General features: G+C 37.8%; 1 protein-coding gene across 3 annotated transcripts; it reads left to right on the top strand.

Annotated features, from left to right (window-relative positions):
* Positions 1-2,422: 2,422 nt before the first annotated feature.
* Positions 2,423-107,761, top strand: hectd4.L (HECT domain containing E3 ubiquitin protein ligase 4 L homeolog). Of its 3 annotated transcripts, XR_001935798.2 has the most exons (77): positions 2,423-3,226; positions 19,426-19,940; positions 23,267-23,356; positions 24,558-24,688; positions 25,301-25,409; positions 27,924-28,062; positions 31,525-31,695; positions 32,364-32,556; positions 34,054-34,215; positions 34,503-34,616; positions 35,591-35,731; positions 36,398-36,630; positions 36,943-37,088; positions 37,611-37,681; positions 38,670-38,775; positions 39,381-39,501; positions 41,060-41,188; positions 43,050-43,174; positions 44,770-44,923; positions 46,181-46,281; positions 47,008-47,206; positions 49,606-49,725; positions 50,177-50,281; positions 50,673-50,836; positions 51,417-51,650; positions 51,992-52,184; positions 53,527-53,631; positions 54,911-54,999; positions 55,605-55,780; positions 56,094-56,229; positions 56,719-56,860; positions 57,191-57,357; positions 58,323-58,469; positions 58,607-58,791; positions 59,703-59,856; positions 60,414-60,694; positions 61,237-61,426; positions 62,002-62,083; positions 62,805-63,007; positions 63,140-63,275; positions 63,900-64,082; positions 64,806-64,970; positions 69,156-69,325; positions 70,465-70,580; positions 71,896-71,999; positions 72,636-72,797; positions 73,135-73,283; positions 74,245-74,324; positions 74,978-75,141; positions 77,458-77,695; positions 82,397-82,533; positions 83,067-83,193; positions 83,331-83,468; positions 83,638-83,774; positions 84,516-84,676; positions 85,466-85,647; positions 86,912-87,117; positions 89,023-89,153; positions 89,845-90,050; positions 90,968-91,147; positions 91,899-93,190; positions 93,445-93,652; positions 93,876-94,099; positions 94,739-94,890; positions 95,029-95,132; positions 95,232-95,355; positions 96,723-96,913; positions 97,032-97,178; positions 97,931-98,050; positions 98,800-98,955; positions 99,140-99,243; positions 99,992-100,213; positions 101,055-101,221; positions 101,890-102,085; positions 104,335-104,557; positions 104,770-107,247; positions 107,293-107,761. XR_001935798.2 is itself a non-coding variant. In XM_018263582.2 (76 exons), exons 1-76 carry the CDS (start codon positions 3,077-3,079, stop codon positions 104,904-104,906), a joined length of 13,206 nt encoding a protein of 4,401 aa, XP_018119071.1. In that variant the 5' UTR covers positions 2,423-3,076; the 3' UTR covers positions 104,907-107,761. The 3 variants fall into 3 exon arrangements, 2 of the variants coding, with proteins under 2 accessions (XP_018119071.1, XP_018119058.1); XM_018263582.2 differs by having other exon boundaries at positions 41,060-41,182; positions 104,770-107,761; XM_018263569.2 differs by having other exon boundaries at positions 104,770-107,761.
* Positions 107,762-109,957: the final 2,196 nt, after the last annotated feature.

Raw genomic sequence — 109,957 nt, 5'->3', positions numbered from 1 at the left:
TGAGCTCACCAACAGACTACTAAGTATAATTTTACCACTGTCTATTCATTTGTTTGGGTTTTTTAAAGTCATTTATCAGTGTGTAAAAGTGAGAATTTGACCTTTCATAATTACACCTTTTAAAATCCCATAGAAATGAATAAAAAGCCATTGCATTTTGCTCTGGTGGAATGTGACCAACTTTGATTTAAAAACATGTTCTAAGTTGCAGGAGGGTTTGGGAAATAATCAGAGTATCGCGGTTTCCTTTCAATCTGTGGAATCAGGTATGTTTGTGTAAAAGGATTACATTTTACATTCATTTTTGCAATTTTTTTTACATAAACCTAACTGAATAAACTGATATCAAAGGGTATATTTTCTTTCTAAACTGGGGTAAATGTTCATTTATGCCAGAAAATGATTAAACAACAAATTCACAAACATCTAAACATCAGGTATTCTAAAACATTTTTTTAACAGCAAAGAGTTGGAGTAAAGTAATATCACCAGTGTAACTCCATTTCTCAAAATTTGACATCCTTTGAACTCATTTTATATTTTATCAAAAAGCATCATTCAAAGACAGGAGATCATAATAGACTAATATTGATCTCATTATGGGGGGGCAACAGTTCAAATGCATATTATGAAAATGTCTACATATTAGCCAGGATAACAATTATCAAATATACAGGAAATATAGAATATAAAGTATAAAACAAAGTCTTGAGTGATCAAATAGCTTCCTTTATTTCTTAATCATGAATAAAAAAAAAATAATCCCGAAGATCACATTAGTACCACTGCACAATACCACCAAGAAACTTTCAGAGAAATATTAGTTATTTAACAAGAGTCGGGGCTCCTGGGGGAATCTGCATACACAGGTATTCTAAAACTATTTTCTAACAGCAAAGAGTACACATGCTTGCATCAAGATGGGAATACAATATAGAATGAACACAGTATTTCTTGCATTACTTGTAAAAAACAAAACATTTCCTAAACAATTGTATATTACTTTATTAGAGCATATGTAGCAACAATACTAATATGGAAAATATAATAATTTATGGTGTACAATTACAGGTTTATGTAAGATGAAACTATAGAACTTCTCATTGAGGAACTAATAGGTGTAATATATGTTGAAGCAACAAAATACCACAATATACGGTAACTTGCCTAAAATGTCCCCCATTGCCCAAATTACCCAAACTTGCCCTAAATACCATTACCAATAATGCCAATGTATCTCTTATATGTCTACTCAGTGTTACTATAGGTATGATCAAGAGGGGAGGAAATAAGATGTGAGGATGTGAGACATGAGGTGATCAGCACCAGATGGTATTTAGCTTCCAGCACTTTGGTTTTCATTATATATTGATGATGTTGGGAGACACTGAAACACTGCAATACCTTGTGGAAGTCATAATACTCCATTAGTGGCAATGGCAGCTGTAAACACTGTGGGTATGAATCAGGAGTTTAACGACATGGGATGCTACTGCACTGTCGCCCCATTAACAGGTTAAGCAAACTGCAAGGTACACAATTCTACATACAAGGGTTAAGTTATATGAGTAGAAATAGGTCCTGGAACTAAGAATCTGGAAGTGATATAAGGCTTGAAGGCAGGCTGAAGCTGCCATTTGTAAAAAAAAAAAAATGCAAGGGAAAGGTTAAAAATATGCTCAGGGGCAAATAGATTTTTTTGTTACACCACTAGAATGGACCCATAGGCTGCGACTTTTAAAAATATATTAAAATTTTAAACATCAACTGGCCTTCTATGCTTTATGGAGTACAGTTAAAATAACAAATATATACACAGAATACCTTGTATGGACTTTTTTAAGACTAAAATGACTATAAAAATGTACCTAGCTTGCAGCCACTATGTGCTACAAGGAGGGAGGGCGAGCAATTTGCAGTGGGGCATAGGAGATAGAGTTAATGACAGGGGTGAGTTCCAATCTGGAACTGTCCCCTTAAGTATACCCCACAAATATTTGTGTGCATTTAAACAAGGCCAACGTAACAGATATCGGATCATGGTAAGTATGTTGTAGAAGACAGGGGTCTCAGTCTAAGGAGAAAATATATTTCTTTCAAGGATATGCAACCTGCAGGGTCAGACTGGGCAGGGACACAGGGAAAAAACCCAGTGGGCCGCGACAACCCAGACCCCATCCCCACAGCCTGAAGCTTATGCTCTTCTTCCTGACCTCCCCCCCCTAATTGCATGAAGAAATTATTATTACGCATGAAAAATGGGGGGGGGGTAAGGGTACAGAGGGAGATTTGCAGTTGGGGTAGGGGGCCCAAGGGGATTTCGGGTGCTGGCGGGCCACAGGGGGTCCATGGGGATTTTCGGCTGTGCTGAGGACCATGGAGGGGCCCTGATGTGATGATTCCAATAATTCCAACCTGTGACCTTCCAGTTTATTTTTACATTCCAGTCTCTTATTCAAATCAGTGCATGGTTGCTAGGGTAATTTGCACCCTGGTAAACAAATGCTACTGAATACAAAGATAATTATCTTCAAAACCACAAATAAAAACCAATTGCAAATTGTCTCAGAATATCACTATCTACAACATCATACGAAAATGAACTCAAATGTGAAGAACCCCTTTAATATGATACTGTAGCATTCTTAAAATCTACAGGAAAATGTCAGTATAACTAGGCAAGAAAGGCAAAAATAAGTGTGTGTGTGATCTGTGCTGCCCCAAGTTTCTGCCCCTTTATCGCTGGAGGAGGACAGTGCAAGCCCTAAAGACAGCATTCAGGTACTGGAGGCGCAGTGCATGCTGGGAGCGCTTCCCAACCAATATGGCGTCTCGCTGACAGTTTAGGAGCTGCTATGGTCCTATTTGCCGGCTTGTGTGCCACCTGAGGGAATCGGAGGGGACACCGAAACGACTGGAAGCGTACATTCAATCCCTTGCAGCGCCGAGCAACCTTGTGGGGTTTGTTTTCTCAGACTGGCCCTAGTCTCCAGCGGGTGATGCTGCGGGTCACTGGCTGTCAGTGAGCAGCTGAGTATGAGGGAGCGGCCCGTGTAGTTCAGACAGAAGGAGGGATATGGGGTCGGCGGCTGCAGGGGACTCGGCTCAGTGGCTGTCGGTGAAAGAAGAGACCATCTTTTTACATGATGGACTGATCCGGGTCACGGACCTGGCGGAGTTGCCCAGCGAAATCGGGGTCAGTGAGACCGGGGACGCAGAACTGGAGGTGAGGCCACCCTAGCATTGTGTGTCATTGTACTGTAAACCTCTCCCTCTAGTCTCAAAGCCGTATAAACAGGCAGCAGCACCTGATATACACACATACATGTGCCCCGGAGATTAGTCTTATCTCTCCCACCCTCAGTGCACAACAAGGAGCCGTGCCTAACTAGGGCTGTGTCCTGTGCAGCCTCTCTTTCAGAAATCGCTCCCCTGCGGCCCACCAGCTGCTTTCCTGCAACTCCGGGGCTTGCAGTTCAACATCACCTTGTAGTACACAATAATGGAGTACACTGCCTCTGCCACATACTGTATCACTTCATGTGATATCATTTGCCACTTCTTTCTCCTCGCTCTTTCTAGTACCGGTTCTATTGTGTCCCTGAAAGTACAATATAGCCCAGTGGCCTGATTCTGACACACTAGCATTCTGTCTCTGGAGCTCTCAACAGACCATGTTTCTATTGTTTAGTTATGCCTGGGGGCACATTGCATAATGGAAGTCATGAAGGGACACAATTGGCTCATAGTTGGAGACAGAGGTCTTGTAGGCTCCCATTAAGGGGCTCATGTATTCATACTGCTTTACGGGCTCTAATAAAAGGCGTCTATCTTCATGTTTCTCAGCAAATGCATTAAACTTTCTAATGATGCAATATTCCAGGATCAATACAACCGCCTAGTAGGCATTAGTTGGTGACAAAAAAAAAAAAACATTTTCCATTTGCATAAGAAATACAAACACAATGACAAGGGTAAAATGTGTTTCATAAATCCCTTGCTTTGTTTTGCTTTTGTTGCTATAAATTAAAGGGATCCTGTCATCGGAAAACCTGTTTTTTTTTCAAAATGCATCAGCTAATAGTGCTATTCCAACAGAATTCTGCACTGAAATCCATTTCTCAAAAGAGCAAACAGATTTTTTTTATATTCAATTTTGAAATCTGACATGGGGCTAGACATTTTGTCAATTTCCCAGCTGCCCCTGGTCATGTGACTTGTGCCTGAACTTTAGGAGAGAAATGCTTTCTGGCAGGCTGCTGTTTTTCCTTCTCAATGTAACTGAATGTGTCTCAGTGGGACATGGATTTTTACTATTGAGTGCTGTTCTTAGATCTACCAGGCAGCTGTTATATTGTGTTAGGGAGCTGTTATCTGGTTACCTTCCCATTGTTCTTTTGTTTGGCTGCTGGGGGGTAAAGGGAGGGGGTGATATCACTCTAACTTGCAGTACAGCAGTAAAGAGTGATTGAAATTTATCACAGCACAAGTCACATGACTTGGGGCAGCTGGGAAATTGACAATAGTCTAGCCCCATGTCAGATTTCAAAATTGAATATAAAATTTTGAAATTTTTTTTTTTCCCATGACAGTATCCCTTTAAAGAAACCTGCACTTTCTCCAGGGTGTTTTCAAGGAAGTCCAATAACCCATCCCAAGATGCTCTTTCTGCAGCTACACATGGTGTTGTGATATCATGGGAAAGCAGAGGCCCTGGATATTATCCTTTATTTATAAAGCACCAACATATTCTGCAGTTCTTTACAGATACAGATTACATAATTCACATCAGTCCCTGCTTCAGTTGATTTTCCAATCTAAGTCATATTCACGCTAGGTTAATTTTTATCAGAAGCTAATTAAGTTAACTGCCTGCCTGTTTTCGAAGTATGGGAGAAAGTCCGCGTACCTGGATATACAAGCACAGTGAGAATATAGAAGCACCTTTCAGACTGCATTCTGGCTAGAATCAGACCCCAGTGTTAGGAAGCACCAATGGTAGCCTCTGCACTGCCTTGTTGGTCAATAGCACCCACTGAGCCCCCTAATGTGTACATATAGAACATTCTGTGATATGAACTGCAGTTTTACCACCATCATTGTATTATGGCTATGGTTATTAATATAATCTGCACAGTTTTAAGGCATGTATATGATTGTGTCTCAAAGGGCATCAGAGTGACCAAATGCTACACAATAGGCCTGTGATGTAGGGTGTGAAAATGCCTTCTGTGTATCTACTTGTTCACTGTGATGCTGTTGCAAACGTTACAGAGATCACAACACATGGACTTGTATAGCTAATTAGGCCTTTGAACTGATGAATCCATTTTTTAGGGAAGCAGGTGCAGTCCTCATTTTGCTTCCTGGTGATGGGCAGAGCTAATCATCCATCTCTCTTCTGTAAAGCGAGGCATCTGTTCAGGTTGTCATGCTGTTCCTTGTATTTTTTTTCCATCAGGAAATTTTAAGGACATGCTTATTTGACTTCTAAATACTGTTGTTTAAGTGTGTATGGTATGGATGTCTTTTGAACCAGTCAGACATCTCTGAAAATTATGTTGCAGTTTTAGTCCTTTGGAAAAATGTGATTAAATTTTTGTTCGTTTTTATCTCTATACTCCCTGTATAAAATGAGTATATTTATGGAAGCTCTGCTTCTCTGTGGATGATAGTTGTGTTTCAGTGAATGCAAAACAGACTTGTATATAAATAGCAAGTCTCTCATTATCAGGATTTGGGTGATGTTATCTTTTGAGACCGGAATAAAGTGCCCTAGAACATTTGTTTTTTACCAATGGAACAGTAGTTGCTTTTTATATGGAAGTGAATTGGCGATATACCTAAACATAACATTTCCATAACAATACATTCAATAAAATGTGCTAATAAAGATGGGTTTGTTTTGAAACCGGTGTATTTACCATATAGAGCAAAGAGACCTAGACCTTGGGAATAGCTTTTAGGACAATGGCACACTGTCCAAATGCCTGCATTGGCAGTTGCATTTATGTGCTTTTACAGGCTTGTTAGGGAGAATGATGCAGCTAGAAGAAATAAGGATGGCATATTCCCAAAAAGCTAGAGGGCACTATCTTCCATATTTTCCTTGTGGAGGAATAATAACTACACCCTAGGATTACATAAATTACTATATTCCCTCATCTGAGCAGACTGAAGCATCTCTATTTTACTTATGCTGGAATGTGTCTGATGCTTTAAATACATTGTGTTTACAAATTGACAATGGCTCTTTGTTTATACAAAGTGTCATTGTTTTACAACAAATGTGCATAAAACGTATCTGCAGATATTCCAGAATGTGTTTGGAATTTAATTTACAACTTTACAAAGCAGTAGCACACTTTACTGCAACAATGATTTAGGTGGACCTTCGAGGTGCTCGTGATCTACAATTCTTCGGGGGAAAATTTCTAAAGCAGCAGTCCCCAACCTTTTTTGCACCACAGACCAGTTTCAAACAAAACTATTTTTACGAGGACCAGGGGGGATGTAGATGCGTGGGTGCATTTCAGGCTTACCAAAAAACTGTTCAAACAGTATTTTGGTCCTTATCGAGACCAGTAGTAAGCTTCCTGTGCTTCTCACAGCTGTTGCCATGGCAATGGCGTATCAGGGAGATGGGATTGCAGGTAATGAGGGCCTTTTCATTGTTTTTGCAGCTATTATAGACTACTGCTGGGACCAGAGGTGGCCCAGTTCAGCACGACCCATCATCGGTCCGTGGCCCAGTGGTTGGGGGCCCCTGTTCTGAAGGACACAGTTAAAATTTAGCAAGTAAAAATAAAAGTGCTGGAATTAAATCTATCAACTAATGTTGGGGACACAGCAAAAACTTATAGTTTACTTTAAAAACATTATTTTCTTTACAGAGAGTTGCAGCTCTGTTTTATAGGGCTAGATACTGGGATTCAGTGGGACTGGGACTGCAGAGTTCTGCTTGTCACTTACGGTTATGACAAGGTTTCGTGTGGAAAGATGAAAGGACACACCCAGCTTTCATTTTATCCTGGATTTTATCTGCATTTGGCACTATATATTTTAAGGAGGAGGAAATCCTAGCCGCTTTTATGAAGAAACCTAATTTCTGTGTGATTTCTCTGGTGGAGTTAGTTTTTCGGATGGAGCAATTCAGTAAAGAATTCATATGTTTCCACTCTTTGTGTTGGCAAAGGCATAGGTGTGGGTGATATATATATATATATATATATATATATATATATATATATATATATATATATATATATATATATATATATATATATATATATATATATATATATATATATATATATACTAACATTACATTTCCCTTTTGTGCTACAAAATACATTATCTTGTTGTCCCTCAATGGAGCGCTTAATGGTTCTGGCATGCTTTGTCAATTTCCCTGGAAGTGGTATGTTCTTTCCAATTTCACACTAGGTATTATAACTTGTGAGCATGCACGGCCACAATTGACATAGTGCATAGATTAAGTAGCACAGGATTAGGGTGGGCCGTTTTAGTAACGGCAAGTAACATATATGTATTTAGGTCATTGGTTGTTCTTTAAATGTGTGATCATCAAAATGACCAGTCACAAGGCTTGGTCTTCTCCATTACATATTCTTGAGACCTAATTAAGGAGACCTTCATGTTTTTGGTGAAAAATGCTTTAAACCTATTTTCTCAGCCAATGGAATCATTGTAGTAATAAAAAAAATACTTGCTGTTTTAAAGGGGAAAGATCACCTTTACTTTACCAGTGGTGTAACTATAGAGGACCAGTTCCTGCAATTTGCAACAGATGCAAAACTGTAAGTGACCCATAACATAAGTGGGGAAAAAACCACGTTTGCAGGTGTTGCGGACCTTACCTTAACTTTCCAGTTTTCTTCGTTTTTTTTTTATAGGTTTTAAATTGTTAGCCTTCCTATTATGGCCTGCAACTAAATAGGATGTGTGGCAGGGTCACAGCCCTGTCAACCCAAAAATAGATTGAGTGTAAGGCTTCAGTGTTTTTGTTATTCATATTTTGTATCGCTTTTATTTCTTTTCAGGCCCTGTACTCTTTAATCTTCCATGTTTCGATACCAATGCCTGGTTGCTAGGCTAAGTCTGAGAGCTGCAGTGCAAAAAAAAGCAAATAACTCAAACACCACACATAAAAACTGAAGACCAGTTGCATACTCTCTTAGAACTCTGTAGTCTATTTCATGCTTTAGTTTTAAGTTAAGCAACCTCTTTGGAGCTTGCTCCTAAATATCATCATATGGATTTATTTATTGCTTGAGGTAAAAAATATTTAATGAATCACTGTATAAGAGCTGGCCATATGGACCTAACCTTTAATAGCTGGCCTCTGGCTTCTTGATGTACCATCTGGCTACTCTGACACCAACCCCCTGAGTGCTACACCATGGTTTCTCCAACTGATAACAGCAGCATGTGCTACTTAAAGGAATAGATAAAACTATTCTAAATTATCCTAGTAAATCCATTAACAGCACTGACTGTTATTTCACCCTAACCTACCACCCTTCCCTTTTAACCCTGGGGCAAAGTATAATTAGTCCTCTCTGTGACTTGCAGTTTTTCGTTCTTTTTTTTTCTCTTTCCCTTTTCTTTTTAATGCATGCTGTCTCCATTTTTGTTAAGGTTATGCTCCTCTTTTCTAACTTTCAAAATGTTTCCTTTATGAAGATAATACACAAGAGCCATGAATATCCTTTTTATATGGCCATGGAACTCCTCAGTAACTTATAATAGCCTTGTATTTTACAAGAGGGGATAGTTTATTCACTATATAATACACAAGAGCCATGGATATCCTCTAAATTATATCCTTATAAACGGTGCTTAGTGATGTCATCGGTTATAATCGGCGCTTAGTGATGCCGTTTCTGTCACATGACTCACTAAAACTTGTGTATTATAATAAAGTACCCCCTGTTGCAAAATATGATGATAAGTCACCTTCTAGCTCTATTACCTGTATAAAAATACTCGGCCTTCAGCCTTGTGTTTTTATATGGAACTCCTCTGTAACTTATTATATCCTTATATTTTTACAAGAGGGGGGTACTTTATTCACTATATCATAGTTATAAATATTTATATTATTTTAGATGATGGTTTCAATGATCATCCTGCAAAATAATACCTTTCCATTTTTAGCTAATATTCTTGCTTGTGTGGATTTCCTCCTACACTCCATAAGCATATGGGCAAGTTAATTGACTCCTAATAAAATCAACTGTGCTTTATGTGTATGTAATAGGGACCTTTAATTGTAAGCTCCACTGGGTCAGGAACTGATGTGAACGAGGGATAACCCTTTTAAAACACTGTGGAATATTTTGGCTCTATATAAATTAAGGTAAGAAGTGCTCAATCCCTAGCTGTGTGGGTCCCATGAGTGGGTTGTAACGGGGCTGTATGAACAAGGCTGCTCTTTTCCACCAGTAGAGAATCAGAAAATATTTAATTTCTTGCAGTTATGCAAATGTTGATCTGTATGCTAAGGCTGATGCAGAGAAATAACACATTTCATTGGGAAACTCTCTCTTTCATCCTTGTGCTGCATAGTTTAGGATGCTAATTGCTCTCTATTTAAACGCCTCCTACCCAGCCAGCTGAAGTCTGAAATAACATTATCTCTGGAATTCTGCTTGATGTGCAATGTTGTTAGAAATTTAAAAGTGCTTCTTTTATTTATATATATATATATATATATATATATATATATATATATATATATATATATATATATATATATATATATATATATATAGTGAATAAAGTACCCCCTCTTGTAAAATATAAGGATATTATAAGTTACCGAGGAGTTTCATGACCATATAAAAACACGAGGCCGAAGGCCGAGTGTTTTTATACAGGTCATGGAACTCCGAGGTAACTTCTAATATCCTCATATTTTGCAACTGGGGGTACTTTATTAATTATAATACACAAATTTCAATGAGTCATGTGACAGAAATGACATCAGAACTCACCGTTTATAACTGATGACATCAGAACTCACCGTTTATAAGGATATAATTTACAGGATATTCATGACTTTTGTGTATTATATATATATATATATAGAATTTTTTTTTTTTTTTTTTTTTTTTTACTGTTTAAAAGAATTTATTGCTCAGTATAAAAATAAAAACTGGGTAAACAGGCTGTGTAAAATAAAAAATGTTTCATATATAGTTAGCCAAAAATGTAATGTATAAAGGCTGGAGTGACTGGGTGTCTAAACATAACAGAACAAAACACTACTTCCTGCTTTTCAGCTCTCTTGGTTTACACTGACTGGTTACCATGCAGTGACTTCAAGGGGGCCACATAGGTCATAACTATTGCTTTTGAATCTGAGCTGAATGCAGAGGATCAATTGCAAACTCACTGAACAGTTATGTCCCATGTGGCCCCCCTTCAAGTCGCTGACTAACTCAGCGTTAGAGAGCTGAAAAGCAGGAAGTAGTGTTCTGGCTATTATGTTAGGGCTCTTACACACGGCCGTTCCGACCTGCGCTCCCCTGCGTTCCGTTTTTTGGCGTTAAGCCGCAGGGGAGCGCAGGAATAGACACAAGTCATGATTTGAAATGGGGCTGTACTCACGAAGGCGTGTGTAGGCGCCGAACGCAGGTTCAGACGCAACATGCTGCATTTTTCCTGCGTTCGGCGCCTACACGCGCCTTCGTGAGTACAGCCCCATTTCAAATCATGACTTGCGTCTATTCCTGCGCTCCCCTGCGGCTGAACGCCAAAAAACGGAACGCAGGGGAGCGCAGGTCGGAACGGCCGTGTGTAAGAGCCCTTAGACATCTGCTCACTCCAGACTTAATTGGCTAACTAATTTATTAGAAACATTTTTTGCACAGCCTATCTATTTACCATGTTTCTATTTTTCCTTTAGGCTAATGCATTAGGCAGTGTTAAAGGGATTGTTTGCCTTCCAAACACTTTTTTTCAGTTCAGTTTTCAGATTGTTCCCCAGAAATAAAGACTTTTTTCAATTAATTTCCATTTTTTATTTTTTACAGTTTTTAAATTCTAAGTTTAATGTTCCTGTCTTTGGCAGCTCTGTAATTCACATGCAGAATCTAAACTGTTATAATTTTGCAACGTGTGGTTGATACATTTTCATCGCTTGAGTATTAGTAACTATTGTATCAATTCTAACAGCTGCCTTGTAATGCAAATCAGAAAGAATAGTTTACAGGAATAGAAAGAAATTCGAAAAAGTCTTTATTTCTGGTAAACTATCTGAATCCAACTGAACTGGAGAAAGTGTTTTAAAGTGAACAACCCCTTTAATGGGACAGTATACAGTCTACACCTGAACAAGCTTGCTTTCCATAATAAGAGAAAATGGGCGCTGGGGTGAGAATAGATCAAATTGCTGCAATTATTACATAAAATACATAAAATATAGCATGAATGTGTGTCGGATCAGATCAGGGATACAGCTTTCTGTTCTATTCCATCTAAGATGCAATCTGAGTGAAATATCCACAAATTAGAGTCCACTGAATATTAGACTTGAGCTGATTGCATGTTTATGTGCGAATGCTTACACTGTTCTCAGTAGATGGTTGGCTATCTGCTCATCCAGAAACCAGCCAAGACTTGTGGGTGTATTTCACAGTGTCATTGGCAACCATCAGTAACCTGGGACCAAGCCCTTTGTCTTGGATTCAGTACTGCAAATCTCATTGTGTAATACTGGAATGAGGAGTGAGTGGAGACAACTTTTTTCCTTCATACAAAAGTTTAGTATGCTATAGAACAGAGGTCCTTAAAGAGATACTGACACCTGAAATTAAACTTTTTTTTACATCTATTATAATATTGGCTTTGCAAACTACTTCTAACTTTGCCATAAAGTATTTGCATGATGCTTTTACATTACCTGTCTGATCCACCATGTTCCTGTATGAGGGGGATGCCATATTTGTGCAGCAGGATTCCGTTAGCATTAGAAACTGTAACTAACAGGCTGAGATGGGACAGTCTGGTTGGCAAAGTCAGAGTGTCAGAGAGTCAGGCTTAGGAACTTCAACTAACAATTATATACAAAAACAAAAAAAAATGATCAATATGACCTATAGGTAACAACATTTAATGTACATTCATATGCTAAAATTAATTTTTTAGTGTCAGTATCACTTCAAGCCCTTTTTCTGTGAGCCACATTTAAATGTAGAAGGAGTTGGGGAGCAAAGCAAGCATGAAACACAGAAGTCCCTGTGGATGACAAATAAGGGCTGTTATTGGCTATTTCTAACCCATATGTAGACTGGCATCCTACAGGAGGTTTTGTTTGGCAGCACACATGGTTTTTTTTTTAACCTCCAAACCAGAAATTCAAAAAAAGCACCTGCTTTGAGGCCAGTGAGAGCAACATCCAAGGGGTAATGAACAGCATGTTGCTCGTGAGCCACTGGTTTGGGATCACTGCTATAGAAGAACCTATTTTATACAATTTTTTAATTCATCTTCAATATTTATATAATATTGATTTTGAATTATTTGTGTTTATATTCAGCCCTTTTTTTGTCTGCAGCTAAAAAAATCCAAGAATACGGAATTTGGTTGTTAGTCTATTACCCCAGCAATAAAAAACTATGAGGATTCATTTTTGGGCAGTGACATGTCCTCATATTTCCCACATTTTGTTGTGGCTGCAAAATGGCAGAAAATTTCTTGCTGTAGTGGGTGCTGAAAATGCTTAAATTACACAAAATGCCTTAGTACATAATTCTTGTGAAATTACGCAATTTGAGTACTTCCTCTGCAGCGATTTAAGGGCCCACTATGGCAAGGAATTTGTTTTATATATTAATATGTATGACTTAACTGTCATCAAATGCACTGTGTTTAGGTATGGGCAGAATGTGTCCAACACAAAGCCTGTATAATGAACTCATGTCAACCAGAGGGTTATATTTCCCTTTTAAGGGTTGTTCTTTCCCACTGTTTATTGCAAATTACATTTTTATTGTAAGCTTAAGGAAACCGAGATTCAGTATTGAGGAGCAAGAGCATAGTTTTAAAAAGATCGCTTTTTCTGCTGTCACTAATATTTCAAAGGATTTCCATAACAAGCAGGGAAAATAGGACATCCTGTACCCATACTCACAATGAATAAGGTTTCATCCTTTTATAATACAGATAATTAACGGCAGTCTTCTGCATGCCACTTTTTCAATTCATTAGTTGCATTGCAAGGTTATTTTTAAGAGCACACAATATTATATTTGAACGGTGGTTTTTCTCTCACCATATTCTCTCACCATATTTAGATTTAAATCTGCAAACAGTGATTTACCATCTATTTTAGAGCCAAAGAAATAAAATATCCCCCCCTCAATCCCACACAAAAAAATGAAAGTATACATTCTGATCAAATTGAGAACATTTATCCCTAGAAGTCACATGCAGACAAAGATTAGCTGCAAGGACAAGCCTTCATTATTATTTCCTAAAAAGCATGCTTAAATGCTGTTTAGTAAGTCATGGTGGTCACCAAATGGTTTGCAAGTACTGGCCCATGGAGGGACGATTGGATTTCTGTTTGCGACCCTGTAGCATCAAGTAACATTTAAGTGGTGTTGAGAAGATCTTGCCACCTAGGTTCACTAGGAAGAATTATAGCTGACCCTGTATTGACTGCCATTTGCATTTACTAGAAATTAAATGGTAACCCTATCAAGGTCTAATCTGAGTGAAATATTGCTATGCCTCTATATGTGTGCTTGCTGTTATTTGTATGCCCTGTATATACCTTTAATACAGCAATATCTAAAAATATATCCTTATAAATGGTGCTTAGTGATGTCAGCAGTTAGTGCTTGATGATGTAATTTTTTTACATGACCCAATTAAATGTGTATTATAACATGAGTATATTATATTAGAAGTCACAGAGGAGTTCCATAATCTGTATAAAAGCAGGTCATAGAATTCCTTAGATCCTCAGATTTTACAGTTCATTATTCCCTATATAGTGATGAAACTTTGAGGGGCTGAGCCCCCACCAAAATATTTTTTCTGGGTCCTCTGGTGAAATTGTGTGTTACCAGTGACATGCAAAAACAGCAAGTGGGGGCCTACAGCCGTGGGTTCTACTTCCTCTGTAGTTACGCCACTGTCTGCACCTCATTTGCCCATACATTTTTATTATTTCTATCTATACTGTTTGTCAGCTTAGGCTTTCCTCCAGCATGAGACACCTTTTGATAATTGGTTATCCAGCAATAGGTCGACACTAATTATTTTTATCTTTCACAGCTACAGAGCTTGTCACCTTGTTGGTAAGGATGCTCATTATTGCCAAGTTAACACTTGATCTTTTCTAGCAAACAAGTGTTTCTAATAACCCAGACTGTTTGTATTCTGCTATTGAAAGCAAAACCGTTTTTTTGACTAAAAATAGGTGAAAGTGACATGGCTTTATCAAACCATTCAGTTCACAGCATTAAGAGCTGCCACTAGAAATGAGCAATTCATGTAATAATAGGTTTTGAAAGGACTGTTCTAGGCTAAAACCAATAAGCCTAGACCATTAACAACTGACATGAGGGGGTTCTGACATGGGGGGCTCATCTGTCTGCTTTAGGCACCACATTTCCGATACATCAAGACAGGAAGTAGTAACAGATGGGTGTTTTGATCTTTGCATGATTAAAGTGACTTTATAAATGCACTATATCCACAGCCTTAATGGGGGCCCATCACCCAAAAAAATTATTCAAAATCCTATTTTATTACATTAGTCAAGCAAAATGAACTTTAATTGCGCGATATAAATTATTTGAATCTCTTTTCCTTAAGTTTGGGAATTCATAATTATAGCAAGCAGGCAGGAGCCATTTTGTTGACACTGATATAAAGGCAAGCCTTGCATCATCTCAGAGTCTTGTTTGTGCACCAGAATGGGGGACCCGACGTTCATCCCCTGGCTACACAATTAAATGGTGGAGAGAGAGAGGGGGAATGTGTGGAGAGCAGTGACCTCTAGGAAGTGCTGAATGGAAAATAAAAGTAATTGTCTGCCTGCCTTTATGCCTAAAGGTCCCCATACATGGATAGATCCGCTCGTTTGGCGTTGTCGCCAAACGAGCGGATCTCCCTCCGATATGCCCACCTTGAGGTGGGCAATATCGGACAGATCCGATCGTGGGCCCTAGGGCCCAACGATCGGATCCTAGCATTCTCAAACGGGCGGTCGGATCGCGGGACCGCATCAACGAACAGATGCGGCCGCAATCCGACGGGATTTTTAAACCCATCCGATCGAGATCTGGCCGACTTTCGGCCAGATCTCGATCGGGGAAGCCCGTCGGGGGCCCCCATACACGGGCCAATAAGCTGCCGACACAGTCTGTCGGCAGCTTTTATCGGCCCGTGTATGGCCACCTTTAGGCATAGAGGAGGGGCAGACAATATTTGATTGACAGCTGAGATTTTTAAATGCCTTTACAACAGCTATAAATGATTAATAAAAAATAGAAATTGGATTTCATGTTTAATTTGAAAAGGACTTCTATTATACAGATTTTTGTGTCTGGGTGATAGGTCCACTTTAAGCAATATTTGTTTTTTTATTGCTCTTCTGTTAAAGGTGTCCATACATTGTGGGACATTGTGTAGCATTTGCTGCTGACTTGGCAACTTGTTGACCAATTTATGATGCCAAAACAAAGACCTGGCCAACTATATATTGCAGGGGATCCTCTCTGAAGAGAACTGCGTTGGCCATTGATGCAACCCTTTTCTAACCGGTTTGCTTAGCCCCCTGTTATGATACAATTGTTTGCCCAGGGCCAAATTATTAGATCAATCCAATTTTATGTACAGTCTCCAAGATGGAGTGCACATGCATGTGTATGGCCCTGTCATCTACACCAGGAGATCCCTCCCATGCGGATGACAAATGAAGGGGCATTTTTTAAGAAAAAATAGACTTTTTACTATGATTGTTGCCCTTTAATTCTAATGCTAAAATATATAATCATTATACCATAAGCCTGAAACTACAGTACAGTTATGGGAGCTGTGGTTTTCAGGATAAAGGGTCTTTAGGTATTGTCTTAAGGCTACTAAAAACATGCAAACCTTAATTAAAGATATAAAAGCTGATTATTATTTTTATTATTATTATGTATTATTATTATCACCTATTTATAAAGGATGCCCCAACGCAGTGCAATAAAAGGGTGTATAAACGTACAGATTAAAATGCAACGATACAGGGGCGAAGAGGGCCCTGCTCAAACAGCTGCCATAATGGAATTTCTAAGGTGTAAAAACAAGTTGGATGTGTGATGTAGATATATACAGTATTTCACATGTTTTCTGACTAGTTCTTGCATCATCCTATTCTCTGAATGACTAATTTGTTAACCTGTCCATGGGAATTTTCTTACGGTACAGGAAAACCACCCTGATCATTTATGCAATGATTATGAATAATTCATGTTGCTGGTTTATAATCTGGAATTCAATTGACTGTTGCTTCTTTTGAATATGTCAGCACTTTATAGATACTTGTTCGTAAATTTCAAAAGTGAGCCATCCTGTAAAGCTTGTGAAAGTATGACGTAGAGTATGATATTCTGAGACAATTTGCAATTGGTTTTCATTTTTTTTTTATTATTTTTGGTTTTTGAGTTCTTTAGCTTTTTTTTTAGTAGCTCACCAGTTTGCAATTTCAGCAATCTGGTTACTAGGGTTTAAATTACCATAGCAACCATGCATTGATTTTGATATGAAACTGGATTGTGAATATGATAGGCCTGAATAGAATAAAAAGTAACAATAACAATAAGTAATAAAAAGTAACAATAACAATACATGTGTAGCCTTACAGAGCATTTGTTTTTAGATGGGGTCAGTGGCCCCTGTTTGAAGGCTTGAAAGAATCGGAAGAAGAAGGCAAATCATTCAAAAACTATTAAAAAATAAATAATGAAGACCAATTGAAAAGTTGCTTTAAATTGGCCATTTTATATCATACTAAAAGTTAACTTAGAGGTGAACCACCCCTTTAAATGGAATGGATGTGTGGCTCTAGCAAAGTTTTGTGGATGTTTTCTGTAATGTAGCTCAAAAGGTAACAACGCAAAGAATATATTTACTATTTTTAGTATTGTAAAATGCAATGGGCAAAAATGTGTTCTTAACACTGTGTCCCCAAATAGGACAAATAGGTGAATAGCATTATCATTATGATATACTGCATGAAATACTTGAATTCAGACAACCACAATGACCTGTGTTGAGAGACAAATATGTTGAGAAACAAATAAACCAGTATTTGAAACTGCATTACCAATTGGACTCCTTGTGACAATCCTAGTCATCTTCTCCTATGGTAATGTCAGTTGTACCAGCCTCACTGTGACAATAGAATTCTTAACTGATCCTATGCAGCCTTGCAGCTTAGAATGTCCAGGGTCACTGGGCCAATGAGGCAAGTTGAAAAACTCTCCTCAAGTAGCACCAAGCAGGTTACATGGGGTGGCGAAAATAGACTCCTGGTATTTTTAAAGGGGGTTGTTCACCTTTGAGTTAACTGGTTTTCATTTTTTATAATTTGTGGTTTTTGAGTCATTAACTTTTTTTAGTCAGCAGCTCTCCAGTTTGCAGATATTTATTTATTTTAGTAAATATTAATATGAAATTATCCGGAATGAGTTGAGTGTGCATTTTATAAAATTAAAATCTGCATGTATCTAGAGTGCCTTGGAGAGAAGTAATTTATATCAGTTTACTCATGTCTCATGATACTATGACAGCACTCTGTACATCCTTGAGTTTATCCACTTTGCCTCGTATCACCCCACATAAGATTTGTGCATTCAAGGGCAAAGCTTTTTCCAGTATATAGATAATTGAGTGTTGGTGTGGCTGTTTGCAGAGAAATAATTCTGAAAGAATGACTAAACCACCTATAGCTGAAGTTTTGAAAGATAAAAATGTCAATGTGCTGCAGAATATAAAAATAGCATGAGTCAATCAAAGCTAGACGCTCATCTGAGTGCTCACCACCACTTTTACAGGTCCCTAGAAATATAGATATCCCTGTTTGTTTGTTTTTTAAATAATTCCCTTTGATATCATTGTTTGGCATTAAAACAAAGAATACTGGTAAATATTTGAGATTTTATTTAATTATTGACATAGTTAATGGATAGTGACGATGTGGAAATCTTATCCAATATGTATTGATAATAATAAGTGGTTTATGAGCCATCATTGTTGAAATGTGCGCTGAGCAGACTAGACTAAATAGGTACTTTAGTATCTTTTAACAAGCACGTTGACTTGCCTGACATGGATACATCAAGAGAAATTGTCAAAATCTGTTTCTTGATCTTCTATTTCCTCACTGAGTAGTGAGATCATGTGATCTATATGGTCCATTAGGGGGACCAGGGGGATTTTCAAGGAAATATAACTTTTTGATCTTCTATTCTTTTACTGGGTAGGGAGATCATGTGATTGGTAGTGGTCCAGTGATCTGGAATTACAAAAATTACACACAAACCAAGAGTTAGTGATGTGTGGCTCCTGAGTAATTATATAACAGCAAATTTTGCATGATTCCTCAATGAGGGAAGAAGAAATACAGATGTTAACTACCCAACAGTTCCACAGAGAAGAGTATTATTGGTGATAAGCGGTTTGTGTTCTGGTCAAAGGAGGAACAGAGTGGGGGCATCAGGTGTTCCTGAGTGAACTAAGCTGGTGGAGAAACACTGTATGAGCCATTATTTTTTTAAGAAACACCAATGTCTGCATTATAAATCCTTTTTCGGGTTCACCGCTTATCAATGGTTTTAGCGCCATTAGCTTAAAGGGGACCTGTCACCCAGACGTAAAAAGCTGTATAATAAAAATGAAACCAAAATGATATTAAAACATCCATACCAGTTAAAAGTCTTGGCTGTCAATCATATATTGCCTGCCCCTCCTTTATGCCTAAGGCATAGGGGCGGGGCAGGCAATTGCTTTCACTTTCCATTCAGCACTTCCTAAATTTCACTGCAGCTCCCACATTCCCCCGCCCTCCTAACCATATAATTGTGTAGCCAGTGTATGGGCAGGGGTATCAGGTCCCCCATTCTGGCACATAAACAAAATTTTGGCACAATGCAGAGCTTACCTTAATAACAGTGTCTACAAAATGGCACCTGCCTGTCTGGTGTGATTGTGAATTCCAAGATTAAAAAACACAAGGTTTCAATAATTTTATAGTGTAAGTGAAATTTCTTTTGCTTCACTAACATTATAACATAGGATTTGGAATTATTTCTTAAGGTGACCGTTCCCCTTTAACTTGCAATTTAATTGTTAGCTTTGTCATTTTAAACTTTTTTTTTTTTACTGTTCTTTATTTAGATATTGACTTTTGAGACCAAGAACCCCACTGAGATAGCAGAGCATTTACGTTCAGTATGTGGAAACCAGAGCAATGCTTATGCACGATTGCTGGAATACCGCTTGAATGCATTACGTGGGTTATGGAATGCCCAACGCCAGCTGGCTCTTGAGGAGCAACATGAAAGAGATGGAGCTGATGAGGAAACCTTGGCCCTGCTTAAGCGGCAGGGCTTGTTGCAACAGCCAGAACAGGCTCCGTTTACATCTCGAATGGGGCTTTTACTGGTGTTCCCGCTTATCCAGTCCCAAAGTAAAACAGACCCTTCACTTTGTAACTTGACAGCTGAGGTGCTTTTAAATTGCCTTCGGGACTGCCAACCTCTGAGCTTGACTAAAGAACCAGCTGACTGCCTGAATGGAATAGAGTCCTTACTGTGTTCCTGGTTAGAAGACACCCCAAATGTGGGCCAAGAAATCTCCTTCAAGCAAAAGGAAAATTCTGCTGCTGCTTTGGTTGCCTTAGCTTGTGCTAGGTGAGTTTATGGTAACAAGGAACAAAAATGTTTAATTTAAACTTTGCTTTGATTTATGCAAGTGGTAAGTTGTACCTAACAAATGTCAGTGTCTTAGTGATGAATTTGAAAAAGGTAAATACAGTTTTAAGTACAGATACATTCAAGCTATAACACCATTTTCATAATAAAATGACTGTTACCATAAAATATTTTTCACAGAACTTAAGCATAATTGAAATAGCAAGTAATATTTTATTTAATATGGCCAACGTCATTTTTTATGGAGTAATATGGAAATCATAATAGCTTCTTGCAGAGAAACACAATAAATGTGCATATATTATGTTGTATTACGTACATTTTGGAAATGTATTTCTTAGTTTTCAAATAAGAACACCGGAAAATGGTACATTCTGCTCTCATCATGTTCAAGACTATTTAGAAACAAGCTCCTCTTACATGTTATGTGATTCCTCAGATTTAACATTTGAAAAAGGGTTCTAAACCATCTTGTTTAAAAGAATTTTGATATCCAGTTCATTTTCTAAAGAAAATAATACATTTTCACTAGGGATGAAGAGGATAATTTCTCCATCCCTCCATTACAAATCCTATTTCCATCCTGGATCCTGCAGTGACCACTCTTCATACTAATAACTACAATATAAGCACCTTTTCTGGACTCCACCATTTCCTATATATTCAACTAATTGCTTACGGTCAAAAAATTGGTTAAGTAGTATTTATCAAACTGTGTGTTTTCCTTACTCCTAATTTAACGCCCTCCATCACCATTCCTAAAATCAGTGGAAAGAACCCTTTAAAAAGTTAAAAGGGGTGTAATTTATACGGTATGTATTTTCACACCATTATTTTACATTACCTTATCCCCTCCATTTCAGAGGCTCTGTGATCTTTGCAGTGCCGCAGGTTACAGCCAAGATCCTGCAGCGTTGGCAGTTGGATCTCTGACAACCTGCACTGTATAATTTACATTCTTTCAGTCAAGCTTTTTTTCCCTTTGAACTAACATCTTTTTTTTTATTTCCCTCATTTGCTTATTAACTTATCACTCTTTTAGTTTTATCACTATATGTGATACGTGTAGTATGGTGATGTGAAATGTATTCCTGGAACAATTTTTTTGGTTTTCAAATTATTATTTGCAGCTTTCTTGAGTAGTTATCTCTGTAAATGAGTATGTACAATCAATGTATCCTAACCAAATAAGTTTACATTATAAACTGATGAGCAGCAGAACAAATGTTGCATACATTGCTCTAGTATTTTGCTCTGATATTACTCTAAACATGACAGATTTGGAGAATGAAGCTGAAGCCACATTTGTACTTCCTGTTCCCTTAGAGCAAATAAGCAGTTCATTATACAGAACGCTAGTTTGTCAGACTTTGCTCTTTGCAATCAGGAAGTAGAATGTGGCATGTGTTTCATTCCCAAATGTTGCCTTGTTTAGAACGATAAATAACAAACACCATAGATATTTTCTAATTAAATAGACAAAGAGTTTGTTTAGCACTAACCCTAGTAACTGATCGAATGTTGAAAAAGGGGTATACTTTTACTCTATAATCAGCGTGCCCAAGGCAATTTACGATTATAATACTGTGCCCCCCCCTCTGCGTGTGCGAGTGCACGTACGCTCCCGCAGTGAAATCCGGCAGGTGGGCAAGGGATAAGTGATGTGCCAGTGAACTAGGTGTTAGAAAATCTTCTCCAGGAGAACAATAGACATGGGGCAGCCAGACAGAAAAGGTACTTGCCTGGCACCCTCTTAAATGTGCTCCCTAGGCACATGCCTATTCTGCCTACTCCTACCTCTGCTGCCTACCACTACATATTCTTTCTACTCTTACCTCTTCTGCCTACCCCTACCTCTTCTGCCTACCCCTACCTCTTCTGCCTGCCCCTACTTCTTCTGCCTGCCGCTACCTCGTCTGCCTGCCGCTACCTTTTTCTGCCTGCCGCTACCTCTTCTGCCTACCCCACCTCTTCTGCCTACCCCTGCCTCTTCTGCCTACCCCTGCCTCTTCTGCCTACCCCTGCCTCTTCTGCCTACCCCTGCCTCTTCTGCCTACCCCTATTTATCAAATAGCCACATCACAAGTTGCTGTTTTCACAAAAAGACCTATGTGAATCCACATTTCTTGCCTGGCAAGGTTCAAATAGAAGGCATGACGCGCTGGTACAGATAGTAATGCTTGAATGCTTTCTCAATAATGTATTACTAGTGGCAAATGCCCCAGTTTGTCACCTAATATCTTCAATCATGGGAACCTATGTCCTAATACAGCTTTAACTAAGTGTAAAATTGGCCATTTGTAGTAGTGGTGTTTGCTGAAGACTGTCATTAGTCTTGGTGTCATTGGTATTTGCCAGAAAAGAGTGTTAGCTTGTATTTAATTATATTACAGCAGTGGTCTGAATCTGCTGGAGCATGATATTTGCTTGATAAGGGGGGAGGATAGGAATAAAAGTGAAGTGTGTCACAGTATGTGGAATATCACTGTACATGAAAGTGTGTGATGTTTTACCATGTCCAGTTGACTATTGAGTATTCGTGTTTGTGCACAGCTACTGATGCAGGACAATGGCAGGCCAGTGTTTGTGCCTGAAAGTAATATTTCATAAATAAAAGCTGTTTTTGTATTTTTTTTTATATATACGTGTGTGTGTGTGTGTAATTTTTTTTTTAAACAAATTGCTCAGATTTCAATATATAAAGGATTCCAGCATGGTTTAAACAGTCAGCGGACTGAAATGTCTCCACTTTGTTATTAAACAGTGCAGCTTAAGGGAGATAAGAAAGCATTTTACTGCAGGCCATTAATTAAAGAAATCGCTTTATTAGATAGTAGTGTCCCTTCATCTTTTCAGATGTGGCAAGGCAGCAGCAAGGAAGAACAATAATCGTAGACAGTCATTTCTTTAGAAAGTTATGAATGGAAGTATATCTAGAATAGGAGGTAATATATATATTATGTACTGTGGGTTAATGATATGCAACTACAGGAAGAGCTTATTTTAAATACCCAAGATGCTGAAGTCTTGTGTGTGACATGGTCAGCTTTAACCTCAACAATACATTTTGCCTTTGTAGAAATTGATATCCTAATATAAGGATCATATTTTAAGGACCTAGGTGTGCTTGCTGAATTTGATTATATCACGTATACCTCATAGCTATCCACTTTTTATCCGAGGCACAGTGAAAGAATAGTCACTAGTGAATCAATTTGTCTGTATTCAATGTTGGTTCAAGCTTTCAATACCATCTACATTATTTGTGCATGGTACTTATGTATCTCCTGTTCCTATCTTTACAGGGGATCATTAAAAACATTTATTCACACTGTACACTTGCTGCAAAAACAGACCGATCTAGGATCCCTTCCTGTGGCAGATGTGTTGTATAGGTAAGTAAATCTTTTGTGTATTTTTTATACTGGATATGTAAATAGTAATATTAAATTATTTGATACTTATATAATCTGCAGCACTGTGCATACGGTTGCTTAACAATTAGCATAGAGACTAAACAAGACAGTGAGGAGGACTTATTGCACCAGCCTTAAGTTTCAGCTTCTCAATAGCAGCAATGATCCAGGACTTCAAACTTGTCACAGGGGGTCACCATCTTGTAAAGTGTCTGTGACACTCACATGCTCAGTGGGCTCTGAGCAGCTGTTGAGAAGCTAAGCTTATGGGTCGTTGCAAATTTACAAGCAGAAAATTAGGTTTGTCTGTATTATAAGCTGATGCTAGAAGGCTGGTTATTATATTCTGACATGTAGTAATTATCTGTATTAATTACGAATCAACCTTATATTGTGACATTTCTATTCTGTAAATACATTATATTGTGAGTGGGTCCCTAAGCTCAGTAAGTGACAGCAGCACAGAGCATGTGCAATGAATGAGCAGAAGAGAAGATGGGGAGCTACTGAGGCATCTTTGGAGGCATAGATCTTTACTGATAAAGGGCTGTGGTTGCCTTAGGCTGGTACAGAAGCCCAAAATATAATGTACAACATTTCTAGCCAACTACTTTAGTTTAGCATTAGTTCTCCTTTAATAGTCATAATGGCTGCAGAGAACTTTTATAGAAGAGCTTTTATTTAACTTCCTATTTTAGCTTCTTATTTAGCCAACCAACTAACGCGAAGTGGAAAACAAGACCAGCTCATTATCCAATTTAGTGTATGCATAAGAGTCACTCTCTAGTCTGTAAAAACATAGAAACATCTGATAATCCATACTGTTGACCAATGAACCGATACATTGAGTCACTGCAGATTTATTATGGGCTACGATGGGCCACATGATACAGCTGGTCTGATATGCAGTAATCCACCCTGTATGGCCAGCATAATAAATTATTAGTGTTGAATCCCTAATAATTGCTTTGTAGTCATTCATATATTTAAAATGCATTTTCTGTAGTTATATCCCTACACTTGGATGTGTGCTGTTATGTGCCGATAACTTTAAAATACATGCTAATGCTTTGGATCTATGTAAGAAGTATCCTTGGTGAATATTCTGAAAACTAGCATATTGACTGGGACACAGATACATTAATAAACCATTCACCTCTGTCTATGTGTTTTGTTTTAGGTTGCTGCTTTTAGAAGGTGGACCGGGTTCCCTGTCTTGTTTACTGGGAAGCAAACACATTGTATCCTGGGGTTTTGAGGATATGCTTCCAGCTCCTGATGGGATCAGTGGTTCAAACAATGAGAACAAAGGTACAGTAATGACTTGTAGTAAATGACAAATATAAGGTAACACTCCTCCATAGAGCGGAATGACTCATCCCTAATAATTTCTTAATACAAGACATTCCTTAATAGTTTTGTGAAATGTGAGTAGCGATACCGACATCAGAAAATAACCTTTTTTATTATCTATCATAACATAGTCTTTGAATACTATTTATAATTTTGCCATAAAAGTATTTGCCTGATACTTTCACATTACCTTTCTTACTACCCTGTTCCACTATGTGGGGGCTGCCATATTTGTGCAGCAGTAGTTTTTAGCATTAAAAACTGACAGGTTAAGGGACAGTCAGGTTGGCAAAACAGTCAGGTTTAGGAACTTCAAGTGACAATTACTTACAAAAGCAGAACTATCAGCGAAAAACAATCAACATGACCTATAGGTAACTTTTAATGTAAAAAAAATGTTAGTGTCAGTATCACTTTAAGATGTGAATGTAATAGAGGCAGTGTAATCTATGACTTTCTAAATATTCTGGAATGGTAACTCCCAAATATTTCCCAGAACTTGACAGGGAGATGACACATTTTCCTTGTACTGTACTAAAATTTCACCTGAAATATTTTTTGGTATTTCAGATGCAGACTTGGGTCGCTGTCTAGCATGCGATGGGCTTTATCTGTACACCACTAACTCTGTGGGCAGAGGATTAAGCAAAGTAGGGTCTGGGCTGCATGGCACTTTACGGTAAGTGTTTGAGAATGTACTGAGTCAATGCAAACTATCTAAATCATACTAACAGAAGCAATTGTATTAAGTGTGTGTTCTTATTTTCTATTTTACTGCAATCCCCTAAAGTCCTGCAGAAAAACAACAGCTCATCATCAGTGATGTATAGGGATGCTTACTAATCTTTCTTTCATACTGTTGTTTCATAAAGTTTTCAGATATTTGTTAGTGATGCTGCATTGCAAGTACATTTTAGTAGCATCTCCATAGAGGATTAGTGGTTTATAATAACATGAAAAATAAGAGCTGCACAGACACATTATTTGAAAAGATTTTTATTCACAGCTTTTGTTAAAAGGGGACTTGTACAGAGGGGAATAATGAGGGAAGCGAATCAGAGATACAAGACCTACAGTGTTATAGCTCCACTGCACAGTGTGTAGAACCGTGTCTTTTGGACATTACTTTTGTATTAGGAGGCTATTTGCCATTGGCTCATTAGTGTTATCGGCAACTAACATTTAATTCTGCAAGTCACACACTTTAACTGAATTTTTAGGCATCAACATTACAAGGAGATCCAGACATTTAGGTCCTTTTTTTCGTATTATAGATTTTTATTGAGTATTTAAACAGATATATGGGATAGAGGGGTACAGAAAGAAAGAGGGAAGGGGGAGAAGGGAAAGCAATAATATTACATAGCACTGGTTGGATGTATCTTCATGACAATTCAAACATATTAGCACGGCTATGCTGAGTATCATATAAAAGGTTATACTACAGTTCAATAGAAGGGGTGTTCTACCAATAGCCCCAAGGAGGGATAAGTGAGTAGGGTTGCCACCTTTTCTGGAAAAAAAATACCGGCCTTCCTATATATTTATGCTTTTTTTCTTATTAATAACATTGGGATAATCAATCATTTTTACAGGCCAGGCCGGTAAAATACCGGCCAGGTGGCAACCCTATTAGTGAGCCCACCTTGGAGTATCTCCTTCCCAAAACAGGAGAATCCGTGCGGGGCAATCTAATATTACCCGGCCCACTTTCTGCGAGCACATCCCCAAGATTGTTGACCAGTAGTTTGTGAGAAGGGGACACTCCCAAAAAATATGAAGGAGTGTGCCAATCCCAGATTTGCATCTTCAGCATGCATCGCTTGCTATACCATATATCTGTTTTAGTTTATGTGGGGTATAATACCATCTACTTAGTAACTTATAGTTTAATTTTTGAATTTTGCAGCACCTAGAGCTGAACAGTAGGTTAGCCATCCCCTTCCTATGTCCTTCTTATGAAATGTCTACTCCAAGATCAGGTTGCCATGATTTGATAAAGGGCAAATGCTTTATTTCGCCCCTAGGGCTTTGTACGTTGTATAGGAGGGATATCACATATTTTGAAGGAGTAAGGCTGTTGCATAAGCTCTCAAATGATTTTAGCTGTCTCCTGAGTTTTACACTGCTTCCATATTATATTTGTAAAAGTATTTGAGTTGATATTATTGAAAATCTGAGCGAGCGCTGGTTGGTTTCGATCATCTAAGCAGTTCTAACTCTGCTAGTTGTCCTTTTTGAATTACATGGATAAATTGTAAATGACCATCTACTAACCATTCTTTAAAGGCATTAGGATTGAGTGTTGGAGGGAAAGCCGGATTATTAGTTATAGGGGTAAACAGTGAGGGGGAAGATGTAAATTTGGAGTCCCAGGTTTCCAATGTGTGTTTGAATAAAGGGTGAGAGTTGTGTAATATTCTGCAGTGAATCTTATCTATCCAGGGTAGTTGCAGCAGGTGAGTAGCTGTAGATTGTCCTGCTGATGGGACCAGTTCATTATTCTAGCGAGTATTGCTGCTTTCAGATACCTGACACAATCTGGGAGTGCTAGGCCTCCTTGCCCCTTGTTTCTAGATAGTATATTGGTTTTAACTTTAGGGGGGTGATTCCTCCAAATAAATTTATTTAAGTCTTTTTATTTTTTTTATTTGTAGAGGACATCTTTGTTTAGATGCTGTAGAGAAAATGCCTCAATTGATCTTGCCTTTAGACTTGAGCCTGATGTGAGACTTCCTCATAGAAATGCTCAGACTGCTTGCCATCATTTATTGCGAGTTTCAGATGAGATTATGGCTTTTGAATCCTGCATCCGTGTTGAGGAACACTGACATGCTGATGTCCACAGCAAATTGAGCAAATGGGTATAGCAGGACCTATGGAGAGAGAAGGACTATGTTATGTATATATGTATATATTATGTAGGTATGTTTGGAAGTGTGTTGTGATTTGTTAATGTTTGAGGTTTGTGTATAGCTAGAGTATGCTTTGTAATAGTCCATATGAGTGTTTTGGGGATGTTTACTGTGTAAATATGGTAAAAATCAGTATCCTAGGCCACTAGACCCTTCAGAGAAATGTCTTTTTGGCACTTTAAAAATATGCGAAAATAATTTTTATCACTCTTAAACCACTTTGAAGTTTAAAACCAGTGAGGTTTTTTAAAAAAAAATTTCAATGTTTTTTCTTGTAGAGGTTTTGTTTATTCTCGAAATGAGGAACTAGAAGCTGGCTGGATCGCTTATGGAAGCGGGAAGATACTTCACAGGCCGGCATCATTTGATAACAAACCTCAATATCTTTTCCAGTTAATTGACCAATACACGCTTCAGGTAAATATATGGACTGTGCATTGTGAAGCAATATAGATTGTAGTTAAATTGCAGAAAAATTAATATAGAGCTTGAACAGCGTATTTTATTTGATATAGAAAATTTGTTCTCTTCATATTTTAATTGTAGGAGGGGCTACTAGGAAATTCTCTAGACACCTTCATAAAACAGCTTCAAATATTAATAGCAATATGTGATGCTGTTTTATTGAAGTATATGAAGAATATAATACACCATTAAAGTCTTTCATTCTTTTCAAGGAATAAAAGCATACAGTTGGTGAATAGGTATTTTACTGGCCTGGCTGGTAAGAATGATGGTTGATCCTAATGTTATTATTAGGGAAAAAAGATAAAGGCCGGTATTTTTTTCCAAAAAAGGTGGCAACCCTATTGGTGAATTATATGTTTTCACAAGTTTTGCCTTAAATAACAAGTACATAATCTACACAACCCTAAAAGTATTTTCTTCTGCAAAGAATATTATATTTCTATGTGTAAGAAAAGTTAAAGGAATTTTTTTTCATTGTACATAAAGAAGAGTTTACCTTTCAAGCAGCAGATTCCCAGTAATAGCACAGCTTTATGTGGCTAATTTTCTGCAGTTAATGCCTCAGACGTAGCAGGATATTATTAACTTAAAGGAACCCATGTGGGTTGAATATAGATACGCTGCAGAGTGGAATAGACCTCAAACATTGCTGAGTCTGGTGTTGTATTAGCAGTGTAAAAATGTCACTTTGCTGAACCATAAAGTAATATAATTATCCTACTGTACTGTTACAGAGCTTATTTTTATCTTTGATGGAATGGTATACTGATAGTGTTTCCTGAAATGCATGTTGAACAAAAACTTTTTAAAAGGTTTACTTTGTCTTCTTTCCCATATTACTTCATCCATAATCCCAGCAAACAAGTTTATCTTGTAAACACTTGAGATTATCTCCAAATGTTTTCTTTTTTAAAATGTATTGCAGTAAATTTAAGCTTCCCCTGTTAAGACTTGTGTTGATGTGATTATTTGGCATGTGTGGGTGGCAGCCCTACAAGGTAGCTGCTGCAGTTGTAGGGAGCGGCCACATTTTAACACCAGAATTGGCTGAAAATAATATGTTTTAATACGAGGAAAAATCAGTAAGTAAAAACCTAAGAACGCTCTTGAGTGCCATTTCACCTAGTTTGTATTTTAACTGTAGTAGCAAGACGAACCCAGAATTTTTCAGCCCTTAAATTGAGTAATTAACATAGAATGTAAGGTAAGAACAGTTTGAAAGGCTAAGGAAACCAATCTATTTTTAACGTTTTAAAATATGATAGTTTATGAAAACGTTATATTTAGAAAAGGTTTAGAACAAGAACAATGCACAGCACAAAATATCTACAATATAGTATTTCAGCTGTAAATTGTTTGATTCCTCCTTCTCAATGCTGTAGAATCACTGTAGGGAAACAGTCCCTTTCTGTTTATTCCCCTGTATAAATAACATTTTTATTATGTTCATAGACAGCTGAGAGTGAGGAGCTCCATATACAGCCTGGTGGTCTAACATGCATTGGAAAGCAGAGTGGGCCTTGTAAAAAGGTTCACAAAATCCTCTTTTCATACATACAGTATTAAAGTGTGCACAAATTTTAAATTAAGCAATAGTGCCTTACTCATGTTGAACACAGATGTTATGTGCTGTATGTAAATGATCAAAAGCATGGTGTTAGATTGGTGATCTCCTTATACTTAGTGGTGTACATTAATTTACACTGTGGATTCCCATGATTGTCATAAATTATTCACACTCTCACAATATCTCCGTTGCAACAACAGATGCTGCTTGAGCTGTGTCCAAGAGCACAAAGATATATTTCATGAGGGGATATTAAGTCAGAAATAGACAATGGAGCCCTGTGCATATCATACAGATCTCTGACCTCTAACATACCCAAATATAGCAAGATTCAGAATCTCGTTAGCACTGCATCTGTATTTTCGGAACTTTTATTTGCATAAAAAATTCACACTGTAATTCCAGTAAAAACCATCCATGAGCTACTTTGTAACATAAAATCTTGGTTAGAAGTGGTAACCATGAAACGGGTTTTTATAGATTAAACTTATTGCAGAAGGTTTTAGCTAGTTTTGACCAAAATGTTCTGGCATTGCCAGTTTTTGCAGGAAAGTGAAAGGGTCACGCTAGTTTAAAAGGACCATCAACATCAAAAAGTGTTTGTTTTTTTTGCACGTAAAGCATCAACATAGAAGCTATTTCTTGACAACAAATATCCTATTTTATTTGAGAGATGCTTTCATTCTATAGTCCTATAAAGAGCCATGAAGGTATTTGACCTCTGTTTATCTTTTGTGTAAGAGTCTTATATTATACAGAGCTTATGGGGCAGATTTATCAAAGGTCGAGTTGGATTTTCGAATGAAAAAAATTTGAATTCTGTGCTATTTGTGTACTTCGACTAGGGAATAGTCCAAATTTGATTCGAATTTGAAAAAAAACAAAAAACGAAAATTCGAATATCAAAATTTATTATGTACTGTCTATTTAAAAATTCAACTTCAACCATTCGCCATCTAAAACCGGACAAATTGCTGTTTTAGCATATGGGGGACCTCCTAGAACCTACTTGGAGTCAATTGGTGGACTTTGAAAAATCCAAGTTTTTTTTGGGAAAAACCTCTAATCGAATTTGATAGAATGCACTATTCCTTTGATTCACATGATTCGAAGTTGGTCAAATACGGACCTATTTGATCGAAAACAGACCTATTTGACCAAAAAAAAGTTTGACTTAATTTCAGTTGATCTTTTTGAATTCCAATTTCGAAGTTTTTTCAATTCGAAATTCGACCCCTTGATAAATATGCCCCTAACTGTTATCTGCTATGTAAACGTGTCTTTTTGCCATATTCAGCTTGAATGACTGCACCCACTCATCACCAGTGGAGTAACTATAGAGGAAGCAGACCCCTCCATCACATGGGGTCAGGGAAAAGGGGGGCCTGGACTGCTGGGTTGATTTTCTCTGTAGTTTGAAACTCCCCCCTCACCAGACGCTTCTCCTTTAAATTTTTGCGAGCAGGTGGCGGGAGGGGGGGCGGGGTTGTGCGGGCAGGAGCAGCTTGTGTGCTGGGACCCTTCCCAACAGTGCCCACTTGTTACACCACTGCCAATGTCAGTAACCGTTCCATGTTTAATAGAAGTCATTGGCTAAAGAAGCATCATGGCTCTTCTAAAAGCTCCATTTTCTTATGAGACTGGCAAAAGATCAGATTAGTGTCTTTATTGGGCTTTTTGGCATACTACATGTGTTGGCATGTTGGCCAGTGATCCACTCATTAGGGTGCCAGTACAGAGTTTTCTTTTTGTTTCATTGATTTACTTTGCAGAACTTGTGTATTTAGTAGTCTGTGTTATAACTTGAGCCCAGTGAATATCTGTTTTCCCTCTTTAAATTACAGGTCTCTCAGATAGTCAACATGCCAGCCAATCATTTTCCCGTTGGTAGCAATATGACTACAGTGCACCTTTCTTCAGATGGCACATATTTTTACTGGATTTGGTCTCCAGCTAGTTTGAATGAGAAGACCCCCAAAGGGCACTCTGTCTTCATGGACATATTTGAGTTAAATGTAAGTTGTCATGTGGAAGGGGCTGTGAGGAAATAAGAAAATATTATTGATGGCATAATTTGCTACTGCATGTGGGCACTATTTGATTCTAATATACAGTAGAATTACAATCTTCGGTTTTTTAGGGGACCAGAAAACATGGTGTAAAATCAGGGACATAGGTTATATTTGTGGGACCACAAAAAAAACAGTGTAATATGATGGAAAACTTAAATCTGGGTATGTAAAATTAAGGTTTTTGTGGTACTCTGTAAAGTAAAGTGAACTATTTTAACTGTTTTAAAACAATTAATTTTTAATCCATTTTTATTGGGCCAGCTGATATGTTTGAAGCAACTAAATATTGTCTATCCCTTGGCAATCTGCATTTGTTGTGGAACTTAAATTCCTATCAGAGGGTGATGAAAGTTTCATGATCATCTAGGGAACACAATATAGCCATAATCTAAAATCGATATTTAGATATGTATTTGTACAGAAAGATGCATGGAATCAAAACTGTTGTCCAATGAAAAAAAAGCAGTATGTTGTATCACCTGTTGTCTAGCTAGAAACAGGTATACTTTTTTTTATTTCTTGTAAGGGATTTTCACACCTAATAATTTTTCTGTTCAACATATTGCTTATGTAGATTGAGTGTTGAGTTCTATCCCCTCTGTCCTTTATAGGTGCAAAATGGTGTAGGCATTGCAAGCCCTCTTCATGAGCGCATTATATTAATGAGAAAAGAGGGTGAATCTGCTAAAAGTATTAATGAAATGCTTTTGAGCAGATTATCAAGGTACAGAGCTTCTCCTTCAGCTACTCTAGCTGCACTTACGGGATCTACAATCTCGAACACTCTAAAAGAGGACCAGACTGGTGAGTGACATACTTTGAAACTGTAATGTGGCTATTAAAGGAAAACTATACCCCCAAAATGAATACTTAAGCAACAGATAGTTTATATCAAATTGAATGACATATTAAAGAATCTTACCAAACTGGAATATATATTTACATAAATATTGCCCTTTTACACCTCTTGCCTTGAACCACCATTTTCGTGACTCCATCTGTGCTGCCTCAGAGATCACCTGACCAGAAATACTACAACACTAAGGGGCAGATTTACTAAGGGTCGAATATCGAGGGTTAATTAACCCTCGATATTCGACTAGGAACTAAAATCGTTCGACTTCGAATATCGAAGTCGAACGATTTAGCGCTAATCCTACGATTGAAGGATTATTCGTTCGATCGAACGATTAAATCCTTCGAATCGAACGATTCGAAGGATTTTAATACAACGATCGAAGGAATATCCTTCGATCAAAAAAATGCTGCCAAGCCTATGGGGACCTTCCCCATAGGTTAACATTGACTTTGGTAGCTTTTAGCTGCCGAAGTAGGGGGTCGAAGTTTTTCTTAAAGAGACAGTACTTAGATTATCGAATGGTCGAATAGTCGAACGATTTTTAGTTCGAATCGTTCGATTCGTAGTCGAAGTAGTAGTCGAAGGTCGAAGTAGCCCATTCGATGGTCGAAGTAGCCAAAAAAACACTTCGAAATTCGAAGTTTTTTTAATTCGAATCCTTCACTCGAGCTTTGTAAATGTGCCCCTAACTGTAACAGGAAGAAGTGAGGAAGCAAAAGGCAGAACTCTGTCTGTTAATTGGCTCATGTAACCTTACATGTGGTTTGTATGTGTGCACAGTGAATCTTACGATCTCAGGGGGCGGCCCTTATTTTTTAAAATGGCAATTTTCTATTTATGATTACCCAATGGCACATACTACTAAAAAAGTATATTATTATGATAATGGTTCATTTACATGAAGCAGGGTTTTACACATGAGCTTTTTTACTCAGTATCTTTTAATAGAGACCTACATTGTTTGGGGGGTATAGTTTTCCTTTAAGTCAGAAGACATCATGTTGTAGTAAAACTGTTTACTTATTTTGATAAATTTATAACTGACCAGTAGCAGTCAACCAGCAAGTAAAAACAAAGATAACATTTCATGCTAATGTCTACTGCAGTGGTTCAATTGACTGGATATTTAGATGGTAAATTAAAGTTCTGTTAAAGGGTACTCATTCTTTCAAATCAAATTACTGTTGACAAAAATGTGAACTTTTCTTTTGACTGATCAGAGGATGTGAAAATAATGTTGAATTGTACTGGCATAAATGAATTCTGTAATATCTGGCAATGTTCTTGTTACTGATCACAACTCTGATATAACTGTTGTCTGGTCTTGGTGTGAAATATCAAAAAGGTTGGTTTTGAGGTTTTTAGGAAAGATTGCCAGTCAGTACAGATGTGTCTTTAGTGAGAAAAGAAATAAGACTTTTGTACTGTGTTTAATATTTTAGCTGCAAATACAAGCTGTGGTCTTCCTTTAAAAATGTTAAGAAAGACTCCAATGTATACCTGTGGCACATACTTAGTACTACTTGTACCACCTCTGGGAGGATCAGGTAGCTCAGCAACAAGATCTTTGTTTGGTGGAACCAGTGGCCTCTCCTCTCTAAAAAGTAAGTTTTCATTACTTCATTACTTATTAAACCAGTTATGTATCTGAGTTTGTATTGGGGTTTTATGATAAACAAGTCAAGGTGAGCTGTATTTCTACATCTTTCACATGCTAACCTTTAGCAAATAACAAGCCCATGTTATATTATTTTTCATAAAAACTTTTCTTACAAAGTAGTCATCTGCAGAAGCTCCAGCATCTTGTATTAATGAATTATGAATAGTCAAATGCATATATATAAAATATGATAGATAGACCTCTTATATAATGTTTCTGCTTGTTTCTCAGTTCTGGCTTCCAGCTTGGTATTTAATATTTCTGATGGGCAGTTCACTAATAGAGCAGATCTTATTGATGCCTCTGGAAGTTCTCTTGGACGTGGTGCTCTGGTCACAGGACTAGGTAAGAGATATTCTGAGATAATTTGCAAATGTTTTTCATTTTTTATTATTTGTAGGTTTTAGGTTATTAAGCTTTTTATTCAGCAGCTCTCCAGTTTCCAATTTCAGCAGTCTGGTTGCTATGGTCCAGATTACCCTAGCAACCATGCATTGTTTTGAATAAGAGACTGGAATATGAATAGGAGAGGGCCTAAACAGAAAGATGAGCAATCAAAAGTAGCAATAGCAATACATTTGTAGCCTTACAGAGCATTTATTTTTTAGTTGGGGGGGGGATCATTGGCCATTCTATAACATACTAAAAGTAACTTAAAGGTGAACCACCGCTTTAACTCTATTAACTTGGGTGTTATATTGGCAGAGTGAAATGAAACACACACTCAAATAGCTAATAGAAAATAATATGTTTATTTTTACAACAGTGAACATTGTCTCTTTATAGGTCACTAATATGTTTCATATAACATATTAGTGACCTATAAAGAGACAATGTTCATTTGCAACTTTGGGCTTTTGGTAGCATTTCCAGCACAGAAGATTGTGCTGTTACAATCCGCTATCGTAGTTGGTACAACAAGCAATTAGGCCAGCTTACATCAGGAATAAGAGCAAATAATCTAAGTTAAGCATGTTTACCTGTTATATTTGTAATTGTTTGGACTTTGTGTTATATTATTGTTGTATAAACATTAATAAACACAAATAATACAAAAGTAATTTTTCATAAAGAAAGGCTTTTAGTCTATATGCTGAGTCAATGCCAGGTAGGCTAGTGTTAGCCCAGTTTGAACCAGTTCAAATACACAGCAGACTACACTAGTGTTATTCTTGGGATAGATATCTAAATTGCTGAACCCCCTCCTTCCAGTTTTATACATAGTAACAGTTGACCCCCCCCCATCTCTTAATATTCCCGGAGAAAGTGTAAAATGAGAGGTCATTTATAAAAATTATTAACAGAAAACTTGTTTTCAGGTGCATGTTATGATACAATGAACAACATGATCTGGACATGCTCCAATGATTACATTGATCAGTGGTGTAATCCTGGAAATCAGGCTTTCCATGTGGTGTGTCAGAGACTTGGAGTCACTCACATCATCGATGATCCTAAAGGTAAATTCTTTTAATCTTCCTGAAACATTTATGCTTTGGAGTGGATAAACGATCTCTCCTCTGTGGTCTAAATGAATTAACTGGTCTAAATGAATTAACCTGTTAAAATCAGGGAAACATAATTTCTTGCCAGTTTTTTGAAAATTGTGAGCCATGCATGGAAAACTGGTATGGCTCAAGTCATCTGTTGTATGGTGTACTATGGGTTTTCTATGCTGGTGGAAAAATTCCATTGGTAAAAAGGCAGGTCCTGAAGCACCCTGCACGTGTATGTATTGTCAGGAGGGTCATCTACCTCTTGCGGCACACACATGCCAAATGTTGGACAGAAAATTTACACACGTGTTTTCTGGAAAAATATTGCGCCTGTCTACAGTCACAGACAGATTCAATGCACACACATATGGGATGGTATCAAACCTTTCTATGTTTTCTTAGGAGTAATTGTCTATTTGTGCAAAATGAGTATACCAAGTGAACTGCCAGATAATGTGGAAGACAGTGTTCAAGAGAAGGGCAGGGTAGAATGCTAGCATGGGGATAGGGCTACTGTTGCTCAAAACCCGGGCTTAAGTTTTTATAAGCTATGCAATACAGAATTAAGTTGAGCACCTTAGATTTTGATTGTTTTTTCTGGTTTAAAATTGACATTTGCTTTCTTTGCAGGAGAAGCAGTATCAACAAATGAAGTTATAAACCAACTGCTTCACCATGTAGGTGCTATGTGTATTCATCAACTCAATCTTTTGGCTACTAGCAACTGTTCTCCAATCAGTACCTTTCTTGGCAAACAACATCCTATAGAGCCACACCATCTTAACAGTATATGTGACATCATGGAGAAAGCCATGGTCAATGGTGATAAATGCATTATTCGCTGCATCTTGGTTGTTTTCCAGGTATTTTCCTTTTAATTTAAATACACTCTCTTAATTCATCCCATTCATCAATTAGTTCAGTTATCAGTTTATAGTGAGAATGTCACTTTCTGGGGGTCAATGTAATTTATCCTCTTAGCTGTGGCAAGAACCTGCAGTCTTGTCATGCCTTGTAGCAGAACTGATAAAATGTAAAAACATCAATTCAAAACAATTGTCAGAATACATTTTAAATGGGTTGTTAGTCACTTACAGGAAATACTGTTCTAAATTGACAATTTAATTAATAAATGTTCGTAAGGATTTTAATACATTAATGATTTTTTTTCTTAGGTGGTATTTAAATTCTTTCTCAACCCCCAAACTGAGAGGAATCGTGAAACAATAAGGAGGGCTGGCTTGCTTCTTTGGCAGTTACTCATGGCGCCTAAGGACCAAATTTGTCCTGAAATACAGAGAGAGGTCTGCTTAGCTATTAGGTAGGATTATCAGGATTATCAGGATAATCAGAAACTGATATATATATATATATTTATTTGCATGCACATTTTGCAAACTATTGGTAAGGACTATATCTGCAATTTGTAAGGATTTCTAATATGATTATAAATTATTAAAAATTTACGGGTTTTTATAGGGCATTGGTGGGAAACTTCCTATTTTATATTGGAAACTTTTCTTAAATAATGCCAACTGTTTTTTACATTTGTCTTACAAAGATCTGTGTTTCACGATGTGTTGATTGCCGAATGAATTTTCTCCCCCGTTAATTGCCTTTCCCTCAGTCACCTGTCAGTTGAATTTGAAATGTCTTATTTTAATTTTTTGTTTGGAATTTTGCACAAATCTGTTCTTTATTTAGAGGAGAACTTTCTGTATTTTTTTAAAAAGCATAAGGTGCTTCAGTAAAGGGCATTTTCTAGATATTTTTTCTGCCTTCTGGAGGTTTAAATGAAATTATTGAATTTTGCATTACTCACATTTGTTTTTTTGATTTGCAGCTTTGGTTTAAACATTTTGAATCCAGGAGAGGTTGAAATCAATAACTTGCTCAAGCTTATTTTAACTGAAGGTAAAGCCCCATTCTATTCTTTCTTTAGTTTTTATATTTGGTTGATATAAAGAAATAGCATTGCATGCAGAGTACAGAGTTGAGTTTGTCTGGTCATGGGCTAATGTTGGCCCTGTTGGAGAAGCCATAGACAATAAAGTATGTTATGGGGCTGATTCACTAAAGGTGGTTATTTCTTAGCGCACTATTTTGTGCCTTATTTATGATGCGTTACTTAAGAAACAAATCGTCAAAGTATTTTCGCATGCGCTAATAGACATATCAAACCGTTAATTCTACATTTCTGCACATCGGTATTCTAATTGCATTGCGATACTTATAGAATAGAATTAATCCTAACGCATTTTCACTAAAATCTTTTAAGTGATAAAAGCTTAAAATAGTGCGATTTATTTGAAATTTAATTACTGTGAAATTTAACACCTCCTAGGAGTAGGCGTTACTAAACAATATGAGATGGATTAATAGAGGAAGATGTAGGAACTGGAGCCTTACCTACCGCCACTAACACCTTTTCATGAAACTTCTAGTGAATCGATCGTTAATTCCTATATATTCTTTAGTTGTTTTAACTCTTTTAATGACACATGAACTAACTGCAAGTTTTGTATATAATTCTGTAACCAGTGGTGTCTGCAACATAGCATGTCCTCTTCCCTGCCTGCTATCACTCTCTGTCCTCTCTTTCTCTGGTAGATGCCAGCTTTTTCAGGTGGGGATTGCTTAGGAATAGTTACGTTCTTGTTTCTTATCCATTTGTGCTGTGAAGCCACTGCCATTAAAAATGGGCATATTGAATGCTGTGATTCTCGGAAAGACCTCTGCAAACAAATGTGCCACTTGCTACATTGGTACTGGTTGGGCTTCAGTTTATATTTATTCTGTTGCTGGACTAGTTTAATGCTCATTTGTATTTTACAGAAATAGCCTTAATTGTCAGGTTTAGACGTTTTAGGAAAATAATTTTTTGGCCATTCTTTTTATGCAGGGGACAGAAATTGTGGCCTCTCCCAGCTCCGCGATGTCATTTTGACAAACCTCACTGAGCAACTTCAAAATAACAGGTTCGGAAGTGACGAGGATGAACATTACAGGTAAATCTGAGAAAATATTAGTACTTCTGATATATACTGTGTTGTTCTGTATGTACTATCAATGAGCTGTAGGTCATTTATATATGTTGTTTATGTCAAATTTTAGTGTCTTTTTCCATAGCATAAATCTGGTTTAGTACAGTATATACAGAGAATCCCCATAGTATATACATAAAGCTCTTTTATTTCTCAAATCTAGAACAGGGCTATCCAGTGTATTGTACCAGTCATTTCTGTATATTGTCCTAAAGTTTTATGGCTATCTTCTTGCCCTATGTCTGAAAATCATTTATTAGTAACATTATAACTTTTTTATATCCAGGCCCGGCCGGGTACATGGGGTTTGTCATTGACCCAATACATGCTTAAAGGACAGCACTGATATAGAGGAGAACAGTGTAGGGAGACTATACAGGACAGTTTTATAATATGTTTGTGAGTGTCTAATTATGTCTAAATGCAACTTTTTCTCTGTACAGTTAATATTTTAAACTGCAACATACTCTCTTGTAGGAAATGTGATTTGAATCACTGTTTTCTTTGTAAGTTTTGCTTATTTTATTATGTTTCTTGTATCCATTTTTAAATATGACTTTTATTTTCAGGCTTAATGATGAACTATTGCACTATATTTTGAAGATTGTTGTTCGCGAATCATGCATTCTGATCACCAAGTGCCAAACCGTGTCTAAAGAAGAATTCCAAAGACTCTTGTCAACAGTGCCTGTAAGGCAGAAAAAATCAAATGGACAGTTTTAATAGTTTGTATTAAAGTGATAACCAAAGATTACAAAATAATCTGTTAATACAGTCAAGACAATCATTAATGATTATATACTCATGCAAGAATGAGCTAAAAGTATGTTGGCTGGTTAATTGTGTTCATTGGTCATGTCTTAAATGGGTTGTTCGCCTTTAAATTAACTTTTTGTACGATGTATTCAGCGATATTCATTCTTTATTATTTTTGAGTTATTTAGCTTTTTTCTCAGCAGCTCTTCAGTTTGCAATTTCAACAGTCTGGTTGCTAGGGTCCAAATTAACCTAGCAACCATGCATTAATAAGAGACTGGAATATGAATAGTAGAGAGCCTGAATAGTTCTCTGAAAATAACTAAATTAAATGCATGTTTCACTGTGTTTCAGAAGGCTGGGACAACATAAAAAGAAAAAGAAAATTATATTTTAAAAGAAAAGCTATATATAAACTTATTGTTAATAATATAGTGAATAAAGTACCCCCTCTTGTAAAATATAAGGATATTATAAGTTACCGAGGAGTTTCATGACCATATAAAAACACGAGGCCGAAGGCCAAAGATTACAAAATAATCTGTTAATACAGTCAAGACAATCATTAATGATTATATACTCATGCAAGAATGAGCTAAAAGTATGTTGGCTGGTTAATTGTGTTCATTGGTCATGTCTTAAATGGGTTGTTCGCCTTTAAATTAACTTTTTGTACGATGTATTCAGCGATATTCATTCTTTATTATTTTTGAGTTATTTAGCTTTTTTCTCAGCAGCTCTTCAGTTTGCAATTTCAACAGTCTGGTTGCTAGGGTCCAAATTAACCTAGCAACCATGCATTAATAAGAGACTGGAATATGAATAGTAGAGAGCCTGAATAGTTCTCTGAAAATAACTAAATTAAATGCATGTTTCACTGTGTTTCAGAAGGCTGGGACAACATAAAAAGAAAAAGAAAATTATATTTTAAAAGAAGAGCTATATATAAACTTATTGTTAATAATATAGTGAATAAAGTACCCCCTCTTGTAAAATATAAGGATATTATAAGTTACCGAGGAGTTTCATGACCATATAAAAACACGAGGCCGAAGGCCGAGTGTTTTTATACAGGTCATGGAACTCCGAGGTAACTTCTAATATCCTCATATTTTGCAACTGGGGGTACTTTATTTATTATAATACACAAATTTTAATGAGTCATGTGACAGAAATTACATCAGAACTCACCGTTTATAACTGATGACATCAGAACTCACCATTTATAAGGATATAATTTACAGGATATTCATGGCTTTTGTGTATTATAATACCAATAACACATCTTTGCGGATCTCTCTGTATCTATTTAGTAGTGTTAGTAAAGAATCCTGTCACTGGTTAATAGCTACAAATGGCTTTTAAGTAGCTCTGATATTGCTGTATTTTTCTGCACTCTAAATAATTGTACATTATATTTATTTTGCTTCAAATGGTGACTTTATCTCACTTTGTAAAATGGGACACTGATTGTGCTTATTGTGTGTTTAAGGTGGCTTCTCCATGTCTATGCTATTTAATGGCTGTACAGAATCATCTCCTGAGTAACACTGTCCTAGTAAAACCTGATGACAGTGATGACAGTGACAGCTCCCTGCAGGGGGAGACATTGAAGGTACAGGTAAACACCAGATTTTATTCTAATAATGCTGTTTTCTGTTTGTAAATGTGAAATGTGTGTTGTCTATTTATTAATAACTTTTCTGTGTATCTCTCCATCAGTTTGTTACATTCCTTTTTTGTTATCTTGTTATCTTAATCAAGTGTAAACAAACATATAGAGGGATTCTATATTCTGATGTAAAAAGGTAAAAAAAATCTAATGTCTCATTTCTCATGACTGAATAGGCAATTTATATGCCTAAACTAAACGGTTAATGAATCTTATTTGAAAAGCTGTTCGTTCATTGAGGTAATAGCATCTGAGCGTCAGCTGAAGAATACTGCAACGTTAATGCACATTAGTCTTATGTCATATAGAGTACTATCTTTTTGCACATGGGAGAGTTTCCTTTGTTAGGGCTCAGAATTTTCCATGTTATATAATTTCTGGCTGTAGTGATAAAGTGATAATTGAATGCATTCTATGAATCAGGACAACAAGAACAGAGGAGTAGCTTATTCAAATAGACACCACTTCACAAGCTCTGACCACTGAGGGGCACATTTACTAAGGGTCGAAGTGAATTTTTTCGAATTTCAAAAACTCGAATTTTTAAGTAATTTTTGGATACTTCGACCATCAAATAGGCCAAATTCGACTTCGATTTGAAGTGAAAAACGACTTCGAAAATCAAGGTACTGTTTCTTTAAAAAAGTTCGACTTCGACACTTCGCCATCTTAAACCTGCCAAATTGCTGTTTAGCCAATGGGGGACCTCATATAACCTATCTTGAGTGTTTGGGCAAGTTTTGAGAAATCGAAGGATTTTTGGTAAAATTGTACGATCGTATGATTAAATCGTTCGATTCGAAGGATTTCATCGTACGATCATACGATTTTAAAAATCCTTCGACTTTGACTTCGAATGTTGAATTACCCTATTCGATGGTCGAATTTCGAAGTTTTTTTGCACTTCGAAATTCGACCCTTGATAATTCTGCCCCTGAGTGTTCATAGTTCAAACGATAATCAATGGGACACCTCCACCTTTATAACACCATCTATATTTATCTATAGCATCACATAGGAGAGACAGAGGGTGTAACAGGTATAAAGGTCCCCTAACAAATAAGTGAGAACACTGACATAAACATTGGATCTGTCAAAAGAGGCGTTTGGCTTGCCTTTAGAAGAATCAGCTGCAGATAGTGTGAATTCTTTTAAAGCATTTCATTGTTCTGCATTGTGAGGTTCCCCAACTGTGCTGTATGGCCAATTATGCACCACCCCCTGATCTGACCAGGTCGAGAGTTACAATTTATAGCAAAAAGGTTCAAATACTAGATATTAGTGTGTGCTGCACATAACTTGTTCCTCATGAAGGGATGCTGTTATCAGGGTTTAAAAAAAATACATGCATATGGATATTACTGGGCAGATTTATCAAAATGTGAGATTAGAACTCATCACAAAAAAACTCATCCTCTTTCTAGTCTGGATTTTTAGAAGCGTATTTAGAGTTTAATCAATACAATTTTAAAAATCCCATGGTGAGCTCTAATCTCACATTTTGATAAATCTGCCCCTATATGACCTAAATTATTTTAGTTACTAAATAGGAGTAATTTCACTTTTATAATGAAGCCTCAAGCCTAGTAGTCATATCTCCCATAAATATACCAACATCAGACAGGCTTTTTGCAATAGCATAATACGGATAATCCATTAGACGTTGCAAGACCTTTGTTCAACATAATCTTTCAATTTTTCCATCGTCCATTGTAAGCATTACTGATGCAAACAGAAGGAAAAAGTTTCTATATTGAAATATCAGCTATACATAAACGTTACCCAGTTTTGCCGTGTTTATCTTTTGTAGGAACTCCAGGCCAGCATCTTAGCTTTGGCAACCCAGATACTTTCTGGTTGTGATGAAGTCCTGGATATGCTGCAGCGAGTCACCACTGCTCTTCTCAACAGTGACCTCTTAGACAGAGACTTTAGGTAATATGATATATGATACCATTGATGAACTCTGTTATGTTGTTTGGTAAGGTCACACTGAGCGTTTCGGGTGGAGATATAGTCGCCTGGCGACTAATCGGCTCATCTTTGCGGCGACCAATCTCCCCGAACACCTTCCCTCACTCTGCGCTGGCTAAAATGAAAAATCGCCGGCGCTAATCACACGGGGCGATTAATATTCTGAAGTCGCCCGAAGTTTTCCCGTGAGGCGATTAGTCGCCAGGCGACTAAATTTCCCCTAAACGCACAGTGTGACCTTACCCTAAATGAAGTCCAGAGTAAAGCAACTAAGCTGATAAAAGATATAGAAAGTCTCTGTATGGAAAGAAAGGGTCCATCAGAAAATGCATAATGAATTACATTGTGGACAAAGGATATATTTATGTAAGTATGAAAATGTATTCTTATATAGATATGTACATAAATATTCCTGGTCATAAGGGATCCTTAATAAAATAGATCAAAATATGCATTGATTTACAAAAGCTATTGACAGATATCTGCAGTACAGTTAACATACAAAACACTTTACTCATACACATAAATTATATAACAAATATTTACAAAGAAAATAACAAATGTAAATATGTTGCATCTAAGGCGATTGCTTCGCTGATACTCATTCTTCCATTGGGTCAGACATCTGTGTCCTCACTACAGGAACTCCAGGGGCTCTCTGGAAGGAGAGGGGAAAGATAAAATAATTTATGTGTTTGTTGTGTGTGTGTTTTTTAATGGAATGATTTTTTTTGTTTTGTTAACACAATGTGAAACGAGCTGTGTGGCAAATTTTTCACATAGTTTTCATAAAACGCAGAAGCACACACACAATTCCAATGACAATAAGTCTTATTTTGCGACTGGAGATCTTAAATATCACTAAATGGATATATAGTAATAGAATTCAATATTTTTACGGCCTATTGCCATTTCTTCACTTGATTCATCAGTCATTCTTATAATTGCCACAGAAAAGTAAAAACACTTTCACACTGAGTAAGTTTACATTATAATAGAATTTAATTGTACAGAATATTCATCCACCCATTGAACAACCTTATAAACATTCTTTTCTTTTGTTTTTTTTGTAAGCATAGGAAAGCTCGTTCAGAATGTTAATATTTAAGAAGCACCAACAAAGATTCAACTGCCCATCAGATATATTTCTTAGCTTCAGTTTGTGTATTTTCCTTTAGGAATAATGTCAAAGAAACTGGTGTAATATCGCCCTTTGTCGAATGAATTTCAGGTATCTTACACCCTTGCTCCCATCCAGAGCTAAATCAGGAAAAAAGAATTGTGTAGGGGTAATGATACCAAGAAGCACAGAAAAACTGCTGCTCAAGTGTCCTTTAATCACCACACCGTGATGGTGTGGTGATTAAAGGACACTTGAGCAGCAGTTTTTCTGTGCTTCTTGGTATCATTACCCCTACACAATTCTTTTTTCCTGTATTTTCCTTTAATTGCTATGACACCACTTCATAAATATTGAATTATAATGTTTTTTAATTGTAATTATAGATTTCTTAATATATATGGGTTTTTTTTACTATCTTTTTATTTTGTCTTAGACTGAAAGGCCTTGAACAGATCACAAAATCCACCATGCTTGGCCATCTCCTCCCAGTACTTCTCACATCCCTTATGCATCCAAACTTACAGACATTAACCATGGCAGATGCACTTATGCCTCAGCTGGTGCAGCTTGTTCTTTACACTAGCCAGGTAAGAGCTCAACGACTAATATAAATAAATTTGCATGTATATTTAAAAGAAAAAATGTGTACTTCAGGGGATTCTGAGAGCTGAGGTTTAATAGCTGGAGGGCAACATGTTGGTTGCTGTGTAATTAATAGACCCATTTTGTGCCAGTTCTTGAGAATATTTTAAACGGTTGAACACTACTATTTTCTATGTGGTGGTAGAGCTCATTGGCAGTGTTGATCTCTAACACCCTCAGTGAATCATTATTCCTCTAAAATTTAAATTGTGTTAAAATGACTGCAGTGCAAGTCAGTGGGCAATGTATGAATTTGAAAAAGCTATTTTTCACAACGATTTTTTCCAACGTTGAAAAGAGCTTGTTGCATCATTGTATTTCAGTTTAAAAAAAAAAAGTTTTCTTGCATTTATTTTAATATCCACAAGCTTATGTGAGTGTGGAACTGCCTCAGATTGCATGCTAGTTTTGCTCCTAGGTGGCCATACTCAAATCCTCAACAATTTCTTGAGCTGTAGCCTGAAGGTCGGATGCCGTTTACTTTGCCCCATCTTAACAAATACATTTTTTGTTTAAGGGATATTGTCTGTACTTTCTTTTTTATATTATTACAATTTTCCTTTTATTCTCTGTGGCTGATTCACTAATGTTGTGCAGTTTTACAGCTTTTGTGCATGTGACCAATATAGTTGTTTGCCCCCCTGTTTACTGCAATTAGAAGGCCTGCATGTACCCTCTACATATGATTGTCACCCAGAATATGTGTGGGTGCCTTTTCAGTAAAAATACCTTAGTAGTTTTCTACCTGAATTTCTTGTTGTTGCTGCATTGAAAAGTGACCCAGGTAATCCCTCGTGTTTTGATTTCTGTTGCTGAGAAGCAGCTCTTTCATAACCTGTTTCATAATGGATATGGTGATTTTTTTTATATTGAGTATGCATTACCAGAGTTTGGAATTATATGCACTGTAAACTTTGAAATGCACATCTTAAAACATAACTTTTCAAATTATAATTTATAATGGGGAAAAAACAATTTGTGCATATTTTCTTAAATTATACATCATCTCAAACAGATTTCACTAATCTGGTATAGGTAAAATATATATGTATGTTTGTATGTAAGAAGCATACGTGTGCATAATTTGTATGTATGTATAAGTATACAAAATATACATTTAATGGTGGAAATATATTTGCAGTGAGAAAAAAGTATCTGTTTAAAAATATTTGTAATTTTACAACTATTTTTGTTTCTTTTAGACTGCACTGCTGCTGAAAACGCAGTGTCCAGTATTGGCAGATCCAGGGGACACCCCCGGTGGAATTCCAGAGCCAAAAACTAAATTGTTAACTGATGACAGGTAATCAATCCTACAATGATCTGTTTGCTTTTTTTCTGTGCAACTAAATTGATTTCTTCTTCTTATAACTTAGCCGATAATGGATAGCTAATGTAGGAACAAATAGGGTATTCTCATTAGCAGGCATGTTCTAGTAGAAAGTGTAATGATTTGTTTTTTTTATGGGATAATACTTGCTTGCCATGAATAACATAAAGAACTGTCTGTGTGGACCAGCTCTTAAAAAAAATCCAATAAGTGTAAAAATATAATTTTTAATGTTATGTTCTGAGAAAATTTTACGATCTTCAATTATTTAATATTATTAGCATATTCGATATTAACCTACAAACTGTGTTCCATCCAGATCAGCCACCGTACACTGTAAGATTCACTCGTTTGGCGAGGTCTTTTCTTCAACAGGCCCACCTTGGGCCAAATAATCGCAGTACAATGATGGGGATACGAAAAGTCAGAGCAAACCCGCATCAATAAGCAGATGCGTTTCTTGATCCGACAGAAAAATCAAGCCTGCCCAATTGAGAGCTTGAGATCTGTCCGATTATTGCACTAAAACAACTTGGGCACATAGAACAGACCTGTATATATTTTTTTCTATAAAAGGAATCTTGAGAGAGAGAGAGAGAGAGAGAGATAACTGATCTAGTTTGTTTTGGTCTATGACCTGGTAGATTGTCCTCTTTTTTTACATGCTCTGACATTATTCATTTTCCTTTTTGTATATAGGATGCTAGATGAAAAGGAAGAGCCTGGTTTCCTTACTGGGCTAAAGATTCCTGCTCCATGGGCTGCTGGAAAGACTGTGGAAACATCTCATCCAGTCAGAGACAATTACAAGTTTAAAGAAACTGTACATATTCCTGGAGCTCGTTGCTTGTACCTCCGGTTTGACAGCAGGTGCTCTTCACAGTACGATTACGATAAGGTGAATGTCAGTGAGTGAAGCAGAAGTTACATGCATCATGCTTGCTTGAAATTTTAAAATGAACATCATGATAAAACAGTACCATGCAATTGTTTATGGACCTAACGACTTGAATTTATTGTCCTGGGTAAACTGCCCCCAGTAGCATATTTTTCTGGGACCTTATGGGTTCACATTTAGTAGCTGGAAATGCAATGTTTAGCTGAAAATAGCATGTCACTACACTACATTTCCTTCATGCGTTTGACCTTGTTTTTTACCCCACTTCCCATTTACTGCTTAGTGCCCATAAGAGGAGCCAGCCTCACAGTTTTGGAACCTCTTTTCTAGAGTCTAGGGAAAGGAAGATCAAAAAACTAAAGAGCGCCTGAACAATACCTCATTTAGCTTTTATCTAGGTTCCCCTGCCTATCCCCTAACAGAAAATGCCCATGTGACTGAGCTCTCTTTACAGTTACAAACAATAGTGCAATATGAAATGTTTTTTTTTTTAAATAATGCTACATAGTAAGTTAAGTTGAAAAAAGACATGTCCATCAAGTTTTTATGCTTACTTGTCTAACTGCTAGTTGATCCAGAAGCAGGCAAAAAACCCATCTGAAGCCTCTCTAATTTGCCGCAGAAGTGGAAAATATCCTTCCTGATGATCTAATGTATCAGCCAGTACAACTGATTCAGGGAGAGTATTCCACAACTTCACAGCTCTCGCTGTAAAAAAAACCCTTTCCAATATTTAGGAAGAACCTCTTTTCTTCTAATCGGTATAGGTGCCCTCATGTCTGCAGGATGGACCTACTGGTAAATAAAGCATTAGAGAGTTTATTATATGGTTTCCTTATATATTTATACAAAGATATATAACCTCCATCTTCAGCAATGTAAACAACTACATCTTGACCAGTCTTTCTTCATAGCTGAGAATTTCGATACCTTTTACCAGCGTAGTTGCCCTTCTCTAGACTCTCTCTAATTCAGTAATATCCAATTTGAGAAGTGGAGACCAAATCTGCATGGTATATTTTAGATGGGGCCTTACCAGCGCTCTGTAAAGTGAAAGAATAACCACCTCCTCTCACAAATCTTATGCCCCTTTTAATACAGTTCAAGACATTGTTTGTCCTTGCAGCTGCTGACTGGAATTGCTTGCTACAGCCAAGTTTATTATCTAAAAGGACTCCAATGTCCTTCTCCATTATGGATTTGCCTAGTGCAGTCCCATTAAGAGTATAAGTCGCATGCATGTTTTTATAACCCAGGTGCATGACTTTGTGTTTGTCAACATTAAGGGGATTATTTATCAAAGGTCAAGTTTGTGAGTTTTTTTCTACCTCGAATAAACTTGCAACTCGAATGTTTGCTTATTTATGAAAGAACCCAAATGTAAAAAACTTGATTAAATGCAATCAGGGGAAAAACTTGAATACTCGAATTGATCGAGTTTGATTTAGATTTTTCTTGGAAAATACAACTCAACTTTTAATAAATAACCCCCTATCTCTCATCTGCCACTTAGCCGCCCATATTGCCAGTTTGCTGCAATGACATCACATCCTGTATAGAATTAATTGGGCTGCATAGTTTTGTGTCATCTGCAAACACTGATACTCTACTTGTCATTAATGAACAAGTAAAATAAAAGTGGAGCCCACTAAGAGCCTTAATCCAGGTAGAAAATGTACTATTGACAACCACCCTCAGTCCTTAGTTTAGAAAGCAGTCATTTGTGTGAAACTGTATCATGCTTTGGCAAAATCCAAATAGATTGCACCTACTGCAACCCCACTGTCCAATTTATTATTAAATTCATCATAAAAAGCAGTCAAATTTGTCTGACATGACCTATCCTTCATAAAGCCATGCTGATTACTTCTCATGATGCTATACTCTAGATTCTAGAACATACTTTGCAATGTGATCCCTTAACAAGCCTTCAAATAATTTACCCAACACATATGTCAAACTTACTGGCCTATAATTGCCAGGCTAATTGCCCAATCCCTCTTCAAATATAGGAATTGCATAAGCTTTCCTCCAATCCATAGGTACCATACCAGATTAAAGCAAGTCTGAGAAAAAGAGGCCAGTCTAAAATTGAACTAAGCTTTCTCAGTACCCAAGGGTGTTTTCCATTTGGTCCTGGTGCCTTGTTCACATTAATTTTGAGTAAACCTTTATGTACCATGTCCTGCACCAACCACTGACTAGATAGAGCTGAGCCAACAGTTTAGCTGGGTCTTGGAACTCTGGCTCCTCTATTGTATACACTAAAGAAAATAAGTGTTTTAGCACATTTGCTTTTTCTGTATTCGTTATAACCATATTGCTACCATTATTTACACTCTCAACCTGCATCTTTTTACTATTAACATACTTTAAAAATGTTGCTATTCTTTCATCAGCTGGTGATATACGCAGGACCCAATACAAACAGCAGGAAAGTTGCTGAATATGGTGGAAATACCTTGGGGTATGGAAGTAGGAGTGTTTTAGGCACAGGCTGGCCAAAAGATTTGGTTAAGGTAACCTTTGAAATAAAATAGTTATATTTGAAATAAAAATAGTCATATTTCCGTAGTGTTATTATGTCCCTCACAAAATGTTTCATTACACCTCCCTAATTGTCTGAGTGCTCTATATGGCTGTAACAAAAAAACATTACTTGCATGGACTACTTAACCTTGTGTTATAAAAAAAAAAAAAGTTTACCATATTTGTTTTGCTAGTGGCAATTAAGTTAAGTTCTTCTTCTATATTACAGGCATTATTTTTGTACTGGCTAACCAGCACACATTTTCACAATAATTGAGCTGCTTCTTATTTGGCTAAGAAGCAGGCCTGTGATTCTAGTTATATTAAGAGATATACCTTTAACATCAGCCTTCTTGTCTCCACAATGGTATGCAAGAGTATGTACTATATTGTTCTTTATTGTTTTGGCTTCATTGCTGTATTAAATGCTTGTTATGTCAGGTGGAAGGTGATACGGTGACGTTCTCCTTTGAAATGAGAAGTGGGCGTGAACACAACACTCCCGATAAAGCAATGTGGGGTTTCGCCTGCACTGTAAGAGCTCAGGTGAGTTTACGTATATAATAAATATACTAGAACTATCACTTAATTTTTCTTACAGTCAGACCATTTCATGGTTTTATGAAAGGGCTGGTCATCTTCTAATGCTTGGCACCACTTATAATTTAGATGGTTAGGTTATATTGTAAGAATCCTAAATTCATATATCCGTTATATTCTGTTAATCATTCAATTGTTCAAACATATTTGTTGAATGTTTTATATGTTAAATGTTTTAACACTCATTTTATCCTCATTTCTTTTTTTTGCAGTGCTTGGCTTAATAAGGGAAATCACTTCTTCTAATAATTATCATGTTCAAGATACAATCGTCAATCTTATTTTGGGGCATCGCTGCACTTCAAATAACTTGGCAAATATTTTTTTTTTTTTTTAGGAGTCCTCAGAAGATGTATCAGGCGGCTTGCCATTTCTAGTTGACCTGGCTTTAGGGCTGTCTGTTTTGGCTTGTTCCATGCTGCGTATATTGTACAATGGTCCAGAGATCACAAAAGAGGAATTGACTTGTCATGATCTGTTGAGGTCAAAACTTTTGCAGAGGTCAGTATGTGTAGGGAGACTGCTACATTTTCCTGTACAGTTCCATTTTGTGTTTGTGAAAAGCGTCCTAGGACACTGCTTAGCAGAAACAGCTGTATCACTATTTTATGCAAATTCATATTAGCCAGTCCTAGTGGCTGATTAAAACAAGGCATTTACCATTACCAGGCTTACCCTATCAAAACATTATTTCATGCCCCCATATCTTTTATGCTGTTTTGTTGACATTCTATGGAAAAATTTCTGGTTACTGGATCTGGTGAAATACTAACAGTGTGTGTCATACAGCGACTGACCCTTTTTCATCTGAAAGCATGCTACAACATATGCTCTTTCTGAACCGATTATAATTTTGGAAACAGCCCACACAACCCTTTTAACCTCAATTTTGCTTTGCTTAAATATAAACTTTTCCTAAAGTATCTATCTTTTTCAGCTACTTCTCTTACTAAACCAACATACAAACATGCAAGAAAAAAATCTTTATTTCTGCTTCTAATGTCGAGGTTAGAAATTAATATGTGCAAAATTGATCAGGGTAGTTAACTGATTAAGTTTTTCCTGCTTTATGTTTTATTAGGTGTCAGTGGCAGGTGGAGGCTAATGGTGCTTTATCCCCAGCACTCACCCCAAGCCCTTCTCCGCTGCCTCTTACTATAGAAGAAGACAGAGAATTCACATATCCATCTGACATCTTGTTGCCGCCAGTTGGGAACTATTTTGAACTGCCAAGAATCAGACTGCCTCCTGGTATTATGTTCAAGCTCCGGGAAATATCTGGACGTGCACGACCACAGTTCAGACCAAGCATAAAGTAGGTTTATAGCAGCGTGCCTTTCTGCTATCTGAAATATGCTTGTGCCTTCAAATTAATCTTGTTTCTTCTCCCAACCTTCAGTTAATCAGTTAAACCGAGATGTTTTACAGACTTTTTGCATTTTTTAGTACAAATTTTTTTTACAGTTCTTTGTTTGGGTTAAGATTGGCTTACAAAATATTTATGCACATCATTGTAACTAACACTGACTTAACTATCATTTTAATGAGTTTCCTAAGCAGTAATTTTTTGGCTTACCTGGTTGGAATACATTTTATTAAATGCTTTCCAAGGTCTTACTTGAAAGATTAAAATGATTATCTGTGTCTTCTCTACAGAGAGGTTATCCAGCCTGATGTGATGGAAGAAATGGTTGTATCTTCCGTCATTAAACACTTAAACTTGGTTGATGCCTTGCAGTCTTTAATAAACTTTCAATATCGAGAGGAACATCAAGAAGAATATGATTTATTGTGTAAAATTATGGGGGAAACTTTTAAGAAGCTCAATGCAATGGAAAGACAGTTGCAGGTAAAAGAATATGCATTAGTAAAGCAGAAATGTATTCTAAAATGTTTTATTTTTACCGAAGATTCTGTGGATGTTCAACAATTTTAGCTCTTTCTTTAAATGGCCCTACTATTTGGTATTTACAAGTGTATCCACTGAATTATTATTATATTGTATATATTTTGGTTTGTTACATGGTAAGTATGCAGTTCTGCTTTTGTTTTTTAGCAAACCTTGTATTCAGCCATAAACATTACTTTTATTAAGGTCAGATTTCCACCATTATTGCATGGCATATGGGAAAATTCCATGCCATATGGGACATAACATAGGTACAAGGCTGTTTATTTAATTATAGACTACCCTTTCTATTTAGTTCCTAAAATTTAAAGTTCCTTCATTTATTTTAAGTCTACTATTTTTTTTTCTTGCTGCACCTCTTCTCCAGCTTCTGTGATTGTGTTGCTGTTTCAGCTTGCAGTTTTCATCTTGCCTAAGGGACATTGCCTCTTGTTGAAGCTGGGCACAACCTTGCATATAATCTCTCCTAGACCACCTATTCTCTATAATACCTAGCATGAATCCCGTAGGGAATATGATCTGATTTCATTTGAGAAATTCTGTATTTGCAACATCTCCTTAGCTTTTCGCATAGTCTGTACAGATATACCATAAATTATATATGGTTATGGTAATAATGTAAGATATAGTTATTTTCTTCTATTAAGGCTAGTCTGCAAGAAAATTTGAGAGTGGCCCGTTCAGGATAAGAAAAATAACACCAAATCTTTTAGCACTTTTTATTAGAAGTAGTTGTGTCATTACAGAAAGAGACAGTGGATTAAGCTCTAATTACTGGTAGCAAGTAAGTCAGGCAGCAAGAAAGGTAAAAAAGAATGTTAGTAGTAGGGGAGAATAAATGTTTAATGGGAAGCATGGACTGTTTTACTACTTGATAAGTGGAATAGCTTAAAACCCTCACTGGGATATTTTTTTACAGTTAATGAAGGAAAAAATATCTAGCTCATCCTGTAGTGAAAGGAGCCCAAAGGTAGCCCAGATATATGTTATGTGGATTTGGCCTGGGGGCTTATGGGTATTCTTAACTATTTTTCTGTAACTTTTTTTTACATGGTGAACATACAGCCAAGGGCTTTGCTGAAATAAATTTTATTTAATTTAGAATGTCTATGCCAGTCTTTCCCAGTCTGAGGTTGTTAAAAAAGGATTGGTTATTGTTTATTTAGACAACAACCAAATGAAAAGGCACATATGTGGTGCTCTATAAATCACAGAACTAGTGAAACATACATTTTAATCTTACATTTCACTTAAAGTTTTAATTGTATATTTTGCCCAACAGAGTGTTGCAGAACTTGAACAAAAGTGGCAAAGTGAAGTGGATGATGCTCAGAATGGAAAGTTAGAAAACAATGCTCCCTTTTTTTATGACTATCACTTTAATGAGGTATAGTATGCCAATAACTAGTTTTCTACCAAATAACTATAAGAACTGTGGTACAAAAATGCCCTAAATCACTACTTGACTTGAACAGAGTATGCCTCAAAGCGCACAGATTGGCACTTTTCATTCCTAACATGCTATTATTTATGTCATTGGGTTGAAAAACTCCTCAGCTGGGAGTTCCAGAAGGTGTACTTCTCAGTTGCTTGTGCCCTATTATTGTAATAGAACCAATACAATTCCACCAAAGTAGACAAGATGCATACCAACAGTTTACTGTTCAGTTCTGGAGATCACAGGGGTCATTTATTATGACCTTTGATGCAAGCGTCCTTACTTACATTTGGGTCTGGTTGTGCACTGCACTACCAGACTGGAACTCCAGGCCTAGGTGCAGAGCGTAGTGCTGAAGGGCACCAGGTGATAAAGCTGCATTGCAACCTGCTTCTTCTGGCACTTCTTAGCTTAAACTTCTGAACACCTACGCCTCTGTCTGTCCCTCATGAATATATCACTGCCAGATCTGGTCGCACTGTATTTATGGGGGTCACACGTGGCTCTATGTGCTTCAATAAAAGTGCAATGCCTAGTACAGTTGTGCTGTTTGCATTTTTTTTACACTCTGCACCCCGCACTTGGCAAATGACCCCTCACATCTGCAAAATATTATAAACACACTTTTGTACAAGGGCTGTTAAAATTGTAATGCAATTTCTTTTAAAAGCTCTTCTACTCTCTTCTACTACATTGTTGTGTCAAAACCGAACAACAGAAAGTAGCAACCACTTTTAGTTACAATTACATTATTATGAATACCTTTAAAACAAATAAAAATGTCTGATGTATATTACAAATTAGAATTGCATTCATTTTGTATATGTACAGTTTTTGATAATGAACAATTTGTGGGTGGACATCTCTTTTAACTCTATAATATAGCTCAAAACAGATTAGAATACTGTAGAAGTATAACTCTAAGGAAGATAAAGAGGAGGACAAGATGTTCTGGACAATGGCTAATGTCAGATCAGGTGGTTACTTCAATTGAAACTTCCAGAAATGACCATGCTGCCAACAACTCAGCTTTCTTAAAAAAAACCTTCACACTTGATAAAGGTCCTAGCCTGAAACATGTTGTGCAATTTTCCCCAATAAAAGCACTTTGCAGTCATATTTACTACCTTGTATTTGTCCTGCTTCTTACCATTATACATGATTGTTCTTAAAAACCTGTCACTGCTGATACAATGATTATAATGTCTCAAATGTTCTTAATCTACAGAGCAAGTTAAAAGAACTTGAGCTTTTATGTTCTATGAAAGAGATCCCTTGTGATGGGAATGATCCAGAAAACATGGTTTTCTCTCTGCGGTAAGTTCATTTATTTAGAAAGCAGATGTATTTTTCTAAAATTCTGTCTCATAGCTAAGAAGCTTAATTCAAAATGAATTGTTTATTAAAATGATAACCCTTTTAATGTTTGATTGGACCAGGGAGAAATGATTGCTCTTGGAACACTGAACCTTGTTGCAGTGTTGGGAGGCAAAATATCTAACGTGATGAAACTATTTGACTGGAGAACTTTAGTTTACAGTGTAAGGGCTTTTGCTGAAATATTTACTAAAAAGATGAAATAATAGAGGAAAAACAAAGAAAGAAGAAGAGTACGGTTGTTTATGGCTCATAGATCAGCATTTTCTCAGTGATGTGATGTCAGCCATGTGCAAATTTTGTGCCATTGTTTTCATTGGAGCTTTCTATTATACATATTTATAACATGCACCCAAAGCTCAGAAATTGAAAGTAAAAGTATATGTATTAAAAGTATATTATTTCTTCAAAAGAACCCTCACTCCAGTAGGTTGCAAATCAAACTGTTTTAATTGCATGCATCTGTATAGCCAACGTTTTGGCCCACATTAGGGTCAATTTCAAGGCCCCATATTACACTTGTTATATGTTGAATTTGTCTTTAGAGAGAAATTTTTTCAAGAGGTGAACTCCCTAATCTATAAACCTTCCCACCCAATGGCCAAGACCAAAACATTGGTTAAAAGTCTGATGAACAGAGCAGAGCTTCTATTACATGTGACTATTGCTGCACATACTGGTATCACAAGAAGCATATCTGGCACGCCAACTGAACCTCCAGGTATGTGAAGTCTAGATATACTGTTAAGGATTTACACTTGTACAAAGCACTAATATATGACTTTGGACTAGTTTTAGCTAGTACTTATTTTATTAATCCTCGTGAACTAAAAAAGGAACGTAAAATGTTTTAACAATTCATATCAAAGGACCTCTAATGACATAATATGAAACCTTTTTTATTTATTTTATTTACTTAAGTGTGTATATGCTCACCCTACTTTAGTCTAATTTAATATATGAGAGGTTTTCAATGCAAATCTTTTGATTCTGAGATCTGTTAATGTGTTATTTCCAACACTGTAATGTTACAGCTGGCAAATCTATCTCAGAAGCAAAAGTTATATCTCAAGCCATGCGCCAACCTGTTTTCCTCAGAAGCATGTCTGCCCCTTCTGACCTGGAAATGATTGGAAGTAGCGACTTAGAGTTCAGCAGGTCTAATCCAAGGTAAGTCTGTTTTCAAGGTGACAAAATAAAAAAACATTTTTAAAAACCTTGTAGATGGAGGCAAGGCTAGACATGACAGCTCTATTTCTGTGCTGTCAACATTTTCAGTTCCTCTCCTTTCATAGAGTATTTAGTGGTTCACATTCACTGTATAGGAACAAACTGCTGTTCAATTCAACACACAGGAGAAGGTTGAAATGTGAGCCTCATTTTGTTAGTCCTGTCGGAAAGCAGGGATACTGAGGATTATTATTATTATTTATTAATATTGTGGGCACATATAATCCCCAATAATATTTGCCCAAAATGTTATTGAGAATAATTTTCAGATGTTACTGCAGGGCTAGTGTGTGCAAATGCATATGCAGGATTACAGAGGATCTTGTAAAGATGTGTCTTCTGACTGTTGTGTCCAAATATGGACACTGATTGCTAACATAATATAGCTCAATATTGTAATTTGTAATATTCCCTTTGACAATTTTACAGGAGAAGGAACATCACCAGCCACAGGAGCAGCTCATTCTCTCTGCTTCAGTCTTTAGCTATTGAAGACAGCAAGGATAAACCAACATACAGTGTGCTTCTAGGGCAACTGTTTGCCTTCATTGGGACCAATCCTGACCAAGCAGTATGTCACACATTATTTTTTGTTGTGAATATACTTAAATCAGATTTATTAAGTGCTCTATAGGACATTCAGAAATATCATGGCTTTGAGTGAAGAAAGAACTTGAAAAATAAAAAAAAATGTATTTGAAAAATTAACAATCTTTTTACCTTATACTTCATTTATCCCATGCTAAATAGTCAGGTTCTGCCTGTCTCACACATTGTAGCTTTTCATACATGTATTATATCGGTGGCAGCAAAATAACTCTTGCTTTAATTTTTTTTTTTTTTTTAAAGATTATTCAGGTGCAAACCTTTAATTTCAGTATGGGATTTTTGAAATTTACAGGTGTCCAGTAGCAGCTTCCTACTGGCAGCTCAAACCAGATGGCGCCGTGGTAATACTCGCAAACAAGCCCTTGTACACATGAGAGAATTACTGACTGCTGCTGTTCGTGTTGGAGGTGTGACACATTTGGTTGGACCAGTAACAATGGTGCTACAAGGAGGACCAAGGCAAGCTAAGCTCACATACAATTCCTCACTTACAAATGGTTTGAAAGTAAATTCTCTTAAAACATGTTAATGCTTAATGGGATACTGTAATGGGAAATAAATGCATCAAATAGTCAGTTCAGAAGGTGTTTGTAGCTTTTCACTTTACTTTTTTAGAAGAATTGTATCATCTATACACCAACTTAAAGGAGAACTAAAGCCTAACTAAAGAAGTAGCTATAAATGTTATACATTATGTTCTGGGCTTCTGTAACAGTCCAAGGCAACCACAACCCTTTAGTTGGGAAGATGTGTGTCTCCAAAGATGCCCCATTGGCTCCTCATCTTCTTTTCTGCTGATTCACTGCACATGCTCTGTGCTGATGTCACTTACTGAGCTTAGGGACCCACTCACAATATACAGTACACATAGACTATTAATGTCACAATATAAGGCTGATTAGTAATTAATATAGATAATTACTACATGGCAGCACATAAATTCAGCTAGTATCAGAATTTAATAATCTGCCCTGTAGCATTATCTTATATTACAGACAAACCACATGTTCTGCTTGATAATTTGCGACGACCCCTAAGCTTAGCTGCCCAGAGCCCACTGAGCATGTGAGTGTCGCAGACACTTTTCAAAATGGTGACCCCCTGTGACCAGTTTGTCCTGAATCATTGCTGCTATTGACAAGATGAAACTATACTGGTGCAATAAGTTCAGTATATATAAAACCTGGCATTTTTAGCCATATCCATTTTTAGGGTTTAGTTCTTTTTTATTTAACCTTATAATTGAGTATTTTATGGCCCTTGCTCGCTAAATCGAAAAAAAAGAGTTCTTCTTCTGCCATATTGTCTTTCATCTGAATTATCCACACACCTTAGTAGAACATCACTGTAAATTTGACATTTTGGTTATACTATCCTCTCAGTGCCTATAGAAAATATGACACTTTTTCCTTTAATTCTTACAGAATTGAAGAGCTCACCTGTGGAGGAATGGTGGAGCTTGTTCAAGAGGCTTTTGGAGAGACCATGACCTCAGTGGTGTCTCTTTGTGCACGCTATCCCATTGCCTGTGCTAATAGTATTGGTCTATTGTGCACTATACCTTACACAAGGTACTCCTAAATAATAGATTTTATTGGAAGGACTTAATGCTTTGCATCAGCTACTAACAAAGTCACATTTTGACATACATGAATGCATGAATTTTGCCATGTACTTTTTAACGTTATTTTGTATTTTTTTTCTCAAGGAGTGAAGAAAAGTGTTTAGTACGCAGTGGGCTAGTTCAGTTGATGGACCGACTGTGTAGTTTAAGCAACCAGAGAGAGTCCAGCTCAAATGAAAAGCAGACCAAGAAACAGAAAGTAGCAACTATGGCATGGGCAGCCTTTCAAGTATTGGCCAATAGATGTGTAGAGTGGGAGAAAGAAGAAGGTAAGCCAAAGAAAGTAGTAAGAAGTAGTAGAAAGTAGAAAGAAGTACAATATGGGATTCATCTGATATGCTTGAGAGTGGATGTTTCCTGTACAAGGGATCTTTCCATAATATGGATCTAAATACTGCTAAAAATAATTTAAACATTAAAGCGCAGATTTGAGATTGGAGCTCACCTCACAAAAAATGCACCCACTCATTTCTATGGTATTTTTTAGAAGTGTATTTATCAAATTGTGAACTCTAACTTTCACCCACTGATAAAAATCCCATAGGAATGAATAGAAAATGAGTGAGTTTTTCTGTGATGAGCTCTAATCTCAGATTTTGATAAATCTGCTGCTAAATAACCCCAATAGAAATGTTTTGCCACCAAAATGGATTTATGCAATTTAGTAACCCATAAGTACAAGGAACTGTTTTATTAGTATAAAAACAGAAAAATGTATTTCTTTGATGAAATCTGAAAAGCAAGCAAACAAAAATGTTTATACAGAGCAAATTGAATATGTTTTAGTACAGTTTATGTACTTACAAAGTTCTACATAACATAGCAGAAAAATAACACAATGGCAATTCATTTCTGAAGCAAATCTTGATCGCCTCAAAACAGCCATCCTTGGCAGTAATCACAGCAGAACAAACTGTGGGCTTCTGTTAAGATTTAAAGCATTTGTTGGAAAACTTGCTCCGATGCAATATGCAGAATTTAGCTGCACTACAACTTACAGCTTCTCTCAGCCTGAAAAATACCCAGGCTGAGAGCACTGAAGCCAACACTCCATGTGCCCTAAACCTAAGTTTTATCAACATATTTGGATTTGGTATTCTAAGACTTGCTTTTATTTTGTTGCAGAAAAAAGTGTATATGTCCCTTTATCATTTTTGATCTGCCTTTATATTTGTTTAAGGTGGGTCAACTGAGGCAGTCCACTCTGGTTTGGCTAGACAAGTCTCTACCCTCCTCACTAACCATCTAGCTAGAGCTACAGAGTGCTGTGGAAACCAAGCTGCAGGGAATGATGCCCTACAGGATGTGCTGAGTCTTCTTAATGATCTTTCTAGGTAACAGCTTGGTCCATTAGTATTATTATTATTATTATTGTTATTATTAACACACACATTTGTAAAGCACCAAGATAATCTGCAGCACTATATAATATACAATCAGATGTGAAAAAATACAGCAACAGACTCTTAGATTTTATAAACATTCGCCAGTTTAGAAAAATTGAACCAATTTTTTATTTTTTTGTATTTGGCGGTTTGTCTGGCAAACTGGCTATTTTATTTGCTTTTTATAAATTTATATTTTTAAATGTTATTATTGTGCAGTGGTGCTTTTCCACCAGGAAAGAAAGTGTATAATTTACTTCCATATAACTTGCTTTGTGGCTATATTATATGAATTAGCTTTTTGCTATGATGCTATTTATATACCATTATTCCTGCAATAATAATTACACACATGTATGTATTATGCATCTGTCACCTGGAACATTGACTTATTGTAGATTGACCCATGAAATTTCTAAAGATAAATTTGATGGATCTCATTGAACACTCATTCTCCCAATATACAGTAATTGATTCAGCAATAACTGCACTTTTTCTTTACACAGGAGTCAAATAGGGAAGGCAATTCTGAGCCAGCCTGCTTGTGTCTCCAAACTTCTTTCATTGCTGCTGGACCAGCGTCCTTCCCCAAAACTTGTGCTCATCATTCTACAGCTCTGCCGCGCTGCACTTCCTCTCATGAGTGTTGAAGACTGTGGAAATGTAGAACTTCCTCCATGGAGTTACTCTTTGCCAGCTCTGGACAATGACCAGGAAGATCCAAGTGACCCATCCTCCAAAATTGCATCTTTGTTGCTAGCAAAGTTGGCTGATTATGTTGTTCCAGGTAACTTATGAAGAATTGTTGTTTATCATCCAAAGAAATAAACTGTAGCGAAGCACCATGTTTTTTGATCACAATGCACCATACAGTCCCCAAGTTGTGTGTGCCGCTTATAGATGCTATAGAGTTGCTGTATGTATGCAGTGTTGACAGCACCTGCCAGTCCTGCATATAAGAAGATGCAACCCTGTTATGCACCCCTACCCTGTACTTGTATTTTAGTCCTTTGAAATTCTGGACTTAAAAATATTAATCCTCTTTGACACCCGAAGATACCTGAACAGTTCTAAAGCCAAGCAAGCTGCCAGGTTAAAGGCAGCAGATTTATTTGGGCCTTTTCAGGTACCTCCAAGCAATTATGTAATACTGTGCATCCCTTTTCAGGCTCCATATTCACATGGTAAAATTGTTGTCATGGAAACACCCAATGGAAGCAGATCATAATATTAAGCAATAAAAAAATATAAAGATAAATGTAACCATGACCTTAATCTGAATATATTAGAATCATTTTTATCATCCAATATTTTTAACCTCTCTTGCAGGATGCCAGACAGTTCTTTCTCCTACTGCTTCTGAACCAGACAGCTCATTGTCAAAAAACAGCCCGAAAAATTCACAGAAAGGAGATAAGGATGCAGAAGAAGAGAGTGAAGCAGTAGATGGCAAACTCTCCATATTTATTCATAAGCGAGAAGACCAGTCATCCCATGAAGTTCTTCAGCCTCTGCTTAGGTAATACATTAGATGCAATTTTAAGTTGTCTGTACAACATGTAGCCAGTACCTTATTATGAATATCTTTCATTAGTGAAATGTTGTCTTGCTGCTGGAATCAATTTTAACCAAATGTTATCGGCAGTGTTTCCTTTAGAGCATTCCTTTAGTATGTTGTGGTTACTGCATGTTCAGGGTCTGTGCTTCCTTTTGTCACAACGTGGGAAAATGTCATTACTCTGGGTACAATGAGTGGACAATACATGCATTTTTTGTTGAACTGCACCCAACATAACTCTCCTCTAATGACTCATGTAAGGGTGGGATCAGCAACCACAGAGGAGTGGTTGGCACTATTATATCACCAACAGGGAAGAGCCCTGCCCAAAACTGCACTTGAGGTTCTCCTTCTTGACCTGAACCTGACCATGGGATTCCCATCATATATTATTTAAAATATATTTATATATAATATATATATAGTCTTTCTATATATGTTGTAAAAAAGTATAAACATTGACTGGCCTAAAATTGATTTTTGTCAAGAGAAATATTTACAAATAATCACTAACTAGTGAATTTCTGTTTTTATAGTAGTTCGGAGGGAAGGCCTTTTCGTCTTGGTACTGGGGCAAATATGGAAAAAGTAGTAAAGATGGATCGTGACATGACTAAAGTAAGTATTGCAATGAAACAATTTAAAAGTGAAGGGTATAGTATAAAGGTGGCCATACACGGCCGATAAAAGCTGCTGACAGACTGAGTCAGCAGCTAATTGGCCCGTGTATGGTGCCCTCCCGTCAGGCTTCCCCGATCGAGATCTGGCCGAAAGTCGGCCGGATCTCGATCGGATGGGACAAAAAAATCCCGTCGGATTGCGGCCGGATCTGTTCATTGATGCGGTCCTGCGATCCAACCACCAGTTCCCGTTCGTTAGGATCCGATCGATGGGCCCTAGGGCCTACGATCGGATCAGCTCGATATTGCCCACCTCAAGGTGGGCATATCGGAAAGATGTTGCCAAACGACCGGATCTCTCTGTGTATGACCACCTTTATTTAGTAAGAAATAAGAGAGACACACACATGAAATGGGTAACGTGGAACTGTAAAGTCCTTTTTCCTGCAATAGGTTCTACCATATTCTGTCAGTGCAGTAACAACAATTTTATTTCTTTTTTGTTTGTCTGACCAACAACAAACTTTCTGTAGGTACTACCTCCATCTTGGTGGCTCTTGTCTTTGTTTTTTGTTGTCCTGACTAGGGGGTAGACATACAAAATATTTCTCCCCGAGTGATATGCATAATAGTCTAGGCATTAGCTTTTATTTTTCAGTGTGCAATTTGACTTATAAAATCCTTTTTCACAAGCATTATTTATCTGATTTGCCATACAGAGTGGGTGTTGTGAAGTAATCACAGAGGAGGCTGCAGCTGCTCTTCGCAAAGCCACAAAATGGGCCCAGTCAGGTTTAATTGTAAGCATTGGACCACCAGTTGAATCAGTTAGCCCTGATGTAGCAAGTGGACTTTCCACTGGAGACAAGAAGAAAACTGCTCAGACCTCAATCTGCAGGGAAAGGAATTCTGAGCTTGCCAGGTAAAAACCATAGCCAATTTTAAATGATCAGCTTGATGCATTTTCAAAGAGTCTCTCTTCTTGTCATTACCTTTTCCCCTTCTGAGGATTTTTGTTCATTGAAATCTTCAATGATGTTCTCTTATCTAACAGGACTGATCCTGTGCGTCCTTTCATTAGTGGCCATGTAGCAAACAGCATGGCAGCAGAAGTAATTGCTCTGCTTCACAGCCTGCTAATGGCACCAGAATCAAATGCAGCCCAAATCTGGACTACAACAGCAGAGAAGGTAACTGTATCACACATCAGAATTGCTTTTCAGATTTTGCTTATGACTTCTTGTATGTAAGACAATGGACTTGTAATGAAATACCATGTAAGAAATATAATTGCTGCAACAAGTGCACTGAATGCCTCATGTTATTCCTTCTACATTTGTTTATACAACCTGCTGTACTTCGTTTTGATACTCTCAAAAAGGTGTGTGTACAGTTGTTTGTTTACTACTACATTTGCAATCATCTTTGAGATTATATTGTACTGTATAGGGGGAGACTAATTGGAATTGACCATTTACAGGCAGAACCATGGCAAATTATACGTGTGGTTAGTATTTTAAACCTCTTTATTTCACAAATAATAACATTCATAGAGGAAAAAAAGCAGTTTTGGGAACATCAGGACAATATCCGGGAAAACATTACTTAAAATCAGGGAAATGCACCCATTGAAATGCATTATAAATTGGTGGAACCACAAAAAAAAAATGTAAAATGCGCGAAAACGTAAAATCGGGGTACTTAAAATCTAGGTTTCACTGTAGTGTGGAAAAAATATATTTATGTGATTATTATTTATGTTTTGGGAGGTTTTAAGCTGATTTCATTTATAAAATTGATAATACCTTGTGCAGGTTCTGTCTCGTGCCCTGATGTATATCCCACAGCTTGGCAAGTATGCGGAAAGCATCCTAGAAAATGGCAGTGGTAATGGCAGGAAACTGGCTAAGCTACAAGGCATTGCAAGACAAGCCATTGCTGCCTTATGTGCACTTGGTGGATTCAAAGAAACTATTAAAATAGGTTCTGAAGTCCAGGTATGCCTCCTATTTTTTTACCAAATGTTTATAAATATATATAAAATAAATAAATATGCCATACCTTGTTTTTTCCCAGCACGCTTCTGTTACCGTTTGCAGAGCGCTGTTCAAAGCAATCGCGGAGTCTGGCAGATTAATATCAATATAATGGCTTTATTGAGCGCATTAAAAACTGCTAAGGAGGGGGATCACATCTAACGCGTTAGATGTGATCCCCCTCCTTAGCAGTTTTTAATGCGCTCAATAAAGCCATTATATTGATATTAATCTGCCAGACTCCGCGATTGCTTTGAACAGCGCTCTGCAAACGGTAACAGAAGCGTGCAGTGGAAGCCGGCTAGAAGGAGCCGAACTATCGCGAGAGCTGCGGCTTAGCAGGAGCTGGCGTGCAAGGGAAGCGCTCCGCCATCAGCCACATCGCATTCTTTCGTCTTGTTTTTTCCCAGCTTGTTATTAGTTCATTTTATTTGTTAGTCATAGTTCCAAGGTACTAAATCCTCTATCTATGTCGTTCAACATTTTGTGAATAGTATACCCCCCACTTGGTTTTCCTTTGCCTCTAACTCCCTATTGCTATCCACTGCAGTTATATTTAAAAAAAAAACTCCACTGTTTTAATTGTATTAAAAAAAAGAAACAATGTCTCAGTGTTGATGAAGAAAACGGTATTATATTATCGAAACTGTACAGCTAGTGATTTTACTCTTGTTCCCTTACTAGGTGCTGGGTAAAGGCATAGCTGGGAGCATTGGAGTTGTTGTCTCTATTAATGAGCAAGAAGGTATTGCAACAGTGAAATTTCCAGACATAGATTTTAGAAAATCATCTAAGTCATCTGACACACTGACAGTGCCATTATTTAGGCTCTGCGTTCCACGGTCAGAGGTAAGATATTTTGCAGATGTAGAAAGTGAAGCCATTGTTCCAATCAGTGTTACTTTCTCTGTTTCTCTGTATCTTCAGTGCAGACAAAAATACCATCAATAATTCTTTCTTAGAAAAAAATAGCATTGAGACAATGTAGCTGTTTAAGGTGAAGCCTTTGAATTATAACTGTTCCTTAGTAGTTTTAGCTGCTTCTGACTAAGTGAAACCTTCACTTGCTTTCTGTCTGGGCCAGAAACATGCCTCTTAGACGTTCTGCAATAATCATTTTACAAACCATTATTATAAATATGACATGTGTCACGATATTAGAGACAGAACCATATTTCATATAACTTCACCAATCCATTTTCTAAATAATGTTCACTAGATCATACCATCATTTTTGGAGTTTAGAATAGTATTTGGTAACCACTTGTGATGCAATGCATACTTATAAAATGTCTTTCCTACTGGCGTTATCCACATGTTCTGTGTATTCAATGGGAAATCAGTCTTTGATGTGGCTAATGGCACCCTGTGTAGATTTCAGTCAGCACTTTCAATTTGTTGCAAAAGTTTCCAAGTCCACCCCATGCCAAGTACTGGCTCTTTTCTGCTTGAAAACCCTCTGATGCAAATTTTCAAGCTGAAAAACACCATTGCTGGCTTTTAAGCATATCACATTCAGCTTAAAGGGGACCTAACAGGTGTGTTTGCTTCAGTAAGGCGATCACAAGACAATTGCGGATCTCCACTTGCGTTTCTCTGCTCCTGGTCTACCAACACCCAGAAGAATTGTTTCCGCTCAGATGCAGGCAGGCATGACAGATGCAGGTCCCGAAATGCATCATTTTGCATTTTGCTCTGAAATCTGACCTGCAGCTTCAGACAAGGGGAGCAGGGGCAGTTGGGGAAATCCATGGGGACAGCCATTCAAGCACAAGATACACAGTAGATCCCAGTGTATACTACATAACGTATCTGTTATCTGCTGTGTATCAGGTGCCTTTTCTCCTTTTTCAGCTTTGAATGGCTGCCCCCATGGCTACACAGCAGCTTTTTTATATCAACTCTTGTAGAGGTTCTGAAGCTAATGCACTACCTTTAACAGGGCAGAACAACACTACATTATATTAACTGTTCCTTTAAGAAATAATTCCAAATCATATTTTATGATGTTGGTCAAGCAAAATAAACTTCACTTACACTAGAACAAATATTTAAATCTTGTTTTTCTTTGTTATGCTAAAAACCTGATTATGTGCTAGAGTGGGGCACATAATGCCCATACACTGGCTACACAATTAGATGGTTAAGAGAGGTGGGAATAGAGGACAGGCAGGCAAAGAAATAAACTGGGTTTTATGTTTAATTTGACAGGGACATTTATTATATATCTTTGTATGTCTGGATGACAGGCCCCTTTCAATGTAAGATACATTGTTCCAGCAGGTTGTGGTATCAAGTCCCAAATCAACATTAATCCTAGGAGTCTGTTCCTGTACCCCGTCCAAGGTGCACAATGTAGGAACTACATAAAAAGAAACAGACCAGGAAAGGCGCAGTGCTTTGCTGCAAATTATCTATAATAAAAGGATAATTTGCAGCAAAGCACTGCGCCTTTCCTGGTCTGTTTCCATCCAATTTTTAGGGATTTTAGGTACTTTTGAACTAGCTGAAATCAGCCACTCGTGTCACTAACTTTTAGATATACCAAGTGAAATGAATGCAATTAAAATTACTATAGCGAGTACCTAAAAATCTCTTTTTAAACCAGCAAGCTTGAGCTGAAAGGCTGGACTATACAGTGTTTCAATGAAAATGACTAATTACACAGCACACCACATAATTACAGGCTGGGTTATAGTAAACTTATGATATCATTCAAAGATGTCTATGGAGCCAAAACTCAGGCTAGAACAGTAAACATCCGTTGGAGGCACCCCCACTTTCTACAGTCAAGACTGAAGTTCATGTTTGGTGGATATAGCATCGCAGTAGCACATTTCGAGTGCTGCTTTTTAAGTAACCCTACAACACGATACCATAAAATCACCCCTGTTGCTTGATTGTGAATTGCGTGCAAGTGCTTGCCAGACAATCACAGAGGCATATTTATCAAAGAATGAAGTTGGAGATCACCACAGTCCACTAGGGTGAAAATCCGCCACTCTCAATTTATTTCTATGTGATTTATTTATCAATGGGTGAAAGTGAAATTTCACCCTTTGATAAATATGCCTTTAAAAATGTTATAGAATTTAATGGAGAGTTGCAGGATTTCACTCTAGTAGACTGTGGTGATCTCTAACTTCACTCTTTGATAAATACACCCTATAGCCTGCAAACCCAGTAGATTGCTGTTCCAGGCTACTTTTGCTTGACAGGAACTGGCATATGCACAGGCTGCTTGAAAATACGATATTCAGATATTCATTGCTACTGGTTTTCTATTAGGTTAATGCCACACAGGGCTAAAACTTGTCTGCTGAAAAATGCAGGCAGAGCATTAGCCCCAAATCTGCAATCCACCCCTTACTTTGCCTGCAGTTGGTTCCACTGCGTTGGTCCGGGCAATGTCGGACTGGGATACCAGGGGCCCACCACAAAACCTTAGGTTGAGGGCCCACTTTCCAAACTATTATACCTCCTCTCCTCACTCAACCACTTTATTCTCCTAGTCTCTTTTCTCTACAAACTATTCTCTATTCTTCGATTATTAAGCCTCTTTATTCCCATAAAGAAATAGAGAATGACCATGAAATAGGCCAAAAGGTTAGAAGCAGGAGGGCCCACTGACACCTTGGCCCACCGGGAGTTTTCCTGGTATCCCGGTGGGCCAGTCCAACACTGGGTCCGGGTGCAGGCAGGTTTCGCTGCCAAAATGCAAACTCCCCCGCATGTGACTGCATCCAGGCCAATGCAATGGTTCCAGGTGCAGGAAAAGTAAAGGTTTTGATTGCAGCGTAGGGGCTGATTCTCTCGCTTTTTTCAGCAGGCCCAGTTTCAGCTCCTTGTGGCATATTAGAATAATATTTCTGTAACCAGGACATAACACACTGTAGTATTTCATATATCTCTAGGAGGATTCTTTATAAAAAAAAGCACATTTTATTACAACAACATATAGTCAGGTATTTCTGCTATAATTTAAAGTGTTCTGGGTCGTGCCTTCTGATGTACTAATGTTGCTCCAGTTTCTTCACGACATGAGTATTTTGTACATATTGTTATTAAAATGAATTTGTATGGAGAATGCATTCCTTCTAGCCTAAGGAATATAGGCTAGAAGGAATATTTTTTAATTAAAAGATAAATAGGGGAATGTAATAAAAGTCGCAAAGAGCAAAACAATTAGCACAAATAAGAATAAAAAGTCGCATCTCGCAATGTAAAACTCTTCCTTATTACATTGTGAAATTTAATTGCGCATTGCCCACTGCTTGAAGGTGTCGTAATCTTTTGGAGCAAACATAACAACTTTCTCAGTAAGAAGTTTTATTACATTCACTGCACACTGGCGCTAACTATAGTCGGAAGTGGTTGCTTAACAGTTTCCGGGTTCGCAAAAGGTATATTAAATTTGCACAAAGGCAAATTTGTGTAACTTTTCGCATTGCAAATATTTTTTGTTACCGACTTTTATTACGTTCCCCCATATGTGCCTTCTTTCGAATGCATTTCGCGTGTACAGTATATGTAGGCTAGAACATTAATTCGGGTTAAGTTACATTCTCTTCTGGCTCCCATTGAAAAAATGTTGCAAGCAAGCCAATCAACTAACAGGCTTAGAGGAGACACGACCCCTGTTACATTGTTTTAAGTGTTAGACCCAGAGGCCAGAAAGAGGCAAACACTGCTTACATCTGCAATTACATTTACACATAACTTTAAAACCATTGGAATCTTTTTTCAAATGTATAATGTAAAGTTGTTTAGAATTACATTTTTTTATGTAAACATTTTTTTCATTTTAAAGTTTTAATCAGTAATTTGACTGATATTATTTTAAGCATGCGAGATATGGTATGGTACCTGTTTTCATGTGTGCCTCTTGTGATGCATGCTTGTCATTATCTGTATTGTTACTAGTACAAATATAAGAGAAAAATGAAAGCTTCAGTTAATATGACATCCCTCATTTCCCAGAAACTAACTGCTTGAATTTAACTTTTTACCACACCAACATCCACCCCTCATCAGGCATTGCCTCTCCATAAACTGTCCATTACTGAGAAGGTAGTGCAGGCAGTCCAGTCCATGTTACTTCCCCAGGAGGGCTGCCTATCTATTCATACCTCGCTTCCTGCAACAGGAGATGCCTCAACTCCAGTAATGGCAGTGGTTCGACTTCTTGCAGAGATCAGGACAAGGTGAGAACTTGTGGGGCACTTAACATTTTTCATTGAGGGGAACTATCGTGAAAATTAAAATTTAATATAAGCTTCAACATATTGAAATAAGAAACGAAATACAATCACAATTCTAAATACAATCAATTAAATATTCTGCATCGTTTCTGAAATAATCAAATTTATGTTCACTATCCCTCTCTCCGCATTTGTTTCTCCTCATTCTGTATTTATGCAGCAGTTGGGTGTCAGAAAGTCAATGACAGTTTGATCCATTATAGGGGGGCTTCCTTTCCTAGCAGATGAATTAGAGCTCATTCAAATAACTGATTCCAGTACAAACAAAATCTAACAAAGGAACTGCCTTTTGCACAAATCCTGCATGTAGAGAGACATGATGTCTGGTGATTTTAATAGAGTGAGCTCTAATACATCTTCTAGAACTTGATTATTTTAGAAACCGTACAGAATTTTTAATTGATTGTAGTTAGAAAGTTTCTTATTTCAGTATGCTTTTCATTTTCACAATAGTTCCCCTTTAGTTTGTTATACATCAACCCAAACTTAAACTTTCCAAGCTGATAACCAATAGGTTCAGATTTTAATATGATGTGCTTTTCATATAGTGTGGCTCTATTGGCAGCTATAACGTTAGTTTGCCAGTATAAGGTTTTGTTCAAGCTCTGATTGCCTTTCTGTTTTCTAAAATGACATGCTAATGCTAAGTTACCCAATTCTTAGCTTGATAAATGTGTTATCCTTGAAGCTGTTAGGGATGCACCGAATCCAGGATTCGGTTCGGGATTCGGCTAGAAAACAAGGAAGTAAAAAATGTTTCGCCTTCCCACCCCTAATTTGCAAATATGCAAATTAGGGTTCTGTTCGGTATTCGGACGAATCTTTCACGAAGTATTCGGGGCTTCGGCCAATGCTAAATAGTGGATTCGGTGCATCCCTAGAAGCTATGAATATGCAACTGATTCTAACTGTAAATGTTTTGCCACTAATAATTAGTTATGCTATAATACATGCTACTCTGCAATAATATAGAAAGTCTTTGCCTACTGTGTTAATTATTAGTTCCAGAGCTATTTTAATAGTTTCTGTTATCCTGAGGTTTTTTTTTTAATAGTTGCTGTTGTACTTTTTTGTTTATGAAGAGCTTGTTTGGTGATGGCTCAGCTGCTGGAGGACAGCTCCTTCTGTGAAGAATTCATACAACAATGTCCAGCTGCTGTAGAAGTTCTAAACTTAGTGGCCCAGGAATGCAGTCCTGGTAAGTTTTAAATGGATATTCCAATTTAAAGGAAAACTATACACCCAAACAATGTAGGTCTATCTAAAAGGATATTGCATAAAACAGCTCATATGTAAAACCCTGCTTCATGTAAACAAACCATTTTCATAATAATATACTTTTCTAGTAGTATGTGCCATTGGGTAATCATAAATAGAAAATTACAATTTTAAAAAATAAGAGCAGCCCCCTGGGATCGTACGATTCACTGTGCACACATACAAACTATACTTGCTTATCTGTTGCTCAAGTATTCATTTTGGAGGTATCATTTTCCTTTAAAGTAAGTTGATGCAGATAAATTAAGAAGTCTCTGTTTTGTTTAACTCTTTGCTCAAATTATGTTTTCTTCACTTTTACCTGATAGACAGCATTGCAATTTAAAAAGCTCAAGCAGTTTCCAAAAGAAGGGGTGGAGGATGGTTTAATTTCCTGTCCTTTAACACTGATACTGCTGACACAGTTGTATATGTTTTTAATACCTTGTAATTTTATTAGGCTAGAAATGTAACCAACCTGTTATTAAAAACTTCTATATATAATATAATTTCTGCATGGATAGCTTTAAGGGCATCATTTCATGGCTTTATTTTTCTAACTGTGCAAAAGACAAACCCTCTTTGTAAGGCTAATGGCAGATGGGGTCCTTGCAGGGTGTCCAAATGATTTCCAGTTTAATGAGTGGACAACAAAATGCCGTGTATTGCCTCCATTCATTTCTGTGGCAGTACCCTGGACTTGTGGGTGCACTCACAGGTCAGGCAGTTGTTTTTCAAGAATGAGGTAGAAACATCTGTTTATCAATAATATTGTCATTAAAACGTCTTTAGTATAATCCTTTATGAGGGGCCTGAAATGCTTTTAGCTGCTTTCACAAAATGCATTTGATAATTGATGACCAATATGAGAGCTAGAGTTGCTCTCATAATCCATTAATGGTTATAGCTGAAGCAGTGAATTCATGCCTAGGTGCCATGTATACTCTGAAAGACTCCCGCTGCACAGAGAATACATTTGACTTGAGACAAAATTGAATTTCTGAGGCATCGAAGGTAGGGCAGTCTGAGGCACCCAGTAGGGAACCAAAGTCTAGATTTTTTGAACAGAAGAATACAAAATGATTATTAGATTTTGCAAAATAGCTTCTTTTAAGCAATCTTCAGAATGCCTAAATCAACTTTTCATCCCCTTTTTAAACCTGCTGAATGCTGAATTATTTGTAGCCCTTAAGACTACATAATACAGTTTGTATGCTATTGCACGAGTTGACTTGATGATGAATTTTGCATTGCAGGTGAGCGTCTCACCGTGGTGGAAGTTCAGTGCGCAAGACTGCGGATGCTTTATCGGGACTGTGCTCGCCCCCCACCACCTCCTTTGCAGGCAGAGCGCAGACAGGTAAACAAGTTCCGATTGCAGCTATAAAGTCTTTGTTTCTTGTGATATCTTTGGAAAAGCTGTCTACCTACATTTCCTGTCTATCCATTGCAGTTCATGACATTTTCTGTATATTCTACTAAAGAATACCAATTAAAAGGCCTTTCTAGCCTCATATTTCAGACATGTATCCCCCCCCCCCGAAACATTGCACTTTTTTTTGATATGACACAATAAAGCACAGTCGTTAATATTGGTGTGTGCTACCCCCCTTCTTCTACAAAAGATTGGTTCACAATCAACGCAATACCCCTTTTGCTCAATGAGTCCAATGAATCAATGGCAAGCTCACCACAGAAAAGGCAAATCAATTTGTTGGGGGACCACACAGCCTGGTTTCATACAGATCAGGCTGAAACTTCAGGAAGAATTTATATAATAAAATATGGAGAAGAATGGATCTGCACTGTCTTTGTACTTTATCAATATCTACTTTTTCACCACAAGCGATGGGCGAATATATTATTATTATTATTATTATTAACATGTATTTTTAGAATATACCTAGTTACACATAGTTTAGACCTCCATGGTCTAAGTGAAATGTAATACTGTCTGTATTTCAATATCTAAACAAATACATGTCTGTTTTTGCAGCCCAAAGAAATCACATGGTCTCCTTCCAGGGTATTTCCTCCTGTGAGAGCCTGTATGTTTTCATCACATCTAACGACTGTAACGTTTCTGGCTGACCCAAGTGCTGGTGGGGGACTTCCTCGGGGTACATTTATATATGCAACATCCCCTGTTCCAGTACAGGTAAGGGTATTTGTGTCCAATAAATTTGTTGAAAGAGGATGTGCGACACTCAAGTGCATGTTGAGTGGGTTTAATTAGCATTTCTTACTGTATTTTTGCTTTTTATTTGTTTACCTAAACTAGACAATACACATTTTGTACATGGAATAGCATTTCCTTTCCTATGTATAGTTATGAGTGGGAGTTATTGTAAGGTCACAGGTCTTTGCAGTCCATTATGGAGTGCCTATTGATGTTAATAGTGGGCTAGGCTTCAATATGCTAAAAAAAAAAAGTGTCTGTTTGCACCTATTTTTTATGAATGCTTATATAGACTTGCACAAATCTTTATTCTTAGGCACCGTCTTTTTACTGGGAAATAGAAGTTGTTTCCTATGGAGACACAGATGATGACACTGGCCCTATTGCATCATTTGGGTTTGCTACAGAAGCAGAGAAGCGGGATGGAGCATGGACAAACCCAGTTGGTACCTGTTTGTTTCATAAGTAAGTTCCTATTATTATACTGTAACCCTAGTTTGTTAAATTATTGTATGACCCCTATTTGTTACAAATAAATGTAAAGTGCTGCTTAACTTGCTGACACTATGTAAATAAGTAATGATTCCCTGATTAGACATTTAGGGGCAAATTCACTAAAGCGCGAAGCGCCTAACGCTAGCGCAAATTCGCCAGCGTGATGTCATTACTTTGCCGATTTACTAACGGGCGGTGGTGTAAATTCGCTAGCGAAGTGGACCTACTCTAGCGCTACTTCGCACCCTTACGCCAGACGAAGCTGCGCTATGTCAAAGGGACGTAACTATGCAAATTCACTAACTTGCGCATTTTACTGAACGTTACCTCTTGCGCCAGACTTGCCTTCGCCACCTCAGACCAGGCGAAGTGCAATAGAGTAGATAGGGATTGCTTCAAAAACAGTTGACATTTTTTTGTCCCAAAAAACAATGGTGTCTTTTCCTTTTTTAAGGGTGATAGGCTGAAAATGATCATTTTTTTGGGGGGCACCCTTTTTCCCCCCTACATTTCCTAACATATGGCACCTAAACTATACAATGGGCACATGTATAGGGCAAAATAACAACTCTATTTTATTTTAAATAATTAGGCATCGCTAGCGTAACTTCGCTTTGCTTGATGAATTAACGCTAGCGCAACTTAGCTACCGTTCACCTCCCTGAGCGCAAATTCGCATTTTAGTGAATTTGCGTATCGCTGGCAAAACTACGCCTGGCGAAGTGTGGCGAAGATGGCGCAACTTATCTCTTAGTGAGTTTGCCCCCAGGTCTATTGGTGAGAACCCCACCCCACAGCTAAATTCTAACGAATATGTATCATTATTCTTTTAGACAGAAGCACATTCAGGCACCCCTCTTGTTTAGTTCAAGTCAATGAAACCATGTAAAACATTTCACAAATAAAACAGTGTGTTTATATTATTTGTTAGCAATGGCCGAGCTGTTCATTATAATGGATCAAGTCTCTTACAGTGGAAGAGTGTTCGATTAGATGTGACTGTTGCTCCTGGTAAGGATGTGTTTAGTTTTTCCCATAATTTCAACACAGTGTTTGCTATTATTTTTAAAGTTCTTGTAACCCAAATATCTATAAATTTAGAAACAAAAATCTAGCTTATGTGATTATAATAAGTTAAATAAAACCACAGGCCAGTTGTCCTGATTACTGAAAATTGCTTCACTGAGACCCCAAGCCAGGAACACATGCAGAGTAGAAGGAAAAGACAGCTTTTTTCTTTCAAGTTATCTACTGCGCATCTGAAACTGGACCGTAGAAGATTGACAAAGAAGAAAATGGCAGCATAACGCTACTGCATTAGGGCCATGGGCCAGTGTAGTTTTCAGCTACCGGGAGCTCTACCCGGGTCTCAGGGAAGTGATTATAATTACTGGGTGGTGCCTAACATTTTGGAACACCCGGTGATTATTAATTTCCTTCTCCTTTAATTTTTCCTTGAAGGCATGTTTTGGGGGGGGGGGGCGAAACAAGGAAAATCTGGTTTCCAGGAATAGTGTCTGGAACAGACTGGACAGTATATGTTTTCATCCAGATCAGATATTTTATTTGTTTTGGTTTACCAAATTAAATAGCTGGAATATAGTAGTTAACAAGCATATCATTAAAAATTTATTATTTTAAGAGCTTTTCCCATTGTGTTACAGGTGATGTTGCCGGAATAGGTTGGGAGAGAACTGAAGGTACTCCACCACCCCCAGGGCAGCCTGCCAAGGGCAGAGTCTACTTTACTTACTGTGGACAGAGGCTTGCTCCTTTCTTAGAGGATGTTTCTGGGGGCATGTGGCCAGTTGTGCATATTCAGAAAAAGGTAAATATGTCTTTTGCTATACAAAAGTTTATTTCATTGAGAAGAAATCTGAATTCATAACTTACAATGTCTGGTTTCTTAAAGTGTAAATCATATGGTAACTAGTAAACAAAATGTCTACCTTACGTGTAGTACCTTCTGAAGTAGTACCTCAAAAGTTCAAGTTTTATTCTTAATGGTTGTGTGACAACTATCTAAACTATGGTGGATTATACAAAGTTTGGGAACCCCTCTTGATTCTTTGGAGTTTTGTTTATTATTGGCTGAGCTTTCAAAGTAGCAGTAGTATTTCAGCAGTGGCATAAAGTTTATTGGATTAACAGAAAATATGCAAAAGGTGCATACATTTAGGCACCCCAACAGAGATGTACATCAATACTTATTTGAGCCTCCTTTTGCAAATGTAACAGTCTCTAGATGCCTCCTATATGCTTTGATGAGTGTCTGGATTCTGGATGGCGGTATTTTTGACATTCGTCCGTACAAAATTTCTCCAGTTCAGTTAAATTTGATGGCTTCCGAGCATGGACAGCCTGCTTCATATCATCCCATAGATTTTTGATGATATTCAAGTCGGGGGACTGTGACGGCCAGTCCAGAATATTGTACTACTCCCTCTGCATAAATGTCTTTGTAGATTTTGAAGTGTGTTAAGGGTCAGGGTGTGTTTGTCTAGTTGGAATATCCAACCCCTGCGTAACTTCAACTTTGTGACTGATGCTTGAACATTATCCTGAAGAATTTGTTGATATTGGGTTGAATTCCTCCGACCCTCAACTTTAACAAGGGCCCCAGTCGCTGAACTAGCCCCACAGCCCCACAGCATGATGGAACCTCCACCAAATTTGACAGTAAGTAGCAGGTGTTTTTCTTGGAATGCGGTGTTCTTCTTCCGCCATGCAAATCGCTTTTTGTTATGACCAAATAATTTTTGTCTCATCACTACAAAGCACTTTGTTCCAAAATGACTGTGGCTTGTCTAAATGAGCTTTTGCATATAACAAATGATTCTGTTTGTGGCATGAGTGCAGAAAGGGCTTCTTTCTCATCACCCTTGCCATACAGATTTTCTTTGTGCAAATTGCGCTGAATTGTAGAATGATGTACAGATACGCCATCTGCAGCAAGATATTCTTGCAGGTCTTTGGAGGTGATCTTTTGGTTGTCTGTAACCATTCTCATAATCCTCCGCATATGCTGCTCCTATATTTTTCTTGGCCTGCCAGACCTGGGTTTTACAGCAACTGTGCCTGTGGCCTTCTATTTCCTGATTACATTCCTTACGGTTTAAACCTCTGAGATAGCTTTTTGTAGCCTTCTCCTAGAAAATGATACTGAACAATCTTTGTTTTCAGATCTTTTGAGGGTTGCTTTGAGGATCCCATGCTGTCACTCTTTACAGGAGAGTCAAACAGAAGCACAGCTTGCAACTGGCCACCTTAAATACCTTTTCTCATGGTTGGACACACCTGCCTATGAAGTTCATGGCTTAACAGGCTAATCCAACCAATTTGGTGCTGCCAGTAATCGGCTTTGAGCAGTTACTTGCATTCAAATAAGCAAAATTACATGGGTACCCAAATTTTTGCACTGATGGTTTTTCGCTTTTGACTTAATTTCATACAACTGAATACTGCTTCACTAAAAATCTTTGTTCAGAAAACACCCCAGTACTCAGATGTTCCTGGTAAATTAAAGACATACCACTGTTGTTTTGAAATTGGAGTCAATTATTATGCAGGCTGAGAGGGGTTCCCAAACTTTTTCATATGAATGTATATAACAGTTCTGCAAATAGTCACTTTGATTCTTGTAGTTGTTTAGAAACTGCAAAGGGGATGTAAATGTTTAGAATTTTTAGAATTCTCGTTCTAAGCCATTTCCAATACACATTCATTACAATTTTTCAATGAGTTTAAAGTTATATTTATAGTATAAGTTTTCAAGCTAAAGAATACTATAGCTGATAACAGAATTTACCTTGCTTTAACTAGATGATTCGATAATATAATATATGCACCACGCTACTGTCACATGATATGATTGTTTGCAGTAAGCAAAATGTTCGATTGAGGAAAGACACTAATCAACATAGTTATAGCTTAAAAATGGTAAAAATTTATAAGACCTGTGTGTTAGAAAGCATTATTTAATATCGAGTAAATTTCAGTTCCCGTTGAACCCTTTGTGTGCCAGCACCTTTATATTGCGCTGGATAAAAAAAAAAAAACAAGCAGTGGACCATGGTGGTATAGTCAGTTGTTACTCCTAAGTACTTTTGTGTAACTCTTGTGTATTTCTCAACTCCCCTCCTAGAACACTAAAGTCCGTGCAAATTTTGGATGTCGGCAGTTTGCTTTTGCTGAGGGTCAGGCTCACCGCAATGCTGCAGATTTGTGCATTGATTTGGCTGAAGAGATAAGTGCAAACTTTGAAGCCTTACCCTTTGCTATGGCATCCGACAGTGACAATGATGCTGGGACAAGCATAGCTTCTGATCCTGGAACTCATGGACCTCCTTGCCGTATTGCTGCAGTGTCTACTGTGCAACAGCGTAAGTCTTTTCTAGAGAGTCTAAGGGAATAACATAGTTGAATAGGAGTTTGCAGACATAAGAGACCCTCTAAGGATTGCTGTGCTCTGCTTTTATGATACTGGGTCCCTGCGATATTTACCACCTTGTGTGGTGGTAAATGGAACATTTTCTAGTTGAACCAGTGTTGTTAGCAGTGTTCCGCAGGGCTCTGTACTAGGTCCTTTGCTTTTCAACTTGTTTATTAATTACTGGGAGGAGGGCAATGAAAGTACTGTTTCTATTTTTGCTGATATAAAATTGTGCAAAACTGTAGGTTCCACGCAGGATGCTGCCACTTTGCAGAGTGATTTGCCTAAGTTGGAAAACTGGGCAGCAAACTGGAAAATGAGGTTCAATGTTGATAAATGCAAGGTTATGCACTTTGGCAAAAATAATATAAATGCGAGTTATACACTAAATGGCAGTGTGTTGGGAGTTTCCTTAAATGAGAAGGATCTAGTGTTTTTGTAGATAACAAGTTGTCTAATTCTGGGCAGTGTCATTCTGTGGCTATTAAAGCAAATAAAGTTCTGTCTTGCAAAAGAAAGGGCATTACGGTAACTCAAGGGATGAAAACATAATGATGCCTCTTTATAGGTCCCTGGTGAGGCCTCATCTGGAGTATGCAGTGCAGTTTTGGACTCCAGTCCTTAAGAGGGATATAAATGAGCTGGAGAGAGTGCAGAGACGTGCAACTAAATTGGTTAGAGGGATGGAAGACTATGAGGGGAGACTGTCAAGGTTGGGGTTGTTTTCTCTGGAAAAAGGGCAATTGTGAGGGGACATGATTACACTTTACAAGTACATTAGAGGACATTATAGACAAATAGCAGGGGACCTTTTTACCCATAAAGAGGATCACTGTACAAGAGGAGGAGAAAAAGAGGAGGGGTATGTCTGTATGTTAGGCAGGATTTAAAAGCTCATATAAAGGAGGAGGTTATGTTAGAAAATGAGGGGCCAGAAGTCGTATGGGTGGAGTTCTTCACCAATTGTAAAGAATCCAGCAAATTAATTGTAGGCGTATGCTATAGACCCCCTAATGTAAGTGAGGAGGAAGAGACAAAGCTCCTAATGCAAATAGAAAAGGCTGCTAGTTTAGGTAAAGTAATGATAATGGGGGATTTTAATTACCCAGATATTGACTGGAGCAATGGTACTGCTAGATCAGTTAATGGGAACAAGTTTATAAACTTATTGCACGACAATTTTTTAGCACAGGTTGTTGAGGAGCCTACCAGAAAAAATGCTATTCTTGATTTAGTGATCTCAAATGACCCAGAACTTATAGCAAATGTGCAAGTCATTGAACCCCTGGGTAATAGTGACCATAATGTTATATCTTTTAATGTCTGGTGCAAAAAACAAAAATATACTGGGGCAACAAAAACCATGAATTTTGCAAAAGCTAATTTTAGTGCCTTGAGGGCTGCCCTACAGAGCATTGATTGGGGCATTAGGTTTTCAGCTAAAAACACAGAACAGAAATGGTTGTCCTTTAAAATGATATTAAATCATTACTGTTCTCAATTTATTCCCTTAAGGACTAAACGTAGAAGCTCTAAGAATCATCCTGTGTGGCTTAATACAGAGGTAAAGAAGTTAATGGGAAAGAAGAGAAAGGCATTTAAAAACTACAAATCTGTAGGGACAGAAGCTGCATTTAATGAATATAAACACTGTAATAAATGTTGTAAATCAGCAATCCGGAAGGCTAAGAAAAGAAATGAAGAGTTAATTGCGGTGGAGGTGAAAACTAACCCTAAAAAGTTTTTTAAATATATTAATAGTAAAAAGATGCAGGTTGAGAGTGTTGCTCCATTAAATAATGGTACCAGTATGGTTGTAACAGATACAGAAAAGGCAAATGTGTTAAATCAGTTCTTTTCTTCAGTGTATACAATAGAGGAGTCTGGGTTCACAGGCTCACTTAATAACTGCACGAATGGTTCAGCTCAGTCTAGTCAGTGGCTGACTCAGGATATGATTCAAAAAGCTTTAATACAAATTAATGTAAACAAGGCTCCAGGTCCTGATGGCATACACCCCCGGGTTCTAAGAGAGCTTAGTTCAGTTTTAGACCAGCCCTTATTTCTGATTTTCTCAGATTCACTGTCATCTGGTATGGTGCCTATGGATTGGAGAAAAGCTGATGTTATTCCAATATTTAAAAAGGGATTACGATCTCAGCCTGGCAATTATAGGCCAGTAAGCTTGACATCTGTGGTGGGGAAATTATTTGAAGGCTTGTTAAGGGATCACATTCAAAATTTTGTCCTAATGAATGGCATTATGAGCAACAATCAGCATGGCTTTATGAAGGATAGGTCATGTCAGACGAATTTGATTGCATTTTATGATGTGGTAAGTAAGATTCTGGATAGTGGGGGGGCAGTAGATGTGATCTATTTGGATTTTGCCAAAGCGTTTGATTCTGTGCCCCACAAACGACTGCTTTCTAAACTAAGGTCTGTTGGGCTTAATGAAGTCGTTTGCAAGTGGATAGGAAACTGGCTACAGGATCGGGTACAGAGGGTGTTTGGAAATGGGACATTCTCTACTTGGAGTAAGGTTCTTAGTGGGGTCCCCCAGGGCTCAGTATTGGGTCCACTTTTATTTAACTTGTTCATTAATGACTTAGGGGAGGGTGTTGTAAGTAATGTATCGGTGTTTGCAGATGACACAAAATTATCCAGCCCAATTAATTCCATCCAGGATGTGGCATCCTTGCAACATGATCTTGACAAACTGGCAATCTGGGCAGCTAAGTGGCAAATGAGATTCAATGTTGATAAATGTAAAGTCATGCACCGGGGATGTAAAAATATCCAAGCCACTTATACCCTTAATGGGACTGCACTAGGCAAATCCATTATGGAAAAGGACCTTGGAGTCCTTGTAGATGATAAACTTGGCTGTAGCAAGCAATGCCAGTCGGCAGCATCAAGGGCAAATAAGGTCTTGAGCTGTATTAAAAGGGGCATAGAGTCAATGGAGGAGGGGGTCATTCTTCCACTGTATGGAGCACTTGTAAGGCCCCATCTAGAATATGCCGTACAGTTTTGGTCTCCATCACTCAAACAGGACATTATTGTATTAGAGAGGGTACAGAGAAGGGCAACTAAGCTGGTAAAAGGTATTGAAAATCTTAGCTATGAGGAAAGACTGGCCAAATTGGGGATGTTCACACTGGAGAAGAGGCGCTTAAGGGGTGATATGATGACTCTGTATAAATATATAAGGGGATCATATAACAATCTCTCTAATGGTTTATTTACCAGTAGGTCTTTCCAGCTGACACGAGGTCACCCATTCCGATTAGAAGAAAAGAGGTTCCGCCTAAATATTCGGAAGGGGTTTTTTACAGTGAGAGCTGTGAAGATGTGGAATTCTCTCCCTGAATCAGTTGTACAGGCTGATACATTAGATAGCTTTAAGAAGGGGTTGGATGGCTTTTTAGCAAGTAAGGGAATACAGGGTTATGGGAAATAGCTCATAGTCCAAGTTGATCCAGGGACTAGTCCGATTGCCATTTTGGAGTAAGGAAGGAATTTTTCCCCCTCTAAGGCAAATTGGAGAGGCTTCAGATGGGTTTTTTGCCTTCCTCTGGATCAACTGGCAGATAGGTAGTTAATAAAAAAAAAAAAAAAAAAGGTTGAACTTGATGGACATGTGTCTTTTTTCAACTTTACTTACTATGTTACTATGTAGACGAAAAGAAATTTCATTTGAAGCAACGTAGGGGGTTCTTCACAGTCAGGACAGTGAGGTTGTGGAATGCACTGCCGGGTGATGTTGGCTAATTCTGTTAATGCTTTTAAGAGGGGCTTATTGGACAGGATGATTTTTTGGACAGGCATAAAATCAAAGGCTATTGTGATACTAAACGTATAGAAATGTGTATATATATATATATATATATATATATAATTTATGTGAGGGTATGGAGGGGTGTGTGTATGGATGCTGGTTTTTCATTTGGAGGGGTTGAACTTGATGGATGTTGTCTTTTTTCAACTCTATTTAACTATGTAACTATGATATCTGAGCACATCAACATTGTCAGACTGGGGGATTCAGGGCCCACTGGGGACCCCACCTCAACGGCCCACGACTGCCATCCAGTTGCAAACCCCTCCCCCCTTGTACCTCCTGTTCCAATCTCGTATCTTTCGCTCCTATTTAAAAATTAGAGTTTGGGCCCTGTAAAACCTGGGCAGTCAGGGGTCCTGGATCAGCAAGAGTACTCTGGGGCCTATAAGGGCCAGGGCACACTGGATTTTCTCCCAGTGTCCTTCCGGCCCATTCTGACCCTGCACATCAGCATGTGAAGGGATTGGTAGCTCTTTTATTACGTGTTGAGTCTTCATTTGCAGCGGCCACCCTAAGAAACTACTTAAAAGCTATGCTATACTTCTTTTATGATAATGTCCAGACTCCTCTGCAAAAGCTTGAATAGATTTGGTGCTCTAGGGCTAAATTATACTGACATGTGAAAGCGGCAGTTACCAGTGAACTAGTCAACAACAGCTTGGTGTTGTACTGCTTACTTTTGCTATACCTATTATATTATCATTTATGTTATAAATGCTTACAATTATGAAAAGTGTGGGCAGAACAGTGAGAGAATGTCTTCCTTATTTGTGTAAAGGCTAAAACTTCCCTTTCATTGCCTTCTAGAATATGACAGTGATGCATCATGCCGTTACAAGGTAGAGTTGAGTTATGAAAACTTTGTGACCTCTGGCCCTGATCCACATCCTCCACCGATTGCAGATGATGAAAGTGATGATGATGACGATGATGATATTCCTCGAGTAAGATGATTATAATTGCTTTTTTATAGTACTCCTGCTCATAAAGTTGCTTCTTTTTAGTTTGTAGTAGTTTGATTTTTTTAAACCATACATTTCTTCTCGAGACTTAGCAATGCAGTATATATTTGTTTCATGTATTAATTATATATACAGTATAACATATCTAATCAAACCAGGACTGTATGGTGTTTGTACACATGTACGTTAAGCAGAGAACTACATTACAGCATTAACAATTTAAAAAGTTTTAAAGAAAGGAAACCTGCAAAAATCTTGAACAACATTAAACATAGGAGGCACCGAGCAGCCTCAAATACAAATTGTCACAATAATAATTACAGCAAAATATGCTGCACAACAGGCAAACATCACAAAAAGCCTCGAGTCGTAGACTCAAGAAATCGAGATTGATCAGAAATAAATCAGCAAGAAACTGGAAAGGGGCTTCTCGCTGCCATTGTTGTGTATCACAACATTCCATTTATGACTTTTTACTCACCAGGGTGAATGTACCTGTTTTTTGTATTTTAAAGGAGGATCATTATGCTCTTTTGGTAAAAGCATGGGAGACAAAAGTCTTTCCAACCATTCGAAGGCGTTTCCGTAACGAGGCTGAGCGAAAGTCTGGGCTGGACCAGATTAAGGGAGCTCTTCAGCTAGGTAAGAAGTTAATGGCAAAAATAGAACCAGCATTTCTTTTTTGTGAAAATGCAAAGCTTTGCATAAACCACCAGGAACAAAATCACGTTGTAAACGTTTACATAGCTGTTTTGACATAAAACTGTGTTGCATTGTAGGAATGGTGGATATTGCAAGGCAAACAGTAGAGTTCCTTTATGAAGAAAATGGTGGCATTCCGAGAGATCTCTATCTTCCAACTATTGAGGATATCAAGGATGAGGCAAATAAATTCACCATTGATAAAGTTCGCAAAGGTAGTTTTTGTGAAGTCTCTGAAATCTGCTGCATGTGCCTTTCACTGTCTGGTTGACCATATTCGTTTCTAATCAATTACTGATGATAACATTTTCTTTATAAATGTTTCTATCTCAAAACCACCTTGATTTTGAGTATATCAATATGTTTTGTTTTCTTCTTTTGTAGGACTCACAGTGGTCATTCGATCTCCAGATAGCAACAATGTAGCTGGGACAACTGTAGGAACAGCTTTACCCAAATTTGCCATCCGTGGTATGCTGAAGACATTCTCTCTCCATGGGGTGGTTCTGGATGTGGATTCAGTAAGTGAACATTTTGGTTCTATAGTAATATTTCTATAGTGGGAGGCTGTTTTCTAAAGTAATAATTTATTTGTAGCTAAAAATTTTGTGAGAAAATGGAGCATGTACTGGGCATATATAAGCCAGATGTTGATTGGTCTGATCAGACCGTGTGTTTTAGATGAGTTTTGGCTGGTTGCTCTTCTAGGTCAGCAGAAGAGCAACCCCCACCCCCAACACACACATACGCATACAGGTGGGCCAATATTAGCTACTTACTTGCCCCTCCAGGGCGAGCCAGCGACTTTATTGGCCCTTGTATGTGGCCATGCCAATCGCCTGTCTGACTGATATCTGGCCAAAAATCAGGAAGCTATTGATTGGGCAGGTTAGAAAATCCAGTCACAGACTAATATAAATTGTTGATTCAATCCTCTCACTATGGTTCTGTTTAGGCCTGCTTTATTATGTGTTCGTTGGCTTGGCACACAAGTAGCTGAATCAGTCATGATAATATTTTGATGACCTCACCAAGCAAGTGGATCTTTTCTTGTATACTCAACTTAAGTTTGGTACCTGCGACACTGGGAGATAGGTTGATTTGCCTAAGGACATTCAGAGTTGGCCTCTCTGAGCCACAGTCCAGACCTGAGATACAATGTGTTTAATCATTCTGTTTGACATTAGGTACTAGAGTGAAGCCATATAAATATTTATACTGCAGGAAATATTATAGAGGACTCTGCATTTGTTTGTTTATAGGTGAATGAGCTTGTACAGGTAGAGACTTACCTGCGGAGCGAAGGGGTATTAGTGAGATACTGGTATCCCATAGATATGCTAGAAAGACCTCCTGCAGGATACAGACGAATGGCAACCAATGGTCTGGTGACTTTAGACAGCACTAACATTCAGATTCATAGGTGAGTATATCATTTCATTTTCTGTATGAGACATACAAAAGTGACTGCTTTGCTAGAAAACCACTCTGGTTGCTATTCCCAGTTGAAATGAGACATGTAAAAATGATTATGGTTGCAAAAGATCAGTAGCTAACTTTTTTTCTGTTCACCACCATTATTGATTAAAGGGTTGGCCTGCAATGTTTGCCATCTGTGATACTCCAAACTGCACAAAACAAACCAAAAGCTTTCAATTAAGAAGGTAACAAAACTATACAGCGCGGAGGAATACCAATACAAGACATAACAGTTTAGATATACAGACAAACATTTTACCAGAATCCATTTACAGTTGCGATTTAGGAGATAATGGGGGGCTTAGCTTATGTCATTTTAGCTATTCTTGCCATACATTGCCATACTGTCTGCTGAAAGGCCCACAGAAAGGATATAAGAGAATATTGTTTTGGTAACTTTACTTATTGAATTTCCAGTTGTCTCTCTGGCATTTGTCTGCCACATTTGTCTTTTGATAAATTGCAATGATAAATTGCTTTCAGCTCCATAACCATGAACTGAGAAAGGCATCAGGGTATTGCATGATTTTTCTATCAAACAAGCTGCAGTAAGGGATTTGCTGAGGTTACAGCTAATTTGCTACAGACAGTGATATCATCAGAAAGAGTGCATTGTGTTTGTGAGTGACTTCATTTACTTGATGATGCCATCCCGATGGGTCTATACATTGCAGTCAGTATATTTTAGCTCAACAATCACAAGGATAACATTGTTTTTTGTTTTTTATTTCAGAGAGCTGATGCGGTGTGAATCGGCACTTGCCAGGCTTTACTGTCGTGTTGCTTTACTTAACATATTTGCTCCAAAGTCCCCTCACACTTTCACTCGCCTGTTTCATATTCCTGCTATCCGAGACATTACGTTGGAGCATTTACAGCTTCTGTCAAATCAGCTCCTAATGCCCCCCCTTCCAGGTAATATAGTATGCATGCTCTTACTGGTATATAAGTTCAGTCACATGACGTGTACCTCTTTTTATGACTATAGGAGGAAAAACAAATTATATGTCAATGTATGTGTTGCAACTGCCTCTGCCATTGACAGTTCATGTTTATTATGTTGCTTCTGCAGAGACCAGTGCCCAGTGTTTTGTGCTTTCTTTCCTATCAAATATAATTTCTGAGCTCCCTGCAAATTTGTTGTTTATTGATTAAGCTGGCCATAGATGTGCAGATATATCCTTATGTCCGACCAACGAACGTCTGTTGAGATCTCCCGGCCTAACACTGACCATTCAGATTACTTGCGACTTTATCTCTGCATCTATGGCCAGCTTTAGACTCAGTCTAGAGTTCAGAAGCTCTTTCTTTTGTCCACTCATCTGCCTAAAATGGCTCTTATTACCTGTTATTGCTGTTTGTATCAGACGTACTGAATTTTATTGCAACTTCATTTAGCAGCATGATATTTATTAATCACCCTTCTGAGTACCTGGCCACCATTTACTAACATACAGTAAGTGCAGCTTTGCACAAGTACAGTTAAAGATTGAAATCAACCCACAGTCTTATTCGGTTACAATAAAAGAAAGCACAGGTCGTATACCTGTGTCATTAGTACTTTTTCATTTTCTAATAAGTCTACAGTTAGCTGCAACATTCCTAAGGAAGGACCCTAAAGGGGTCGACACCCGAAACATGTCGTGTGAATAAATGCACTTTGCAGTAAACTGCTGCTTGGGCTTGGTCCTTCCTTAGCAATGTTGTAGTTGAACTATTAACGTCTGGAAGGGAAGTGGAAGGAAAAGCCGATAGTAAAGGTCTAGCTGTGCATGGGCAGATTATTGTCTAAGGAGTCTACAGTTAGCACAGCAATGGGCCTGTCATTCATACATGAATGTTTAACCAGTCTACACTGATCCCTGCTTCTCCCTGCTGTTATTGTTTTTAAAAAAAAATACCAAAAAGTCAGTTGTCTTACAATTATACGTCCATACTACTGCGATCTAAAGTAACAATATATTTGGGGAGGCAAATTAGTTTTTTTTGCCTTCCTTGTAGTCATTTTAGGGGTTTATAATTTCCATGTAATACATATATGCCCTGTAGCAACACATATTTCAATTTACATTTCAGTTTCATCTTTTTGTCTCTTCAAATGATGGAAGTCATTGTTTGCCTCTTTAAATCTTTGGTTTCTATTTCCCTTTTTTATTCTGTGTCTCTTGTCTTTCTGCAGATGGAACCATTACTTCCAGCTCTATCCTTCTTGCCCAGTCTTTGCAACATTGCATCCACTCCCAGAACTGCTCCACAACAGATTTGTTCTACCAGGGAAATGCACAGCCAATACGAGAGTGGCTTGGTGTGGCCATAACCAGGGCCCTGCATCAAGGAGAGGACAGTCTCTTGGATCTGACAAAACAAATCTGTTCATTCTTGCAAGTAAGCTTGGTATTATTGCTCTGAAAATCTTTATTTTATTTTACAGTTCGTACCATGGCTCTGTCTGAAAAGCATTCCAACTTTTATACATCACATTTGCTGCTTGATTTTAATGTACACATTAAACATTAAATAGACTTTTTGTTGGCTTAAGAGAACCATAGTTATAGCAGCTCTTACTGGGAATAATAATCAGATGCAAAAAATTATCTTAAAGGGGTTGTTCACCTTCCAAACTTTTTTCAATTCAGTTGGTTTCAGATAGTTCACCCAAAATAAAAAGGTTTTCCAATTACTTTACCATTTTTTATTTTTTACCATTTTTCCAAAATCTGGCAGCTCTGTAATTCAGGTGCAGGCTCTAAATGTATACAATTTTGCAACGTTTAGTTGATAAATGTTTCAGCAGCATCTCTGGAGTATTATCAACTATTGTAACAGCCACCTTTAACGAAACTCAGGGATTCTGCTCAGCAGGGACAAAGATAAGAAATGTATCAACTTAATGTATCAATTTAGAACAGTTTACAGGGTCGGAGACCCCCCCCCCCCCCTCTAGAGCTGCGTTAGAAGGTGAAAAATTCAAATTTACACTTGAATATTAGAAAAACAGCCCCACATAGAAGATAGAAAGTAATTGGGAAAAGTCTTTATTTAGCTTGCCCACTAGAAAAATATTCAATAGTCTCAAGTCCACACAAACCCATTGTTTTACCTGTTTGGTTGTGGCACAATACAGTTAGAACAGAGGGTGTGGTTACTTCATATCTGACTGTAAAAATACTATTGTAGATTATATCATAGAAGGCCAACCTCTATCCTTGTATAGAGAACTTTTGTTTCTTGATAACAGCTTGTTTTTGCTTGTTTTACACAGGTATAGCTTTACTCTATGACTCCCTAATGATAGAGGCAACAGTACAAGCAAACTAATGTGGTTTGCTCAGGCTAAGGGTCAAATTTACTTACCGCTGAAGTTGCGCCAGCATTGGCTTCGCCGCACTTCGCCAGGCGTAGATTCGTCAGGGTGGCACAAATTCACAAAGATCCAAAGTTGCGCACAAGTTACCGATCATTTGCGAAGTTGCGCTAGCGATATTACGATCAGCGGTTCACAGTTACGTTAGCGATGGCAAATTTGCATACGGTGTGCAGTTAAAGTACAATGGCGTATATGCAGCAGCAAACACAATACACTACACAAGGCCAGGGAACATTAATACATTTGTTCTAATGCCCTACACATGTGCCCACAGTATAGTTTAGGTGACATATGTTATTAAATGTAGGGGGGGAAGGAGGGTACCCTAAAAAAAAATGCAACCTTTTTCAGCCTATCACCCTATAAAAAGTAAAAGACACCAGCATTTTTTTGGGACTTAGAAAAAATGTAAATTTTTTTTTGGACCAATCCTTATCTACTCTATTGCACTTTGCCTGGTCTGAGGTGGTGAAGTAAAGTCTGGCGATAGAGGGAACGCTTACCGCACCTTAGTGAATTAGCGAAGTTACGTCCCTTCGCCAGAGCGCAACTTCAACTGGCCTAAGGGAGCGAAGTAGCGCTAGAGTAGGTCTACTTCGCTAGCGAATTTATGCCTGCACCCGTTAGTAAATCAGCGAAGTGGCAAAATGATGTCACGCTGGCGAATTTTCGCTAGCATTAGACATTTCACCCTTTAGTAAATTTGCCCCATAATATTGGTCTTGTATCTCTACTATGTATACTTTGTTCAAGTGGCATATTTGCTCATACCAAAAAGTCTGTATAGAAGCTAATGAAATCATTTCTTGTGTTCACTCTGCATGCAGTATTTGTTCGTTTTTTTTGATCCTCTACTTTAGTCATTTTATACTTTTATAAAAGTTGGAATATCAGAAAAATTGTGTTCTATTTTGTGTTTTTAGAATGCACCAGAACTGTTTCCATCTGAAGAAATTCCCATCTCTGAATCCAAGCTCAGTATGGATGTGAATTTTCCTGGGGCAGCATTTGTTGTTGTATCTTGTATAGAGAGCCCATCTGGTTTTAGAAAAGAGTAAGTTATTTTTTCCTAACATTAAAGGCCAGCATAGCCTAGAAAATTATTAAAGTCACAATTACTAGGGGGGGGGGTTCTGATTGTAATAGCTTACTTGTTTTCCTGGGTTGGTGCTCCTGTTGGTGGAAAACTGCACCAGCCTAGGGTATTTCTTCAGTACAATCATTGGTCCCCTTCTCTCTTCTTTTCTCCAGGGACATTTTGCCAGCCCCCCCCCCCAGCTCCTCCACCACGTGATATAAACGTTAGAAAGGCAAATTTAAATTTTAATTAAAAATGTCAGTCAATCCAAAGTAGAATGAATTGGACAGAAAAAACAACTTTTTCCCTATGATACTTACATTAAAAATCAATTTAGCTGCATTGCTCCAAACCTAATGTATCTCCAGTTAACATTGCCTTTCACATTTTATTCATCCTCATCTTGTAAATATTTGAATTCAAACTAGCAATGATGATTGGATTAAACTTTGTTGGGTTTGTTTCTAAATATTTTGTAGTTGTTAAGTAAAGGGTCATTGTGTCACCAAACGTTTGCATTAAAAAAATACTATTGTCTTGTCACCTGGAGGCAAACCAGTAAGGTGTTACATGCAAAAATAAGGGAAGAAAACCTGTAAGTGGGAATATTTTCTCTAGAAAAAATGTTGTTCTTGGCATCACAATCCCTATTTTTTGTTTGTTGTAGCTCCTCCTTATACAAAGCTCCCTGGTCTAGAGTCATGGTCTATGGTCTCGGCCATAAAGTAAAGAGGAACGGACAGCTCAATCTGATAGAATCTGTTTGTTATCCACGTGATGCCTCCCCGAGTAACACAGGCCTCACGCCACCACCAACCACCAACCAGTACCCAACAGCAATTATTCCCGCTGACAAGATCCATGTCAAGCTTGGTAAAATATTTGTTGTTTTGCACTTTATATGTTGTAATTTATTTATATGGTTTCAGCAATTTGTGCATTGATGTAAAGTTATTTCATAACAAATGTTTCTTACATTCAATTAGCAAACAAGGGTTACAGAATAAAATAGTAGACTTTATGAACCATTTCCCAAGTAACTACTCCTATAAACAAATATCAGGAAAATCGATAAATAAATGGTTACAGTACAAGAGCATGTTGCTAGGTCAGTAAGTATGGTCATCTTGGATTTTGGTGGGTGGCTGGTCAGAAAAAAAACTTTCCATGGGGGGCCTGGGCCCTGATAACCGCTAGACAATAGCATTTCATATATAGGAAGTTTACTTTTTTCAGTGATATCACATATATGTAGGTGTTATTTAGCTTTTCGCTTAGGAGCGTTTCAATTTGAAATTCCAGCAGCTGAGTCCCATTTAATAGTAACCAGTAAGATAAATAGGAGAACCTCAACAAAAAGAAAAAGCTAACCATAACATTGACTCTCATATGAAATCTGGAAAGAGGCAAAAGAAGAAGGCAGTTAATGCAAAACCAATAAGACAAGGACACTATATAACATGGTAAACATTAACTTAAAGGTAAACTTTCCCTTTAATGGTGAACTATGTGCAAATGATAAACAGTAAGTCCTAAGAGCTTAAAGGTACATTAAGATGAATATTTTTATATCTATTATTCTGTGCCTTTCTGTGCCACATTTCTTTTAAAACAATATATTATTCTAATTGATTTCTTTTTGTGTGGTTTCTGGGCTGAGTCTGAAGATATGAGTGGAAAATAAGTCACAAAATTCAATACAATTCAAGAACTAGATAGGAATAACCGATAATGTTCAGGCAAATCATTATATAGTCTCAGTGAGATGCTAATGTGTTTCCCTTTTCTAGGTGTATCTCCTATTCCTGGTGCTGTGCTGGTCATCCATTTCCTACCTCTGGAGTTTCCATTGGCAATGGCATTCACAGAACAGCTTTTAACATGGAAGTTAGAGGACACTGAAGAGAAGTCAGAAGATGAGCTTGATACTGTTCCATCCTCTGCGTTGTTGCAAGTGGTAGAACTGCTAGGTGAGAGCATTTCTATATTTGCTAATTGTTGATTCTAGGCATATACTCAGAACCAAAGCGAGTTTCTTACAAGACAGATGGCAGGATTATTTACTTTTGATGCTTGTGACTTATTTAGCTACAGAGGAGGGATATCAAATATAAATCCACTCTGAGAGTTTTAACATGGCATTTCTCAATTGAATGGTTAATTAGGGACAAAGCAACAAAATATTTAACATTTTGCCTACATATAAGTCTTACATTGTTCGAATAACTTGTACCTGCTCAGTTTTTTACGTGTATACACGGAAGACTTTCCTATAAGCAACCTCAATCATGCTTGTAGCTGCTATATTGGATTTTCTCAAAGTGTTTCCATGGGTACATTATAATTTCTTAGCATCTTCAATGATGTCTCCATGATCCTTTGTGATGGGAGGATGTGCATTGTGGCATGGGGAGATGACTTATTTTACTGGGCTGTGGTGTTAGCTCATGTAAGAGAATAGAGTCAGTTTGACTGAAGTTTTCTGCTCGTTGCTGAATAGAGGGCACAGTAAGTGAAATATGATTACTTAGTGATATAATTTCTTATGCTTTACGTTTATTATGTGGTTTCCCTTGTTCATTAATGAAAACCTGATATCTATCTATCTATCTATCGATATAGATATCTCAGTATATAGTAAACAGTATCAATCAATGAAGTAACCTCAGGGCAGTAATGTAAAAAAACATAGACTAACTTTTTCACATTTTCTTTATTCAGGAAATTTAATTTGGACAACAGACCTTGCCGCTGTAATTAAGGAGCTTCTATTCCATCTGTTGGCTGAACTGCTGAGGAAAGTTCACCACCTAGAGCAAAAAAAGAACCCAAGTGGTTTATCCTCCTCAATAGCCCTGCAGTTGAACCCATGTTTAGCTATGCTTATGGCTTTGCAGACAGAACTGCGCAAGCTGTATGATGAAGAAACCCAAAACTGGGCACCGGGAAATGCATGTGGGAGCTCTGTCCCTGGAGCCTGTGAGCAGGGAAGGTTTTCGACTTACTTTCATGCCCTCATGGAAGTGTGCCTGGCAGTAGCAGAAGTGACGCTCCCAATTAACATGAGCTCAGCAATTAGTGTCATGACATCTACAAATGCCACTAATCTGAGTGACTCTTCTTCTTCCTCTTCATCTTCCCCTGGACAGACTCCCCAAAGTCCAAGTCTACTATCAAAGAGAAAGAAAGTTAAGATCAAACGTGAGAAGGCTGCATGTGGAAAACGTACATCTTCACGTGGAGCAGAGAGTGATGCTGCTTTGCTAACCATTGGAGGCAGCAAACCCGAGGACATGCTGTGGTTCCATAGGGCACTCACTTTATTAATGATCCTAAGGCATCTAACAGCAAAGGATCCACAAGGGATGGGTGTCACAAATGATGCTATTGCTGATGCTAGTCAGGCTTTAGTTGGTCCCACAGCTCACGGCCGTCTGCTTGTGATTTCTGGCATCCCCACACATCTAGAAGAATCAATTGTCAGAAGTGCAATTCGAAAGGCATGTAATGCTCATGGTGGGGTCTTTAAAGATGAAATCTACATTCCTTTGCAGGAAACTGAAACCCCCAAACCCAAAGATAGAATAGAAGGGGCAGAATGCAAGATGGAAATAGAAAAACCCTCTCCCCAGCTGACCATTGACAATGTGGATATCAGCAGCTCAAGCAGTGTGACTCCTGCAGCAAGTGTCACTGCATCAGCTTCTACAAGCCAAGCCTCATTGTGCAGCTCCCAAGAGGTATCGCGAACCACAAGTGAGACCTCTATGGAGCAGTTTGCCCCAGAACATACTGTGCCATCAGGGCTTCTGGAACCAACTGTTATCTCAAGCCAGGAAAGTTTGGATCTTTCTATCTGCAGCACAGGAAGCCTTGGAAGTCTGGGAAGTCTTGTTGAACAGCTTGATAATGTTGAAAACTCTTTGTCTGATGCAGGCTCCCTATACACAGCTAAATCACTAGATAACCATATGGCAGTGTCTCGGCCAATCAAAGGATTTGCAGTTGTAGAGGTAATTTTGTTGAATTCTGTCAAACAACTTTGTGTACTAAATACACAGTCCTGATAATGTTCAGCTTTATTGTTCTACCTATATGATATGGGATGGGTTAACGAAATAGGGGAAGGAAAAATAAGCCTAAATTTCTCTACTGTCTTCCCTTTGAAGATGAGTGAACGTTTCAGGAACCACAATTCCTTTTAGTTGTCATATAGAGCTACTCTTTTTATAATATTCTATCAATTTATTTGCTTTCATTCATTTAGGTGCGATCACGAGCTAAAATAGAGAAAATCCGTGCCACTCTGTTTAACAGTAGTGACCTCATTGGGTTATCAGGTTTGGATGGTGAAGGGGAGCTAATGGAAATGTCTACTGAAGAGATCTTGACTGTTTCAACTGTGAATCAGAGCTTGTTTGATACCCAAGGAATCCCTGGGCTGGCAGATTATTTCCTGGATAAATCAATGAAAGGTGATTCAGCTCTCATGTGTTGGTCTGCAGCACTTGAAAATTTGTGTCAATTTTCCATGACCTACGTATTATTTAAAGAGAATTTAATGTATTCACAGATGTACATTATGCCTAGCATTTTGTCACTGGCCTGAAGGGAATCTCCACCCATACCCAAAAACTGTGTTTCTGCATAATGAAATAAAAATGTACATGTCAATTTTAACAAGAATTCCACTTGCAGGTGATAAATTAGTTCCTGAAGCTCGTGATGTGCTGACTGAAATTTTCAAGAGCTGCATTCACGCTGAGCAGATGCTGAGTCTGACTCCTGCCAAGTTTATCAAAGTGTCGGATATCTACCTCAGCAAGGAGCAGATCAATTCTCAGACCCCAGGGAATTTACTGCATACCTTTTTCACCAATGTGCGGCCACCTAAAAAAGTCCTGGAAGATCAACTGACTCAGGTAATATAGATAAAACAATACCGATTTCTTTGTTCTTATAAATCATGTATGTTTACAGAAGTCATGCAGTGTAGGTAAAATGCAATGACAGCTATTCACAGCCATCTGCTGGGTGTGGGAGAATGGAACTGCACAGTGGTATACCAGCAGGAGCATGCTTTAATATACTAATGAGCACATGCATAGGCTAGTCCAAGCAAGTACCGATCAGGTTTCCTAATATTTTATCAGGGAATTTTCCTGCCACATAACCAGAAACGAGCACCGTAGCAGACAAAGAGCCAAATTAACTTTGATGAGAAAAGCTTATCTCATTTCTGATTGCTAGGTTTTACCTTGGCTGCCATTGGATTTTTATCACCCACCTGCTAGCAGAGTTTGTAATGATATTTACATTGAATTTTATTTAAGCAATTGTTAATTAACAATGTTCCTTCTGATCCAAAACATGAATCAAAGATAATGGCATGTTGTGCAATAAGATGTATATCATAATACAAGGTACTGAAAAATTATAGGAAACAAAATAAGACAAGAGCAAATGCATTAGGGCAGTCCCACACACATATGGGAGAGTGATCCCCACATCTTCACCACCAGTAGGTGCTGTCTAATATAACTGTCTGTTCTGTATTCAAGATCTTAAGGAAATATGGAATTCCCAAGCCCAAATTTGACAAAAGCAAATACAGCAAAACTGGGAAGGAGCAGCATCCTGTAAAAGTTGTAAGCACCAAAAGACCAGTGGGCAAACCACCAACCAAAGACAAAGCTCTATTGAACAGTGTCAGGTAAAAGTTACTACAGCCAGCTCCTTTCTTATGTGTTTGTCTGTGGTGCTCTGTGTACAGTACACAAAATAAATCGTATCAATACAAATAAAGGTTCATGCTTTTTCTAAATAGTTTCTCTCTTTCTACTGCCATTAGGACTGCTTTAAGTGAAAAGAAACCAACCGTGAAACCAAAATCTCCAGAGAAGGGCAGACCAGATGAGAAGGACCCAGACAAATCTCCTACAAAGAAGCAAGAAAGTAGGTTGATGATAAACTGTGGATCTGAATGTTTATCCTATGAATCCATCCATCCATGATCATACACAGTAACACCGTTTTAATTGTGTCCTTCTATAGTTCCAGAGGAGAGATTTCTGACATTGGATGGTTTTCACCGCTTTGTAGTAGATCGGGCTAAGCAAGACATCCGAAGCATCTGGAGAGCTATCTTGGCCTGCGGATACGATCTTCATTATGAAAGGTTCTGATACGCCTTTCTGTTCATGAAAAAGTTATTTCTGTGTGCTTTAAATTAGGAGCATAGTAACTTGCCAGTGATTTCTGTATCAAAGCACAATTATACCCAAGAGATATAGAGGCAGTCCCAGGTCTGCACTGAAAATCACAATAGACCTGTCTATGACAACTTACTGCAGCCCCTCCGGCATTTTCCAGAACCCACAGATTGCCAGTCCATGCCTGGGCAGTCCCCAGGTTACATACGAGATAGGGTCTGTAGGTTTGTTCTTAAGTTAAATTTGTTTGCAAATTGAAACATATACATTTACTTATTAAATGCAACTTAGACAGATGTCTTAACATAGTATTTATTTTTACATTTCTGTGCTCTGCAGTAAACAACAAACACCCGAGGGGGTTGGGGCGGGTGGTTTATTAACAATGAATGGTAATAAAGGCCAAGCAAACCACAGTACATTACTGTAATAGCCTCCGTATGTAAGTTGAATGTTTGTAACACGAGGACTCCCTGTACACTGAAATACATGTGGCTGTATTGCAGGCTCTAGTTATGAACTTGTTATAGTAACACTTAATTAAACATGTTTAATATTCGTGAAACTGAAAACTTTGTTCTAATGCATTGAACTTTGCAACAGAACTTTGACCTAAGAATCACATCAACTCACATCACATCAACTAAAGGTGGCCATACACGGAGAGATCCGCTCGTTTGGCGACCCTATATGCACACCTTGAGGTGGGCAATATCGAGCTGATCCGATCGTGGGCCCTAGGGCCCAACGATCGGATTCTAACAAATGGTAAAGGGCGGTCGGATCGTGGGACCACATCAACGAACAGATGCGGCCACGATCCGAAGGGATTTTTAGTCCCATCCGATCGAGATAGATCTTGATCGGGAAAGCCCGTCGGGGCCCCATACACGGGCCAATAAGCTGCCGACTCGGTCTGTCGGCAGTTTTTATCAGCCCGTGTATGGCCACCTTAAGCCAAGGTTATTAGAAATCATTGTATGTATCATGTTATTAGCATGGGCATAACTACAGAGGAAGCAGACCCTGCAGCTGCAGGGAGGAGGCAGGAGGTAAAGGGGGCCCTAATTCATGTACAATTTCAACATATATTGGTTAAACCTCTGGATATTTTTGGAGTCCTAATATTAATTTGCTGTGGGGCCCAGTAACATCTAGTTACACCACTGGTTATAATAAATTCAGGATTTAAACTTCCATATATTATTTTATACAGTATTTAGTTATATATTACTAATCTGTTTAATAATTATATGTCAAAAGTTTTAGTCTCTGTTTGATTGCATTAGAACCAGACCATTAACTTGTTTCTTCATTATTATTGTTATTCCAGGTGTGCCTGCATCGATACAAGACATGCTCAAAAATCTAGCAGAAAATGGACCTTGGAAATGGATGTTGCTCTTGTTCAGTATATCAACCGCCTTTGCCGTCACCTTGCCATAACGCCAGCCCGACTACACCCCCATGAGGTTTATCTGGATCTTGCAGATACTGCTGACCCCAGAGTCTCTTGCCTGCTGAGTAGGTGTTTCTTAAAAGACGAGCCAGCTGTCTAAATACTGTGATAGTCTATATGAAAGATTATTTGAATAATTAACATGCATAGCCTTTACATTTTGAAATGTCTTGCTTTATTTAGATGTACCTATAGAAAGTCTACGCCTCCGATTTGCTCTTCTTCAGTCACTAAACACTACTCTAGAGACCTTTTTCCTGCCCCTAGTGGAGTTACGGCAAACGGACATGTACATGCACAGCATTGCATCCTTACTCCAGCTAGCTAAAGGTATGAAGACCCTCAGTGACATGACATAAATCATTCTAAATCCACTGTCAATAAATGCATGTGCTATTGAGCTACATATTAAATTAACAGTAACACCAATGGCAATAAATGTAGTGTTGCCCTCCACTGGTAAAACTGTTTGTTTCAGAAACACGACTATAGTTTATATAAACAAGCTGTACTATAGCTTTGGGGGGCAGCCATTCAAACACAGGATACACAGATACATTCTAAAGAATCCCAGTGTATACTACAGAGCTTATCTGTTATCTGCTTTGTATCATGTGCCTTTTCTCCCTTTTCAGCTTGAATGGCTGCCCCCATCGCTACACAGCAGCTTGTTTATATACCATAGTTGTGTTTTTGAAGCAAACACACCCATTTTGCCAATGCAGAACAACAGTACATTATATTTGCATTACTTTGAAACTTTCATTTTTAGGTGTTACTGTTCCTTTAACGAATGCCTTGTCAGTTGTATGTGCCCTCTCCCCTTTAGCAATATTGTGGCTTATTATTTATATAAAATATGTAATTAAGTTTCAAGTAATTACAATTGGTATCATTTGTATGGATTTAAATTATTATCATAATTTAAACCATCTAGATAAATGTACCTGCATGTCATTTTTTGGGGGGTTAAATCTAAATGTGATATTTATGAAGCATTGTAAGGCATGGACAAGAACCCTGGAATGACATAGCAGGGGTTCTCGCTGTGTATGATTTTGCTTTTTTACCATTTGTTTTAGGATTAATCTTTTATGATACAAAAGTGAGTGTGATGAACCAGGTATTAAACGCTACAGTGCAGAGGACAGCAGATCATGCAGCCCCAGAGATCACGCTGGACCCATTAGAAATTGTAGGAGGTCAGTAAAATCTTACCACACTTTGGGAACATAGGGGAAGGCAAAGCAATATTGATACGTTACTAGAATTCTCTGACCGTGTTGCAATAATGTGGATTTCCAAAAATGTGTAAGATAAATGCCAGGCAGTGCACAAGCAACGTTTAAGGCAGGGGTGTCCAACCTTTGGATTCCCTGGGCCACATTGGAAAAAGAAAAATTGCCTGGGGCCACACATGAAATACACAAACACTTTTGATTGGTAAAAGTAAAGAAAATACACAGAAAATAACTACAATACCAGTTGGATAACCAGATGGAGCTATACACTGGAATATGGGACACCTGGATATTAAATAGACTTATTATTATGACATTTCCTCAGGAGCGTTTTAAGCTGGGCCGCATTCATATCCATCCTGGGCCGTTGGACACCCCTGGTTTAAGGCAAATGGTGGACATTCCAAACACTGAGACATTTTTTACTGTCCTTAAATAACTTTTAAGTGAAGAAACAATCTTGTTTAAAAACTATGATTAGAGTATAAACCTATTATAGTCTAGCAGGTATGGGATCCATTTTCTGGAAACCAGAAAGCTCTGAATTATGGGAAGACTGTCTCCGATAGACTCAATTTTAAGCAAATAATGCTGCGAAAAAGTGCATTTCATAGTGGACAATCTGGTTTGTTTTGTTTTTTAAGACAAAAAAGATTTCCAAGCTTACAAACAAAAAAATTATGTTTTATTTTTTGTTCCTTCACTAACAGGAGAAATACGTATCTCAGAAAACTCGTACTTTTGCCAGGCAGCCCGACAGTTGGCGTGCATCCCTTCCTCACAACTGTGTGTCAAGTTAGCAAGTGGGGGGGACCCCACGTATGCGTTTAACATCCGCTTTACTGGAGAGGAGGTGCATGGCACAAGTGAGTTACCCATTCTGCAAATAAAGTTATCCCACGAGTATTTATGTATTAAATTAAAATTAAGTTATACAAAGGAAAAATCGGTGGTTTATGATAAATGGGTAATACATTAATGCATAATAGGAATTAGTGTTTCATTCTTACAGGATCATTCATTTGTAACCTTTCTTTTGCTGGTTTGCAGGTGGCTCATTCCGTCATTTTCTCTGGCAAGTGTGTAAAGAACTCCAGAGCTCCTCACTGTCCCTTCTGCTGCTCTGCCCCAGCTCTGCGGTTAATAAGAACAAGGTGCACACCCACCACTTTCACTGATTGTTTTCATAAGAAAAAGCTTTTTTTAGATGTTAGATTATTAGATGTTGCCATATGTATTTTCTGTTCAGTTTCCGTTTAAAGGGGTAGGTCAACTTTAAGGTAACTTTTAGTATGTTATAAAATGGCCAGTTCTAAGCAACCTTTCAGTTTGTCTTCATTACACTTCATTATCTATTATTTATAGTTTTTTAATTAATCGCCTTCTTCTGACTCTTTCCAGCTTTCAAATGGAGGTCAGTGACCCCATCTAAAAAAACAAATGCTCTTTAAGACTACACGTTTATTGTTATTGCTACTTTTTATTACTCACCTTTCTATTCAGGCTCTCTCCTATTCATATTCCTTTCTCTTATTCAAATCAATGCATGGTTGCTTGGATCATTTGGACCCTAGCAACTATACAAATTGCAAACTGGAAAGCTGCTGAAAATAAAAAGTTAAATAACTCAAAAACCACAAATAATAAAAAATGAAAACCAATTGCAAGTTGTCTCCAAATATTATTCTCTACTATGTCATACTAAAAGTTAATGTAAAAGTGAACAACCCCTTTAACACAACTTTGTTTTCTACCTTCAACGTAAACAAGAGAGAGTTATAAATCAAGATAAAAGATATGCCTATGTTTCAATACATTGTGGCAACACATACATGTTCTCATGTCTATACATATATTAAATACTCTGAAGACATTATAATGCCGCTGTTTTTCTTTCCACAGGGAAAATACCTTCTAACTCCCAGTCCCATAACATATGCAGAAGAGCAGTTGCTCCATTTCTTTGGCCAGCTGCTGGGTATAGCTATTAGAGCCGATGTTCCACTTCCTCTGGATCTGCTTCCCTGCTTCTGGAAGATGCTCATAGGAGAACCTTTGGACCCTGAAACTGATCTATATGAAGCAGATATACTCACCCACAACTACATTAAGAAGTTTGAAAATGTAAATTAACTCTAATTCTATTGTAAACTACCAAAAAAATGCACTTTTACTTTTTTGCTTGTATTCGTTAAAGGGATCCTGTCATCGGAAAACATGTTTTTTCAAAACGCATCAGTTGATAGTTCTACTCCAGCAGAATTCTGCACTGAAATCCATTTCTCAAAAGAGCAAACAGATTTTTTTATATTCAATTTTGAAATCTGACATTGGACTAGACATTTTGTCAATTTCCCAGCTGCCCCTGGTCATGTGACTTGTGCCTACACTTTAGGAGAGAAATGCTTTCTGGCAGGCTGCTGTTTTTCCTTCTCAATGTAACTGAATGTGTCTCAGTGGGACATGGGTTTTTACTATTGAGTGTTGTTCTTAGATCTACCAGGCAGCTGTTATCTTGTGTTAGGGAGCTGTTATCTGATTACCTTCCCATTGTTCTTTTGTTTGGCTGCTGGGGGGGAAGGGAGGGGGTGATATCACTCCAACTTGCAGGACTGCAGTAAAGAGTGATTGAAGTTTATCAGAGCACAAGTCACATGACTTGGGGCAGCTGGGAAATTGTATATGTCTAGCCCCATGTCAGATTTCAAAATTGAATATAAAAAAATCTGTTTGCTCTTTTGAGAAATGGATTTCAGTGCAGAATTCTGCTGGATCAGCACTACTAACTGATTCATTTTGAAAAAAAGTTTTTTTCCCATGACAGTATCCCTTTAAAAAAGGAAATTTTTTTGTGTTGGCAGTGGCTACACAAAACCACATTATAATATAGTAGCATGATTATGTCAAACCTTTTAATTAAAGAGCGAGTTTTGTCTGTGCTAATAATTGTTCCCTTGCTATATAGGTAAATGATGAGGCAGAGCTGGAAACTCTTTGTGCTGAAATTGCCTCTCAGCATCTTCCAACTGAAAGTCCAGATTCTCCTTATAAACCAGCCTGCAATTTTACATACGTGACAATGACTGGAGAAGAAGTGGAACTGTGCCCTAAGGGAAGACACATTTCTGTAGTGTGAGTGCAAAGATCTTTTTCTTGTTATCCTGATTGATGAGAAGTTGGGTAAATAAAGAATTAGGCCTTTTTAGGTTTACTATATGTTAAAGGAGTAGATCACCTTTAGGGCAGAGATAGATGAGAAGATTCAGGGAGATTTAGTCACCCGGCGACAAATCTCCTCTTCTTCGGGCGACTAATGTCCCCGAACTGCCTCCCCGGCGAGAGCTTAATTTTCCAAAGTCGCCCAGAGTTGCCTCACGAGGCAACGTCGCCCGAAGAAGAGGCGATTTGTTGCCAGGCGACTAATCTCCCCAAATATAATAAGCATTTTTCTATGAACATATGGCAAGATAATATTTTTTCCCCCGAAAAGTAAAATAATGTGCATTAACAAATTGTAGGGGCCTATTTATCATGCTGGATAAACCTATTTATTTAATGTAAAATAAATGGTGGGGAAATGGGAAATTTATCAAGTCCTGATTTTTTGTGAATAACCCTATATTTTTACTTTCCACAACAAAACCAATTGTCTCCTGTTCTCAGTCATTGCTCCTCTCTTACTGTCCCACTGCTACTGACTGATTTCTATCTTTATCCCCACATATCTGTTTCATTTGGAGCTGCTACTCTGCCAGTGCTGCTCACATTCTCTTTTTACTTGTGTTTATCTGATTATGTAGCTGGGAAAACAAAGATATATATGCGATGGGAATCCGTAACCTTCGCATGCATGAGTTGAAGAACCAGGAGTGTATGAGTGCAGTAAGAGCTGGTCTGGGCTCCATCATTCCTCTGCAGCTCCTCACCACTCTGTCTTCTCTTGAGATGGAGCTAAGGACCTGTGGCCTACCGTATATTAATTTGGAATTCTTAAAGGTATAGTAGCACAAGGGGGCCTGATTTTTAAGCTTTATGTTGTTCCTGGGTTAATTGTTCTATTTAGAGCTAATCTCATTCATTATTTTTTTCATCGGAAATGACAACTTTGCCTAAAACTGGCCAACAAATGTTTCAGGGAACCACAGGTAAATTGATCATTGAAAGACTAGTTAGTATGTAGAACGATGAATCAGCATGAAGGCTGCCATTTTGGAATTATGATCCTTCGTAAGGAATATTGTCTGGCAGACTGGCCAATCGTGTGCTTCAGGAACAGGAATTCTTGGAAATTAAATTAGTCCTTAATCCAGATGCACCTTGGATTAGGGAAGAGTTGCAAGAGTAATAATACAGTTGGTAAAAGAAATGGTTTTGGTCTCCCACTGATAGCAATTACATAGTAACATAGTAACATAGTAAGTAAGGTTGAAAAAAGACACATGTCCATCGAGTTCAACCTTTTTTTTTTTTTTTTATTAACTACCTATCTGCCAGTTGATCCAGAGGAAGGCAAAAAACCCATCTGAAGCCTCTCCAATTTGCCTTAGAGGGGGAAAAATTCCTTCCTGACTCCAAAATGGCAATCGGACTAGTCCCTGGATCAACTTGGACTATGAGCTATTTCCCATAACCCTGTATTCCCTCACTTGCTAAAAAGCTATCCAACCCCTTCTTAAAGCTATCTAATGTATCAGCCTGTACAACTGATTCAGGGAGAGAATTCCACATCTTCACAGCTCTCACTGTAAAAAAACCCTTCCGAATATTTAGGCGGAACCTCTTTTCTTCTAATCGGAATGGGTGACCTCGTGTCAGCTGGAAGGACCTACTGGTAAATAAAGCATTAGAGAGATTATTATATGATCCCCTTATATATTTATACAAAGTCATCATATCACCCCTTAAGCGCCTCTTCTCCAGCGTGAACATCTCCAATTCGGCCAGTCTTTCCTCATAGCTAAGATTTTCAATACCTTTTACCAGCTTAGTTGCCCTTCTCTGTACCCTCTCTAATACAATAATGTCCTGTTTGAGTGATGGAGACCAAAACTGTACGGCATATTCTAGATGGGGCCTTACAAGTGCTCTATACAGTGGAAGAATGACCCCCTCCTCCCTTGACTCTATGCCCCTTTTAATACAGCTCAAGACCTTATTTGCCCTTGATGCTGCCGACTGGCATTGCTTGCTACAGCCAAGTTTATCATCTACAAGGACTCCAAGGTCCTTTTCCATAATGGATTTGCCTAGTGCAGTCCCATTAAGGGTATAAGTGGCTTGGATATTTTTACATCCCAGGTGCATTAATGAACAAGTTAAATAAAAGTGTACCCAATACTGAGCCCTGGGGGACCCCACTAAGAACCTTACTCCAAGTAGAGAATGTCCCATTAACAACCACCCTCTGTACCCGATCCTGTAGCCAGTTTCCTATCCACGTGCAAACGACTTCATTAAGCCCAACAGACCTTAGTTTAGAAAGCAGTCTTTTGTGGGGCACAGTATCTAACGCTTTGGCAAAATCCAAATAGATCACATCTACTGCCCCCCCACTATCCAGAATCTTACTTACCACATCATAAAATGCAATCAAATTCGTCTGACATGACCTATCCTTCATAAAGCCATGCTGATTGTTGTTCAAAATGCCATTCATTAGGACAAAATTTTGAATGTGATCCCTTAACAAGCCTTCAAATAATTTGCCCACCACAGATGTCAAGCTTACTGGCCTATAATTGCCAGGCTGAGATCGTAATCCCTTTTTAAATATTGGAATAACATCAGCTTTTCTCCAATCCATAGGCACCATACCAGATGACAGTGAATCTGAGAAAATCAGAAATAAGGGCTGGTCTAAAACTGAATTACAATTCATATTTATTTCAACTCTTTTAGATCATTCATCTATCAGCTGAACCAATCATATGTGTAGGCCAGTGCAAGGAATTACCTATAATGCAGCAGTAAGGATATACTAGTAATAAAAGAACATGGTGCATCTTGGGTTTTACGTATCCCTGCACATAGTGGTCAAATTAATCATTAATTAATTAGTCATTTGTAGAACTACAGTATATGATACAGCTAAATGTTCAAAGATTTTGGTCAAACATTGACACTTGTTTCCAGTGTGGTTGTTCTCTATATCTCAGTTTGCTCATATTGTGTTTGCTGTGTTGCTCATATCTGTAAAAAATCTGTAGTATCACCGCCTTTAATTTCCTTTCCATATTCCTCGACAGGCTCACACCATGTATCAAGTGGGTCTGATGGAGACAGACCAGCACATTGAGTATTTTTGGTCTGCCTTAGAAATGTTCACTCAGGAAGAACTTTGCAAATTCATAAAATTCGCCTGCAATCAGGAACGCATTCCCTTTACATGCCCATGTAAAGATGGTGGGCCGGACACAGCTCATGTCCCACCTTATCCTATGAAAATAGCACCACCTGATGGAGCAACAGGTAAAGAACTGGCCCTGACACTGGATATTATGGAAAATAATTGCATACGGAGTAAAGGAATGGCTTCCTAAATATTTTCATGTAGTGTTTCCAGAACTTGACATTAAGGAGGCCAATATAATGCCTAGAATTGCTGTGTCCCAATAGTCAGGTTTGATGTTTGGACTATTTTTTCTCAATTTCTCAACAAATAAACCCTTATTCCTTTCCAGGCTCTCCAGACTCCAGGTACATCCGAGTGGAGACATGTATGTTCATGATCAAACTTCCACAATACTCCTCTCTAGAGATGATGTTGGAGAAACTGAGATACGCCATTCACTACAGGGAAGACCCACTCAGCGGCTGATTTCTACCTTTCCAGCAGAAGAGAAAAGGAAAGTCCAGATGCAGCTCAGCTGGGACCCTTCATTGCTCATAAACAGAAATCATTACTTAGCCACATGGGCAGAACTTGGAGAAATCCTATCCAGTTTTTTTTTTTTGTTCCCCTTTGGTTTTTGTTTTGCCCGCACACTTATCTTTTGTATTTGTCAAGTCTTTGGTGGGTTACTTGCCTTGTCTGTGAATTGTTTGTAGAGTACATGTAGTATTGGTTGGTTGTGTGATGATGAGCACCCTTTACATGCTGAAGGAGAACCCGGCATCTAAGAGTTTACTAAGTAATTACTCTGGCTGGGGAACAAAGGACTGTGGGGAAGAATGGGGTTCATGTATATAGGATTACATCTTTCAGTATACATATAAATTATTTCCAGAGATGTAATACACTGGATAAAGAGCTGTGAAGATAATTGTTATATTTTTATTTGAATTGTTACAAAAGAGAATAATGATTAATTTATGAGGGTTGTTAAAAGCACTGGATTGTGTTGATTTCAGACACTCCCATATTTCCATCAGCTCAAAGGAATTCCTAAAGAACTTGCTACTGACTTTTCTCACTATTTAGGAAGACATTGATGAGATGCACATTTTTGTAAAGAAAAGTATTTTATTTTTTATTTTTTGGTTTTGTTCTCAGATTTACTGTTCAGCTCAGTCATTCATTCAGGCTGTATTGGGTCCAGTAGATAGAGAAATGCATTTTTTTTGCCAGCAGAATTCACTGAAGAACTTGAATTTGTGGCCTTACATTGACGATTGTATGGTGTTGCTCACACAAGTAAATGGCCGATGTGCTGTATCCACATCAAGGGCTCTGAGCATAAACACTATGATGTGGATCATTTATGGCAACTCTTGTGCAGACAGGTATGGGAAGCAGCCCAGGAGCTAAGTGGTACACAGTCCATTTCTGTGACTAGCCAGAACACTCAGAGTAGAGGAGGAATGTCAACTTGCTGCAAAGTAAATCAAGTGGCATCTTGGTGGTCTATGATTGCCATAGTTCCTATGCTTTTATTCCTCTGATACTTACAATTCTACACTAGCCATTCTATTCTCAACATTTCCTAACACCCATCCACATAACCTTTGAAGATACAATTGCAGAGAGAACGTTTGCAAAATCAATTGATAATTCCATTGGGATGGGACCATTGACTCAGACTGCAATCTCAGTCCGTCAGTTCCAGCAAAGAGGGTGCGCGTGCATGCAACACAAATCAAACCAATAACCAAATGAAAACGTAGCGACGTTACACATAACCAGAGATGTTCTGCATCACAATCTGTCATGGGAATGTCTGCAGATGGGCCAAGTGGAAGTGTGAGGCTTTAAAATTAAGAATTGCCTGTAGCGTCGCATTTGCTTTGCAGTGAATGCAGCTTTTTGCAATGGATAGGTTTTGATTGGCTACAGGTACAAGACAAACTTCTTCTCAAGTGGTAATAATTGTGATCCACATGTCTATTGGCTCATGGGTCCTAACTGGTACATCTTGTTTCCAGCACAGCAATATTTGCTTCTTGTTATCCCAAGACCCAGAATCCAAACAGCAATATGCTTCAGGACATTTAAAATGTGTTCCATGAGAACCTGACACGCCGCAAAGACATTATCAAAGGCCTGCAGGTAATAAGTCATAAGAAATTAGCTTTTTTAGCATTAGCAATGTCTTCTTTAAGGACTTTCTCCTGTGTCCTTCTGCTAAATGCATTAGCACGAGTGGCTTCAGTAAATGTCCTATCAAGCCACCGTGTAGGATTCCTTCTGTGAAGGCCTGTTGCTGATTGGTCGGCTTGTGAGCTGCTGTGTAGGACAGGATGTAACAAACTGCAGGTATCGAGAAAAGGGCAAACTACCCATGGATATGCTTGCTGCCAATCCCTTTTACTTTGTGTACTATTTTACCTGCACATCAATAAGCTTGCTCTGAAAACACATCTGATGTTGTTTCTTTGATGATTTTTGTATTTTGTTTGAAGGCTACCCAGGTAAAATGTGTGTTAGGACATAGGAATTCAAGTCTCCATGCAATGGAACAAACTGCTGCCTCTGCATTGTGATGTTGGAGAGAAGTGCGCTCCCTTGTATTTTAATATTTCTCTTCTGAGGGAACGAGTGGGGAACAAACAGATATGAAATGAGGACTCACTAGTTAGGAATTCTTGGCAGCTCGGCATCAATTTGATTTTTTTTTTTGTAGAAAAATCCCGTTTCCTGTGTTGGCAATGTCCTAAAACTGATTTTATTTCAACTGAAAATATTTCTGGGAAATGTTTGTTTATTGCAAAAGCCGCCAGAGGTGCCGGACATGGTGTGCTTCTTTTAGCTTTTAGCAGCCTTCTAGGGGGCGCCTATTCTCTAATTTGCCAAAGGCTTTGAGTCTTGTTGAGAGTGGCTACCAAAAACTGCAGAGACATAAGGCTTTGAGTCTTGTTAGAGAGGCTACCAAACTGCAGAGACATGAGGCTTTCAGTCTGTTAGAGAGGCTACCAAAACTTCAGAGACACAAGGCTTTCGCTGCCTGGTTAATAAATGGCGCCCGGAGGAAAAGGCGCCGCAGGAGAACCACATATAGCCCCTTTAGTCAATTGGTTAAGAGCAACATATCTACATTTTGGCCCTAAAAGTGTGCTGTACAGTTGATGTATATTTATTACAGTTATCCATAGTTGCTTTAAACTAAACCTTTTACTCAATGCAGTTTCTCTTGTCTGTATTGGTATTTAACACACTGCTGTGTAAATGAAGCGAACTAAATAAGGACAAATGTGTCACAAGAAAAAGAATTAAAAAAAAAATTGATTTGAATGTCATAAGGCTCTTGTGCTTTGTTCTTCTGGGATGGTTGGTATTACACAATACAACACACAACATCATTTTGTATGTTTATAAATAAGAATAAGGCATTCAGTGTGTCACCCAAAGATTTGAATTCCATTGATGTAAAACTCCAATTTACATTTTTATAGCAGGTGAGATGTTTGTTGTTTTAGTCTGACAATACAAGGTTTTTAGCTCAACAGCTTTCTTTAAAGGTATGAGAAGCAGCAACCCTAGGGTTAACAGGAAGTGCATAGACTGTGAAGGTCACTGATCTCTGACCTTTAGCCCACACTGGTCTTCATTGTCCACTTCCCTTTAAGGCCCTTGTCCTCTCCTACAATGAAAGTCAAACTCCCATTTTTGAAATATTTCTAGCATACTGTTTAGAATTGGATACTGACAGTTCATGCAGGTTTTGTTCTAGTAATTCAAGATGATCCGTTTGGGAGCACCATTTGTAGATGTGGAAAAAAGAATTACATATGCCAGTTTCCAAAAAATAACTCTGATATGCCACCTAACCGCTCTCAAAGAATATGATAAAAAGAAACTATATGTACATTGAATCTCCAGCGACAGCCTGAACAGAGACAGTTGTTGGGCAGTTAATCCTCTCGTGAAATTTTGAAATAGTCGGACATTGGAACTAGTCTAGTTGCCTATTTGCACTTCCTCAAGTTTGCTTGTGGGTTCTTTATTGCAAGATTTACTGGGGATTTGGTTCATGCTTTTTAAATGTACCTGTAATTGTGGTACAGCAGTGATCCCCAACCAGTCGCTTGTGAGTAACATGTTGCTCTCCAACCCATTGACTGTTGCTCCCAGTGGCCTTAGAGCAGATGCTTATTTCTGAATTCCAGGCTTGGAGACAAGTTTTGGTTGTATAAAAACCATATGTACTGCCAGTCTCTTGTAAGCTGCCAGTCCACATAGGGGCTACCAATAGCCAACCACAGCTCATATCTTGTTCCTCTATGAACTTTTTTCATGATGATGTAGCTCTCCAACTTGTTTTTACTTTTTAATGTGGCTCACGGGTAAAAAAGGTTGGGGGCCCCTGTGGTACAGTATGGCACAAAACGAGTCATATGATGACCCCCAGCATCCTGAAGCCTCCCAGACTAGAAACAACTCTCACTTTTGGTGAATCTAAGTTAGTACAATTGGGTAAATACTTTTATTTTTCAATTATCATTTTTAAGTAAGTACAATATACATTTGCAGGCTGAAGTAAGCCACTTATGCTTATTTTTCAAGTGCAAAACTCATTTACAAAACTATTTCACATTACAAAAGTAATAAAAAAAAATAAAAGGCTGCTTTAAAATCCTTACAACAAAACCCCTCGGGGATCATTACAAAATTTTTAGCGATCGGTCGAAGGATTTCTATTCGACCAGAGCCAGTGTATTTACAAATGAAAGGTATAAAATGGACTCTGCAAGGATCAATTACTTTTATTACTTTGGTGATGTGAAATAGTTTTGTAAATGAGTTTTGCACTTGTGTTGTTGAGGATGCACAATTATGTTCATTGAGTGATGTGTTGATTACTATGCTATGTAGGGGGTGTTCTATTGCCTTCTCTCACTAAAAATCTTTATGCTTAACAAAGGGATTTTTTCCTGAAACGTTGCATTTTTCTGCTGAATAAACACACAAGGGCTTGACCCTGCCTTTGAGTGCCAGTGATTCCTGTTTGATGGTTCATGGGATGTGACCACTGTATATAACTTAGTGGACTTAATATTTTAGTACTCTGAAAGTAGAACTGCACATCACAGAAAAATTGCTTATGTACTAACTACCCTATGTTGGGCAGGACCTGTACGACCAGTGGAACAGGCTGTATATTAAAAAAAAAATGCCAGTGATTCCTGTTTGTACCAGGTAGTAGGCCAGGGTGTGCGAGCGGAACATCTGTTCACATCCCATGAACCCCCAGTCCAAGGGTTATCCATCGCTTAGTGGGATAAATCAAACAAAAATCGGGAGGTACCAACTGTTAAGTGAAGGAGTAGCCCAAATACTATTAAGTTAAAAAAAATCTTTATTAGGACATACATAAGCCTAACGCGTTTTGTGCCTAAGTGGTGCCACACTTATGTATGTCCTACATACTTTCAATAGTATTTGGGATACTCTTCACTTAACAGTAAGTATCTCCCAATTTTTGTTTGATTTAG

Source organism: Xenopus laevis, chromosome 1L (genome assembly GCF_017654675.1).
Source record: "Xenopus laevis strain J_2021 chromosome 1L, Xenopus_laevis_v10.1, whole genome shotgun sequence".
NCBI lineage: Eukaryota > Metazoa > Chordata > Amphibia > Anura > Pipidae > Xenopus > Xenopus laevis.
Note: the sequence above shows the minus strand (reverse complement) of the source record. Positions and strands in the feature narration are given on the sequence as shown.

What these genes read in the sequence shown, in the direction of transcription:
- hectd4.L (XM_018263569.2), top strand. Translation starts at nt 3,077, where the DNA reads ATGGGGTCGGCGGCTGCAGGGGACTCGGCTCAGTGGCTGTCGGTGAAA. An exon ending in GTTGCCTTAGCTTGTGCTAG is followed by an intron (nt 19,941 to 23,266) that starts GTGAGTTTATGG and finishes CTATCTTTACAG; the next exon opens with GGGATCATTAAAAACATTTA. An exon ending in TGGACATATTTGAGTTAAAT is followed by an intron (nt 31,696 to 32,363) that starts GTAAGTTGTCAT and finishes TGTCCTTTATAG; the next exon opens with GTGCAAAATGGTGTAGGCAT.